This window comes from Orcinus orca, chromosome 7, assembly GCF_937001465.1.
Source record: "Orcinus orca chromosome 7, mOrcOrc1.1, whole genome shotgun sequence".
Lineage (NCBI taxonomy): Eukaryota > Metazoa > Chordata > Mammalia > Artiodactyla > Delphinidae > Orcinus > Orcinus orca.
In genome coordinates this window covers 115,217,107-115,339,002 of record NC_064565.1, presented here as the reverse complement: position 1 = coordinate 115,339,002, position 121,896 = coordinate 115,217,107, and the positions used below count along the sequence as shown (strand labels likewise).

At 52.1% G+C, this 121,896-nt stretch overlaps 1 protein-coding gene across 5 annotated transcripts; it reads right to left on the bottom strand.

Moving 5' to 3' along the window:
• Positions 1-8,058: 8,058 nt before the first annotated feature.
• On the bottom strand, positions 8,059-101,990 carry SH3BP4 (SH3 domain binding protein 4). Of its 5 annotated transcripts, XM_049712395.1 has the most exons (6): positions 101,569-101,990; positions 52,376-52,526; positions 28,316-28,563; positions 21,155-23,502; positions 11,120-11,308; positions 8,059-9,843 (listed from the first exon to the last, which is right to left on the bottom strand). In XM_049712395.1, the coding sequence occupies exons 3-6, from the start codon at positions 28,431-28,433 to the stop codon at positions 9,619-9,621; spliced, it is 2,880 nt and encodes a 959-aa protein (XP_049568352.1). In that variant the 5' UTR covers positions 28,434-28,563; positions 52,376-52,526; positions 101,569-101,990; the 3' UTR covers positions 8,059-9,618. The 5 variants fall into 5 exon arrangements, with proteins under 5 accessions (XP_049568352.1, XP_004262611.1, XP_049568353.1 ...); XM_004262563.3 differs by lacking the exon at positions 52,376-52,526; XM_049712396.1 differs by lacking the exons at positions 52,376-52,526; positions 101,569-101,990 and adding an exon at positions 48,407-51,767.
• Positions 101,991-121,896: the final 19,906 nt, after the last annotated feature.

Sequence of the window (121,896 nt, the reverse complement as noted above, 5' to 3'; positions counted from 1 at the left end):
CAGGTCCTGGGAAAAATACATAAACCTCCAAGGTCTGTGTAAATTATTTCTAACTAGGTCAAGTGCCCTGAGTCCCTCAATACACATTCAGCACCTTTTCTGTCTTTAATTTCTCAACTCATCTACCACCTAGAAAATGTGATAATTAGAAATATGTAAAGGTGTTTTGAAAAATGACTTGCAGAACTGGAATATGATTTTCCAAATTATTTTAACCCATAACTGTTTTCCTATTAATTCGCTAGTGGCACAAAGAATACACCTTCCTACAGCACTTCCCTCTACACACAGGAGGTTGCATTTGTACATTTCAATCTCACATGTCATTAAGCTGACTTGGCAGTGAGCATTTTACTATAAATTCTGCAGGTGTTGATTCTAACCAGGCTCAGGGTCAAAAATGAAAGTGACTCGGTTCTCCAGACCCCTTCTCTTCTAGGATTCCTTAGAGTTGCCAGGCAACCACCCTGCCTGCTTGACTCAGGTGACCGTCCAGGGAGGCCTGTGACACCAGGACAGCTCACCTGAGGCTGCAGGTGTTGGCCTTGTGTACCCACGCCTGCTATTCTCACCTAGGTGTGACCATCCACACCTTGGGTGTGAACTGATTTTGTGCTTGGCGTGTAGAAAAATATGCTGTTGTGTGAAAGATAAAACAAACACTTTTTTTTTTGTCCTAAAGTGTGAGCTTCCGCTGAGCTGAACATATGTAATGTTATAGTGGAAAGACCAGTGAACTAAAACAAGTAGAGATAGAACTTTCTAGAATAAAATCCAAAATGGACTCGCCACAAAACTTACATTTGTTTGATTTTTAACCATCATTACAATGACACACAAACCTGTTCAGGCACTTGGTACTTGGCCTCCATCCTCCCAAGAGAATCGGTCAGCAGTGGTCATTGGGAAGTTGTTTATTCAACAAGTCATTCATCCAAGAATGTATTGAGTGTGAGTGTGCGTTTCTCGAGCGTGAGCTGGACACTGTCGCATCTTCCTTGTCCAGTGTACAGTCTGTGAGGGCACAACAAGCAAACACACAGCTCTAACACGGACAGATTCGGGTTATATTTGTGGTAAGGGCAGAGGGCTGGCACGTGGGTTTGCGTTTTCTGGGTTCCACACATAGCAAGCGTGTCCTCAAGAGGAGGACAAACGGACCACCTGGAAAGCATAATAAAGCCGCTAGCTCCGTGAGGTCGAAACAGCCACAAGAGCAAAGAGCCAAGGAAACAGGTAGTTCGCCTTGTATCTCCCTTATTTGTCCAACGATCTGAGTCGTGAGCGATGCACGGGTGTTTGTCATCAGCCAACATTGTACTTTGCAAGAAAGGCATTAAAACAACTACGACAATTTACTATCTTTATCAGTTGCCCAAATAAAGGACAATTAACACTAAAAAGGCTTAATCTCAGGATCAGGGAGCGTGATCTGTTATCTGCTTTCTGTAAATCTGGCTTTCATGAAAGCCCTCCGCGCACTGTCCTCATTCCTCTCATTTTGGGGGGACAGGTGGAAGCTTAGCAGGGCCAACAAGAACCTGTGCGCCAGCATCTGGGAGACACCCCTTCGTCGGCCCGCGAGGGTGGGGGTTATGGGCATGGGTTTCTAGTTCACAAGGACCATGCTGGCAGCTGGGTGGAGGATGAGCTCAGGGGGTGGGGCTGGAGTTGCAGGTACAGGGAGAGGTGATGGTGGCCAGGACCAAGGTGGAGCCCCGGAGAGAGAGGAGAGGAAATGAGGGGGCGTGACCCAGAAGCCTTAGAGGTCCATGTGATGGCGCGGGTGTTGAGAGGGGAAGCCCTGTGGAGGGTGTCCGTTCAGGTTTCCACACTGTCTGCTCCAGCTTCTCACTGGCTTTTTTGGTCTAAAATATCTCAGTGACGCCTTCCATTCTTCTGTTTGGAGCCTAGAACTGCTCACCCCTCACTGCTCCCCACGACAGCCACGTCCTCCACAGCTTCCCTCCCCGACCACGATGCTTAACCAACCCCTCCCCACTTCCCAGTGAAGCCGTTCGTCAACGCCTGGGACCCCCCAAGTCCTGACCCGCCGTGTTCTCAGACGCTCCTCTTGGCCTCACTGCGCGATCAAAAGCCACACCGAGTCCATCTCCCCCTTCTGTCGCCCACACCCTCCGGCCCCTGACATCCAGGGCAGTGCAGGGGCTTTGGGACCCCGGGCTTCTCCGCGGCTAATCCGACCCACACCTCCTGTCCAGGTCTGTCACCTCCTCACCCCAGTCCCCCAAAGCCTTCCCTTCCCTCTGGGTCTAACCTGGCATTAAGCCTGCACACGACCCTTCGTAGAGCAGCGTAAACCCCAGCGCCTCTGAACCCCTCGCTTGTCCCCAGACTTCGCCTCATCAGAGGCCTTCCAGGCCGTCCTGATCTACACCCGCTCCTTCCCCTAAGGTCACGGTTTTCTCAGGGTCCCTCATAGCGCTTAACCTCCACCTGACCTCACACTGAACATTGATCTAGTTTACCGGCTGTTTCCCCACTAGCGCGTGGGCTCCATGGGGACACGGATTACACCCCCCGGGCCTGGAACAGTGCCGGGCAACAGAAGGTACTCAATCAGCATCTCTTAGTAACCCCCTTCCCCTGCCCTTCCAGAATCTTCTCAGGATTTCCCCTCCACCTTGGGGTTTCTTCTCAGAACCCCCAAATATACAGCCACACTCTCATTCAAAGCCCCGTCACCCAACAGGCTCCCCGCTCCCTGGAATTCTTTCTTGGTCCACTCTCATGACAGTGCCTCAATCTCCCTTGAGTTTTGAATATTTGCCCCTGCTCTGGGCTACAAACTCCTGGAAGCCCAGGAACTGACTCCTCTCCCTTAATGGGTCGCCCTTGAGCCTCTGCGTGCCCACGACGGCACCCAGACCACATATACCGATGAGCAGCCTGCGGGCCCTTCTGCCAAGCTGCCTGCATCCCGCTGAGGTCCATGCTGCTCCCTCAGTTTTGGTGGTTCTTTTGCTGTCCCCCAACTGGAAATTGCCTTGAAAATTGTACCATATACATATGACATGAACATAGATATTCTTGTATTGATAAAAAGTAAACCAATTGAAATAGAAAGTTGAGAAAAATGACTCGAGATATTAAAAAAGTCATAGACAAAACCAGCTAATTTCTTCCAGTTTTTCTTCTCCCCTGTTAGGTACGCTATTGGCTCAGAGAAGCAAAGCTTTAAAAAGACTATTCTTGCCAACCTGGGGCAGAAAATATTAATACAAGCAATTCAAACAACAGGTTAGCAAATCTTGGTGATTCACTTTCCTTAGGAGGAGTTTTTTTTTTTTTTTTTAAATAAGGGAAAAAATTGCATCTTTATTTTCATGAACTTTTAACTGAACATTAGCATTTCCTTCAAGTATGCATGGAAGCAACGAACCTCTGTAATATTAGAAATTCCTGTGATTTTGTAAACAACTGCTAAATCTCAGATATTTTTATGCCCATTAATGTGTTTGCAGCTATTGAAATCCTCATCACTACCTGGAGCTTATGGGGGATACAAGACCTGCTACTAGACAGTGCTATTTGGTACATAAGGCACATCACAATTTAAAAAAATCTTTGGGTAACTGTATGTAAGGATAATTGCTTTCATTTGTGATCCCAGGTCACGAATGCACATCACTTGATGCATTTATGTGATTCTGAGGTGTCTACAGACTTCAACACACTGTCAAGGGGGTCATGGCACAAAAAGAGTTAAGAGCCCTGAATCTCACTCCCTAGTTTTCATAACCAGACCCTGGAGGTGCAGGGAACTGGAGCTATAACTTTTTTCTTTCACATTAAAAAAATTGTGGTAGGGCTTCCCTAGTGGCGCAGTGGTTGAGGGTCCACCTGCCGATGCACGGGACGCGGGTTCGTGCCCCGGTCCGGGAGGATCCCACGTGCCGCGGAGCGGCTGGCCTGTGGGCCATGGCTGCTGAGCCTGCGCGTCCGGAGCCAGTGCTCCACAACGGGAGAGGCCACAGCGGTGAGAGGCCCACGTACCACAAAAAAAAAAATTGTGGTGAAATGAACATAAATTTACCATCTTCCTGATTTTTAAGTGGTTCCCCCAGTTCAGCAGCGTCAAGCACACGCATATTGCTGTGTAACCCACCAAGGATGAGCTCTCGGGTGGAAACGACTGGGTCTTAAAAAAGGAAAACTTTGTCTATATGTTCACTGTACCTCAATAAAGCTAAAATTCCAAAAACAAACCTAAAAGGGAAAACTTTGGCTAACTGCAAATATTTTAAATACTCCTGATTTTAGGGAAACAGCCACAAAATAGTAATGCCCAGCGTGCACACACATCCCGCCAGAGATCTGTGAGGGCAGAGTGGAGACACCCGTCTAACCCTGACCCACAGCCGGGTTGTCAGTGAAACTGCCCCCTGGCTTTGGGCATTTGCTTCTCAAGCAATGGCCTTTACGCCGTTTCCTGCTTCTGATGTGGCACGGCTGGGGGTGGACAGAGCTGGGCGTTGGCCACTGGGCCAGCTGGGCCTGTTCGCTTTTCCTGAGTCTCAGGGTTCCCATTTGTGAAACCAAGGTGGTCCGGGGGGTTAAAGGGAACCAACCTTTCGTAGAGCACAGGCGCTAAGCAAAGCCTGGGCACTTGGCATTCCCTTTTGCCCCAACATTCAGGTTACTTGACTATTTAGGATGAGGTCATTTCAATCTATTCTATGTAAAACTCAATTTTTATTACAGCAAAAACCAAGGTCCAAATATACGTTGCCCTTGTGCCAGGAAATGAATCATTAGGGCGTGTCATTTTTGTTGGTGTACACTCCATTGAGTTCCATCCCTGCCATGCTTTTCCCTTTGAACTCTTTTTATTTATTTATTTATTTTGCGGTACGCGGGCCTCTCACTGTTGTGGCCTCTCCCGTTGCGGAGCACAGCCTCCGGACGCGCAGGCTCAGCGGCCATAGCTCACGGGCCCAGCCGCTCCGCGGCATGTGGGATCTTCCCGGACCGGGGCACGAACCCGTGTCCCCTGCATTGGGAACACGGAGTCTTAACCACTGGACCACCAGGGAAGTCCCTGAACTCTTTTTAAAATATGAGCTGGGTTTGATGCCTTCACTGCTGGACAAGTTCCACTTATTGTTAACACTGGTTGTAAACCCAGCACTAAGCCCATTCTACGCACTCCAGTAGCCAAAGTCATCCACATTCTGAGATGCATTCTTATGGCAGAGATACGGGTAGTTCCCTCATGCAACACTCATTTATTGCACAAAGCTCTGGGGACTCAGAGACGAGTTTAGACACGGTCACTGCCCCAAGGAGCTCAGTGTGGCTGATGAAGGAAGGACAGGTGTTTCACCTCAAGAAGAGCCCAGGCAAAAGCAGGGAGCTCTGAGAAGGGGAGATAGTCAAGGGAGCTCTGCAATTGCGGGTGGGGAAACCCAGAGCTGACTGCACAACGGGCACTAGGAGTGTCTCTGGGTCTTCCTTTGTATCCCATGGAGGGGGGAGGAGCCTAGGCAGGTGGACTTATGTGAGAGGGTGCTGGAGTAGCTTGGCCATAAAAAGGAATGAGAGCAGAGACACAAGGCAGAGGTCGTTAAGTCCAGGCATGGCAGTAGGAATGGTTGGAGGACCAACTATGGGCTGCGGGGATCTGCAGACCAGACCCCTGGAGGGGAGGGTCCCAGGACTAAAACGGGGCTTGGCGGCTGTGGCCAGGTGACCGGAGACTACCTGAGGGGTGAGGTCTTGGTGACCACAAAGTAAACGATTTGGTGCACGCCCCGTCTGAGGTGACTGCTCGACAGTCAGACGAAGGCCAAGGCAGGAACTGACCATGCGCAAAGTGGCCCTTTTCCTGGGAAATCAGAGCACAGCTTTTTTCAACGAAGTCTTTCTTCTGAATATGTGGTCCTCAAAAACACCTACAAATACCATAACTGTATATGCCAATTATTACCATTATCAATGTCAAAATCAACATCAGTAAAGGACTGGAAATTTTAACCAAGCTTCTTGGAGTAGCCTAGAGAATATTCAGTACAAGTAGAAAAGTCGTTCACGTTCAGACTAGTAGTGCCCAATTCCGGACGTGTGCAAGCCAAGGAAAACTAGTGTGACTAAGTTCTCTTCATCTTTACCTGACATCATCCAGGTGTGAGCGGGACGTTTCCCTTTTAAGAGCAAACCCGTCAGCCCTCAGCTTTCCCATTTACAGCAGTAATCTGGGAATACCGGCACCTGAGATTAAAGGGATGCCGGCTGCATGCCACAGCCTCCGGGGCCTGGAGGTAAACTCTGGTTGCTGCAAGGAAAGCCTTCAAAGGCGTCATTCGGGGACCTGGGCTTTGCTGCCTGACTCTTCCTCACCTTTAGGTCCCTGGAATTCCTTCCGTTCAATTGGGACAGTGGAGGGCTGCCCGGAAGGTTCTATGGGACCGGCCTGATGGCGCCTGTATCACCAACACTCACGTGCCACTCGCTGAGTCACTCGGCCACACTTCCTTGCAAGGGAAGTTGGAAAACACTTGAGCTGTTTGCTCAGGAAGAAAGTAGGTTTGGTGACCTAGCCAGTCCCATCCCAAGTAGTTTCCCCTTTTAAAGATTTACCTTCCTCTGCCCCTCTGACTTTGCATTAACCTGGGCAGAGACCTCCAGATACTTCCCGCCGGATTCCTTCCCTACCTTCCCCCAAGCAAGCCACATGCAAAAGCCTTGGAGAAGGAGGCGGGGCTGTGAGTTGAACGCTGTCCTTCAAGATCTGTTGGAGGTCCCATCCCCCCAACCTGTGAATGTGACCTTATTTGGAAATAGTGTCTTTGTAGAAGTAATCAAGTTAAGATGAGGTCACACTCAATTCGGGTGGGCCCTCATCCATGACTGGGGTCCTTAAGAAAAGAGAGGTTTGGATGCAGACACAGGGCAGACGGCCAAGCGATGCCTTGATCTTGGATTTCTGGCCATCGGAACCTCAAGAAAATACATTTGTTATTTTACGCCACCCGGTATGTGGCACTTTGAGACAGCAGCTCTGGATTAAAACCTCCACTTCTGCCACTGGCCGTGCAAGTCAGTCAACTGCAAAATGGGTGTCAGGATACGGCTGGCGGGGCTGGAACTGAGAAGCACGGAGGGTACAGGTGCACCCCGAGGTTCTTGCTTGTACAACACGCCCCAGGCCCGTGGTGGGGAGGAGGTGAGCCTTTTGTGGGCCCTGTACTCTCTCTCGGTGCTGCAGACACCCTGTTCCCCAGGTCTGGCCTGGCCTTGGGCTCACTGGTGCCTACTCAGCCTTTGGCCTTGGATTCAAGTTACTTCTCAAGGGGGCTCTCCTTAGCCCCACTCCTCCCTGCCACCTGCAGGTGGGGCTGGTCTCCATCAGTTGCCCCCCTACCCTCATCCTGTTCTCTCCCTGGGCTTGGTGAGCGCAGGGCCCGTGGGAGTCCGGCCTGTTGTAACCTGATGAAGATGCCCGGCCCTCAGCTGTGGATTGTGGGTTTGGGATTGGCCAGTTCCAGGTACCCAGGACCAAGAAAAAGGAAAGCCACCCACTTGAACCCTTTGGGTGCTCTAGGCAACACTGATTCCCATTAGTTAGTTGATGACTGAGATCCCTATATTTCAAGAACAATTAAATCAATAGCAAGAAAACAGATACCCACTAAACCAACTGTCACACTGTCACCTAGGGGAGACCGGGTTGGGACGGAGCCATGGTTCTATGCACAGATACTTACGCTAGGTTTTGTGTTTTATTAAAAGTCTGGGTGCGTACGGAAAAAAAACACACACACTTATGTTAAAATATCCAAAGAAAATTTACTGCAACTTTCGTAGAATTGAATTTGTGCTACAAGACATGTTGCATAGGAAACTATTTAAAGCCCCTGAGGAAAAAAAATCTCAGTATTTAAGGTGCGACTGGTTTTGTTTCTTCTTTGGGGAAGAGTGAGAGACGCTCTCTGGGAAGACTGAAGGCGGAGAGTGAAGAACCAGTACGTAAGGTGATTTCGTGTGATGATTTGGGGGAATTGTGTATCTTGGTTCTTGCAGCATAAAACATGTAGTTTGTTTTTTTTTATTGTTGTTGTTGTTTTCTAGTCAGTTGGCCTTCCGTATTTGAATCAATAGATATATAAGAATGTTTCAGCCCAGTAAGGGATTTACATTGATTATACTAAGTAATTAGCATGTTTCCAGAAAGCAGATTTAGAGAATGAGATGCCAGAACCCCAGAGGGCCCAGTATCACTCACGTAAGCACAGCGCGTATCCTGGCCCCTTCCTGGGGATCAGCTCTATTGATCTGCCAGTATTTCTTCATCCCTGTCCCTCACTCCCTTCCGAGATGCACGCACAACGCAACTGTAGAATTCAGCGCAAGTTGATCTCCGACCATCAAGGTTATCAATGCAACAGTCCGCCAAGTCCCAGATTTTATGTGGGAAACATTTTCAGATGACATTCATCCTGCTCAGATAATCTTCATATTGTTTAAAAAAAAGAGATTCCTCTATGCTATTTATTTCCAAGGAGAGACGGGCACACCGGGAGGGGAGAGGGGTTACGTTTTAGGTGGAATGAAGTAGAGAGTTTGGCAAATGGCAGCAGGAACCTCTGGACGTCAGCGTAGGGTGTGCTTGTGGTGACGTTTTCTTCGTGCCCAGAGGAGCGGCTTCGAGCTCTGCAGCGAGCACTCCCCTGTCCCCGGGGAGAAGCAGGACCTCTCAGAGCTGCAGGGGCCGCCTCTCTCCACATGGCGTAGCTCTTTTTTTGGATTAAGGGCGCACAGGCAGGGGCCGTAGAGAATGCCACCTGCCCGCCGCCTTCTCATCTCAAGCGCACCCAATCGCTCCTGCTGGATTTCACTCCTCCTGCTAAAGCTCGAAAAAGCTTCCCTTGTGCTGTGGCCATTCCTCTACTGCAACACGAGGCCAAGGTACAGAAGGTAATAAAAATCACAGGGAATCGCAGGCCTAGGACAGCCTCAGACAGAAGGCGCACGGACCACACTCATTGACTGAAACACCACGTTTCCTATTTGATTTCTTTTCTTTTTTTTTTTTTTACAAGTACAGAGGCAAAAAGGTCCAACATCTGAACGAGTGTCTTTCCGTGCTAAGTGTTGAAATGCAAAGAGAATCCGGCAATCAGAAATGCCCCCATGACCCTTAAATACATATATACATCTGTAACATAATTTAAAAAGGTCTTTATAGAACATAAAAACCTCAACAGTATCTGCCCCTATGAAGTATTTTCTTTTTCTTTTTTTTTTTTTTTACCTTTATGGTCCATTAAAAAATTAGATACCACCTTTCTCGTACGCCCCCCCCATACTTTAAAAAAAAGTTATTTAAATTTATACTTAACAAATAGAAAGCTATTTGATTGGCAACAACCTGCAGTAGAAATTCCCTCCAGGTCTCTCCCGTGACAGAGGAGGCGGGTGGAACATCGCGTGTGCTCGGTCCTGGGTGTGGATCCAGCCAGGAGGGACCCTGGGTCTGTCTGAGCTGACCTTCCCTCCCTCCCCAGTTCTAAGTGCCTGCCTGGGCATCCGGGGCAGACAGAGGGCACGCACCCCGGGGCAGCCCTCTGGGAGGGCGTCAGAAGGTCGCAGACCCGTTCAAATCACGAGGTCGTCGTGGTCCACGGGACTGAAAGCGGCCGCTCGCAGGATGTCCAGGGAGTTGACCATGATCAGGGTCCCTGTGAGGTGTTTCCAGCGCTTGGTGATGGGGTTTTTCATCTTATCCAGGCCAGTGTGCAGCTCCTGGATGACATCCCGGTAGCTGTCCCCGACCTGGTGGCTCCAGGTGAGTAGAAAGTCGTACGCAGGCTTCCACATGGCCTGGGTAGTGGAGTTGTCCAAAACCAAAAGAGAGAGAAAAGATTAGGGGACACTGAGAGACTGGGTCCTAGAACCTCTCCTAGTACCAGTGTCTCTGTTCATCACTGACACAACTTTTTTTTTTCCAGTATGCGGCCCTCTCACTGTTGTGGCCTCTCCCGTTGCGGAGCACAGGCTCCGGATGCGCAGGCTCAGCGGCCATGGCTCACGGGTCCAGCCGCTCTGCGGCATGTGGGATCCTCCCGGACCGGGGCACGAACCCGCATCCCCTGCGTTGGCAGGTGGACTCTCAACCACTGCGCCACCAGGGAAGCCCCACTGATGCTACTTTTTAAAAGTTTATTTATTTTATTTTATTTATTTTTGTTTTGCGATACGCGGGCCTCTCACTGCTGTGGCCTCTCCCGCTGCGGAGCACAGGCTCCGGACGTGCAGGCTCAGCGGCCATGGCTCACGGGCCCAGCTGCTCTGCGGCATGTGGGATCCTGCCGGACGTGGGCACGAACCCGCGTCCCCTGCATTGGCAGGCGGACCCTCAACCACTGCGCCACCAGGGAAGCCCCCTGATGCTACTTTTTAAAGAGTGAAATGAACCCAAAGAAGCCACCTCCGTCCCGGGCCAGCACATTTCAGAGGGAAGAACCACACGCCTTGTGTGAGAGCAGGTGTTTAGTACCAAGCAGTGACCGCACAGATAGAAAGGTTTCTCTCTCCTTCCAACCTCCCGCAGCACTTTCCGTTTATTTAGAAACTCCTCACATCCATCAAGGATGCCCTTATTCTTGGGACTCCAGCTTCCGAGGTCCTGCAAGCCTGACCGTCTTTCCAGAAACTTAAAGTGACCACCACTAGACAAGTGAGAAAACAAAGACTCCCTGAGCAGGAACCCAACCAGCCTTGGCCGAAGCTGACAGCATCCCAGGTATGCATTTCACACCGTGTGGGGTGGAGCCCCAACCAGAACTGATCACGAAGGGCTCCGTCAAGCACCATCGGGCGGAAGGTAATTTAAGATCAGGACCAGGGACGGATGGGCAGCTCCGCGGATGCTGTTCCAACGCCCCACTTGACGGGAGAGTGGCCTTGCCGCCGCCAGGGCCCGGGCTCACAACTAAGGATCCCGGGAAGGATGAGACTCGCTCCCGCTCGGCGAGAGCCTGCTATGTGCCCAGCGCCTGCCTTCACGTTTTACCTATGTTGTCCTCGTAAAAACGCTGTACAGTAGACATGGTCCTCACTGCATTTTACAGGTGGAGGGAAGGGCAGCCCCACTCACCTCGCTGTCCACCACCCCATTCCTGTCCCGGTGGGGAGACTCGTATGCGTCCATCTGCTGCTTGGACACCTTGGCGAGCTTCTCGGCCAGCTCCCTCCAGCGCTGGGCCACCTCGACCGCCGTGGTCAGAAGCACGAAGTCCTGGATGAGTCTGACCACCAGGCCCTGGCAGTCCATCTTCAGTAAGGCCTAAGGAGGAAGGAGCAGGCATGAGGCAAGACACAGGGCAGGCTCTGGTTTCATGGGAAGCCTGCACCGCAGAGACCACGAGCCAGCACCCTCAACACTGCAAGGCCTGAGCGCCAGCACTGCCGGGACTCCCAGGTGCAGGAAAAACCACGATCTGTGGGAGGTACTGGGTCCCCTGCGCACAAATTCTCGTCCTCCTGGAACCTCCCAACGTGACCGAATGTCAAAGTAGGGATCTTTGCAGATGTAATTAGCTAACATGAGGCCCCATTGGACTAGGGTGGGTCCCTCGTCCAATGACTGGTGTCCTCATAAAGAGAGAAACAGACATGCAGAGACAGAGAGAAGCAGTCCACGTAAAGATGGAGGGAGACATGGGGTGATGCAGCCACGTCACTGGAGCCACCAGGAGCTGGGAGAGGGGCACGGGCCAGACCCCCTCAGAGCCTCCAGGAGGAGCCAGCCTTGCCGACACCTCCAGACCTGTCACAGGATAAACCTCTGCGGCTCAGAGCCTCCCAGCTTGCGGTACTTGGTCGCAGCAGCCCCGGGACGCTGACAGGCAGGGTGAGTGGGATGACAGCTGTTCATCTGTTCCCTCCCCGACTGGGGCACCTGGAGAGGTGATGCCCTTTGCCCAGACAGCCAGCTCGGCATGGCCTGGGGCTCAGGGCAGGACAAGCTGACGTCTGCAGGTGGGGAGCCCCAACGGGCAGGAGAGGTGCAGGTGAGGGCTCAGACCCAGGCCTCTCACGTTCTCGAGACACACGAAGGCCTCGCGTGGAGGGGAGGCTAACAGGACCATCAAGAAAGTCTCCAGGATTGATGGGACTGTTCCCTCGGCAAAGCTGCGAGAGCCTTCTAGTGTCTCTAGGATGGGGATCACTAACTATGGAGGGACAGGGGCTCAGGAGGGAAACAAACGCCCGTCAGCCAGGAAGGAGGCAACGGCCAGAGCCTTGCCCAAGTCCCGGCATGGCCCGAGCAGCACAGGGCCACCTTGGACTCGATCCCCCATCCAGGAAAGGGGCTGGTCAGTCAGGTGGGCTTCCAGCACAGCGCTCGACGTCCTGCGGGTTCTGAGTGGCCCCAGGCTGGAGGCTGTGTCACATTAGCATTTCTGGCTCAAGGAAACAAAGCCACATAAGCAGCACAGACCCGCAGCCCTCCTGTCCGCACGCATCACCCCAAGCTACGAGCTGCACGGACGGCTGCTGCATGTTGGGCTGCGGGTCCGGTGAGAGCCGGTACAGTGAGTGTGCAGCTTTGGGCGGTACAGTGAGTGTGCAGCTTTGGAGCCCCAGGCAGGGGGAGAAGGCGCGGTGAGAACCAGACCCTCATCTGCAGAGCCTCTGCCGTCCAGCACATCCTCGGGCTACAGCCTGACACCTGCAGAAGCGGACGTCGAGGATGCAACCAAAGAGATGCTGCTACCAGTCACCGGGCCCGGCCTTCTTTCTGTCCCTCTATGCTCTGTCCAAGCACCTGACGTCACTTCAAGGCTCCGAAGAGAAAGTGTTAAAAACAGCAACTGACCAAGCAGCAAGGCCCTCCCCAGCTGAGCCAAACGCACGGCTCCCTCCAACATCCCGTAAGGACGCAGGCGGCCTGGCGTCTGCACAGCATCGGTCTGCGGGGCTGCTACTTGAAAGAACGCCGCTATTTCTGAGTATTCTCACCTGCGTTTTATGTTTATTTGGGGGGAACTTAACAAATGAAGAAATGGTGACTTTTGGGGGAGTCCCTGAATGCAGAGGCTGATGCCCCAGCATCTCAATCTTTGCCTTTAAAACATAGGATCAATCTGAGGCCGTCCTGGGTCCGAGGGGGCCATAAAGGTGGGAAGGCAGAAGGGAGCTTGAGGACCACATGGTCCTTTTCTGATTTTTGTTTTTGATTTTAAATAAACTACCTTCATTGAGTATTTCCAGTGAGCCGGGTGCAGGGCGCATCTACCTCTCAGAACCCCCATGAAGGGAAGCCAAGCTCACCCCAATTTGCAGGTAAAATCGGAGGGAAAGGGAGGGGCTCCCATACCTGGTGAGGGGCTCCAGGCAGCCTGTCCCCAGCTGCTACCCACCATGTGGGTTGCACGGTGTCTGTTTTATAGACCCCGAAAGAGGCTGAGTGGCTTGTCCAGGGTCCCACAGCTCGAGGGCACAGAAGTGGAGGCAGGCCCAGACCTCCCGGTGCTCAGGCCAATGGCCTTTCCAACTGTGTGGGCACCGCGTGACATCAGGAACCGAGCACGAGGCGTCATCTCAACGATTTACAGACTTCAGAAAATGGTCTCTGAACTTTGGTATCTTCAAGTGAAATTGTTTGAAAGAACTTAAATGTTTACTAGATTTGTGTTGCAGAAGATGTGAAGAGTATACAGGGGTGTGTGTGTGGTATGGGGGAGACGTGTGATAAACTGGTAGAATTCTGGATTGAAATTCTTTTGCCTGAATAAAAAACAACAACAAGGTCCTACTTATAGCGCAGGGAACTACATTCAATATCCTGTGATAAACCATAACAGAAAAGAATATGAAAAACAATGTATATATATGCATAACCGAGCCCCTTTGCTGTACAGCAGAAATTAACACAACAATGTAATTCAACTCTACTTAAATAAATTTAAAAAAAAAAAGTTAAAAAAAAATTCTTTTGGCGTGGTGTGGTTTGAGCCCAGACACACAGGAGAGGCAGGGTGCCCTACAGCCACGCCTGGTGGCCTGAGAAGGCGTCTGGCCAACCTTCCGTGACAATGGTCCCACCCAGGCTTCCTCACAGTGTCCCAGCAGTGTCTGTGTGCTCAGTTACCAGGTTCCGCAGGTGGCCTTGTTTTCTAGGTAACAGAACACTTCAGAGTCACCTGCTTCTGATTCGGGTATCCCTGGCGGGGGCGATCAAAGCTGCTCTCTCCCAGGACACCGGGTGCAGGCACAAAGGTCCTGAGAAACTCAAACCCTCTCTCTGGCCCCGAGCGGTCACAGCTGGGGCAGAGCGCTGCCCACACCACCGCCAAGGGGTAGTTCATGCATTTTTTTGGTCTGAACGGCACATTTTGGGTGCCCACCACGTCTCAGCAATAGAGAATTTCTCAGGGGCGGGGATACGGTGCTGGAACCTTTTCCCTGTAGCATCCTCTTTAATTTCTGCACACACACCAGTATACACAGGTGATACCAGAAATAAAGCACAAGGCTGGTTCCAGCTGGACTCTCACGAGCTGGAGTGACCCATGACTTAAGTCAGGGTGGCCAAGTCTGTTCCAAGGGCAAGACAGGACCTATTTTTGGCTTTGCGGGCATGGCGTCTCTGCCTCAGCCCCTCGACTCTGCCCGTGGGGCGTGAGAACAGCACGACAACACTTGAACGAGTGGGCAGGGCTGCGTTCCAGTAAAATTTCATTTACAAAAGCAGGTGGCCCGCGGGCCAGTGTGTCAATCCCTGTTTGAAGAGACATTCTTATGAAAATACAACAAAACATCACTTTGCTGTATGTTCACTTCACCCCAGTCGTGCTCCCATTCCTGAGATGCTGAAACACCAGAAGGGCAGTCACCATGGCAACCCTGCTCCTCCCTGTAGTAGCAGCCTTGGGCTGTGGGACCACCTGGCAGGAAGTCCCCAGGAACCTCCCTAAGTGCACAGCAGGTAGTTAACTGTGTCCTCTTCTGAAGGATAAAGAGATTTTGCTCCTGATTCAGAGAATCCCTCCACACTGTCCTCTCCAGCCCTAGCTCTCCCTGATCTCAATCCCCCCTTATTTCCATTAGTTTTCAAGGTTCTCAGTGTTGATTTCACCCCGCACCTCACTCCTAAAGCAACCACCCACCTTGACTTATATCCTACAGTAACTTTCCCTTTTTCAGAGAAACTTCTCTGAGAGCCCAGACAATCCATCCTTCCTTCCTTCCTTCCCCCCCTCCCTCCCTCCCTCCCTCCCGGCCAGAAGGACAGACACTGTGCCTCTCGTAATCCCCAAAGTTGGGAATAATCTCTTACACTGAAAGCGTGTTGTTGAACAAAAATACTTCCAGTTCAAGGAGAGCTGGGTTCCTCAGGGTTCTGTCTGCCACCCTCCACACACACACACACACACACACACACACGCGCGATGGCCATCACCCAAATCCACGCAGCTCTACAGCACGAGCCAAATCCTCTCTCCTCAGTGCTGAGTGTTGTCATTAAGTCCTGGTACAAACACATAGCAACGTCTTCTGCTTGGGCTTTCGACCACGCTCAGAAAACCCTTCCCCAAACCCACAAAGTGTATGAGAAGCAACATTAATGCCCTAAAAACAGAGGAACGTACTCTGTCGTTTCTTGCCTTCATGAAACAAAACAAAAACCGACATCGAAACCCAAGGCTCAGAGAGGGGAGGAGAGTTATACACACACCAGCAGGGCTATTCAGTCTGGTCGCTGCAGTGATAGCTCTTGACACCAGCAGGGCTGTTAAGGCATCCCCTGTCATTCTCAGGCCTTGCACGCCCCGAAGTGACACCCACTGCCACGCGCCAACGCTGGCTCCTCCTGTCTCGGGAGGGCTCCTACAGCTCGCAGAATGTTGTCACGGAACGAACAGGGACGAGCGTGCAGAGCCACGGGGCCGGGACCCAGCTCGGAGCAGCGCTGGTAATGGTGAGACCAGGCACCACTGCCCTACCGGAGACCGAGGACCAGAGCACCTGCCCGGCTGCGGGGCGCGCAGGCTCCACGCAGACACAGAGCCGCCTCTACGTGCTCTCCAGGCGTGTACAGGATGCAGAATATGGACAGCGCAGGGCAAACTCCGGGGACTGAGGAATATCGGCAGTGTCTACACTGCAGACCAGTAACACGGGCCGCCTCTGGGAGACGGGCTGGGCACTTCTGCTGCTGGCCCTCAGGACAGGCACACAGCACCGCAAAAAGCAGCATCTGCTGTTTTCACAAACAGAAAAGTCAATGAGGATGATCTTCATTCCGGAAAGAAGCAAAACCCGGGGTGAGCCACGGCAGCGGGGCCGACCCCAGGACCCCAGGGGCTCTGACGGTCAGCACCGGCGTGCACGTGGCCTGGGAACTGCCGCAACCCAGACCCAGGGCCGTCGGCCATCCAATCCCCACCCACCAGGGCAGGATGCAAGAACACCCCGGGCTACGGCACAGGGCGCCCTCTTGCTACGGTCGGCCAGGTCTGAAGGTAGATGTAGGTAAAAGCCAAGGGATCCAGGCACAAGCGTGTGAGGGGCTCCCCGCCTCGCAGCACTTCCGTTTGACCTGTACTTTCCATCTCTGACCTCTGCTAAAAATGACCCGCCCACTCATTGCCTTAACAAGAGGAGAATCCAGGGGTGTGTGTGAAAATTAGATCCTCCACTGCCACGTGTCCCGGTATTCTGAAAGAATGACACTCAGAGGGTGTGTGTGGGGGAGGGGGAGACTGGCTGTCACCTGAGTGGCTCTGAGACTAGAAGGCAGCAAGGAGCAACACACCTGGGTAGATCTCCAAGGAGCAGGGACACACCTGGATCCCCAAGGAGCAGGGACACACCTGGATCCCCAAGGAGCAGGGACACACCTGGATCCCCAAGGAACAGGACATACCTGGATCCCCAAGGGGCAGGGACACACCTGGATCCCCAAGGCGCAGGGACTCACCTGGATCCCCAAGGAGCAGGACACACCTGGATCCCCAAGGAGCAGGGACACACCTGGATCCCCAAGGTGCAGGGACACACCTGGATCCCCAAGGCGCAGGGACACACCTGGATCCCCAAGGAGCAGGGACACACCTGGATCCCCAAGGAGCAGGACATACCTGGATCCCCACGGGGCAGGGACACACCTGGATCCCCAAGGCGCAGGGACACACCTGGATCCACCTGGCTCCCCTTCACGTCCCCTAAACACTTAACACCCCCCTCCCCAATGCCCACAGAATAAAGCACAAGCATTATCCAGCCCAGGTGGCTGCGTGCCTCCCTCCCATCCCCCCATGTATCATCATCTTGATTCAACCCAGCCTCCGGCCTCTCCCAGCCTCTGGTTCTACCCCATCCCGTTCCTCTGCACCCTTGGCCCTTGCCCATACTGTACTTTCAACCCGACAGCTCCTCCCTGTTGGATGGGATTCTGCACATCCCTCCCTGAGTCAGGGGGGATCTTTGCCTTTCCCTGGTCCACCCATGCCAAGGGGATCTTTTCTTCGGGGCCCATTACGAGTCTGTCTTGCACTCCTGTGGTTGTTCACTCGGCATCTCCCTCAGGGGAAGGCCCAGCACCCAGCACCCGCACTGAGCACACAGTAGGCACCCAAGAAGTGCTGAATGAGTTTGGGGCGCAGACACCTGCCTGGCTGGCGGCGACGGCTCTTCCGAGCTCCGTCAGAAGCTGCAGCCGTATACCCGCCACCCGTTCTCGCTGTGCCCATTCCAACCCACAAGTCCCCCCAGCTAAGAGATCCCCAGGGATCAATGACCTCTAATGCCTGGGGACTCTGGGAGCCCTGTCCACCCTGGTCGCTCTCTTTGGGGTCAGCCCAGCATCATGCCTCCCCCCATTTTCATTATAGTCGGGGGGGGGCATCATTGGTGTTGGATGGCCATCCTCTGTCACAGACATGCATGGCTTCTACTGGAGAGCTGGGCGGACCGGGGACAGAGGGGCATTTTCCACGGTGGTCACACCATGCGCGTGAGCAACGCAGCAGAGGCACAGCAGGAGGTCATACGGGTACATAAGATGCCTCTGGACCAGCTCTGAGATTGAAAATATGCACTAGAACAACAGAAAGAGGGGACGGAACCAGAGCACAGAAACGTGTCTGACCTCACGAGACTGCGTCCAGATCAGATTCTTAGCCTGCATCCGTTCATTCATTCACTCATTCATTCACTCATCAACCATCTGGCTGTTTCCTATGGGCCAGCATCTCTTCCCTCGTGGAGTTCATATCCAGTTAGGGTAACGACAAGAACCATGAATACAAGTAAACAAGACCATTTCGGATTCGGGAAAGCACCGTGAAGACAATGCTACAGTAACACAGACAGTCAGTGACCCAGAGACACAAGTTGCTTTATCCAGGGATGCAGGAAAGGTCTGACAAGAGGACATTTGAGCTGGAATCTGAAGGACGATAAAAAGCCACGACGTGAAACCGGGGGAAGAGAATTCCAGGCAGAGGGAACAGCACGTGCAAAGGCCTGGGGCAGGGCAGCTGGGTGTGTCCAAGATACAGAGAAAAGGCCAGAGTGGCCGTGTGCAGGGGCAGGCAGGGGCCCCCGGGCTGTGATAGGCGGGGCTGGGTCTGACAGGGCCTGTGGGGCGGAGGAAGGGGCTGGACCTTGTGCTGAGAGCAGTGGAGGGAGGGACAACTCAGTTCTTCATTCTTTCTTCCTTCCCATCTCCCCGCAAATTTACCATCCAAAACCTTCACCCCTTCTAATTCGTTCAATCACTGCTTCCAAACCAAGGAGCCATACTAAACAGAAAACTACCTTCAGAACGAGAGCGGTGGGGAAGAGGTGGTCTGGCTGCGACACGGCCGGAGCGGGGGCGGGTTAGATCAGTGGCTGAGGCCCCAGGAAGCCCGAGTGCTCAGTGGTTTGTTACGTCCCTGGAAATAAAACACCTGGTTTCCAGCGACTCCTGAGACACGCTGGGATAAATCAGCCTGTGGTTTCTAGAAGTCTGGCCAACCATTCAGATCTGCCAGCCCACAAGATGAAGAGATAGGAGAGGGGGTGGTGGGGTGGGGGGTGGGGGGGGGAATGCTGCAAAACCGGTTTCACTTCTGTACCGCAAATCTAACCTGTCTCAGGGCCACGTTCCTGCCAAGGTCAAGGTTCATTTCCTCCTCTCTGGGAGTCCTGGTGGCTGTGGGCCTGGCGGGGGGTGGGGGTGGGGGGAGGGGGGGCAGGGAGATGGTCTTGGACGCACACAGACCCCCGTCCTCACACACAGTAACCCAAGGAAGCCACCTGAAAAACCTGCTCTCAGGGAAAGTTCTCCAAGTTGAATAAAACAAGATGGAAAGAAATGAGCAGGAAATGGAAGTGAGAGCCACCTCTGTGCCGCCCAGGTTGATGCATCCTGCACCTCTGCCGGTTGCAGGTGAGCATCTTCTAGCTGTGACGAAGGAACGGTCGATACCCTTTATGTTCCATGAATGCACATCATTCCACCGTCCACGGAGGATCCCGGCTGGACGCTCACCCCGGCCCGCTGTGCGAGGTCCATCGCGAGGGCACCGGGCAGCTCGGGCTGCAAGCAAGCTCCGGGAATTGATCTCACAGGTGGGCCGGCGAGGCGAGCCCCTGAGGGGAGGGTCCTGGGGCCCAGCTGTGCAGGGGCCCCATCCAGCGCAGGGGTAGCTTCCTCTGCTGCCCATCCCCACCCCCGCCTCACCCCTCCCCATTGCCATGACAGCCGGCTTCCTCCCCACCTCCCCCAGCTGGAGCTGCCATCGCGACCCGTCAGCGACGGATGCCCCCAACGACCCCCTGGATGCCACCTCCAGTCCCCGTCTCCCTCCTCCGGGCAACGTCAGGTTCTCGCCTTGCTCCACGCATCTGGCACTTTCTAGTATCTTGGGGCCACCGACAAGGGGTCTTTCTTCGTGCCCCGATCCCTTGCCGGACTGCAATGCATACTCCCTGCAGCAGGGGCCATGCCACCGTGGACCATATTCCCTTCTGTCCCCCCAGCCCCACGGGGCAGCCCAGGACGTGCATGCAGTGATGACCCTCGGCTGTACACCTCTGCCCACGCGTGCATCCTCACTCACGCAGACACGCCTGGCCCATCCGTTCCAACAGGCATTCACTCAGGATGGCAAGTGCTGGGGGGAAGGAGGGGAGTTGAAGCGGCAGAAGTTCAGGGGCGCTGGGAGTCACACCTCACAGAGATAAGGAGGCGAAAAGGACTGCGTGGGGTCGGAGGAACATGAGAGAAGAGCCTGAGACCGAGGCCCGGGGGTTTCCCGTGGGAACAAAAACTAGGGGTGTGTCCACATCACGAGGACCAGGGAGAGACCCGAGTCGGCTTCTATCACAGAACGAAGTCGACAGAGAATGTCCGGCACAGTTCTGACAAGGGATGCCCAGAGGACATTAGGCTTCTCCCAGGTATAACTCCTCCAAGGCCACCACAGCCGAACTGTGGTGAACAGTTAAGAGTGGACTACCTGAGGGCGTCATGACCGGCGCAGAGCCCAAGCCTGTTGGAGGCCGTGATCGGGTCCAGAAAGCTTCCCATTTGGCTTGCGGGCCGGCTGTGCCCAGCAGTGGGACTCCCCCCTCTTTACTTCTTAGGGTCCAAGTTCCCAGTTGTGCTGGCAAAACAGCGGCCGTCCTCACCCCAACTCCAACACATGCAAGAAGGAGGAAGAGGAAATGACACAGAGAGAGGGGAGAAACTTCAAGTAAGGCCTGGAGAGAAAATCTCACAACAAGATAAAGTCAGACTTTGGGGCGAGTCACAGGTCCCGCTGGGAATCTGATGAAAGGATGGATCTTGTCCCAAGAGATCTAAACAGGGGCAGGTGGCGCACAGGGTCCCCCCTTGCGTCCCCGACCGGGCAGGCAGAGATGCATGCCGGACCTCCAGAGGAGCTCACAAATCTAGCAGGAGGAGACCTGGACGACCCTCGCCGCAGTGGCTCCGAGCTGTTTGGGGGCCCCTACCGGTCCCACGTCAATGCCTATCCCCAGGCGTGTGTGAGTTTCAGGGAGCAGAACGGGGGCCCAGACCCCGGCCCACTGACTCCCGACACCACACCCGTTCGCACACGCGCAAGGGCAAGGCTGAGGCTGGACCGAGCCCCATCCTCTAGGAACCCAAGCCCCACCGGGCACTTACCATCATGAGCTCCTTCTGGAAGGATTTCCGGTCTTTGTTCTCCGTGCTGTTGCAGTCCTCCTTCAGCTTCTCCAGGACGGACGCCACCCGCTCGGGCTCGCTGTCCAGCTCGGCCCGGCAGAAGAAGGTGAGCGGCAGGTTCCCGTAGCCCAGGGCGTCGGCGAAGGAGCGCCAGCTGCTGATGTTCTCCATGAGCAGCGTGCGGACGGAGGCGTAGATGTAGGTGAGGAACTTGCACGGGCGCAGGATCTGTTCCAGCAGCAGCGACGTGCTCAGCTCGGGCCCGGAGAGGAGGCTGGGCCGCGCCTTGCCCACCACCAGCACGTTCTTGGTGTGCACGAGGCCGACCCTGCCCTGGTGGTAGCCGATGTACCACTCCTTGGTCCACAGCTGCCCCTTCAGCCGGATCTTCTCCTCGCTGAGCAGGGCGATGGCGTCCCCCTTCTTGTACTCCAGCAGGTAGTGGTTCTTGCTCTGCCGCACCACCGTCTTGAGTAACTTGCCGAACTTGAGGCTGGACACAGGGCGGTCCTGAAAAGTCGGGTACTTGGTGGTGGCAGCAAACGGGGACAGGATGATCTTCCCGACCTCGTTCTTCTTGAGGAACCGTCTCTGCCCGGATGGCTTGACGGCACTTTTCGGGGGTGGCTGTGGGGTCTGGACGCAAAACTGGGTCAGGATGGCCTCCTGGTCGTCTTTCACCTGGACCCGCAAGGTGAAGTCGGAGAGCTCGCTGGCGTTGTGGCAGCTGATGGAGAAGATGAGGCGGCTTACCTTGCCCAGCTTCACCTGGAAGCCTCTCACGGCCTTGGCCTGCTCGCTGGCTTTGACCTCGTAGTTGGTCATGTTGGAAAACATGCAGACTCGGAGATCCTGGGGCCTGGACAAGACGAACTGGTGCTTGCCCCAGAGCTGCAGTGCCACTGGGGCCGGGCTCGGGGCCTGGCGGGTGACCTCGCTGACCAGTAGGGTCTTGGGGGCACAATCATGCCCGAAAATGGTCACCACCGTCTTGAAGGATGGGTGGATGTGTTTGGGGCCATAGAGACCCACGGTGACTTTCTTATTGATGAAGTCCCAGACCGTGGAAGGGTAGAGGATGTTCGGGCCGTGGGCAACGATGGCCAGGTACATACAGGGCTCCAGGTCGTCCAGCTGGGCCTGGACCGTGTCCCCATAGCTGTAGGTGTGTGGGATGGGGACATAGGGCCCCTCCTTTGAGTCGCTCCTCAGGCACTGGAGGCCCACTGTGCTTTTGCTGAAAATGTCACTTTTCACCTCAGCTGAAACCTTCATCTCCAAGATGATGTGGGTTTTCACCTCCAGGGTGCTCAGCTTCACCTCCAGCACCGGGCTGATGCAACTGCACCTGTCGCTGTTGAGCTCCAGCGGGGGGTCCAGCAGAGCCTTCATGGAGATCTGCTGCGTCTCCCCTGGAGCCACGTGGCCTTCGGGCACGTGGATGCTGATGCTGGTGTCGGGAAGCTGCACGGCGCCCCCCGAGCTCTCCAGCTTGCACACGATGTTCGTCTCCACCGCTTGGGTCTGGCCCCAGCCGGGACTTTGGCCCAGCAAGTCCAGGTCGTGGCAAGACCGGGCCAGCTTCCGGTGGCTCAGCCAGGCAGCCCGGAAGTCCTCCCGGCTCTGGAACTGCTCGGGGGCCGGCGATTTCAAGCCCGTGAAAAACCCCGAGGATGCGGGAGTGTCGGACTTGGCTTGGAGGACGGAGAGTTCCGAGAGGCTGTAGGAACGCTTGCTCCGGAAGAAAGGGTTGTCCCGCCTGACTGTCGGCTCCGCGTGAAGGCGGCTGGTGGCCAGCAGCTCGTCGAAGATGTTGGTCGTCGCTGAGCTGGACTCAGTGAACGAAGATGTGCCCGTATCAAAGAGGAGCAAGTCCACGGTGCTTTGGGGAGTCGGTAGGTCCACGCTGGGCAGCGCTGGCACATTCCCATTGAGAAACGGGTTTGTCTGGACACCGTTCCAGAAAGGATTATTACTGTAGGTTTTGCTCGACTCCCTCCTGTCATCTGTCCATCCTCCGAGCAAATCTAACTCCTTGGCTACTTCGTCCGGGCTGTCTGGAAGATTGTCGATCATCCCACTGTCACTTAAGGTGGAGTTCCGGTAGTTTAAGGGCTGCACGTAAGAGGAAGGGATGTAGCCCATCTCCGTGGTGTTGTGTGCGTACCACCACTCCCCGCCTGACGTATCCAGGACGTAGAGGTGGTCGCCCTTGGAGAACTTGAGGGTGGTGAAGTTGGTTGGGCAGTAGTCCTTGATGGCAATCACTTCCTTTGCATTTCCAAAGGGCGTGGGATTGTCTACTAGCAAGGCACTGGGAGAAGGCACTGCGTAAACACAAAGAACAGGAGGTGAGAGCGGGCCCTCAGGGCGAGGCAGAGCATCGTCAAAACCAGGGAGAAGAGAGGTCTAGAAAACCATCACCCCCGACAGGGAGACGACGTGTGCGGCAAGTAAACGACAGAAACAAACCAAAGTAAAATCTGGTGGGCGATTCACCTGACCGACAGCCTAAATCGAGCGCTGTCTCCCCAGATTCTATCACATCCCAACGCACGGTCTGAGTCAGGTGGAAAGGCCACAGAGAGTCTCCACCATCCACAGAAACATGAATCAGCATAATGGGATTATCAATATGTCCCAGGTTTTAAACATCTCATTTTGACCCAACTTTTCTTTACTGTTACTAACTTACAGGAACTGCTGCTAGGTTGAAAGAGAAGCTGAATGTGATTTACTTAGAAAACACAGTGATGCTGCGTTAAGTGACCCACTGCATGTAACCAGGGACTGGAAAAGACCTGCAACAGAATCTCTCGGTGTCTAAGAGCTGATTCCATGTCCTGCCTTCAGCATAAAATACATAAACCAAGGGGAAGGTTCCCTTGACTATCAGGCCCGTTTCCTAGTTTCCAAGTTGAACCCATTCTTCATCAAACTGTTTATATGAAATAAGATTTTTGAGGTTGGTCTCTTACAACCTCTTTTTTTTTTCTTTCTTTTTTTTTTTTTTCTGTACGCAGGCCTCTCACTGCTGTGGCCTCTCCCGTCGCGGAGCACAGGCTCTGGACGCGCAGGCTCAGCGGCCATGGCTCACGGGTGCAGCCGCTCCGCGGCATGTGGGATCTTCCCGGACCGGGGCACGAACCCATGTCCCCTGCATCGGCAGGCGGACTCTCAACCGCTGCGCCACCAGGGAAGCCCTCTTTCAACCTCTTTTAAACGATCATTCAGAACAACATGGAAATGGTCTCTCTGTTACCCCTTGAAAATCAAAGGTTTAGGTCTGGTTGTAATTCACATTCTTTTTGAACAACTCTTTAAGCAATCTGAAAAATGCCAATACTTTAAACAGCGACTCAAGCTAATTTATGGTTCTTGGCGTTCAACTGCGTGTTACCAAGGTAGACAGCAATTGGAACAGCAAAAAAAAAAAAAAAAAAAAAAGTCATCTAAACAAGTAGGGTGTGTTTTGAAAAATAACAGATAATTAGAAACCTAAGTGTTTTCTCTCCCTCCCATACATAACAAAGTACATATACTCAGAGGATGAAGAAACTTCTTGCTGATGGAAATAAGCCCATATATTTCTCTCCAACCGCCCCATCCCAACTGTCCCTTGTTTTACGGTGTTTGCTGCCTTCCTGTAACAAACAAATGAAAGTAAACTTCTTTTAATTGCTTATGTAAACAAGCAAAGAAAGGACTACATTTTGAGTGGAACTACACCTACATCTTGTCTAATATATGATTAAGTCAACAGACATCCTATTCTACCAAATTGGTCCTCCTCCCCCCCAAAAAATCATTTGCCAGTTTCCTTTTCCTTTAAAAGGAAACAGTGAGGGGACTTCCCTGGTGGTCCAGTGGTTAAGACTTCACCTTCTAATGCAGGGGTGGTGCGTTTGATCCCTGGTGGGGGGGCTAAGATCCCACACATACACACACAAAACCCAAAACATAAAACAGAAGCAATATTGTAACAAATTCAAGAAACACTTAAAAAAATAAAAAAGGTCCACATTAAAAAAAAATCTTTAAAATTCAATAAAAGGAAATAATGAAAATTAAAGTGCATGTCCTCAGCAAAGTCTCAGGCAATAAAGTAGGAAGCTTCTATTTATTTACACGAACTAAATTACAGAGATATGCTTCTTAGCAGGGTGTGAACCTGGGCCTCGAAGGCTGTCACCTACCACCCTGTCTGGGGTGTTGGGGAGAAGCTGGTACTGGGATCACCAGCCCTGGGATTTGAATCCACACCCTTAGCAGCGGTGTGATCTCTGGAGCCTGACATTCTTCACGGTGGATGAACCAACCACCTTCCCTCCACGGGCTCTGGCAAGGATTAAGCAAGACGATGGTGATGACGTGATTAGCACAGTGATGCTTAGTACAAGGTAAAGACTCACACAATGTTATGTTTAAAGAGACATCTCCGGCCCCCTCCTAATTTAATTTTTCTCCACAGCATTGATCATGAACCAATATGAAATGTACCATACACATCTGGGTTGGTTTTGCCGGGGAGGGCGCCATTGCCCCACTAGGGGGTAAGCTCTGTTCGGGTATGTTTTGCTCGCAGTGGTGTCCTTGGAACAGGGCCTGTGTCACGTAGCAGGTGCCCAATAAACACCCGTGGAATGAATGCTCATCCTGTGCGCTTACAACAGAGACGCCATATCCGTGTCACTGGGACAAGGTGTTGTCCAAAGGCTAAGTTAGAATCCCCCTGGGCTGTGCCCTTCTGCTGTAAAATCACACTTGACCCTGAAGGGGGGCAGTGACTAAGAACAGCCAAATCAGAGATAATGGCTTCGAGGGGAGGTGGCAGAAGGCAGATGGGTCAGCTGGGGTCAGGGGATAATATAAGATTTCCCCCCCCACTTTGTTTTCCAGTCACAGGCTCCAGTTTCCTGGACACATCTCATGAAAATGTCACGTCAAAATTAAAACCAAATGAAAGTCAAAGAAAGCTGGCCAGCTACTAAAATCTTGTTAGAATTCCTCAAAAGTTATATCCCTATTGTGTTCCTCCAGAATAGTTCCCTTACAGTAATATTTTTTAAATTAAAAACCAAAGCTATTAGGCAGGCTGTGTACATAACCTGAGAAAACGTATCAGTGCCAATGATCACTTTAGTCTTCTTACCAGACCAGAGAATAAAACTGGTTTTACTCAAAATTGCAAGCACTCTCCTTAGGAGAGGAGCAGTAATAGATATGTCACTCAAGGATGAGGCTTGTCTGATGGGAGACGGCGCCCCTTCCTGTTGGGCCCCCCGTGGGAGTGGACCGCGGCGTGAGCTCCCTTCCAAGACCAGCCCTCTGTCAGACAAGGGCCGCACAGACACCTGGGGTGTACACAAGGCTGGGGCTTCCAGCCAATCAAATGCAGGAAAATCCGTATCGAATTCCATCTTAATGAATTCTGAGAGTGTTGCCAGATTCCCAGGTACCTTGATTTTAATACAAGAAAAATATGCCTGGGTGTCAGGAGGTTCAGTTCGCTGAATAATACATTTCCTACCCTCTGCCTCGGGTCTTATGCAGGAAAAACACTCATTAGGGCAGAAGATTCTGCAGCAGATATTCTGGTTGGAACAGATTCCCACCTTGAAGCCGTTTCTACCGTCGGCACGTGTGGGGAGCAGCTGGGCCGAAATGCTGCCTGGGCCACAGCCTGCCCCTCGGCAGTGGAGTCAGGGGGTCTCTCTCCCCCCCTCTGACCCCACCCCCAAGCTAACCAGCCCCTCCTCAGCCTTCCTCCCCCAGCTGCAGTGTTCTTTGAGGAATAACAGCTCCTCCTAGATCAACATCATCTTTTAAAATCCAGCTCTCTGCCCCTCGTTTCAAAATCCCAGCCCAAAGAGCATGACTTGAGCTCCCAGTTTCCCACTTCAACCATGACTAGCTGGGTTACAAAGTAAGAAAACAATGCCCGTCACCAGACTGCGAAAAACAAACGGCGCGATTATTCACAGCAACACCCAGTAGGTCCGCTGCTCTTATTAATAAAACCTCATGATTCCCTTGCTAGGCTTTTGTTTAAAAGAACATTTTAAGCGATGCTCAGGGCCACAAGCCTAAAGGACAGACAGGAAAGAAGGGGAAGTTGAGGATAACTGGAAGAGAGAAGAAAGGCAGAAGCAGGCACGGTATGATTTCAGTACATCGGGGTCGTGCATCATGCTTTTATCTGGGAGGCAGCAGATTAGCTCCGGAAATATTTATTTAGCACCGATTTTGTGCCAGGGGCTAACGATACAAAGGTAAAGCGAAAGCTCTTGCCGTTGAGCCGTCTGTGGGCAGCGCAATGGATCATTTCAACAGAATTCGGTGAACGCGGTGGGAAAGTCAACTGACGGTGGTGATGGTGATGAGGGCGATGAAGTACAAGATGCCAGGAAGCTCACGGGAGACACTGACCGTGGCCAGTGAGGGCAGGATGGACTCTAGAAGGAAAATGACCCGCTGGCATCCACCTCGGTGTCCAAAAGATAGGCTTTATCACCAGCCCAGTTTTACGCGGCTGTTAGGGAAACCCCGGGGCCACCTCTAAACCAGGGGTTGGCAAACTCTGGCCCCCGGGCCAAATTCAGCCGGCCGTTTCTGTAAAGTTCTGCTGGAACACAGCCATGCCCATTTGTTTTCTCTCTTCCGTGACTGCTTTCTCGTTACAATCTCGGAGTTAAATAGCTGTGACAGAGGCCGTAGGGACTACACAGATTCAAGTATTCACTCTCTGACCTTCTGCAGAGAAAGCGTGCTGACCCCTGTCCCCGGACCCCCTTTTATTCTGCAGTGGCTCTCAGGACCTCATCGACTTAGTACGCTCTCCTTCCCCCTACTTTTGTACACCACCAAGCTCTTACCTTAATGTCACCAAAACTCATGGAAAGAGAAACAAATTCTGCATTAAGAAGAAGTTTCATTACAAAGAGGAAAATTCAAAACAACCTCCCAACCCATCAAAACAAAACAAGTGGGTATTGTTCCAGGGCTGAATTCATAACATGATGAAGTTTAGAGAGCTAAGATTTAATTCTCTGAACGTGAACTTGGCAGCCTGTAAGTAGAGGAGTCCTTGGGTCTTAGAGCTCTTGCAAACCCCAGCCAATGCTATTCCCAGGAGCTCACCTTTGACATCATTAAAGCTTGTTTCTGAAAACCCTTCACTCAGGTCAATCAAGGTCCCCTCGGACTTGCACCGCGGGAGGCCGCTGGAGTTGGCAGCTCGGATGCGCTGAGCTGCCATCTTGAAACTCTCTTGCCGGGTGAACGGCTAAGGTTTCATATTTCCCCTCCAGTTATTCCAGCAATTGCTGAAGCTTCTGTCTCAGGCAACCATGCTGCGCTACGGCATCAGCTCTGCAACGTGCTTCTTCCTGTGAGCAGGGGAAGAAGAAAGGAATTTCCCTTGAGCAAGTGAAACACGGTTAAAGAGTAAACTGATGGCAAGTGGGAATCCTCTTTCTTCCAGAGGCCGTGTCACTTTTCCTGGCCCGAGGGAGCAGAGCAGGGCTCACTCCCCGGATTCTATGCCCACTTTATGCCCGTCTCATCTGTTCTCTCACTGCATACAGCCCCGGCAGTGTTCCCTATCCTGCTGTTTGCACTCCCTCTTCCTGGGGCACAATGAGGCTTGTGAGATCTGCTTGAGCACCTGGCCGGCCCATTCATTACAGTCAAAGAGGAGGACAAAACAGGATCTGTCCACACCGCGAGTTCCAGGGTTCAGGGAAGGGGAACTAAATCTCCTTCTGCCCAGAAAGTGGCTGGTCCCATCGTAGGAACAGCCACCGCTGGGCAAGCAGCACTTGGCATCGCTGCAGTGGGTTTGAGGGGACGGCTCCCTGCCCACACGCTCCCTAAATCCTCCCTGGACCCCAAATAAACAAACACAAATAAGACACACGTGGCCACTTGTGGATATAAGGTATTCTTGTGTGACTTCTGCAGATGAAACGTGGCATATTCACTGGATCACTGTGCTGTTACCAAGCCAGCAAAGGAAATGTTTGTGGGAAAGAACACAGATTCTCTCCTAAGGCCTCGGTTTCTCTGGGAAACGGGCACCCGGGCATGTGGCGGGTTCTGGAGGTGAACAAGGTGACTGGCTCCAAGCAGACCTCTCACCAGGGCCAACGGACAGGAAAGGACCTGCCAGGAGCCAATTTCAGAGCAGGGAACTTCACATGCTCTCCCAGAGCGGACCTGGGCAGGCAACGCTCCAGCTGGCCACAGCTGGCCACAGCTGGGCCACAGCACTCGGAGCAGGGGGGTACCCAAGGGCAGGTGAATTTCACCCCAGTATGGCTGGGTTCACGTAACCTGTCCTCAGGTCCCTTGTTCTTTGACTGCTGTCCACAGGCAGCTGGAAATTCGTCTTCTGACACAGGTGGGTGGCCCTCCTCATGCGAGGGACCTGGGGGCCCAGCGCCACCCTCTGCAGCTTCTGCAGCGGGGATGACATGGCCCGGCCCCAGGCTCTGCGTGCAGTAACCATGCAGCAAGCAGACGGGGTTTGCATCCACGCTCTGTGTCTCCCGGGGATGACCCTGAGGTAAGCAGCTTACACAAGATTCACTTTCATCTCTGTAACATGGGGTAGTAACAGCACTGTTCTGATTCGATTTGCGTGAAGGAGAAAAAGAGAACCCAGGCAAGGCGCTGAGAACACGGGGCAGGGCTCAGTGCCTACGGGAACCCCCCCACCGCCTCGGCCAACGCAGGCGCGCATCAGCAGCCCCAGTCCTGGCTCTGAGGGGCCCGCTGGCAGTGGCTCCAAGGTGGATTCCATGTCATCCCGAGGCCACAGAGGCCGCATTCCTGCACCTGAACACCCTGGAGAGAAGACCTGGGTTATGGGCTGAGCGCGTCCCCCTCCAAATTCATCTGTTAAAGTTCTAACACCCAGTGTGGTTATATTTGGAGGAGAGGTCTTTGCCGGGGGGCGGGGAGGGATGAGGTTAGATGAGGTGGGTGGAATCAGGGCTCTTACAGGAGGAGGCACCAGAGAGCTCGCTTCTCTCTCTGCTGTTTGCCAGGTGAGGACACAGCAAGAAGGCAGCCGTCTGCAAGCCAGGAATCGGGCCCTCACCCAAGATCTAAATCAGCACCTTGGTCCTGGGCTTCGCAAACTCCAGAAATGTGAGGAAATAAATTTCCATTGTGCAAGCCCCCCATCCTACAGCATTTTGTTACAGCAGCCCTAGCTGACTCATGCTGTGTGTGAGGAGGGCAGAAGGGGAGAGCAAGGGCCCTGTCATCCTCAGGGCCAGGGGGCCTAGACACACATGCACAGGAGGCGGGACAGCAGTGGCTGCCTCTCTGGGGAGGGAGCAAAGGTGGGCCCGGGGGTGACACGTCCCTTAAATACATGCCCAACCTGCGCCCAGACCGCCGTTCCTCCCACCCACATCCCATCCTGGAGTTCTCCAGTCCATCCGGAACACCCCCCGCAAAATATACAGACACACAGACACACACACACACACAGATACACACAGACACAGACACACACAGACACACACACACACAGACACACACACACACACACAGACACACACACACACACTTCTATTTGTGACTCACGGATCAGCACTCACAAACATGCCAGTTATTTGAAGGAAGGGGTGAAGCACCTGGATGGTTTCCCCAGCTGAGTGGGATCCCAGATTACTTCCATGCCTGCCCTGTGCCGTTACAACGGATGTGACCACGCGCTCGGACTCCCTTTCCCTCACAGAACCATGCACGGAGCTGGGCCTCCAGGAGAGGACAGCACTGACCCAGCTGGAGGCACGAGGCAGCTGTGGCCAGGCTGTGCTGCCGGGCTTTGTCTCCCGGTCCCCACGCAGTTGCATGGCTCCTCCGCATGCAGGGTCCACCCTCTAGCCGGGGACACCGGCCCCCACCCATCAGCGGCGGTGGCCGCACGGCTCTGTCCGCACAGGCTGTGTCGGAGCCAGACCAGATACCTGGTCACCGGGCTGTCACGGCTCTGCCCCGACCAGGCAGCCTGTGGCCGCGTATGGAGCTGTTTACTGAGACGAGAGAACGTGAAAATACTTCGGATCCAAAAGATGAAGACTCGTTTCCTGGCGGGAATCAACGCAGAGGATAAAATGGGATTCGTGGGTGGGCGGGCGGGGAGGAGAGCTTTATGATGGTTTTGAGCCCGCAGCCTGTGTGTGACGGCTGGGCTGTCACATTAATGACAATTCCTACCTGAGATTCTGGGTCTGACCGGGCCTCTTGGGAGGCGGCAGCCGGACACAGGGGAAGGAGCTGGGAGGCGGCACAGGGGAAGGAGCTGTGGGTTACAGCCAGGGGATGCAGTTAGCTGCGGGATCTGACGGCCCCCGCCCAGGCCAGGCTGCTCCCGGGACTGGGACTGAGAGGCACGCCCAGAGAGGGGACCACCCTTCCTGCTGCACGTCCTCCAGGCCCCCCACCCCACAGGCTCCTGCTCAGGACACGGGAACCCCAGCAGCGGGGCGTGTCAGGACAAAGGACGCCAGGGCTCTCCCAGGGCAGCGCATCCTGACCACGCTTCGAGAGATGGAGAGAACGAGGCCCCGGTCCTGGCCCCCACCGCCCTTGGGAGTATCACCGAGTCCCACTCACTATGGGGGTGCGGAGCACCTAGTGGGGGTTTTAGAAGAAGCCCAGACGGGCGCAGTCTCGAGGCCTTACTGCACAGCCCTGCTCCCGAGGACCCCAAGGCCTGCTGTAGCAGCGAGGCTCCGCAGAACCGGGCCAGCTGCCCAGAGGAGGTGAGGTGCGCCTGGGTTCTGAGCGGGGTGGGCGGGGGGCATAGCCAGGCAGAGCAGGGCACGCAGGCCTGGAGGACACGGCGGGCTGAGCACAGCAGAAGCTGGAGGGCAGGGGCCAGATCGTGACGGCCAAGGGTCTGGCCTCGGCCCCGGACGCTCCGGGAAGCCACAGGAGGCTTCTGATGACATAAATGGAAGCAGCAATGCCGTTCTGTCTTTGAAAACTACTGACACAGTTTAGGAGAAGCTGCTGAGAGAGCTGGTGGAGGGGAGAGACACAGGTGGACATGCCAACAGACAGGGGCCATCCAGACGAGCCCCAGCCCGCCTCAAAGCCCCGCAAAGACGGCCACGTCCTCAGCAGAGGAGCTGGCTGAAGTCCGGATGGGGTGGATTTGACCCAGGGCTGGGAGAGCGATAGCCGAGAACTCAGCTGAGGCCCCTACAGGACACCGGGACAGCTTGCCAAGGGCGGCCAAGGAAAACGGAAATTAACATTTAAGAGCGATCAGATTCCTGCCGCCCCTGCCAACAAGGCAGGAGGGCTGGGGGCGAGGGCGGGGGAGGGCCGCGGAAAGCAGGGCCTCAGGGCTGGGCAGGGAGAACAGAGCACAGACCACCACTGGACTCTGGGAGACAGACCCTTGTTTCTGTTTTGTCACTGATGGGGGACACAGTGATTACCCTGAGCCACTGTGTGTTAGCAGCTACATAAAGAGATGTGCAGTCCTTTTAAAACACAGATACACGCACTGAGCTTGCCATTCAAGGAAGGTGGAAGCCACTAACTGCACGGCCCTGACAACGTCGCCACTTACCAGCCGGCGACTGAAGTCTGAGTCTGATTCCCGGACCACCAGAAGCCTCGTTCACAGGAGCTTCAATGCACCCATTCACTCTCTCTTCCTCGGGACCAGGACCCTTTTGTCCCGTGATGCTCAATGCCCCGTGGGCGGCCCAGAATGGCAACTTTTCCCAGGGGCAGGGGGAGACCGTCCTTGGAGCCAGTCCTGACATCCACCAATACATTTGCAGAGAGTGCAGACGCCAACCTTCGAGGCGTGTTACTTTACAGCAGAGAAAGACAGACAGGCAGCCTGGCTGGGCCACGCCTGGGGGCTCGCCCCTCCTGGCACCTCCGCGAGCTGACACCCTCAGGGTGAGGGCTCAGGGCTGAGGCTCTCTGTCTCCGCCTCCTCCAGACCCCAACGGAGGCGCAGCTACAAGATGCTGTCAGCTTCCCGCCGTGCTTCACAGAGCTCACCACACCTTTGCGGCTGCCTGTGGCAGTCAGATCCCTGAATACTCCCTCCCTGGTGCAATCCATATGTGACCTTAATTTTCTCAAAGGTCCCTCCTGCAGCTCAAAACCCTCCAGGTGTGACTTGCTTTTAAAGGTGGACATCCCGCTCTGGCACTCAGAGCCCTCCACTGCTAGGCTCACCTGGGCACCCAGGTTTATCACTTACCTCCACCCCCATGTGAACCAGGGACACACTTCTCAAGCATGTGTGTTTCACCTTCCGGAGCTCGCTGCCCTCACCTGTGGCACCAGGAAAAGCGCCTTCTCTCTCCCCACCCTCTTTCTGCTCCGCCCTCCTCCCCACAGCCCTGTAAGCTCCAGGTTGACTCAATGTGCTGACCTCAGCTCTGTAGCCAGTATCCTGCAGCCTCAAATTCAAGTGGCCCAAATTCAAGGCCATGCCACTTGAATTATCCCTGCTTCATTAGAAAATAATGTGGGAAACTGAGTTATTTGTAGTGAGGTGGATGGACCCAGAGTCTGTCATACAGAGTGAAGTAAGTCAGAAAGAGAAAAACAAGTATCATGTGCTAACACATATATATGGAATCTAAGAAAAAAAATGGTTCTGAAGAACCTAGGGGCAGGACAGGAATAAAGACGCAGACGTAGAGAATGGACTTGAGGACGCGGGGAGGGGGAAGGGGAAGCTGGGATGAAGTGAGAGAGTGGCATGGACATATATACACCACCAAATGTAAAATAGATAGCTAGTGGGAAGCAGCCGCATAGCACAGGGAGATCAGCTCGGTGCTTTGTGTCCACCTAGAGGGGTGGGATAGGGAGGGTGGGAGGGAGACACAAGAGGGAGGAGATATGGGGATATATGTATATGTATAGCTGACTCGCTTTGTTATACAGCAGCAACTAACACACCATCGTAAAGCAATTATACTCCAATAGAGATGTTAAAAAAAGAAAAGAAAAGAACGTGGGGGTAGACGACCTGATGCTCTGATCTGCTCTACAATGAGCTCACAAAGGTTCACTAACACTGCATTTTACTGCATGTTATACTACTAGTATATATTACTATACGCTATGCTGTTTTTTCTATTTTTCAACCATTTCTCTATTTTCTTATTTAATTTTTATTATTATTACTTTCATTATTAATTATTTTTACCATTTTCTTATTTATGTACATATTTCAAAATGTTCACAACAAAACATTTTTTAAAATTAGGAAAGTAATACTAGGAAAACTTCATCACCTGCCTTTCCATGAGGGACGTGTCAGGAATGAAGGTGTGTGTGTGTCTATGTCTGTCTTCTTTTGACTGGGAAAAACTCTAAGGAGCCCTAAATCCAAATGCCCAGGCGGTCTGAGCCCCCTCACAGCACAAGTGGACGTGGCTGGGTTCCCACTTACCGATAAGTGACCCTTGAACGCCAGATTCAATCACCGAGGGCTCCCCTTTAGGACTGATGGACATCCAGCACCTCCCAGGTCCAAACCCAACTTGGGGTTTGTCCCAAACCTCCTCCCCAACTTCACCATCTCAGCCCACAGGTGAAGGGCTCACTCAGCCAGCCCCAAAGCCCATGTCCCTCCCCAGCGGCCCCTCCCTTACCCCCTCTCTGTGGAGGGTGTGCACTGCGTGTGTGCACGCCACTCCACGCCACCACAGGCAGCTCTGGCTGAGCTCCCCTCAGCACCTCCACGCCACTGTCACCTCTCAACTCATCAATCAGCTCCCTTCCACCAGGTCTCACGTGTTCAGCTCTGCCTTCCCACAGTCCACCCCTCAATTAGCAAGTCAGGACTTTAAAAAAAGCCAGTCGGGACTCTGTTCAAAACCTCCAAAGCTCCTTAGTCTTCGTGCTTACAGTGCCCTCAAGGCCAGCATCCTGGGTCCCTCTGGCTCTTTGGTCCCGTTTCTTGAAGTTCTCTCCCTCCCACTGCAGGGCCTTTGCACATGCTGTTCCTGCATCCTGGGAGGGCCCTGCCTATTATTCGCCAGACTGGATCCCTCACTGCGTTCAAGTGTCTGCAACAGCAACACCCCTCAGCCCACCCTCTTCCCCTACTTTCCTTTTTAACACTAGATATATCCTGTGCTCTTCGCTTTCTAGCCTGATTTCTCCAAGAGAACGTAAGCTCCCCGAGGCCACGGGACTCAGCCTGTTTCCTCGCTCCCTGGGTTGTGACAGGCCTGTACAGAGCAGGCTCTCAAATGTGAATGAGCAAATGAACTCCATTTAAATACAGCTTTGGAGCTATCTGGTAGGTATCCCTGGGATAATCTCCTTGAAAGAGCCCAAATCCCCCCAAAAGTGTCAAATGTCCCCCCAGATGGCTGATGTGACTTAACTATACTCAGCAGGCTAAGTTTAGGAATCTTACTCTCTTTTGGAAATCCAAGTTATACATTTCTGAAACACTGACGGGTTAGCTGCGTGGGCACCTGGGATGTACCTGGGCAGCTTGGCCTACAAGTCTGGCCAGCCTCCACTAGGGTCTGGACTTCACCCACGGGCCCCAGGAGCCACCACCTCTCCGGGACAGCCCGCAGCTGCACGCACTCTCGGCCAGGGCGGCGGGCACTGGACCTCAGGACAGCTCAGAAGGGAAGGCTGTGGAAGCCCCTGCATCCCCCATCCCCGAAGCCACGCCTCGACTTGGGAAGCCTCCACTCCCCCCTTCACCTCCACGTGGTAGGAGTCGGGTCTAAGAAGTCGGGACGCTAAAGCTTACTAATGTCTGAGTCACAACTAATGAGCTTTTCTTATCTTTAGTATAAAGGCCAATTCACTTAGAGAGAAAAGAGCCTGCTGCCAGCTCCTCCCTGGTAACTATGGGGCTGGCCTCTGAACAGACAACACCGTTGTACAAGGACAGACTTACTTACAGGTTCCGGTGGCAAACTCGCGACCCCGCACACAGCCCCTCAGCTACCCCTGTGGATCGGCCACTCCCCAGATCCTAGAATCCCAGAATATTCTTGTGGGGGCCTGTATGCCAACGTTCTGCCCGAGGAGCAATTAAAAAACAAACCAACCAAGAAAAATAACGGACACGAGCATCTGCAGGATGGAGAACACCCTGGTCAGGACCCCAGCGTGTGCACAGCCAAGCGCCAGGTCCTCCGGGTGGCCCAGACCCAGGAAGGTGCAGAAGGAAGGCGCTGGGCCTGGACCCCTCCCGCAGGAGGGCATCGCGCATCGAGACTGCCTTCGGCTACTCCCTGGAGAATTCTGTTCGTGCCTTGTTTAAGATGACTCATTCTCCACATTTGACTTTAATTTCTGGAGTAGGAGTTTCATGTTGATTTCATCAGCTTTCCTCCGGGTTAAAAAGAAAGCATGAGTTTCTACCCGCTCTGGGGGATGTCAGTCACCAGGCTCTGTGGACAGACACTCCATCCCATCTGTCCCCACCTCACTCTCTCCCCAAGAAAGAACATGTTCGCAAGGATGAAAGTAATCCAGAGATACCCTCCCTCCCAAGCTGATCTGCTTCCTGTGAGCAACTGCCCGAAACCCAACGCCCTGGGCTCCCAACCCAACGGGCCGTCACGGAGAAGCCGACATGCCCGGTCAGGCTGCAGGGATGGACCAGGGACATCTGGTTTCACACCCCCCCACGCTGAGGAAGAGCCCGCGAGGAAGGCGAGCTGGTGGTGACCCAGCGGGGTGACAGTGAGCCTATCTGCGCGCCTGTGGACATCTACGACATCTTTTTCCCTCCAAAGCAAACTGCCCTGGAGGGAGGCCCATCCCACAGACTCCAAACAGCACCCCAGCTCCCCCCGCCTCCTGATCTTTGACCCGACCGGTCTGGGCAACGGCCCAAGTGGAAAGGCAAAACGTGACTGGTGTCTCCTTTCCAGGCTCTCCTCTCTTGGCAGGGAAGGCACAGGCTCCGGTTTCGAGAGCACGGTCCTACACAGCGAAATTCGAACCTTCCCATTGCGGTGGCGGGACACTTCCTCCCACCTACAGGAGCCTGATCTCTAGAACCCTTCTGTATCCACCTGGAGCAGAGCCGAAAGCACTGCCCGGTGGCCTGGAGGAGGGCTGCCTCCTTTGGGGGGAAAGCGCATGGCCCCATCGGAGAGAGGGGACCACAGGGAATCAGCTGGCCATTCCAGTGTTTGGGATGTATTTCACTTTGGTTCAACAGTGACCTCAATTGATGAGCAGCAGCTATTGGAGGCCCCCAGCCGGCCATCTGGGCAGAGTGATGAGGTTCGCGGGCAGCATCGTGTGTCCTGGTCCCCGGGCACCTCCCGAGCAGGGGACCACATTGCCTGGGTGAGCAGCCCACGAGAGCTGCACCTACTTCTAGGAACAGGCTCTTGTGTGCAGGCGCTGGGCTGGCAACATGCACACGTTCAAGGCCTTCTCTGTCCACGCAAAGCTGGTGACTCAAGCTCAACACCCCCTCAGGCTCTACGGGGTGCGTGGGAGGGGACCCCGCAGTTCTGGGTGCCCGCTTCTCACTTGCTGCTTTTATGGTGTAAAGTGTGATCGTTGGAGAGAGCTGGCCCAATAACTCGGGGTGTTTTCACCAGCCAGTGACAAAGTAAGAAAATCAGTCTGGAGAATCAGGGGTTGTGGGTAAGGGTCAGGGAGGGGAAGGGGTGGCCAAGCCCCTCTCCACCGCCTCTGCGGGGCCTGAGCCTCTTACGCCCTGGCTTCTTGTCTCCAGCCTACTTGATGCCCAGCGGCGAGACTGTGCTTCAGGGTGGGCTGGACCAACCCCATCATTTTCTTGGGTAAAAACAACAATCTCAGACTTCCCTGATGGCACAGTGGTTAAGAATCTGCCTGCCAATTCAGGGGACACAGTTCGATCCCTGGTCTGGGAAGCTCTCACATGCCGCGGAGCAAATAAGCCTGCGAGCCACAACTACTGAGCCCACGTCCACAACTACTGAAGCTCACACGCCTAGAGCCCGTGCTCCGCAACAAGAGAAGCCACTGCAATGAGAAGCCCGTGCACTGCAACAAAGAGTGGCCCCTGCTCGCCGCAACTAGAGAAAGCCCGCGCACAGCAACGAAGACCCAAAGCAGCCAAAAATAAAATAAAATAAAAAATAAATAAATTAAAAAAACAAAACAACAACAATCTCAGCTTCTTCAGAGGCTCCTACAGTCTGCAGACGTCAATCCAAACCTGGCTTGTCTTTCCAGACCCTCCTTGCACTAACTCACCCTCCATGTCCGCGTCACACTCTCATCTGGATGCCCGATGCCCTGAGCTCGCCAAGCACAGCGACTGTTTCTTTCACTCTGCTCCAAACACCCCCACCCATCCCCCGACCTTAAGCCTCCATCTCTCTCCGCACCCCACTGACTTGAAGACCCAACAGTGCCCCCAGTTTCTGCTACGTTAGAACCTACCCATTTGAGAGAGACCCCCGTCAAACAGTGCCTTTGCAGATGGAATCCTACCTCTTCTCTGAGCTCTCTGGGGACTCATCCGTCATCTTCTCTGGACACTTAACTGCTTGCAATCTGGGCATCACAGCTGTGATTCTGCACGTGATTTCTTAGTTCCCTGACAACTACCCTCGTTTCCTCGAAAGCCAACTGGATACCTGGCTCCTCTGTCATCCTCCAGCAGCAAGCACAGTGCCCGGCCCAAGCTGGTGTGTGGTGTCATCTGTTGAAAGGACAAGTGCTCCACCCAAACATCTATTCAGCATCACCGTGCAGCGGGGACCACCAAAGACACGAGTGGATGGAGACCTGGTCTCCTCCCTCAACTGCTGATCATTTAGTTGGGATGACAATGTGTATGAAACTGACCCCAGGAGGAGGGGGAGGGGTGAGGCCTCCACCACAACTTCCGGGCCTGCTCGGGACCTTCTGGGCCTGCACGGACCTTCTGGGCCTGCCTGGGGCTGGAAGTCCAGACACCTTGGTTTGCCCAACACACCGTGTGTGCTATGTGGATGCCTTCCACCCACATGTCCTCCTGTCCCATCACCCTGCTGCTGACAAACAATGGCAAGGAGTTCAAAGATGACCCGACACATGCATGTCAAGTGCTCCCCAAGCATGGGGTTTAGGAGGTCTGGTGGGGTGGGGTCAGCCTCCCCGAGTCACATGGGAAGAGCTGCAGCAGACAGGCTGGGAAGTAAAATCTTGTGATCAGCCCGGACTAGAAAAACTTCCCCACTCTGGTCCCCAGCCAGCGACTAGAAAGAAAAAGCACGATTATCTCGGCAGATGTTACAAAAGACATGAGAAGAGAGGCCCATTCACTTGATGGGCTGGTTGGGGGTAGACTCAGATTCCTGACCCCCGTTTGATGAGTTCAACAAAACTGCAAAACACAAGCACTGGAAGGATTTGTGGTTTCCAAACATTAGCCATTGATCTACTGTCTTCCTTAAAAAAAAAAAAATCAAATTACTGGGCTTCCCTGGTGGTCCAGTGGTTAAGACTCCGTGCTCCCAATTCAGGGGGCCCGGGTTCGATCCCTGGTCAGGGAACTATATCCTGCATGCCAGAACTAAGACCCGGAGCAGCTAGCTAGCTAGCTAAATAAATAGATAGATAGATAAATAGATAAATAAATAAATGTTTTAAAAAATCAAATTATTTAATATTTCTCTTTAAACCAACCTACTTTAACAATGTAAGTTTATTCAAGAAAGTTATTTTAAAGGCAGCTTTCTATATCTTTAAAAAGGAAGCTTCTATCCTTTAAAAAGAAAGGTCTTCCTTAGATATACTGATAAATCTTTTCTAGTATATATTAACTTAAAACATTTTTTTAAAGTTCATCTTAGCTACCATTCTGGGAAACACAAAGTAGCTGGTGCCACTCATTTTACAGGTGAGGAAACTGAGGGTTTTTATTGAAAGAGGTTTTCCCCGGGGTTCATTTCTGAGACTCAGATGAAAATGCCGGGTTCAGACAAGCTAGCTTGCCTGGGGAGGCAGCTCCTAAGGCTTCATGATGCCCCCAAATCTTGATGGTTCTCATTCATGATACATGTGCCACATCTGAGCTCAAGTTCAAGTTTAAGTGAAGTCGGGGGAGGAGGCAAGAGTTGCAGAGACCGAAGTGGTAGGGGGGTGGGGGGCGGGTGATGAGCAGGGTGAGAACACTCCCCAGGCAGAGACCAGAGCCACGCCCACCAGATGGTACCACTGGAAACAACCAGCAAATACAGTGAGAGCCTGTCGATGGGCCCCCAGAGCTGGGAGAGAGACGGCTACATGCGGCCCAGCTCCTGAGGACCGAGGCGAGGTCAGTGCTCAGCTGACTGGTTCACTGCTGCCTCTCAGCCAGACCCTCCCCTGGATGGAAGAACTGTTCAAGTTTTATCCACCCATTTATCGAGGATCTGGCATCTAGCCCAGCAAGCAACCAATGAAACTCATGGAATGAACGAATTTCTTTACAGAAGTTCTATGGTGTCCATGAGCTACGAAACCAATCACTGATCTATATACTTCATCAATATTTATTAAGGGAAGTAGAGAGGACAGGATTCTTATTCTGTCTCCCATCCCAATACCCCTTAGACTATCTGTCCTTGGGAAATCAAAGATGTAGGTGAAATGACTTACGTACAGCACTGTTTACAGTGATCCAGGAGGGGTTCTACCTCCAGGACGGGTTACGCAGTTGTTAAAATTTGTTTTCTAATACTCAACAGAATGGAAAACGCACACAACAGAACGCTGAGAAAAATGAAATCCACAAACTTCACAATAAAACTCATTCCACTTTGTTCTTAGAAATGTATATTTACTAGAAAAAAGAAGAGTAATTTTCACACCAAATGCTGACAGCAACCACGTCCAGGTATGGCAATCGTATGGATCATTTTGGTCTTTATTTTTCCTAAGTTTTCTACTTTTTGTAATTAAAAAAAAAACAACACACATTTTATAAAATCAACTTCCAGTCTCCTTCCCAAACACCATGTGTCCAGCAGGTTCTTTCCAGCCTTGAAAGGCCATTTTCTGAGCATGTATAACAGTATGCCATCTGTGGGGTTAATTCCGAACACTTTCCAACACTTGACTGAGCGCCTAGAAGGATGTATTAATCCCAGTGGATCTAAATCCAGCCTTCCCAATTCCAGCTCCACGACTTGGGGAAAGTCATTTTCCCAATAACTGAAAAAAATGCATTCCTATTCCTCCTGGTCTCATGATTCTACTAACTAGGAAACAGCGGATACCTGACTGTGATATTGTGATTTATAGTATATAATATATATAGTAAATAAATAAATATATATATTATATATTATATATATGTCTGTGTTCTATTTCTGGCACAGAGCTCCCAAAACCCTGGGGGATTTCTTAAGCAAATAGAGCAGTAAAAGTATCTTTTGTTATGTTAATGAGGTGACTTTGGGGCCGCCCCCAGGTAACCTAAGGATGGGGGCTTTCAGTCCTGCCCTCTGGCTTCTGCGGAGGGGAGAGAGGCTGCACAGTTGCATAAATTACAGGTGGCCAATGATTTAATCAATCCTGTCTGTATAATGAGCCGCCAGTAAAAGCCCAAGGCTGGAGTTCTGAACGCCTCTGGGCTGGTGAACACACGGAGATTTGGGGAGGGGTTGCTAGGAGAGGGCGTGGAAGCTCCCCACTCTTTCTCAATGCCTTGCCTTACGTGTCTCTCCCATCTGGCTGTTCCAGAGTTATATCCTGTTATACTAAACCTGTAATCTAATTAGTAAAACGTTTGACTTCTGTGAGCTGCTCTGGCAAATTAATCAAACCCAAGGAGGGAGGGTCACGGCAAGCTCCAACCTATAGCCAGTTGGTCAGAAGCACAGGTGACAACCTGGACTTGTCATGGGCGTCTGAAGTGGGGAGGTGGGGGTCAGCCTTGTGGGACTGAGCCCTCAACCTGTGGGACCAGACTTCATCTCCAGGTAGAGAGTGTCCAAATTGAGCTGACCGGCTGGACAGCCAGCCGGTGTCTGAGAACTGGCAGCCGTTTTTGGCAGGAGAAAGCCCTTTGCAGGAAAGAGCTCTCTGCAGGAGGCCCCTCCGTCCTGTCACTAACCTTAAACCAGGTGCCCCCATGCACTACTCACCTCTGGCCCTAGCACACCTTTCAAATCTTTTGATCACGAAATACTCTGCCTAACCTGTTGGTTCCTCCCGTAGATGGAAGAAGTAGAAATGAAGAATAAGGAATTAACGGATGACGGGATCTCTTCCCTAGCTCCCCCTTCAGCAATTTCGCCAACAAACTGTGAACAAAATAGTATCTAAAGGTAGACCACGAGGAGCTGACAAGCTATACACAAGCCTGCGTGCAAGCCTGCACACAAGCCTGCGTGCAAGCCTGCGTGCAAGCCTGCACACAGTGGGGGTGGCCACAGCGCTGACCCCTACCTCAGTGACTAACTGAGATGACTTCCCTGTTTTCCTTCAAAAGCTTTCATGGCTAAGCAGAGTCTCTGGAGGTGGTTTTGGGGGACGCTGAGTCCACCATCCCCCCAGACTGCCAGTATTCCGATTAACGGCATCTTTCCTTTCTACCAACACTTGTGAGCACTGACTTCGTATGCGGCGAGCAGCGGGACCTGATTCAAAAACAGAATCATTCTTGATGGAAAGTCATCACTAAAGCTTCGACCAGCGGGTCTCGTTTTCAGGTCTGAGGAGGGGGGGCACCCTGACCTGCTGCTCACAGAAGGCTCCCAACTTTCCACCACTATAAACGGCAGGGTGGTTGGCGGCCATCTTTATCCCTAATCTTCCTCTGAATTGTGGATTATTTTCTTAAGATGACTTTCTAGTAGAGGACAAAGCATTGCCAAATGCTTTCCTGGAAAGCTGCAGACATTTATCCTCGCAACAGCACCGGGGGTCCCTTTTCACCCGTCTGCCAGCCATTTGAGAAAACCTTCCCTAATATGACAACTGGGCAACGAAATACCAAGTTTAAATTCACATTCCTTTGACCATCGGTCAGAAACTTTCAAATATGGATGACGTCTTATGTCCTGCTTCGTGACTATCATTTTGCATCCTCTGCTTGATTAGAGTCTGAAATTTCATATCAGTTTCAAATATCTTCCCCACTGTTGCTCACGCACACCCATCCATTTGCTAACTTCAGGTAAAGTCTCAGTTCTCTGACCCTATCAATCCTTCCTTTGTGATTTCACCCTGAAGCCTGAAGAAAAGGCTCCCCTAATGAAAAATTTGATAAACATTTCACATCTATTTTCCTCTATTTAAAAAAAAAAAAATGGTGTGTGGACTGACATCAATGTACAAAGAATTTATTTTGCTGCTCAGCAAGGAACTTTACAAAATTAATTAGCAAACAGCTAAGCGATTACTCCTTTATCGGTTCCCGAACAATCTGTCCCCTCCGTGATGTCGTCTTAATGCTTTTTAAATGTGTATAGAGACACCAGGGTTTGAATCTGGCCAATTCCATGTCATGAGTCTGCCTATTTTTATAACAACACCAGCCCTTATGTAACTCCGGGAGCTTTACCAAGTTTGGCCATCTGGAAGGACCAGCCCCCAAGAACCATTCTATTTCAAAGTCTCCTCCTATCAGTTATTTGAACCTGTTTTTTTTTTCCCTCCAAATGAACCTGGGAGTAATTAAGTAATATGTCTTCCCACCTCTTCATTCCTTCAAAAAAGTTACCCCACTGGGTTTTTGTTTCTGTTGGCACAGCAATGGTAAGAACTGACATCTTTATACTATTGTATCTTTTCTTCCAGAAATATGGTGGGTCTCTGTTTATTTAAAAATGAGTGCCAGGGGGCTTCCCTGGTGGCGCGGTGGTTGGGAGTCTGCCTGCTAGTGCAGGGGATGTGGGTTCGAGCCCTAGTCTGGGAGGATCCCACATGCCGCGGAGTAACTAGGCCTGTGAGCCACAACTACTGAGCCTGCGCGTCTGGAGCCTGTGCTCCGCAACAAGAGAGGCTGCGATAGTAAGAGGCCCGTGCACCGCGATGAAGAGGGGCCCCCGCTTGCCACAACTGGAGAAAGCCCTCGCACAGAAACGAAGACCCAACACAGCCCAAAATAAATAAATTAATAAAAAAGAAAAAATGAGTGCCAGGACAGTGTATAGGGACTGGCACACTCTTCCTGTAAAGGGGCAGAGTGTAAATTACGCTCTGGGGACCATACGGACTCTGTCCAAACCCCTCAAATCCAGGCAGTTCCACAAGTCCAAGCGATTCCACCTCCGAAGTATGTGGATCTGACTTCTGCTCTCTGCTCTCTGCTCCCAGCTGAGCACCTCATCTCTCTCTGGACTCACCACAGCAGCCTCCCACCTGGTCTCCCTGCTCCTCCGACCCCCAAAACACACCACGAAACCATTCTCCTTAGAGCAGCTGGGCCCCTCAGCAAAGTAAGTCTCTCCAGGGGCATTTCCCTGCAGTCTCGAACCTCCTTATTGGGACTACGTGACTATGGCCCCACCTGCCCTTCCATGGCCCCGTTTCCTTCTAGTGCACTCAGTTTCTGAATTTAACTCATTTCTGTCCCAGGACCCTTGCACCGGCAGGTCCCTCTGGCTGGCAAGCTCTGTCCTGCAAACTTCACTTGCTGACAACTCTTGCCACTCAGGTTGACTCAGGTCAAGGTCACACTTCAGAAGAAACCCACCTGACCACTCACCAACGTAGCCATGCTCAGTCTGACCTTTGTGCCTCACTGTTCCCAAGTGCAAGAGGACCAGAGAGAGAGCTTGCACGTGGGAATCACGTGTGCACACACAGGGCACGGGGGCCCCCAGGCACGGTACACACCCCCACAGAGTTTGTGGTCATGCTGTTTACACTGACCCAGTTCACGCATAAGCCCTGTACTTTTCACCAAGTTCGAGACACACCTGTTTTTTTTACACACCACCGTGGTCTGGAATGCTATGAGTGTCACTGCAGCAAAGAACTAAACTTCCTTGGCTCATAGGTGCTTTACTAAATGAGGTAGTATAATTTCTTTATAAACCACTAATCACTCCATAAATTCTATCTCCATTGCTAGTTACAACAACTGTGGGTTGTGGGTCGTGAAAGTTCAGTATCACTGTACCTTATTTCCATTTGCTTGAGCTATTTAAGGCCTGACCACGGGGTTCAGGTCAAGCACTTAAGCAAGCATCTTTTGGCTAAAACCTAAAAGCCACCAGGTTGGGGAGAGGACGGCACTGAGAAGTCACATATGGTCACGTTTTTCTAATACCCTCTTGTTATGAGTTGAACTGTGTCCCCCGCAAAGGCTGCTGAAGTCCTAACTTCCATACCTGCAAATACAACCTTGTTTGGAAACAGGGTCTTTGCGGATGACCACGTTCAGATAAAGTGCTACGGGTGGGCCCTCCTCCAATATGACAGGTGTCCTCACAAAATGGGGAAATGTGGGCACAGGGTGAAGATGACATGGAGACAGGAGAAGGCGGCCGTCTGCAAGCCAAGGAGGGAGGCCCGGGACAGCCTCTCCCTCGCGGCCTCAGAAGGAACCAGCCCTAACGACACCTCAATCCCGGACTTCAGGCCTCCAGAGCCAGGAGGGAATGAATTTCGGTTGTGTTGAGTGACCCAGTTTGTAGCAGTTTGTGCTGGCGGTCTCAGGAAAGTCACACACCCTCCTAGGGGTGTGGACACAGATTCATTCGGCTTCTCAGACCTTCCTTCACTCTCCTTGGCCGGCGTGGCCCCCAGAGAACTTCTCCCCGGCTTCCTCTCTTTCTGTCACATCTAACAAATGGAACTCCACGAAGCAAATGAAAGCCAAGGCCCCAAAACAGAGTCCCGGCCTCTGCAAAGTGTGGTCTTGCCTCCACACTTCCGGAACACTCTCTCCTACGATCCCAAACTACCTGGCCATCGCCCAACCGCCACTCACCTCACATTCCTGACGGCTGAGTCTGATGCCGGGGGCAATCGGACCTCTATATCCCGAGTGCTACTGTGGGAAATCTTGCTAAGTCACCGCAAGCGCCCCGCAGAGGCATTTCTCGGTGGCAACCAAGTAAGTCGGGGTGTGCAACCAACTACTCTCACCAAGATTCCGGAGCTCTCCGAACATTTCGACTCACTGAGAACACACTAGAACCATTAGAAAATAGGAGGCCAGTGCCCCTAAGCTGCGGGGAGAACCGGGGACAGCCCCCCGCCCCGGGCTCCACCGCAGGGGCTCCGAGGCCACGAGATCAGGTTCCTTCTGAGGGGGCCCAACCGGTCTGCAGCAGGACATGAGCCAAAGGAACAAACATTTAGTAACACGGAAAGACACCCAACGGAGTGACAGTGAAGAGGCACAACCCCGACAGAAATTTCCAGCTGCTTAGAAGCCGAGTGGGAAAGCAGCTGAGGGTGACAGATAAGCCTGCAGGGGGCACTCGGGCTCCCCAGGGACATGGAGACGGAGCGGGCAGGGGAGCACAGCTCCGGATACAACAGAGATGCGATGGGACCCGCTGTCCGGAGAAAGGCCGGCTGAGGGAGTGACAGGCCGGCGGGGAGGGCAGAGGCCTGCAGGCCAGACAGCCTGCTGATGGGCATTTAGGGGGTTAATATGTCTTCTGGCACAAGCCAAATCCCACCTTCTCTCATTCCTCGACTTACAAGAATACTGGGAAAACACCAGGGAGGAAAAGGCTGCTTTGGAAACATTTGTTGTGAGCGGATACAAGCTCATCCTCTCCCCCCAGGCCAACCGTCTCTACAGCCTAGGAGATAAGCAGTTCCTTTCATCCGGCACCACAAAGGGGAGACACGGCAGGTTTGCACGCTCAGCACCTTGCCTCCAGCCTGGATGTGGAAAGGCCCAGCTTTGTTCCCTGAGGCCCTGCTTGGCCTTCAGAGTCTTCCTCCTCCGACTCCTCCCCTGTAGGCGGGACTAAATTAAGGCTGACAGCATCCTCCAAAGAAGGAAGAAACACAGGGTTTTGGGGCCAGATCAGAGTGTGACCAGCAGCTCCAGCTGTGTGCTCTTGGACAAGTGACTTAACCTCTCTGAGCATCTATCTGTATCACCTGCAGCAGGAAGATAGGAAAATCTGGCTCACCAGGTGAGCGCACAGGAGGCGCTCAATAAGGACCATTCCTCGTCATCGTGCCTGGAGATGAACGCCGGCTGGCCCAGCACTGATGTCCCCAAAGAGGGATGTACCAGGGACTCAAACCAACTTACAAAGTCTCCTGCACACCACAAAGTCTCTGCATTTTCACTTGGAGGCGTTGGCATTTACTCAAAACCCAGGTCACCACCCGCTCACCTTCGATGACCTCCCCTTCATCCCTGGTGGAACCCCTCAGATGGGCGTAACTTAACTTCCTGGGGCCTCCACTTCCTTGTCTATAACTGGGGGAAAATTACACTCTTGACCTCTTCAGAGTGTGTGGATAAAATCTGCTGGTTCATGCCGAGTGCTTAGGGAAGAGCCGGCACACAGCTCTCCCCAAGGCAGGGTTTCCTGCTCTTGGTGCCAGAAACACTCTGGGTGGGACCGTGCTCTGCGGGGGACCGCCCTGCCCACTGCAGGATGCCTGGCAGCACCCCTGGCCTCCACCCGCCAGAAGCTGGGGGCATCCCCACCCCCAGACAACCCAAATGTCTCCAGGCACTGCCAAGTGTCCCCCAATATCGCCCCTCTGATAACCACTGTCCTCAGTGAGGGCTATTGTTATTAATGTTATTTATCCTCTTCCTTTACCTTTAAGTCTGAGCCCCGCTGGTGTGTTGACACCTCTTCTCTCTGGCTCCCTTCCTTCCATTTCCAATCTCCACCTCCCACGCTCCACCCCATGGTCACGCCCGGCACCCCTGCACCCCAAAGGGCTCCTCTTAACAGTTTCCCCACCCTGGATGCCAATGCCAACCACCTGGAGAGGCTTTAGAATAACACAGTCCCACCCTGGAGATTCAGCAGTATTTTTTAAAAAGCTCTTCCGGAATTCTAATGCACACACAGGGCAGAGAATCACTGTGCAGCCCGGACTCACTCACCAGCCACCAAAGAACCTACAACAGTCCTTTCACTTAGAACCCAGGCTCCACTGCCTCAACTTCAAATGGTGGTCCGAGGTGCCCCCCGACCTCTTGGAAAAAAGCCCACTTGTTCAACGCCCTGCTTCATTCCCACCCAACCCCCAGCTACAAGGGTCCCGAAGGCCAGCTAACAGGTCCCCTCCCCAAATTCGGCACACTCAGCTCGGCATGCTACTCACCTTACCTGGAAGGTTCCCTCTGGCTCCTCTAACCCTGGCCAAACCCATCTACCCTTCAACAAATCCTTCCCGGACGGCTCTGCTGTCACTGATCCCACACCTCCACCCATCACAAAACCACCCAAGGGCAGTTTCTGGGTCTTACACACAAGGTCCTGGGTCAACACACCCAGGGAACTAAAGTCCTGGAGGCAAGTTCTGCAGACATACACGAGGCACAGACACAGGGACGCTCCAGAGGGATGACTCATCCCCCACAGGGCACAAGCCCGCAATGCGGGTGATGTAAGCTCTGCGAATCCATGGGTCACTGTGCCCTAAAAAACATTTGACCTTGAAGGGATCAACATGTGTTTTTATTTTTAAAAATTAATTAATTAATTTATTTTTGGCTGTGTTGGGTCTTCGTTTCTGCGCGAGGGCTTTCTCTAGTTGCGGCAAGCGGGGGCCACTCCTCATGGCGGTGCGCGGGCCTCTCACTGCGGTGGCCTCTCCTGCTGCGGAGCATAGGCTCCAGACGCGCAGGCTCAGTAGTTGTGGCTCACGGGCCTAGTTGCTCCGCGGCATGTGGGACATTCCCAGATCAGGGCTCGAACCCGTGTCCCCTGCACTGGCAGGCAGATTCTCAACCACTGCACCACCAGGGAAGCCCTCCACATGTGTTTTCACAGGTAAGTGACGGCTGGAGGCCAGACAGAGGGCCCAGTACGGAGCAGCCTGATGTGGCCTCAGGAATCCCAGGACCTCTTCGTGGCCTTCAACCCCAATTTGTGGTGTCAGTGTTGCTGCCTCCAGAACAGATCCAACCGCACTTCGCTGGGTGTTGAGTCTGAATTGAAGCAGCTCACAGGAATACCAAGCACCTGGGAGAACTCCCCGCATCAGAAGGGCCCCGGGAGCATCGAGGCTTTATTTTTAGAAGCAGGACACATTCTTCAAAGAAAATCTTTGCAGAAACCTTGAGCCAGAACTAGGTAAATACGAAGCAGCTCTGTCAGAAGGGTGGAAAGGGGAGGCGTGAGAACAGGTCTGGGGAGGAGATGGGTCCACCCGCTAGCCCACCTGCTGCCTGCCCAGCCCCATCACTTCCTACCCCAGATGGAGGAATCATTCACTGACCATCCACCTGCACGAAGGGCAGCATGAGCACTTTACATGCACCAGACATAGCCATTCCACCCCAGGCACACGCACTCAAGGGAAAAGGAAGTGGATGTCCACAGAAGGGCTCGCGTACAGATGTTTGGACTGGATTCATTTTTCATAATGGCCCCAAACTGGAAACAACAGTGACGTCCAGCAATAGGATAAAATAAACCAACGGCGGCACATTCATACGGCACCACTGATAGGAAATACACGTCCACGCCACACCGAGGTGGCCCACGGCCATGAAGCTGAACACGGAAGCCAAACCCAGGAGCACGCGTCTTATAGGATGTATGAGAACAGGCAGGTGGACCCTCAGACGTCAGCAAGAGTGGATGGCAGGAGGAGGCGGGGCCAGATGGGGGGGGCACGGGGAGCCACTGGGTGATGGGAACACAGCTTGAAGGAGTGTGGGTGACGCAGGCGTCAAACCTCAAGGATGCATGACGTACGAAAGTGCAACGATGACATGACACGCCTTTCAGAGTATAAAGAAGTATAAAGAAGCAACCGAAGCAGAAATGTGGGGTTTCTGCCTGCAGTTCGGGAGCTAATCACAGAGCTGGGCTGAGAACCAGGCCTCCGGGGAGCCTCCACTGACTGGAGGGTTTCACTGCGCCGGACGGAATTGTCTGGCATCACCTGTGGCCGATGCCCCAAGCCTGGCCCCCACGTGCCTACACGCACCAGGGTCTTCGATGACCTGTTTCCCATCCACACAGACAAAGGTCTACCTGACCGCCCCTCTCCCTCTCCCTCCCCCTCCCCACGTGGCCGCTCTGAGTCCCCAGGGGCCCCCCCGGGATGTGCTGTGCTGGCTAACACCTCGCCAAGGTGCCCTGGGGTCAGCGAGGCCTCGGACGGGCTGGTTCCCAAGCTGCTGTAACAAGTCACCCCAAATGTGGTGGCTTAAAACAGAGAAACCGTTCTCTCCCACCTCTGGATGCTGGAGGTCTGCAGTCAAGGTCTCTGCAGGGCCCTGCGCCCAAAGGCTCGGGAAGAATGGGATCCAGGCCTCTCTCCTGGCTCGTGGCGTCACAGGCAAGCCTTGTCTTTCCTTGGCTTGCAGGTGCCCCCAAATCTGCCTCCATCTCACGTGGCCTTCTGCCCTGTGTCTCCACGTGGCTGTCTTCTGAGGACACCAGTCATGGGATTAGGGTCCACTCACTTTGACTAAGCCAGTTACATCTGCAAAGGCCCTATTTCCACAAAAGGTCACATTCCGAGGTGCCAGTAGACGTGACCTTCCGGGGACACGATAGCACTTGGACATAGAGTAACAAGGGAAGGCAGGTCGGGGGAAGGCCAGGCAAGAGGCAGGCGGCGGGCTGGTTCCTGCCCAGAGCAGCCCCGCGGGGACTTCGGCCCAGCCGGCCGGGCAGGTGAGACCTGAGCCCTTGTGAGAGTGGCCTGGGACTTTGTGGGACGCTGGCTGGGAGTTAAGGGAACGTCCCTCTTGTCTAGTGAAGTGGTCACATGCCCAGTTAGACGCAGAGGTGTCAACCCCTTTGGGGCCTTCTTTACCTAAGACATGCACATAAGGGAATCCAGGAACAATACGGGTGAAAACTTGGCAGGTAATTCGGGTTTCACCCTCAGCTCCAGTTAAAAGAACTTCAAGGAGCACGTTCTTAACTGTTACGCTTCTCACCGGGGCAAACAGAGCCTACTCCGATGACAGACTGTCTGGCGAAGATGCTGGGTCAGTCGCTGAGTCAGTCACTAAACTTTGCCGTACCGCGGGGGCCCGCGGGACCCGTGGGCAGGTATAGGGACGTTCCCGTCCCGTGTGCCCATGCTAGGGCAAACGGGGAGCCTGCCAGAGTCTGAGGGACGTCCCAAGTCCTTAAAGCAGTAGGCTGCCCTCTGCCAACACCACATCTGTGGTCACCAGCCCCGGCACCCCGGGCTCCCCTACAACAGGACCTAATCGCGTGACTCTAACTGCTCATTTAATTGTGTGTCTCTCCAACCAGGCCGTGAGCTCAAGATCAGCAAGGACCTCCAGCATCCCTGGCACACAGCAACAATCTCTCAATGAGTAGCACTTACACCAACCAAGGGCTTACAGGTTGCTCCAATCTCACAGTATATGAACGGGGCGGCTTCTCCAAAGCAAGATTTCTTATGTTCATAGCCTTCTTCACGTCTGTCCTGAAAACCTGAAGGTTATCAGAAGTGGAGTCCTTTTTTTTTTTGCGGTACGCGGGCCTCTCCCGTTGCAGAGCACAGGCTCCGGAAGCGCAGGCTCAGTGGCCATGGCTCATGGGCCCAGCCGCTCCGCGGCATGTGGGATCTTCCCGGACCAGGGCACGAACCCGTGTCCCCTGCATCGGCAGGCGGACTCTCAACCACTGCGCCACCAGGGAAGCCCAGTGGAGTCCTCTTTAAGTCACTAACTACAGGGATGCCAAGCACTTGTCATGCACCTTGTTAGCTGCTACAAGAACACAAAGAAAAGCAAGACCACCCTGCTCTTAGCAGGCTCGCGGAAATGATGAAGACACAGACGCGAACTACAACAGAAACCATAATACAGGTAAAACAGCCAACCCCATCCACTGCTGTCAGCTGAATGGTGTCCCCCCAAAAAAGATATGCTCGAATCCTAAATCACAGACAGGCCCTAGATCAATCACTGGTGTCCCTATAAGACACTGGGATACAGAGACACAGACACACAGAGAGAAGATGGCCACGTGACGATGGAGACAGAGACGGAAGTGATGCAGCTCAAGCCAGAGGGCGTCAAGATGATGCGTAAGCGACCAGAGCTGGAAGGAGGCCAGGAGGAGTCCTCCTTGAGCCCTCAGGGGGAACCTGCAGACATCTTGACTTCAGACTTGCAGCCTCCAGATTGGAGAGGATCCATTTCTGTTGTTCAAAGCCATGCAGTTTATGGTCATTTGTTATGCAGCCCTGGGAAACTACAGGTAGACCTCCGAGATAACACAGGTTCGGTTCCAGACCACTGCAATAAAGCACATATCAAGATAAAGCGAGTCACATGAATTTTTTGGTTTCCTGGTGCACAGAAAAGTTACTCTACACCCTGTACTGTAGTCTACTGACTGTGTAACAGCATTGCCTAAAAAATGTACAGGGGCTTCCCTGGTGGCGCAGTGGTTAGGAATCCACCTGCCAATGCAGGGGACATGGGTTCAAGCCCTGGTTCGGGAAGACCCACATGCCGCGGAGCAACTAAGCCCGTGCGCCACAACTACTGAGCCTGCGCTCTAGAGCCCATGCGGCACAACTACTGAAGCCCGTGTGCCTAGAGCCCATGTTCCGCTCCAAGAAAAGCCAATGCAATGAGAAGCCTGCACACCGCAACGAAGAGCAGCCCCTGCTCGCCACGAGAGAAAGCCCGTGTGCAGCCACGAAGACCCAACGCAGCCAAAAATAAAATAAATAAGTACATGTATTAAAAAATAAAAATAAATTTAAAAATGTGCAGGCCTTTATTAAAAAAATACTTTATTGCTAAAAAATGTTAACCATCATCTGAGCCTTCAGTGAATCGTCTTTTTGCCACAGTCACATCGAAGATCACTGATCATGGCTCCCCAGCACAAATATAATAGTTATTATGTGAAATAGTTAAATAAATACTTATTTTAAAAAGTAACAAAAAGTTTGAAATAGTTGAAGAATTACTGACACGTGACTCAGAGACACAAAGTGAGGAACTTTCGCTGGAAAATGGACGCCAACAGACTTGCTCGATGCGCGGTCGTCACAAACCTTCAATTTGTTAAAAAAAAAAAAGTATCTGCGAAGTGCAATAAAATGAGGTGTGCCTGTCGCCCCGCCCTACCCCCACAGCGTTTGTTGGTCGTGTGTCAGGTACTATTCTAAGTGCTTCTTAGAACCAGGCACTGATTTACATGTCACAGCCACCCCATGACACAGACGGTTGATCATTCCCTCCAACCACAGTCGAGAAAACCGAGGTGCAGAGAAGCTAGGTCACTGGCCCAACGTCTCCCAGCTGGGTGGCCGCAGGGCCTGCTGCGTGAGCCCGAGGCTGGTGTGAGCCCAGCACAACGATGGCAGGGTTGAAGCAGCTCCTTTCTAGACCATTCTGAGACCACCAGCTGCTCCTCCCCTGTCCGCTGGGCCAACAGCAGCCCGGCTCCTGGAGCTGGGCTGCTGGGCAGAGCTAGCAGGATAGTCTAAGTGTCTGCTCTGTGGTTTTGTTCTGTTTTTGTAATCAATGCATAAATTAACAAACCTGGCGTGAAATCACTCCCTGTTTCTCTGCAGAGCCTCTGCTACAAGTCTGTACCAGGCAGAGATGAAATGGAATCCAACCGACCTGACAGGTTCCCTGCGGGGAGGGTGAGTTCACCAGAGGCCCTGGAATCCAGGTCCCTGGCCTTTTGATAATCAGCTAATTTCCTTCCAGTTCTGAGGATGACACAGGAGAGGCGCTTGGCCAGGGAGAAAGTGTGACCTGGTTCCAGAGGGCAGTCGGAGAAGCTTTCCTTTCGCCTCCAACTAAAAAGTGCCCGGGGATGATTATTTTATACAGAGGGTAAGAAAAGGGATCAGGGGAAGAAAGAAATGACCCACAGTAGAAAGGGGCTTCTCCTCAGCCGTCCCGTCCTCTGCTTTGTTTTGTCACCGTTCATACCCAGCCGTCTAGCGGCATCTTCTCCCTGCTGCCACCCCCTCCCCCATCCTTCCTCCTCCTCCTGGTCCGCAGGAAGGCTGTGCCCTCTGTCACCCAGAGCCTCGGCTGGGACCAGAGCCCCGGGCGGCACCGGCAGCTGGCTCGAGCCCAGGGCTCATTTCTGCATGGCCCCTGAGCTGCTGCTCTCCTCCCCTCACCTCCCCCGAGGCGGCTCCTGCCCCAAGCCTTGGACACACTGTTCCCATTGGGGTTGGTGACGAGGCCACCAGAGCCCCAGGTCCTGAGGGCATTTTCCTACGTCCGTCTCACCGGGCCGCTTTCTAACCACTGACCTCTCCATGGCCTCCCAGGGTGACGGCCCTCTCCTTCCTCTCTGAGTTGGCCTTTGAGGCTTGTCTTGCAGGTGTCTCCCCAGCACCTGCATGGCTGGTCCTTCTCCCTTCCTTCCGAGATTTCCCCTCCTCTGTCTGCCTTCAAGTGTCCAACGTCCCGCGTCCATCCTTGTCCTTCTGCTCTTGTCGCCTGCAGCATTCTCCTTAGGGGGCCGAGTCACCCCAGGGAACAGGGCGGGGATGGGACCACCTAGTCTCTGCTGATGCCCAAAGCCTGGTCTGCCTGGCAGCCCTGTCTCTGCAGCACCTCCCACATGCCCTCAGGATGGCGACCTCAGGGCCAGCATGCCTGTCTCATCTTCCCCCACCCGAGCCTGCCCCATTTCCCGCATCCCCATTCCAACAAAAGCACCGCCCACCTCCCCCGAACCAGTCCGTTCTCTAGTTGAAACAGGAATTTTTTTTCTGGAAAGCATCGTTTCTCAACCTTGGCACTACTGACATTTGGGGCCGGATCATGTTTTGCTGTGGGACCCGTCCTGCGCACTGCACGTGGCCAGCAGCACACCTGCCTCCACCTCCTAGATGCCAGGAGCTGCCCCCAACCTCAGCTGTGACGGGCAAAAATGTCTCCAGACGCTGCCAATGTCCCCTGGGGACACCACTGCTGCAAAGGGCCAGACAGGGAAGATCGTGGGCTTCGTGGGCCACTTGGCCTCAACTCCAGCCACTCAGCTCTGCCCCTGAAAGGCAAAGACGGCCAAGACGGTGAGTGCGCATGGCTGGGTCCCGATCAAACCTTACTTACAAAAGCAGGGTGCATGCAGGATTTGGTCCTGAGGCCACACGCCACTGGCCCCTACTCCGGGCGTCACCTGCTCTCTGGCCGGCTCCCATCCCCTCCGTGCCTTCTTTGGGGCACTACCCATGCCTCACCTGGACACCCACGTCCTTCAAGTTGCCTGCCACCTGGACCCCCTACTCAATTACTCAGGTACGAGCCCACCCCGACCCTACAAAAACAGAAATCGTTTGAATCCTAACTAGGAAGATAACACCCTTTATCGTGGGCCAGGCCCCGTGCTATAGGCTTTATCAACTAATTTAAATCTCCAAAGCGGATCTGGTGAGTAGAGATAACGAAGCAGATGTGGAGAACCAACTTGTCCTAGGACACACAGATACCGCGCAACTGGTCCTAGGACACACAGATACCGCGTGGACCCCACACCTTCATCCTACCTGGATCCCACGTGGACAATTCGCTGCCGTCACTGCCCGATACTGCCCCCCCACGGTGCCCTCCTCCCCCATCTCCTGTCTTGGCCCCTCTGGGTCCACAGGCAGGGCCACGGGACCGAGGGGTGGCGCTGGAGGCCCGCGGCAGCACAGACCAACACTTGCATCCTCGCAAGGGCTCATGCCCTCCTGGGGACACAGGCCCAGCAGATATCCAGGCCGGCAGCCGCGGGTAGCATCTCAGAGTGAGACCCATGGTTCTCAGCATCCGGTAGTCCTGGCTGCCTCTGTCCAGCTGGTTTCCTTTCTGGGAGGTTTGTATTACACTTAAAAATCATTAAAAACGAAAAAGAATATACTTTGTTTCCCATAAAAATGCTAAGCCAGAGGTTTCTGGTTGATCTATTCTTTATCAAAACCTAGGAATGTCAGGTACAGTACTCCCAAAGCAGCAAGTCGCCCTTCTGAGGTTTTCTGAACGTGCCCAGGCCCAAAGGAAAAGAAACAAGAAAAGAAACGAAGCAGCAGCTCCCTATGGGAACAAAGCAGGAAGAGATGGGGGGGGGCGAGCCTGAGCCCCCCTCCCACATGCCGTCCTTTCTCTGTTTCGCGCCCCCCGCAGTCACAGAGAGCAGGCTCCCAGCACAGCTTCCCAGTACAGAGAGGGCAGCTTTCTCGGGTGCCCCCGCTCGGCCAGCCCAGGACAGGATTAGGGTCAGAGCCAGAGGGCTGGAGCCGGACAGCGGCAGGGGCTCTACCCGCTCCCCACCCACCCGGAGGTCAAAACCCCTCCCTCGCAGGATACAGGCTCCTGGGCCCACCTTGAGGTTCTCACTGGGTAGGGACAGACAGGCTGAGCTGTCACTCAGATTAGCACCATTTGAGTTGAGTTTAGTAAAGGGACAATGACAGCACGGTGGGAGGTTGCAGGAATGCCCTAGGGTAGTGGCAGCAGGGGGGTGGTGGAGGGGGAGGAAGGTACTGGAATCTGGGGAGACAGGGAAGGGTTGCTCCAACCTCCCCATCCCCCGCCCGCCTTTCTACTGGAGGCAAGGGAGCCCACCTGATGCACTGATTTCAGATGAACCCCCCGGGCCAACACCCCCATTCCCCCGCAGGTGTGGAAAGAGCACGAGGGGCAGCCCCAAGGCAGTCACCGCATGCGAGGCCCAGGAGGCTGCTTTCTCGCAACAAGTCTCCCTGCGGTCCTGATGCAGGCGACCGAGGGGCCACATCTGGAGAGACGCGTGGCCTGATGCCCCTCACTCAGTAAAGCAGCCCTTCCCGGCACTGCCGTGTTAGCTCACAGATGGGTGAATCCACAGGACCTGCCACCGCATGACAGTGACCCAAGCCAGTCCATGCCAAGGGCGACTTCAAGTCCAGGGCAAGCCCTGGCTCTTGGAGACCCATAAGATGCCAGGGACAGGCGTGCAGGTGGAGGGACAGGGCTGGTGGGGGCAGGGAGCCGGAGTCTAAAACTAGGGTCTCGACAAGAACTTGGAAATGAGAGAAGATGGCTCTTAAAATTAAGTCAGAACATCACAGGGCGATGGATCCTAGCAGCGCTACTCACAACAGCCCAAAGGCAGAAACAACGCGAGCATCCGGTGACAGATGAACAGACCCACACAGCGGGGTCCCTCCATACGGTGAATATCACTCAGTGTGAAAAGGAAGGACATTCTGACATATGCCGCAATGTGGGTGAACCTTGAACACACTACGATAAATGGAAGAAGACAGTCACAAAAAGTCACGTATTGTACGGTCCCGCTTATAAGAAATACCCGGAAGAGGTAAATCAAGAGAGACAGAAAGCAGGTCAGTGGCTGCCAGCAGCGATGGGAGGGATGCCCCGTGGCTGTTCCCAGGTCTCCTGTTGGGTTGGTAAAAGGCTTTGGAACTAGAGGTGGTGGTGGTGCAACTTCGTGAATACACTAAGTACCACCACATCGGGACACCTGAAAACGTGCCCACCAGAAACCCAATTCGGGCTAAAGTGTGTGTGCACGGAAAATAGTCTGCAAAGATACCTTTACTTAAAACATTGTATACGTTGAGATATAGCTTTGTTATAAGCGGGGTAAACTACCAAGGGACGGAGAAAAAAACCCCTACATGTGGTCAGGAGGGAGGCTGGTCCAGCAAAGGGAAGAAGCCATAACAGGAGGAATCAAGGCGAACTGCACCCCAGTTACGGCCAGGAGGCAGCCGCTGGTCAAGGGTGCTGACCCAGAGCCCCCAGGCAGTGTGGTCCCACTAGTGCAAGGCATCCCCAGTAGGGACAGGTGCGGGGAATCGGGGGTGGGGTGGGGGGGCGGCGGGGTGGGTTGAGGACTCTGAACACGCAACTTAAACGCGCTCAGCAAAGATGGGAACAGACTGGGGCAGTCAAAGCAAGCTGCGGGAGGACGGGATGGGGGCCTGGAGGCACCTGGATGCAGAGACTCAGGCCTCCCAGCCTGCGGGCCCTCGTCCTCACCCCTGTGGGTTCACCTTCATGACACCAGATCCACTGCTCCACCACGATGTGGGAGCGAACTGTGAAGGCACCGCCCTCCCCTAACTGCAGCCCCCATCCCCATTCTGCAGAAGAGCAAACTAAGGCACCACTGAGGGCCGGTGGGCAGAGCCACACAGCTTTACTGACTGAGATTTGCATGCGGACGGGCTTGTTTCAGAGTCCAGGCCACACCCTGTGGCCAGGACCCCATCAACCGGAGCTTAGTGAGATTCACTCTGAGGCCCACTCTTGAGTGGTACCCTGAAGAATGTCTACCAAAACTTAGCATCCCAAGGAGAGCAAACTACTTCCTAGCGACATATGCAAACCTGCCTCGTGACAAATATTTATGCCCAAGCAGATGGAGGCCTGGTTCTTAAGTTACATTAGGTCCACTGGGAATCTAGAGATCCCTAGGGTGTCCTCTGATGGAGCCCGATGGTCTGGGCCTTGGCCCATTGAACACAGTCTTCATCAGTAACAGGTGTGTCCCCGTGGGGTTTATGGACCTCTAGCTGTCAGTCCATTTAGAGGGTCCTCAAGACCCCAAAATGATAGGTACAACTTTACAGGTATAGCTGAGTTTCTAAAGGGAAAGCCCATAGCCCTTATCAGAGTCCTCAAATGATTTTTGCCCTCGAAACCCCTGACTTGGAGGAAGGCCTAAGACCGGCTTGGAGATAAGGTGACCGGGAGATAAGCCCGTGTTGGGTCTGACTGAGGGCCTGAAGGTCTGCCCTTGACCAAGAGTGTTCAGCCCAAGCCCAGATGAAACTCTTCTTTCCTTTATCTGGTTATTATTTCTGTTGCTTTTTGTTCAGTCCCAATGATATTTGCTCCTTTACAGAATGGGGAGGACCTGGCTTATGAAAATCACCTTTGGACTGTAGCTGACCTGGGTTTGCTCTGATTCATACCTGAAAATCGGAGATGCTGTGCGGGTGGTCAACAGGGGCAGCTGAGCCCGCGTGCGCTGCAACTACTGAGCCCTCGAGCCGCCTCCTCACTCTCCTGGGAGTTTCACTGCCTGGTCCAGGCACACCCCCAGCCTGGACACCCCATGGCCCCGTCCCCTCCGATGGGTCAGCAGCAGATACCACGTATAGGTGAACCAATCCACTGTCTGCCTGCCGACCCAGCAACTGAGGACCAGCTCAAAAGGGTCAACGGGGCCCAACCCACTTCTAAGAGCAGGGAGCTGAGAAAGTCAGAAGTGGCCCAGGGGCACGTCCTGCATGGGACGTGCTGGCTGGTGGGCATTCCTGGGCCAGGTGCGCACTGGCTGAGCAGCAGAGGCCGGGTGACAGGGGAACATGCAATTCGATTCCTGAAGAGCAGTTTCACTTCTCAGATCCCGGTTCCCAGGTCTTCTGTGATCTGGGGGCTTGATCTCTGGATCTTTCCAACAATCCTCCCACTTTTTCTCTTGAGCAAGTTTTGAGTGCATATTCGATTCCTTTTTATCTCTGAGAACCTTCTGAGACTGGCTCCATCTTTACAGATGAGGAAACCGAGGACAAGGAAATTAATTTATGCAGAATGCTTATGTGCTCCTAACTGAAATTTGTCTCTGCTTGGAAAAGACCAATGCGATAAGCTCTCTGCATAGACATTTTTCTGACCCAAGAATGAAATACAGTCACTCAGTCCTTCCTAAATTGCAGCCAGCCCAGTCAACTTTAAATAATGAACAAAAGGGGAAAACTCCAGCCAGAGATAGGGAAACTGGGGTTTTCTGATTAGATTGGGAAGTTCTTTGTAGTCTAAGCAGGTTTCATCGACAGACTGGAAGGCTCTGGGAATAAACAACAGTGGAATCTTTCTTTGACTCACCTCTTTTATCTCCAGAGCCTCAAGTATGTTAAAAATGTCTCAGCAGTCCTAATGACACGCCTGCTTTTAAGAAGGGTGAAGAGGCAGGCTGGTGATGAGATTAAAACACAAGACCTGTAAGGATGCAGACGCCGTTTCTGGGGGAGCGCGTGGGCACCCGCATTCTCCAGGCTTCACTCCGTGGCACCTGACCTCACAGTCAACTGCAGCCTTTATTTAATGAGGCAGCACTTACGTGAGGCTTATTCATACAGAGGTTTTGAAAGAGGCTGAGCGCTGCCTTACATTCAGGCAATGCGTGGCCGGGTCCCCATCCCCCCAGTGGATCACCTGCCGACCACTGTGATGTCAGACCTCACCTCCAGAGGGGCCCTGCAGGCCTGGGAGGCCAGCCTTGGTTGCTCTGTCCTGAGGACACCTGAAAGCCAGGATCTCCCTTACATACAGACCGGCCCCCGATTCAAACCTCAAAAGTAAACCAGTTAGTGGTGGCCAGGGCATGGGGACAGGGGGCAATGGTAGTAGTTACTTAATGGGGAGGGCGGTCTTCTTCTGGGGTGATGAAAATGCTTTGAGACCAGAGACAGGTGGTGGTCACACAACACTGTGAATGCGCTACATGCCAACCAATCTGTACCCTTTTAAATGGTCAACTGAATGCTTTGTGAATTTCAGATCAAAAAACAAGACAAACTCACACAATCAGAAACTGCGGAGATCCCGGGTCTGAAAAGTAACCCCTGCAGAGCAAGAGTTTGTCAGTGACTGTACATGTGGTCCAGACGGTGCCGGGCCAGAGTCCCCTGACAGGAAGCGTGGACAAGTCCAGGCAGCTGGACAGCACCAGCCTTTGAGATCAGCCAGCTTACTTCCTAACTGTATCCTGTCCGAAGGAAATGTACCGTTCTAAGAGAAAAACTTTAATTCCATCTGTTTATTTTGACTCTAAAAATTACCTACGTGGCTCACGTTTCTGACTCACAGTTGACAGCTACCGGCCGGAATGCGAATCGGGGATACTGGCCCACGTAGCTCATGTGTCCTCCCAACAAGGAAGGATGACTTGGGGCACACACACAGGCTTATTAATAACTCTCTGAACTTGAACTTGAATGAGGCACTCTCTGAGCCTCACTTCTTGTCTGTAAAATGGGCGGGACATATGGAGTGTTCCTGGGCTGGAGGAGATACGACAGAGGAGGGTGAGCAGAGGCTGGAGCTCCCGCTTCCACGGCCACTGGCAGGATCACGGGAACCAGCCTTGACCTCCGTCTCCCCACAGAGCTCCTCCTTGGCTGGCACACCCCCCCAAGGAGCTGTCGGGCCAAGTTGTTACTTGCCGGTTACACTGGTCCTTCACAGCGGTCTTAAAGTGAAGGGAACTGGAGCCAGGCATCTTTCCTGCTCCCTCACCTGGTCCATCACCTTGAATAGCAGCTTCCACTGGCCCTTCAATAAACTACTCCTGACAGTGATAACAGAGGGGGAATTATATTCAAATCACAAAATTAGGCACCAGCAAAACCCTGGGAAGCTCTGCCTCACAATGAACTTGAGATAAATCAGATCTTGAATGTTAAGAAGCAAAGAGGAAACACTGCATTTATGTTTCTGGAGGAAAAAAAGCCACACAAATCGGCCAGATGTCAAGATCCCATTTTGGTCACAGCCAGTGGGTGGTCTCTTTAAATGCTGGGAGACACATGCCCACTCCCCTAAATTCCGCACAGGGCCCATCTGTCATCTCCAAGGCAAGCAGAGGTGATCCGCCAGACTCCCAGGAACCCCTAAGGACAAGAGGAGAACAGCGGGCACTGCTCCAGCTCATCTTGAGATGGAAGGCTGTCCACCTCAACCTCCTGTTTCCTCTTCCCAGAGGTCCTGCTGCCCCGGGTATCCTGGCTCAGTGCCGGAAAAAGCAAACCACATAAATGACACCCAGGGGAGTGCCAGAGCCAGAGAGGGGTCCCAGGTGGGGCCCCACTGACCTCCTTTTCTGCTTTGCTCAGGAGGGGGTCTGCAGCAGACCCCCAATGCAAACGCAGAGGTGGGATCCTGTGGGGGTCAGGCAGGGAGCCCTGCCGCACCACCGCTGGCATCGATCACGTTTATCTACAGAAAAGAACCCAGCTGCATACTTGCTTGCTGGACTTCAGAAACCCCAGCGTTCAGGCCCATGCCAGTCCAAAAGAATGTGAGGAATGTGGATGCCTTCACTGGGTTTCACTGCAACCCAAACAGACCACAGCCTCCAGGGCTGCTTCCTGGGCAGAAATATTTTAAGTCTCTAAGACCTCAGCGGGGTGAGGATTAGCCCTGGGACAAGAACACTCCTGAATTCCTCACTCACCATTAAAAGTCCCCGGGTCACAACCTGCAAATGTCCCCAAACATTCTTTCGGTCCTAAAGCACAGGCTGATACCGGAAAACAAAGAAATGTGATATAAAAGGTGGGGAGGGAAGAAAGTTGAACCAAAGCCAATCATCTTCCCCCAGGTGAACAGGAGGCGCCCAGGACGTAAAGAATAACCTTCACTAATTCAAGCACTTTATTTGGAACGGCTTTTATCATTCAAACCTGACCCTGAAACGAAGCAGCCTCTGAGCTGTTCCGTCCCAACTCCCCTCTTCACCCCGGGTCTGCAAATGACCCCTTTAATTTATACCCACTCCTTTCACCTGGAGAGGAAAGTCTCATTTTTTTTAAACACATGAAGTCTGCTCTGTATTATGTAGATGATCTTACTCGACTGATTTTACAAAAGATGGCTTTTCCTACTAGTATTGCCAGCCGCAGGAATAAAGATCAAAAACGGCTGAGAAAGTATCCCCGAACATTCTACCCGGCCACCCTTTACGCTCCCTTCTGCTGGGAGTTGCCGGATGCCTCCATTCTTACTCCTGAACACGGGCTAATGCTTCCTGTTAACATTTTCTGCCATCGCGCTCCTTCCCAGGACTAACCTCTCCCAGACCCACACAGCCAAACGCGCGCACCTCGTCACTGGTGGCCATTGTTCGGGAAACTCAGAACCTCTTAGGTTTTAAGAATAACTCCTTTGTGTAAACACACAGGACAGCCAACCTGGGCTCCTCCGTCCCCAGGCTGTTCCGGGAGGAGGACAAGCTGCCCGGCTGGTTTCTGGGGAGAGCGAGAACGTTCCACCGGTGGCCACAGAGAGGAACGTCGTGGAGGTAAACAGAAACCAGGGGCTGTTCTGGGAAATCGCCGGTGCCAGGCACACCGGCGACATCTGACCTTCCCACGTGGGGACACGGACAGCTGATGAGGATGTGAAGACAGGGCTGCAGAGCCGGGAAGGGCCGAGAAGGGTCATGGGGAAGCGACCTCTCCCTCCCGAAGCTCTGCGGGCACACGGGGCCCGTCTCCCAACACGGGTCTGTGCCTCTCGGTCACGACACAGCCACCTCCATGCGGCAGGCCCCGGTCCGGCTGCTCATCAGACACCTTGTCTGCAGCACTCACCTGCAACCGGGCCCAGCGACGTCAGAGGACCAGTCCCAGGGCCTGGCCTTCTGTCCAGAGGAGGAAGATGCTACCAGACAAAAGGGGGAAACATGACGAAGATTTAGTCTCGTTCAGCTGAAGAACTCATTTCCACCTCTTCCCTCCAAGACTCTTCCACACCAAGAGCAGATTATGTTCTAAACTGCATTTATCGGGAAGGTGAGGACGGCAGTGGATGGCTGGGATGGGGCACCGGGACCCCTTTGCACCCCGGCTGCTGGGAGTGTGGCCGGCTTCCCAGAACTGCCTCCTGGAAAGAGGCACTCCTCCCCCCAGATCATGGCCCCGCCCTGGGGCGGCTACGAAGGGGTGAAAGGATGCCCGCCACCCCTCTCCCAACCCGGACGAGTGGGAAGTGCAGTCCCAGGGCCGGAGTGTCTGTGGGGTCTCCAAGGGCTTCCCTCTGCCCCCAACCCCCAGTCTCTTCCAAGGGGGCCGACCCCAAGAGGGCGTCACAGTAAACCTGCATGGTGACCTGTGTCACCGTTGGCTTCTGGGAGCCCAGCCTGCCACAAGGGCTTTTTTTTTGCTTGTGTCTCCCCGATGCTGCACCGTCTTCCCTCACCTGCTGTTACTTCTGCTGCAGAGACGGGCAGTGTTGGCTCAACAGAATAATCTTATCAGCTGAACCCAAAAGATGTATTCCTGGTGCCTTCCCAGCAGTGGGGTTTCCTCCCCACTTGCTGGTCCTTTAGGAGGTGGTTACTAACAAGTAACCATGGAGGCCATGTCTGTGACAGATTCCTTAAACAAGGATGCTGATGGATGGTGGAACTGAAGGTACCACCACCGCATGGCAGCCCCCCGCCACCCCAACGTTCTGGACGGCAGTAACAGAGCTGCTCCGAGCTTTACAGGAACCCTGCACCTGGCCAGACTGTGAAACAGGAGGAAATTTCATCCTGGATACCTTCCCTAAACCACTGTCCTTGCCGGAACAGACTGCCCAGAACAGACCCTCGGCTGCGAAAATGATTCACATGCAATTGCAAGGAGCATCACCAGAGGGCAAGAATTACCCCCTGCGATGCCGGGGCCGCTGGCCCGTCCTCGAACATCGTTTCCCCTTGGGACTTCCACGGTTCAATGAATTCCGGATGTACTGAAAGCCCAGAGGGAGGGAGAGGGAGGCACGGAAGGAAACCAACCAGAAGCAAAGAGAAAATCCGGCAGGTGTACAGTTAACTCTCGAGGTAGAGACTGACCTAAGCGCACAAGCAATGTATGAAACCACAAAGGCAAAAGCAAAAACTCCAGTGAAATCGATGAACGCCACGAAAAAGGCAGCAACGACCGAGGAAATATATTCAAATGTGACAAAAGGTTTAGATCCTGAGAAGATGAGAAAATGCGAGAATGAGGGAGAATGTTCAGGACTCAGAGGCCGCTGTCCACCCATCACGTGGATTTTGGACGCGTCCGCCACACTGCTCTCGGGTCCAAGGACCGCGGGGTATCATCAGATGACTCGCAGTACCCCAAAGACTGTCAAGACAGAGCAGGTGGGAACCTCGGTGTATTAAGGGTGCGGAGGCACTGAAAAGGCCCGGGGCAGGTGAAACATTGCAGAGGTAGCCTCTCTGAAGTGGGTTCACGGTTTTTGTCTGCTTTTTCTGACTTCTCTAAGCTTCCCACTTTGTTCTATGGTGAGAACAGTATGCATTTATTGTATTCTTTTTTGTTTTCAAGTCACTATACCAGCCTAAAAGCTTGGATGTCTCCTTTCCTTTATAAACCCCAAAGCCCCCGTATCTAGGCTGGGGGATGGGACTTTCTATCTACCCTACATCCCGACCAGGGGCCCACACTGCTGGGCCTCTGACCCCTGCACGGGTCCATCTGCAGGCCCTTCAGGAAGGGCGAGAAGTGGCTGGGGGCTGGCGAGGCCATGGGGTCTCCCTGCAAAGAGCATCTCCATGCAGCTAACGGCCTCGGCCTCTGGCATCCACGTTACTGCTCACGCTAAAGCCCATCTCCCAGACACAGAGTGTGACCGTACACTCTGCGGAACCAGAGCAGACCGCCACCAGGTCTTTCTGAAGAGAAAAGTATGTTTCCCCTCTCAGTCCTTTTGCAGCATCCTCATTCACTGCGGCTTTAGGCGCCGGGCCGCTCAGCACCTGGGGCAAGGGCCTAGGGAGCCACTGGGCTTTTCTCTTGTCTACTCCAGCAGGCTCCTGGGTACAGAGCTTCTGTTTACAGCCCAACGGCCCTGAAGCTGAGCTCTATTCCCTCAAATGGACCCTGGCAGGTTCCTGGATGGGCCATGGGCAGGTACGAGTGCACACCTGGAGCGCTCTACCCTCTCGGTGTTCACAACTCTGGCCGTGAACAGTCATGCCGATGAGGTCCAGGGTCGGGGGGATTAGGTGAACAGGACCAGCTGGCCCCTTTCCACCTCCCCAGCTCCAGGCTCTACCTCTCTGGAAGCCCCAGGCTTCTGCACAAAGACCAGCTTTCCTGACAGGAGAGGGGTGTGGTCCTTCGCCCAAAGAGGGAGCCGCCAGTCACCAGGGGGCCCATCAGTCCCCACGGCCCCCAAAAGAAAACACGGGACTTAGTGTATGTGGACCAAGTTAGCCCAAAGCTCTGGAGTGTAGAACATGCCTAATTCCCCGATTTTTCTCGTTTGTTTCCAGACACATCAGTGCTTTTATTAGCCGAAGTTTGGGGGAAATCTCCGAGAACCAAAGAGCTGTAAAAAGCAATGCTGAGAAGACTCTGTTGTCTTCCAGAGCCTCCAAGCAGGAGTACGGTCCAGTGAGAACAGCACTGAGGGCACCCTCACGCATCACTTAGCAGCTGTTTTAGCCACAGCTTACAATCTCGGCTGACGATGTACCTACAGAGTTAATCCTACCTGAGGAAGTCTGGAAAGCTCCGTAGGTAAACTTAGAGGTTCAAGAAACGCAGACAGTAGACTCTATTCCAACAAAGACAGAGATGACGGCCCTGTCTTCAATTCTCACCCCAGGACAGGCCCCAACAAGACACTCAGCCATTCTCTCCACTTGCCCTCTGTCATGAATCAAATTGTGCCCCCCAGCCCATGCCTATGTCGAAGCCCTAACCCCCAGACCCTCAGAATGTGACCATATTTGGAGAAAGGGTCTTTATAGAGGTCATCAAGTTATAATGAGGTCGTTAGGGTGACTCTAAACCCAATATGACTGGTGTCTTTACAAAGGGGTCAATTTGGAGGCAGATACACACACACAGGGAAAACTCCACATGAAGGCAGGGGTCAGGGTGATGCCAAGGGTTGCCAGCAAACCACCAGAAGCCGGAGAGAGGCCTGGGACAGCTTCAGAAGGAACCAACCCCGCGGACACTCAGTCTTAGAGTTCCAGCCTCCAGAACTGGGAGACAATACATTTCCGGTGTTTAAGCACCCCCGCTTGTGTTCATTTGTTACAGCACCCTGGCAAACTAATACAACCTATCTGCAAAACGGGATTAGGAATTCTCACCATGCTGCCTGTCTTCAGAGCTGAAAGTGACAGGTTCAAAAATGCTCTGTAACCCCGGATCCACCTGGACCGACAGCTTGGCCTGTGTTAACCCCACGAGAGCCGTCCGTGCTGCAGGACCAAGCCTCTCGGGGCAGGACCTACGTGGTCCTTTGATGTCACTGAACACCCACACCTGCGTGCTTTGTTCCTACAATCCCAGCATGCGCTCAGTGGCCCTATATCCACGCAGATACCCAACACAGTTCTTCAAAGTTGGAGGAGAAGCGTTTCCAGGGGGGTTTTGGGGAGACTGGAAAACCAGGAAGCGTTTTCCTTAGGTTTCCAACCGTCACGATGGAGACAGACGGATCCACCAGCCAAAGCATCCTTTCCATCCCGCATCTGACAATAGCTAGACTAGATCTCTCCGCAGCAGGGCTCGGTTCTCGCCCACCCCTGACCCACCACACCTGGAAACACCAAAGTAGCAGCGCTAAAGCACAAAGCAGAAGCCAAACCCAGCCCCACACACGTCTCTGCCCGTGAATGAAGAACAGTTTTCAACAGCTGGAGGAGAAAATCAAGACTATTTCATGACATAAAAACTATATGAAATTCAGGTCGCAGGGTCCAGAAATATAATATTATTGAACACAGGCACACCCGTCGTTCCTTTACGGTTTGCCTGTGGTTCTTTTGTGTGTCAATGACCGAAACACTTACTGCCTGGCCTTTTACAGTAGAAGTGTGCCGGCCCCTGCTCTACACCAGCCCTACCCAGGCCACGGGGCAGAGGGCCAGGCCGGGGTAGGCTCAAGCCACAGAGAAGTGGGCGGCACCCGCGGCAGGTGCGTAGCCGAATGGCCGAGGGCTGGCCAGGTAGCGGAAACAGGAATGGCCCAAAGGTAAACTCATCCACTGGAAACTGTTTACTGGAGCTGGCTCCAACCTCCAGTGAGGAGGGCTCCCGGGCCCAGCCCTGAGCGCAGGTTAGCACCATCGTAGCACTATGGGATGTTCAAGGCACGTCGGGGTCCTGGGGCCTGGCCGTGGACTTCACCCTCGGTTTCTCATTGTTTATGGAAGAAACTACAAGGCCACCAATTGACAAAACTGAGAAAAACCACGCGTCTGCAGACTGACCTTTGTGTTTAATGCTAACAAAATAAACACTAGTAAAACTGTTCACTGAAACGGTATTTAGGTACGTGGTGGGTGATGCGGCCGAGTGAAATCGTGCCTGATCTATGGGGCAGAAGCTTCTTACACAGAATACGGAACGGGTTCACCTACCTCTCCTAAAATTTCACAACATTTCAAATGGTATAGATGGTGCGGTAAGGAATACCCTTTCCTCTCTCGTGTATGAAACCAATATTGAATATGAAGCACAAAGGGGGTATTACTGAGACACACATCAACCAGACGCCCACAGTGGTTTCACCCAGTACATCTGTGGGTTCCCACCTGGTGCCTGACATGGTATCAAGTGGGTGGTTTAGTTCATTGTGCGCGGCCGGCGTTTCTGAGCATCCTTCCTCCCTGGCAGGGCGGGGAAGAGGTCTCTCAGGTATGTCTCTCAGGTATGTGGGCGCCCACACCTGTGGCCAGAAGGCTGCAGTCTCCTCCTCCTTTAGGCTTCTGCTCCCACTGGATGGAGCTGGTGGGCCTTGTTACGGACATTTTAATGGATGTAATTATCACATAAATAATTATGTGAGATGAGCAGTTTCCAGGACTCGTCAGGTGGAATATGTTGTAAAAGACTCGATAATGGGGAATTGCTTAAAAACAGGCTGGTAAACTAGACCACGTTAAACATTTAAGGAAAAAACAATAAAACTCCAGAAGAACTCTGGACTCAGACAGCTTTGCCAGCCTTTGTGCTGTCACTTAACTTTAAATGGGGAATCAAGAGGATGTACTAGGTTGTGGTCCATGCCAGACACAGCCATGAAACGCACACTCGGAGAAAGACCTTCACCCCATATAGGAAGACCGGAAGATCCGCGTACACTGGCTTTTTCCATTAAAAAAAAAAAATTCTATTTCTTCCAGGCTTAGCCTAACTTTTTCTACTCACTGACCAATGACTTAGGGACTTCTACAATCTGACCCGGGTCACAGTTCTGGGCTCCCAGCTGGGCTGGAGGCTTAAATCCAATGTCTTGATGATCACCACTTAAAAGCTGATGAGGGGGCTTCCCTGGTGGCGCAGTGGTTGAGAGTCCGCCTGCCGATGCAGGGGACACGGGTTCGTGCCCCGGTCCGGGAGGATCCCACATGCCGCGGAGCGGCTGGGCCCGTGAGCCATGGCTGCTGAGCCTGCACGTCCGGAGCCTCTGCAACGGGAGAGGCCACATCAGTGAGAGGCCCTCGGCAAAAAAAAAAAAAAAAAAAAAAAAGCTGATGAGGGCGTGCTGCCGGGGGAAGTCCTAGGGGTTTTTTTTGTTTGTTTTTTACATCTTTATTGGAGTATAATTGCTTTACAATGGTGTGTTAGTTTCTGCTTTATAACAAAGTGAATCAGTTATACATATACATATGTTCCCATATCTCTTCCCTCTTGCGTCTCCCTCCCTCCCGCCCTCCCTATCCCACCCCTCCAGGCTGTCACAAAGCACCGAGCCAATATCCCTGTGCCATGCAGCTGCTTCCCACTAGCTCTCTACCTTACTACGTTTGTTAGTGTGTATATGTCCATGACTCTCGCCCTGTCACAGCTCACCCTTCCCCCTCCCCATATCCTCAAGTCCATTTTCTAGTAGGTCTGCGTCTTTATTACCGTCTTGCCCCTAGGTTCTTCATGACATTTTTTTTTCTTAGATTCCATATATATGTGTTTGATGCTGACCGTAACCTCCTCCTTTGAATAATCGGGGAGCCGGCGCCAGCCCAGGGCTGGGTGTGGGAGCTTCCACCTGAAGAAAGGCAGCCTGGAAACGGAGGCTTCTGAGATGGTCCCCAGTCAGACCTGTGGGCTCACAGGTCAGCGCCACCCTTCACTGGCCTGATGACCTTTGCTCCATGACCTAAGTTGACTCTGGGCCTTGGCTTCCTCAAGTGTAAAAGGGCTCTCATATCACGCGAGAGATTACTCTTTTCTCTCTTTTTTCCTACTTTATCATCTTTTTTCTCCGTATCACATGAGAGTATACTCTTTCCTTCTCTTCTACTAGACTATGGACCACCTTGAGGGCAGGGACCCTGCCTTTCTCTTCCTTGAAACATAAAAGTCCAGAGATTTAAGCCAAATACACAGTGGAAAACTCACAAAATGCTTATGGCATAAATGGCTGAGAACTTAACTTCTTACACGTGAACAAAGCAGTGGTTCTCAAACACAGGCACGTACCAGACTCACCTAGAGGGTTTGTTCAGACCCAGACTGCCGGTCTCCACCCGCCGAGGCCTGAGCCGGGCCTGAGAATATACATTTCTAACTTGCACCCAGGTGATGCTGGTGCAGCTGGTCCCTCGACCACACTGTGAAAACCACTGATATCATGCATGGTAGCTGACAAGGTGCTTCTCCATCTGGCCTCCTGGTGGTTGGAGGTGGGCAAGGCCGGCATCACCGTGTCCTTTTCAGCAGACAAGGGAACTGAGGTTCAACAAGGGTTTCAATGACTGATCGAGGTCAAGAAGTGGGAAGCTGGGATCATAACCCCCGGTGCAAAGCAGCCCCCATGACCTTGATGAACAGACTAACAGTCCAGTGCAGAGAAAACAAAGGCAGAAAAAGGAGACTGCAGGGACTTCCCTGGCAGTCCAGCAGTTAAGACTCTGTGCTTTCCATGTAGGAGGTGCGGGTTCGATCCCTGACCAGGGAACTAGGATCCCACATGTCACGTGGCTTGGCCAAAAAATACAAGAAGAAAATATTAAAAAAGAAAAAGACAAAGCAGGCTGCAGTCAGACCAGATGTCTCCACGTGAGGGTATAACATGCCGGCCTGGGTTCCAACACTGAACGCCTTCCTTCTTCCAAGACAGCAATTAGAACCACACGCCCCCTTCCCAAGTCTACTAAAGTAGGAAGAAGTGCAGTATCCTGCCTGATGTTTATGAGCCACAGGAAGGGAGTTTCTGTGCCAGTCCCGGGAGATGGCACAGAAAGAGCCTCCCGACAAACGCAGAAGAGGCTGAAAATCCTGGGACAAGTCGGTGGTGGAAGCTCAGCCTCTGTTGGAACAGGGCCTCAGATCCCAGCTCGGCCCCTGAACGTGGGACCCCGGGATGTGTTCCCTTGTTCCTCGGTGCCGGGTGGGGCGGGGCATTACCCGGCCTTGTGTGAGTGGCAGCCTCGGCCCCTGCACACGTGGTGTCCAGCGCTGGTCCCTTTCTGCCAGAATCCCAACAGCTACTCCTCCCTCAAAGCTGCCCTCCTGCTGGCTCACCCCTCCTGACCTCGGCAGAGCTGGGGCAGAGCTGTCACGATGAGGACCACCCACCCTCTGACCTACTGGATTCTTCTTCCTGGGGACCTTCACCCAGGCAACCTCTCACCTTAGCAACTGTCAAAGAGGCAGGAGGTGGGAATTGCAGCTGGAGCCTCCCTAGCGGGCCTTTCCAGCTGACCCAAATTCCCCTCCACGCCCGACTCACCCAGAATAAGGCCCCCGAGAGGCCCCTTCCCCGCGGAGCTTTGCAAAGAGGGCTAATTTCAGTTCCATAAGCCTAGCCGAAGCGGTGGAGAAAGGGCGGAATACCTGCTTTATAAGAGCATCGAGTGATGTGTCATTCGTTAATCTGCTACGTATTGCGATATCACAGACCACCCCCTACTTTTAGATAACAAGTCCTGCTCTCAAAGACATGTAGAAACTGGGTCAGAAACAGAATCACTGCAACAAACATTTTCTGAAGCCCAAGACCTGATTCTGGTTATAAGAGGACCATTCTGTATTTTTATTTTTTTCCCCCAAAGTGAATCCTCAGCTTCTTAATCACTTCTCTGAGATACGCACAATGCTATGCAGAAATGCAAGGCGGCCCCCAACCTCGGAATATCCTACTTTTTGAACGAGACTTTTAAAAAAAATGCAATTTCCCCAAAAGTTTTTTTAAAAAAAAAAAGCCAACTTGAAGAAGCCATTTCAATGGCCGGCTCTCCACTGGAGTGGTGGGCACTTGGGCAGATGCTTCCATTAGAGGACACAGGGCTGGGGGACCACACTTCCCCACCACCAGCAAGGCTGGGCAAAGGGCGCAGCTCCATGGGGTCATATCTCTCCAATCCCCCAGCTCCTAACTACAGGCTGGAACGCGTGCGCAAGTGTGGAATCAGGTCCTGGTCAGAACCCTCCAGCCCAGGTAGTTATTATGCGACATGAGAGGTGGGTCGTGTTTACCATCCCTCACTCCCTGCCAGAGCCATCTGAAGCTCTATGATGAGTCTCTCCTCCCACTGACTGCTCTGCATACCTACTTATCCTTACCTTCGTCACAAGCAACCACCAGTTAGGTGTAAAAGGATAACACCACTTTAAACACAGTTCAAGCTCTCCTGGCTGCTGCTCATTTGGTTTTGAGGGACATGAGGTTAGAGTGTCAACAGATCCCTCCGCCGTCTCCCAAAGCCTCACTCCGGCTCTGTTCCTTGCAAGCTACAGAGGGATGGACAACATAAATACAACACGTGGGTCCTGCGCTCTAGAATGGAAGTTTAAGAGAAAGCAGGTACCTAAGGCTGAAAACAGAAGATGCCAGGACATAAAGCTGCTGGTGTGAGTACAGAAGTAGATGGAGAGAGAACCCCTGGATGGAGAAGGGGCTCCTGGGACACGGAGAGGGTACCATCTGGGCCGACTGGGCTCCAAACAGGTATCGAGAGGATGCTACGCACAGGGGTCAAAAGTCCTTCTGCGGGTGAGGTGCCCGGTACCTCTGGGTCCCCATCACTCCCCACACACACCCGAAATCTCTCCGATGATCTTCTGAGCACCCTTTGCTTTGCTGGTGACTGACAGTCGTGAGGACAGACCTTGGTGGCTGTCTCAGCTCTCGCTGGGCGGGGCTGAAATACCTGCCTTTCTCACGACCCACAGGGAACAGTCAAGCCTGGATTTCGTGGAGGCCACACCGTACTGGACTTGTGTGCGATCAGTTACCCCCTTGCTGTGCTGTCAAGATGCCCTCCAAATGGGCGGCTACAACCCCTCCACAGCAGCCAGGCCCACAGCCCTCACTCAGCCTGCAGGGGCACGCTCCCCAGGACAGCCCCTGTCCTCCAGAGGGACGATGCTAAGGTTCCTCGGGAGCGTCCCCAGCAGTCACGGGGACCACGAGCTCAGCAGTAACTCACCCTGCACTTGCTTCCCCAACTTCCTCATGTCGCCCTCCTGCATCCCATTCCTGCTTCTGGGGACCACCTCTCCCCAGAATACCAATCCCCAAGTCCTCGCCTCAGGCTCTGCATTCGAGGGTCCCAAACGAGAACAGACGGCCAACGTCAAGCCCGCACTAGGCCACTGGGGGCCTTCCGGTCAAGACACAAGCCCAGCTGAGTGATGCGTGTGCACATCCCTGGTCATTTCTGGTCAGAGCCGGTGGGCTATTTTGCACTGTTAGAAATTCCCGATTTAGAAAGCCAAGGAAATATTTGGTTCCATTAATAAGATACACTTACACTCAGCTAAAACTGGAGAAGAGCAAAGGGTATTTATATCCCGACTGACATTTTTACATTAAAAACGTATAAAGGCACTGCGGCTCACGCAGGTCCAGGCTGGAGGCCATCAGAGTTCATGGTTCCCAAGGAACTTCTGACTCTAAGCTGGGCCCGTATCCCGGTTCAGGCCCCGTGGTCCCAGCGCACAGGTCAGCAGGGAAGCCCACCCCCACCTTCTGAAAGCATCATGAGTTGGGACCTTCGGTCACCCACACCTAGGGCTCTGCTCGAATGCCACCTCCTCAAACCCCCAGGCTTCTGTGTTACTTTCCTAGGCTGCTGCTACAAACTGCCACAAACTTGGTGACTTAAGACCAATTCATTCTTACCGTCTGGAGGCCAGAAATCTGAAACCAGTTTCACTGGGCGAAAGTCAAGGTATTGCTGGGTCTGGTGCTTTGTGGAGGCTGTAAAGGGAGAAGCCGTTTCCCTGCTGGCATCCTAGCGGCCACCTGGGTTCCCGGCGGGCGGCCCCTTCCTCCATCTCCAAAGCCCATCACTCTGTCTCTGTCTCACATCACATGGCCTTCTGCTCCGTAATCACATCTCCCTCTGCCTCTCTCATAAAATGACAACGGTCATTACGTTACATTCAGGGCCCCTCCGGATATACGGGGTAATCTCTCGTCTCAAGATCCTTAAATTATCACACCTGCCAAGTCCTTTTTGCCATCTAAAGTCACATGCACAGGTTCTGGGAATTAGCATGTGACTATCCCTGGGGGGCCATTATTCAGCCTACTACACACCCTCTCGAAACAACACAGCTTTTCCGCCCATGCCTCCACCTGGCTTCAGGGATCACTTCCAACATTCTTTGTTTATCATCTGTTTATTTCCTTTCTCCTCCACCAGAGAAAATGCTCCTTGAAGGCAAGGAGTCCATGCTGTACATCCGGAACCACCTGGGACACAGCAGGCACTCAGCAAACTGCTACAGAATCCCCTCGAGGAATCAGCATCTGTATCTCTCACAAGCTCATCTGTAGGGTCCGTGGGCAGGAATCCACCCTCCTGACTCAGTGTTGCATCCCAGCCCCTGCACGGAGCACGAGGTAAGATGCTCTGAGTACCTGCTGCCTGAACATAAAAGGAAAGTCCCCCCAGGTACCTGTGATCTGCACCCCAGTTTTGGAGCAAATGATCAGCTATCTCCCGGATGGTCCCAGCCGCACCTACACCATCCATACTCCGGCTCCCTCACCTTCAGCGATTATTCCCCTACCCATGAACACAAAGTGCCCTTCTCCCTCCTGCCACCACCCCACCTGGGGGCCAGGCTTAAGCTCTCCCCAGCTTGGCCCCACCCCACCAACCTCCTTAGCACCCACTGCCAATTCCCTTCACTCCGGCCAGATCAGGCACCCACCAGAAAACTCCTACACACACATCCCACCTCCTCCTTCAAGGCCCGGTGGCTAGCCAGGGCTCCCACAAAGAGACCTGTCATTCCAGGTCTTGGTGACACGCATGCCACCCCCCCCCACCCCTTTAAGGGACGGCACTTCCGGGCAGTCCGGTGCAGGTGAGCTTGTGATGCCTCTGGTTCCCTGGGTGTGAGCCTCTGATGAGCACTTCTGTTCTCCAGGGAAGATGACGCTCCATTTCTCCTGTGCCCTCCAGCCTCTGGGCTTCGAGTGACAAAGCAGGAGGACTCTGACGTTTATGAGCTACTCGAGCCGTCCGGCACGCCCTCCGTCCATAAAATGGGCGCAGCATGGTCCATGACCGCCTGACCGCAAGCTTTACCCCAGCAGGTGAGAGCGACCGGCCCAGCGCCGGCACGAATAAGTGTCCAAACACAAAAGGGACAACCCTGGAAAAGCCACAGGTGCCACCAGCCAGCCAAGAGCAGGCGACATCCCTCCTCATCTGGGAGAGACCAAGAGAGACCAAGCCCGAGGACCACAAGGTATCACCGGGGGTGAGGTGGGGGAGGTGTTAGGGCCTCCAGATAAAATCCAGGACACCCAGTTAAATTTGAATTTCAGATACACAACAAATAATTTTATTACTCTAAGTATGTCCCAAAGAGTCAAACATACTGGGATGTAGTACATTTTTACTTGCTAAACCTGGAGGAAGGGGGGTGTGAGGGTGGGCCTTCAGGCTGTGCCAATCAGAGGGGGCTCCCCAAGAAGTCCAACCTCAAGGGGAGGAGAGGTGGGAGGTGGCCACCCTGGGAGGGGGCAGGGTGAGCCAAGCCCCCATGGGTCCAGGTCCTCTCCTTCCAGAGTTCACTGACAAAGAGATGCACTCCGCGGTATCAACTTCCCATTAAAGAGCTTTCTCAAAAAAGAAAACCTTTCTTGCTAGCTATAAAAAGGAGTCGTTGCAAGAATATTTTTTCATGCCGGCATAATTCTACAAGAAACCACGAACAAAGCCGTGATTCTGACAACAAAGATTGCCATGGAAACGAATCACCTCCATCCTGAAAATCATGACTTCACCTCGCATTCCACCAGAAACCGACCCCAGATTGTTACCAGAAGAATCCTTGTGCAAACAAACACCAGCCAACTGTGGCTGAATGGCAGGAAGCGTAGCCGCTTTTTCTAATTTTAACTTCCTCCAGGAATGCATTCGTTCTAAACAGGCTGCGCCCAGGCTCCCCAGACCCCGCGTTCCTTTAGTAAAAACACCCACATCCAGGGGCCACAGTGAAATGCAGACTGAAAGCCGCAGGGCCGGGAGGAAGCGCACCCCGCACCCGTCCGACGTCCAGTGCTGACTCGGATTTTCTCCAAAAATGACTAAGAGACTAAAGCAAGCAGTTGGAGCAGGAAAGCCTCCCAGACCAGAGGGTGAGCCCAGAGGGGAACAGAAAGGGAGAGACGCCTCGCGAAGGCAGCAACAAATAATTACAATAAGCGGGACCTAATCTCCCAGCCGCGACGCCTTGGCCAAGACCGAGGGCCCATGGGCCAGACCTGGAAACGCCTGGAAAACAGTTCTGCAAATTATCGCCCAGGACTGGATTCGGGAAGTGCCTCGCTGGATTTCTGAAGCCCGTGTGGGCAAGTAAACTGGGAGGCAATGTTTGCAATGCTCACAGCCAAGAAAGGCTTATCTTCCAGAAAATTCAAAGAACTACGATACGGTAAGAAAAATAGGGAAAACCATGAAAACGATCTTCAGATCAGAAGAAACTGGAGCGGCCAATAAACATTAGTTTATGGCTGATAATGAGGAAAGCATAAATTAAAAGCCCTCTCACCTCCGTCAGGCCTCCTCCCAAAACGAACAGTCAGACAACGTCAGGGATGGAGGGACGGTGAGGACGTGGCACCACATGAATGACCTGGACTGTGGTTGGTGGGACGTGAAGGGGACACCCTCCATCCCATGGCCAGATTTGTCCCATAGATGGGTACAGAGATGCTGTGCTGAAAAGGTGACTTGTAACAGCAAAGTGCTGAAAAGAGCTCTGATCCCCAAGAGCAGAAGGAATAAGGAAACTGAGGTCCAGTACACGGAAAACCATGTCAGAGAACTGCAGCTGTGGACCTCAAGAACACGCGAGCCAGGAGGGAACACTCAGAAGGGTGTCTATCAGTTACCTACTGCTGCATAACAAAAGACCACAAACAGGAATCCAGGTGTGACTTCGCTGGGTCCTTTGCTTCAGGCTGCGGTCAACGCCTAGGCCGGGCTGGGGTCTCACTGAAGGCTCGACTGGGGAAGGTTCTCCTCCTACACTCCCATGCTTCATGGCAGCACTCGGTCCCTGGCTGGCTGTTGGACTGAGGGCCTCAGCTCCTTGCCATGTGGGCCCCTCTATATGGAAGCTTGCTTCGCCAAAGCTAGCCAGAGAGAAAGTCCGTTCTCAAGAAGGACGTTATAATCTTATGTAGCCTGTTCAGGGCAGGGACACCCATCACTTTGGACGAATTCCGTCAGTTAGAAGCAGGTTGCTAGGCTGGCCACATCCCGGGGAGGATGACACAAGGCTGTGAATGCCTGCAGGTGGGGACCACAGGGGCCACGTTAGGGATGGCCAGCCACAGACAGGGAGCGCGTGGCTCCATTTACATAAATGAGAAGACGTGAAAAACAAACGATATTGCTTAAGGAGATGATGCTAGCTAGCCATGCTGTACAACTATAAATAGCAAGGGAATGACAACCACAAAATTCCTGAGGGACTACTTTGAACACCTATAGGGCATATCAGATAAAACACATTCGGAAGGGGGCAGGTGAGAGGGTGTCGGGATTGGGGAGGGGCAACAGAACTTCAAAGTCAAGGTAAAGTTCCACTTCTTGGCCTTGGTAGAGGCTATACCAGTCTATACGAGTGTTCACTGTTTCTGCAATTTGCTATTCATCCCAGATATTTAAGTTTTATTTGTATCTATTCAAGATTTAGGGACCATATGGCTTGGCCCCTGATACCCCACGGAATAGAAGGGACAAAGCACTGCAGGGCTGGGGGTCGAGCCGCTGCTTCCCGTTCGCCTCGCCCTGAAGAGAAACAGACCAGCTGTGACCTGAAGTAGGGCCCCACCTAGAAGTCCTCCTCCCAAACCAAACTCACAGGCCTCCAGCTTCACCTGGAAGCCATGTCCTCCTGGGCTGGATTAGGACTCTCAGAATTCACCCCACCTCTTCCCACTCACTCCCCTGCAATTAAAGGCGCAGGTCCTAGACGCTGCTGAGCTGGGCTCTTCACTAATCCAGGGCTCCCCACAGGGCCCTGAAATGCCCTGTGATTGTGGGGTTTGTCCCTCTTCAGGCAGCAGAAAACAAGAACCTTTGGTTGCTGGAAGTTGGGAGTGACCCAGACCACATCCTGTTTGGCTACGGCATGGATTCAATCATGGCAATATCATGGAACAAAAGAACTTTCTACGCGGGCTGATGGGCGAGACTGCAGCCTGCAGCAGGGAAGGAGCCCAGCCAGAGGTCAGCGCACAGGGTCACCCTGTTCGGTGAGCACACACGGCCAAGTAAGTGCACGCCAGCTGGGCCTGGGGGGTCGTGAGGTGCAGGGAAAGGGTATCTGGTCCCTGCTGCCCATGGACGGAAAGCAGACTGTGCAGGGAGCCCTGCCCTTTGCCCACGCCCTACACCCCCGGACGCAGCGGGCTCTCAAATACTTGTTGAATGAATGAGTGACAAAGCACGTTCCAGATGGAGTGAGGAAGGAAGGTGAAGCTGCTCTTGGCCGTGAGAGCAAAGCCCGAGGACCACGGCAAGGCGGCCACCCTGCTCCTGGGGCTCCTGTCCCACAGCCGGCAGAGGCACAGGGAACATTCAGTACCGAAAAATCAGGCTCTCTGTAGAAAATCCTCCACAAGCTGCACAGCCTGCTTGCACTGAAGAGCTGAAAAGACCAGAAAAGGTGTTTTCACAGCACACCCGAAGCGTGTAAGGAATCTGGAGGAGTTTCTTCCAGGAAGGCCTGGGGAATGTGGTGGTATTATCTCAAACGGGGGATGAGATCGGCACACTTCAGTTTGGGAAGCAAAGAGTGAAGAGAGAACCTTTGGGAAAGCCCAGACAGCAAGGAAGAGGCCCCTGGTGGGGTCAGAACACCAAAGCGGCCATCCCAGCTCTACGTCCATCACGTACGAGAGCCTCCGGACCCAGCGCTCGTCTGAGAGAAGGGTGACCCCAGAAGTTCCCAGGACCCCGGAGCTCACCCAGTGCAGGGACCCTAAGCTCCGGTTTGATGCTCGTCCGTGTAAACGCATCGGCTGGGAAACCCCACCTGAGCAGGTGCCGGGCTGGGTGGGTTGCCCGGGGTCCAGAGGCGCAGCTCCCACCCTCGTCCCACCAGTGGGACTAAAGCAGGGAGCAGACCTGCCCTCATCTCTAAAACGGTGCGGAAGGGGCCTCCCTGGCGGTCCAGTGGTTAGGATTCCACGCTTCCACTGCAGGCAGCACGAGTTCGATCCCTGATCAGGGAACTGAGATCCCTCATGCTGCACGGCACGGCAAAAAAATTAATTAAAATAAATAAATAAAAAGGCGCAAAAACGGCATCCAAATGGACACCCAACTCGCAGGCTGCTGCGGGGAGCGAATGGTACACGTGAAGCGCTTAGAACAGCTCCGGGTTCTCGGTCGACACTACATAGGTGCTCGTGGTCTTACTCTCCGATGAGGGACCACGTGTGCACACAAGGGCCGCCCAGGACGGCTGCCATCTCTCCTGCTCTCCCACCTGCCAGCCCCTGGTCGCTTGCCAGCTGAATCTCATCCCTGTTCTCACGTTCAGGCTTACCTCCCGATGTATCCACCTGAAAAAATTTCAGTCCCGGCCCCCAAGGAGAAGCACGAGCCCCACTCCTTGCAGAAGTCACCCCCCACCAGCCCAGACTGAGCCTCTGCCACTCAGAGTGCGGTCCCCACGCCGGCCACCTCCTTCCTGTCACTCGGGAGCTGGTCAGGAACGCCCGGGCGATTCCTGGGCACGTAAGATTGGCCGGAGGACGGCAGGTCCAGCTGGAGAAGGACATTGGTCCCCACGCCGTCGTGGAGCTCGGTCCTCTAGGAAAGCCTTCTGGCCTAAGAAGATTACAAGCTCCAGTGCATGCAGGGGCCCTGTGCCCGCGTGCGTGTGTATGCGTGTGCATGTGTGTTCAGTGACTTTCCCAGTGCTGGGCGTGTAACCACGCTCACTCCCTGAGCCCTGACTCACCGCATCAGCAGAGAATATCTAAAGGAGCAGATGCCTCGATGCAGCCGTGCATGCTTTAACCAGCCATCTTCGGAGGAGAGACAGTCTCACCACCTCATGCCATTTTCCGTGCAACAACCCCTGAGCCGCTAACAGGATTAGGGGGACCCTCGGTCACCACCGCAACTCCCACCGCCAGCCTAATGCTCCACATTCTGAATTTGAAAGCAGTTTATACACAGGCCCATTGTCCCCGCTGCTCTGCTGCCTTTCTCAAGTTCACCTGGCAGAGATGACCCGTGTTTGTGTTTGGAAGCCGGCTGCCTCGCTGGCTGGGAGAGCAGCTCACCGTTCAAAGTCTGGTCCAGGAGAGAACAAAGAACACGCTGGCCGGAAGAGACAGGCCATGGCCTGACCTCGAGGGGGCTGGGCACCATGTTTGGCAGAAAAGGCAGCTACTAGCCCGGGTGTGGAGGCCTGGGCTTCTCCCTGGCAGGCGGCGGCCGGTACCACTGGCCGGCACTGCAGGGCACCCTCCGGACACCAGCTGCGGTCACTGTGCAAAGCAGATGCAAAAGCAGAGGGCCATTCCTGGCCTGAGAGCCATGCCATGGAATCCCTGCCACCCACTGGCCTTCCCTTCCGCTGCTTTGTCTCTTTTCTGAAATAAACTTTCTTTCAGAATAGGTTTAGATTTACAGAAAAGATAGCACAGGGCATTCCCATACGCCAACCAACACCTAATTTCCCAATGATTAAATCGTGCACTAGGACAGCCCGTTCGCCAACGAATGAGGATGACACGTTATTACGATCTAAAGTCCGTCCTTTGTTCAGATTCCCTTAGTTTCTCCCTAATGTCCTTCTTCTGTTCCAGGATCCCATCCAAGTGCCACATGACATTCAGCCCTGTCTCCTGAGGCTCCTCTGGGCTGTGACAATTCCATAGACGCTCTTTGTTTTCAACGACCTTGACAGTTTTGAGCAGGACCAGGCAGGTAGCTTGTAAGTGTCCCTCAGTTGGAATGTGTCTGATGGTTTTTTTCATGGTGAGACTAGGTTTGTGGATTCAGGGGACGAAGGGGGCAGAGGTGAAGTACCCTCATCACACCGTATCAAGGGCACGTACTATCAACAGGACTTAATACTGGTGATGTTGACCTTGGTCACCTGGCCTGGCCTCTATGAGCCCCCTTCTCCAGGTCCCTCCCTCCTTCTCCGCTGAAAGTCCCCCTACATCCATTGCCAGCCAGAAGGGCAAAAAATACAAGCTTTTCTATTTATTATAAAACAAGCAACAGAAGTGCTCAGCCCAAGTGCAAGAGAACAAAAGCCTAGCACGGCTGCAGGAAGCTCTATGTAAAGGCTTCTCAACCACACACACACTGCCCTCCGCTCTCCTGAGGATTTAAGCTGGCGACTCAGAACTTTCAGCTGACTATAACATCAACAGGAAGTCACAACCTGAGAGGCCTGGATAAATAAATAGAGGTGAAAACCAGGCCTGTATTGATAAAAAAGCAATTTCTAGGAGAAGGGCCCAAATACCACCTGTCCTGTTTGGGCCTTTATACATACCTGGCCAGGTGACCTGGAGGGCCCCCCTGCACGGATGGATGGATTACCTGATGAGGTCCCTCAAGTCTGTGGGCGTCCTTCAGAGGAGTCACTGGATGAGAGCTGGGCCCGAACCCTAGGAGGCGCCGGCACGTATGGGGACATACACTGTCCCTGACACTGAACTCTGCCCCGGACCCCTGTGCTCTGGAGTCATCAATCAGTTTAGAGAATTGCTCAGCGTCTGTGTGCGACCTGGAAACTTTGGGTGGAGGAGCCCCGAGGATGAGACGGGAGGAAAGAAACACGTCCTCTTTCAGCTCCTTTCTGGAAGAGAAGCAGCAAAGTGGCTGGGGGGTGGGGAGGGAAGAGAGAAGCCTCCAAGTCAAACCACTTTTGTTCGATTGTTGACCCTCAAAGTTTGGGGGAACTTCTTGATGCCTCGGTTTCCCCAAACGCTGCATGAAGAGGCTCACAGTGCCTGCTTCCTAGGTAGGATTCTAGAACCAGGCATGAGCCTCCAAGCAAAGGAAGGTAAAAGCTGGTTACAGGATGGAATTCAGGCCCTGGATGGAAGGGGCCCCAAGCTCGGGGGCAGCAGGACGTCTGGGTTCAGGTCTGCCACGGTGGCCTTGGCACGTGACTGAACTTCCCCAGGGAAGTTTTTCCAACTGTGAAAGTGACAAGGGGCAGCAGCTGCGGGCAGAGGGCTCAGTACTGCGCTGCCCCAGAGCTCACAGGCCGGAAGGATTCCTGTTGGGGAAAACAACTCAACCCAAACCAAGCTCCTTTCTCCCGAAGAGCTCTCCAAAACAGAGCTGCTGGACACTGGCAGGCACGGCCAGCTCTGCACCAAGCCAGTCCCAAGGAATCACCGTACCCCCAGCCAACACACACCCACGTCCCTGCCCTGTCTCCTCGGGGGGCCAGGCCGCCACCAGCTGGGCTGAGATGTGAGCCAGGCACACTCCACACGCGCCTGTGATCGGGGTTAAGTTTTACGATTATCCCCATCCCAAATCACCACGTGTCTCGGGCAGCAGGCCTGAGCGGCTAAGGATGAGCTGCATGCCCCGGGGTGGGCACACAGACTGGCTCAGAGCCACCTCATTCCTGCCCCTCCTCCCACCCAGCGGCCAAAAGCAACCCAGTACCTGCCAGTGAACGGGGAAGCCGGTGGGGGGGCTACAGAGAAGCCGGAGCAGTTGTGCTGGGCACAAACCCCTCACTCTTTCTGAGCTAAGGAAGCTGGTCCACGCAGCGAGGGAGCAGAGCTCCAGCCTCGCGGAGCAGCTGAAGGGCCAGCCCATCAAGGCAGGAGCCTCAGGGCCAAGTGGAGCTAAAGATTCCAGAAGCTTCTGGGCTCCCAGCGGGCCTGGCAAACCCAGAGTTGCACTTCAGGTTAACTGTTAGCCAAGGGCTGCGAGTCCACAGGGCCGCCCACCCTACCCGCCCCCCACACTGCACATTTTAGGGGGCAGCAAAGGATCCAGTTCACGCCTTTCCTGAATCTCCAACTGACCCTCCCCCAGGTGAGGAGCTGACCCACTGAGGCAAGTGAAAACATTCCTTCTCGAAGGTTCCAAACCACACCTACCAAAGTGGACACAGGAAAAAGACTTCCAGATTGGCTCGCACTCGGGTGGGCAGTGCGAGCTACAGTCCCCAAATTCAGGCTTCAGAAAAAGGAGGGGTCTCTGGGAAGCGTCCAGCTGAAGGGGCGAGGCAGCCTCCCTGTCCCAGAGGGTGTGTAACGTGCATTTCTTCTCCGGAAGCTGGAATCACTTTCAGCCTGGTGCCACCGCAGAACAGGCAGTGATGAGATAGCTCCTTGCCGGCTCCGTTTCGGAACAGAGCACTGAAACTACCAACCTGCAGCTCATCCTGCAGAGAAGCGAAGGGAAGGTGCTTCTCCTGCCGGAGGACGCCTGCTACAATTCCACCTTAGGCAGCGAGGCTGGGAGGGAGATGTCCAAACTGGAATGCACAGGAGTGGGTGAGCTACTGCTTTCAATCAATGCAGGAGTCGTGAAGAAGTGCTGACATCACCTCCTCAGACCACGGCACTCAACTCGTCCCAGGGACGGCTAAGGAGCCACGTGGCATGGGTGACACTCGTGTGGCCAGAGAACGCTCTTCCGCACAGCTGCCGAGTGAAAAAAGGCTGCAGGAGTGAGCACGAACGACCCCGTTCCTAACACCACGTCCGTGTGACAGTGAGGGGTGACAGGCAGTCAGATGACTTTTCATTTCTCCTGCAGGCTGTATTTTCCAAATCTGTGATAAGCATGGATTACTTGTAAAGAAACAGAGAAGACAACCGATGGCCCCTCTTTCAGAGGCACTGGGTGGCTTCAATTCTTACATTTCAAGTCTACAGGGTGACAGTCGTCACAACACACTTGAACTATATCGACTCTTTAAACAACCCGCAAAGGGGAACATGGCTTTCTGGGATGAATGCGGGGAAGGGGGGGTGGGGGCGGGGGTGTGCCCACTTTTCACAAGGAACTCCCCCTTCTAAATGGTCTATTCAGAAATAAGCTCCCCCAGCACATGTACGTGGGAGAATCCCTCAAACTCTGCATCAATTCACTTGAGTTTTCATTTTTACCACAAGTACCTATAAAGAAAAAGGCTCCTCAAAAACGCTGTAAAGAAAATCTAACTAAATACTGTTTAAAAAGGGCAGGCTAAGCCAATAAGCGTAGGAAAAGATGCTCAGTACACGAATCTTTAGAGAATGCAAATCAAAACCATGGGCCGTCACCTCACACCCCTTAGGCTGGCTACGGGCAAAAAACGGAAACTGACAAGTGTGGACAAGCATGGAGAAACTGGAACCCTTGTGCGGCGTTGGTGGGAATGTAAACTGGTACAACCACCGTGGAAAATGGTATGGAGGATCCTCAGAAAGTTAGACATAAAACTATCCTATGATAAAGTAACCCCACCTCGGGGTATCTGTCCAAAGGAAGTGGAAGCAGCATCTCAAAGAGATATCTGCCCACCCACATTCACAGTAGCGTGATTCGCAATGGCCGAGAGGTACAACACAAATGTCCAAGAACACAGGGATGGATAAACAAATTGCGGTCTCTCCATATAACAGAATATCTTTCAGCCTTAAGAAGGAAGGCAGTTGTCACGTGCTACAACCTGGATGAACCTTGAGGACATTATAAGTGAAACAAACACCAGTCACAAAAAGACAAACACTATATGATTCCACTTATCTGGGCTGTGTAAGAGTCAAAGTCACAGAAACAGAAAGTAGAACGGTGGTTAGTTATCAGGTGGTGCTAGGGGAGAGGGGGAAATGGGGAAACGTTTAATGGGTAAGTTTCAGTTTTGCAAGACGAAAAAGTTTTAAAGACCTGTTGTACCACCATGTGAATACAATTTACACTACTCAACTGTACACTTTAAAGAACTGTTAAGATGGTAAATGTTTTACTAGGTTTTTTTTTTTTAAACCACAATTCAAAATAAATAAAATTTTTAAAAAGAGAGGGAGGGGGCTTCCCTGGTGGCGCAGTGGTTGAGAGCCCGCCTGCCGATGCAGGGGACACGGGTTCGTGCCCCGGTCCGGGAAGATCCCACATGCCGCGGAGCGGCTGGGCCCGTGAGCCATGGCCGCTGAGCCTGCGCGTCCGGAGCCTGTGCTCCGCAACGGGAGAGGCCACAGCAGTGAGAGGCCCGCGTACCGCAAAAAAAAAAAAAAGAAAAGAGAGGGAGGTCCTATACAGTAGCCTATTTTGTTTTCTTCACGTAGTTTCTGGAATTTCAGTCTGGCCACGCCCCGCGGCAGCACACATGGAACTCCTTTCCACTTGGGCCTGGGGGCCCACAAGACAGGCCCAAAGCAGTTTAAAAAAAGTCTCCTTGCCAATCGCTTTACGAGGCAAAAAGTGATCCTGACCCCTAAAGCTAACAAACCAGAAAGGAAACTATACCTAAGCCCCGCTTGGGAATACAGACTCGGAAACCTGAGCGATACAGGTCGGCAGAAGAATCCACAACACAATGGAATTGGCCCGAGGAAGGTGGTTAAAAGCAGAGACACAGCCTGCTCCAGTGGGGACGAGTGACTCACTTTTCACTTGCCAGGTGTCGGTAATATTTGGAATTGTTACAAAAGCACTCTATTCTGACGATAAAACAATTTAATAAGCACCGTGACATTTTTGAAAAACCATCATCTAAGGAATGATGCCATTCAAGACATGGGTTCCAATGGGGGTCACTCTAAGCTGGGCATAGAGTCACCTAGGATGCTTTTAAAACGAAGGACGCAAGGGGCCCAGCCCAAGGCCAACTGACTCTAAGGGAGGGACCTGAGCAACCCTCACAGGTGAGTGTGACGCTCGGAGCACGAGAGAAGCCCAGCTGAGGTACAGAGGTTCACCAAGACCCCCCCTTAAGTTCAGGAGAAAGGAAGGATGGCATGCAGGCCAGTCCTCAATACCAATGACTGCAACGGTTGTGACCAACGTAGCTGGAGCTAACACAGGAAGACGTTAGGGGTTACAGTGAGTGAGTGAGAGAGAGAGAGAGAGAGAGAGAGAGAGAGAGAGAGAGAGAGAGAGAGTGTGTGTGTGTGTGTGTGTGTGTGTGTGTGACATTTAGCCTGAAGGCCTGAGGAGGAGGGTCCACACTCATCAGGTTGGGGACCACTGTGGCATCTCAGGGACCAGCGGGCAGCTGCAGAGACGGGCAGGCCAGACAGAAAGCTCGAAGGCCGGCCTTCCAGACCCAATGCCGTGCTGAAGAGCTCAGGCTTACTCTGTGAAACCAGGAAGGCCTCGGAGTGTGCACGTCAGGAAGAAACACGATCAGCTTGTGTTCTCAGTTCTTGGCAAAGGGCAAAGGGCATGGCTGAACCGTGTCCAGCACGCTGAAGCCGCCAGGCGTGTCTGCTGAGGGAACCAAGGAATGAGCAGCAAGGACGGGGTGGGGTGGGGGTCCGCCTCCCAGGCAAAGGCAGGTCACAGAGCCACGCCAGGCACAACTGAGGCCAGCACCCAGTGCCATGTGACCACGGGGTCCCACCGAAACCCTGTCCACGTGACAACACACAACCTCCCAGACGCACAGAAGGGACCGAGCGCTGGGGAGGGGGCCCCGAAAGTCTACAGGCCAGGCTCTGACTGCACCTCAGTCATCCCCAGATCCAAGTGTTACACAAAATCAAAGCACACTCAAGACTGCAAACCCCAACTGATTAGAGAACCAGAGAACTCGGCAGCATCACTGATGCAACGTCACAGGAGGAAAACGGCGCCCGTGGACCCTGGGAAGAGGGGACCTGGGGGAGGAAGCCTGGCTGAAACGCTCACTTTGTCCGGGGAGCAGCAGACCCGAGTCCTGACACGGCTCTCAACACGCACCAGGCACTTACAGCAGGAATTTCTCCTTTTCAATGAATGCAACTAAGCCACGGGCCACGGGTCTGCCTTCCAAACCACAGTCAGCAAGAGGACACGAGAAGCAAGCCCTTCAAGGAACAGGGCAGCAATGGAACCGAGCGTACGAGTTAGTACAACAAACGTGAATCACCCAGGAAGGGGCTCTAACCCAGTGAGGAGAAGCATTTGTCTCTGCGTGAAACACACCTGAAAATGACCCAGAAGGGGTGACAGTAAAGCGGTATCAGAAAAGGTAAAATTCAGGCCACAAACACTGAATACACACACAAGAGCATTTTTTGATTGACAAAATGGTAAAGCGATCAAAAGATCCAATTATGCTGAAAGAACAACTAACACGTACGAAGGAGAAGCTGCTAGAGTTGATCCAGAGAACTTGACAAAACCGCAGTCACGTCGGGAAACAGGAGCCCGACCCTCGAATCTGACAGCGCAGTGGACAGAGCATCATCTGGTTACAACATGAAACATAACATAATCAACGAGCATAACTTAAATGATCCACACCCACCTCCACGTGCTGGAGAAAATGCAAAAGGCCGTGCGAGTATCCAAGGAACATTCGCAAACACTCAGAAGCATTCTTGACACCCAAAAAACTCACCAAATTAGAAAACTGTATGGGACAGCCCCTGGCCCCAGCGCAGTCAAACCAGAAGTTAACTAGAAAGTAAGAGGGAGGAAAAAGGGGAAAATAGACAAGGAAAAAAATTAAATACTTAAACAAATAACTCTTGGGTTAAAGAGGATATTAAAATAGAAACGAGAGATGCCTTAGAAAACAACAAGGACGGCATTGGGGTCCACCTGGCGCCAGGCACTCAGGTGCTTCTCCAGAGTACCATAGCACGGAAACACCGCTGTAAACCCACCCACCCCACGGCCCACCAATGGTTCTACTGATGTTGCTACTTCCAAATATCCCCCCATGAGTTCAAGCGGCCAATGAGGCAAGATCTGGAACCTTTCATCAGTCATCACTGTGGTCACCAAGGTAACCGGGGTCCCAGATCCCTTGGTGGACCAAAGCCCACCTTTCATCCCGTCAGCCATGGATGCATGGGTCCCAGAGGACCAGACGGCCACCCTCGCTTGACGGAGGGAAGTCCAGTGTGGCTCCTCCATGGCTGGCAGGCAGGAAAACCGGAGGCACCATGACGGTAAGCAGGGAGCTTCCCATACTGCACTAATTCTTAGTTGAACATGTCATGGCTAATCAGAAAAGCACCATAAAACAGAGTTACTTGAGTACCAGCTCTTTAGGTACAAAGATTTACCTCTAAAACATTTACCACGCAGAGTCATGAAGACACCTTGACCGAATGTCTGGCACAGGGCCTGATGGGCGCAGATCTTGATAAACGACAGCTTTGAAGGAGGCAGGAGAGGACTGGGCCACAGCAGGAGGGCTCACGTGTGTGCCAAGTGTGACAGTGCAGTGGGGGGGGGGGTGGATTGAGACCCCCCCCCTTCCTGCCCAGCTCCCCTGCCGCCCCCCAGCATTAAGGTCTCTCCTGTGCTCAAGCCTTGGCTCCGGCTGGGGGTCGGGAATCGTCCCCGTCAGACGAGCCACCTGGCTGTTTACCTGCCCATCCTCATCTCACCTGAGACCTCACGTTCCCTGACCCGTCCGCCTCCCGTCCCCGGCCTGGTTCCCATAAGCACCTTGTTGGCCCCAGGATTTCCCCGCCTGGGGGAGACCTGGACCCCGGTGCGGGGCAGAACAGGTAAAAGTTGGTGGCTCAGACCCAAATCCTGGCTTCTGCACTCATGGGTCAGACAAGTCCCTTCCCCTTTGGCACCCTAGCTTCCCTGTGATCCAGACATGCTAAGTGTCCCTCCCATCATAGGATGGAAAGATGAATAGTTTAGAGGTAAAATGCTGAAGACGTTGGCTGGCATACAGCATATGCTACTGGTGTCCTAATTATTACCATCGTTATGAGCACAGCATAAAGGTGCTACGCAAGAACGCCAGACAAGGACCCAAAGGAGAGGGGATACAAAAACACAGTTTGTTAGCAAAGTGGGATTACATATCTTTGTACTACTCCTATTATCAAGGGTAATGTCAGCTTCGTTAAGGAGAGCATGTATGCTTTCTCCACGGACAGGCAATGTGTACATTAGTTTGATACGGGCACCATTTGCCATCAATGAAAAGAACTATTTCCGAGGTTTCTGATCCTTGTAATTCAGAGGAAGATAAGAGAGTCAAGGCACAGGCATCCTCAAATGCAGGATGTGAGAAAGAGTCGATATAACATTAAAAACAAGATGCCGCTGTCTAAGACGGGCCCACAGGGGCGAGAAGTGGGAGGCGTGTGGCAGCGCTGATCTGACAGGTGCTCGTGAATGAATACCCTCCAGGGCAACGTCTGGTTCTGTGTCATTTTCAAAGCACTTAATCCTCCCACTCCAATAGTCCACGTATCCACAATGGGACGGTTGCACGTACGGCCTGGCATTCATGTTTTGGGTAAATAACCCCCTCAGCTAATATCCAGGCATAAAGACCACATAAAAGTTTACTCCCTGGTATATTCCGATACTTGCTGTGTCCATGGACACAATAACTATCCTCTTGGTTTCAGTTTCATCATCGGTTAAGATGTGAACAAGGCCACCTACCCCTCTGCGTTTTGGGAGGATCTCATGTGTAAGCGAGAGGACCTGGTATACTGACTGCCTGTAGGTCTTTTACAAATATTAGCCGTCATTTCTCCTTTTTCTCCCCAAAACATGTTAAATTTACAGTTTACTTTGTTTTGTTAAAGACAACGGAGGGGCTTGCGGTTGGGTGGGAGATGACAGCCCCAGACCTGCCCACCAATTTTCACACCCAAACCACTGTTATTTCTGTTCACTCCCTTCCAGCCCTGTGTGCAAGCTCTACAGAGCTGCCCGTCTGCAATTCCCAGCACTAAAACCTGAAGGCAAAGGACAACCGCAAACAACCTGACATATTCAAAGTCACACACGCTCAAGTTTTCCCCTTATGCCTAATTTACAGTCATCTGCTAAGCCGTAACGGCGTGTCCTGAATGCCTTGCTCACCTGTTACTCTCAGGCTGCCAACACCGGACCCCCAAGGGAATCACTGCTAGTCTTTCCATTTTCCTGCTCATCAAAATAACCCCGCTTCTTTCCAGAACAATAATGACCCTCAATTTAGCAAGCAGCCAACTTCTTGACAATTTCACTAATGACAGAAAAAGCGGTGTTTATGACATCATTTTCCAGCTTTCAGTTCTGTCCCTTTTAACCTTGATAAAGTCACGGTGTTACCCCGAGCAAGTTGAGGACAGCTGGTTGTCCGACTGGAGCAGAAGTTTTTCCCCAGAAGTAGACACAGGATTAGCCAGGTTAATGTGGGTTAAATACAGAAATCCTCCACAAGGCCAGCAAACTCTGCAGCGACCAACTCAAGTCGGGTAGAGAAGGGGGATGTCAGGAGGGGAATGACTGCCCGGCCTGGTGAGGTTTGCAACCTGACAAGGAAAACCAGGACTCGCCCTGCCTGTGCTCCCGAGCCGTGTCCTGGGGGGACAGCCATGCTCAGAGACCGCCAGGGACTCAACTGACCAGGGCAAGGTGCTCTCATCTGTCTCACTGGGTCCCTCTGATGTTATTTTATCTGGAAAATCTCCACACCTTCATCAGTACCTTTTCCTTTCTGGAATATAAGATGCTGGGACTCTTTTAACGACCCGACAGTTGGCTCAGTTTCTAAGTGTCACTTTGGGTAAGAAGCGTAACTCTTAAAACTGAACACGTTGGTCATTTAATCAATCGGATGATTCTGTGAGACTCTCACAGCAGGTCAGGAGGGAGAGGTGCCCCATGTGGGTTGCAGAGTGGGGCGCTAGGAGCCCCAGGAGGGGAACCCAAGGCGGCTGTGGGGCATCAGGGCTGTGAGAGGAAGGCACGGTCATCAGCTCACCTCCCGGGCCCCTTGCAAGTCAGGCTCACACGTGTAATCGTCTTCCTGGTGGCCTGAGATAAAAGTTCAAAGCTGACTGAAGCCCAGAAGGACCTGCCTTCCAGCCACCTGCCCCCTGCCTCTCACATCCCCACCCGGTGCTCCCAGAAAGCTGGCACCCCTATCGGTTCCTGGCACTCACTCAACCACCCGCTGCCCCCAAGTCCCCCCTGTGGGCACCACCCAATTCCTTCCAGTCCCCCTACTTAGTAGGGCTTCTTTGGGGAGCCAGTCCCGAACCCCAGCACACCCGGGGAAACTTGACCTCCTCTCCTGGGGCACTGGTGGCCGATTCCCTGCACAGAGGCTGTCCCTGGTGGTCTCTCCATCCCCCCAATCCCCCACAGCCCATCTGGCACACACTGGATTCGGAGTGAGGGAGGGAATGAATGAGTTCAAGTCAAACACGAGCTAACGGGGGGCGGGGGGGGGGGGGCTAGGGCAACGTCCCAGAGAGTTACAAGAGGGCCTGGCTCTCAAGCCCCCCAAAACTCCATGAGGTGGACCTGGCACCCAGAGCAAACAGCCAGCACAAAAGGACAGCCCGAAAAGTGCCGCCTCATCTACCACCAGTGAACAATGACTCATGGATACCTCGGAGCCAGGACAGAGGAGGCAGCCAGGCCCCCTGCAGAACCACACGCAGGACACAGGCCAACAAATATTCCGCCCATAACTCAGCCTCCCTCTCCTGCCAGAATGAAGAAGTCCTGTGACACCAGACCACAGCTAGAAATCAAAATTACAGCCTTACCATCAGCGGAAGGTACTAAGTACTTTCTCCTCTTACTGAACCCAAAGGTCTCAAAAAGCAAGTCTGTGCCGTCACCGCGTGCCAAATCAAACCGCAGCTCATCAAGGGACGCAGCTCCAGGAATCACTCAACGCCCACAGTGACAGGACCCTGGGGAGCTTGGAGTGCCAGTTCCTGAAGCTGAACGCGTGGAAATCAGACTCGTCCGCTTCTGGGAAGGAGTGAGCCCTGAAGACGCCCCCCAGAAACATCTCCTAGGTTTTAGGACACACGGTTTCCCCCATATGTTACTGTTTCTGGAAGTGGCATGTATGTGCTCTCCCTAAAATTGAGATGCGCACTTCCAACCCCTGCCCGCGAAGCTCACGATGCAGAGAACGTTAGCACTCTTGATGATCAGAAATCAGTTCCCCCCAGAGGAGTCCCAGCAAGGCTAAGACTGGTCTCAAAGTTCACCAAGTCTTCTTCAAAGTACTTAATACCTTCCACTGATGGAACTTTCCTTTGGACATGCTTTTCTGAGCAGCAATTATACGGTTCACTCAACCATTAATATAGTTACAAGTTCTTTATACATTTTAAGGATAAAAGAACAAAACTCATTGGAAGAAGCAGCTTGCATGTATTGAAAGATGTTCACTGCAGTGCTGTTTATAATTTCAAAGCCACTGGAAACTGTCCATGAATGCGGACTTGTGAAAGAGGGTGCATCCCCGAACAGATGTGATGCAAAGTACAGGATGCAAACCTGTACTTATTGATCTGGAGATATGTCAACAATTTTCAATAAAAAGCATAATGTTCATTCAACAATGAATGACTGATTGAAGGATTACTACACATCAGGTATCCAGTGAACTAAAAACAAGTTCCCACTCCACCGTCCTGTTTTGTTTGGAAGAGTCTAGATTTACATGTGAAAATACCTGAAAGACACAAAAATGCCCAGAGCAGTTACCATGAGTGGCAGAATTCCACTGATGAAACTTTTTTCTCCTTTTGCATTTTCTAAGGTTTCTAAGATGAACATACGATTACTTGAGTAACTGTGGGGGGGTGGCGGGGGGGACTTAAGCAGACAGGGTTTTTTTAAGAAAAGAATGAAAAATCACAGCAAACTCTTTCCCTCTTCCCATACAATTCATATATCTAGAAAGGACGTATGTTGAACACAAGATGCTTCACCTCCCTCCCCCACCCCCCAAGGTAGCTAGGGCAGGTAAGGCCTTCTTGCAAAGAGGCACAGAGGCCTCCAGCCACTGGCTGCTGGTCCCCCCAGCCTACCAGCCAGGGCCATTCTGGATCCCAGGTCTCGGACTGGGGTGTCACTTGCCGACCCCACCCCTCTCCTCACTTGTCACCTTCCAGTCCGTGAAAACTTATTTCAGCTATTTCTGTTCCCTGACGATGCGTTGGGTACAAAAAACAGTGTTTAGAAGCACACGACGGATGGTTAGTCACTTAATTCTTGAATCACCTATAATGAATTTCAGTTGTGCAAATCATGTTGCTTCATATTTGATTGACGGAAAAGAAAGAGCCATGTACAGAAGACTCCAACATGGACCTGAAATGTGACCAAAATTTGAAACGTTGGTTTCCTAATCCAGCACCTAAAAGCGAGGTAGCCAAACGGCTGCTGACCGGCACAGAACCAGAATAGAGCTGTCCTCCTAGAAATGTCGGAAACGCTGACTTCCGAAGCCACAAGGGGGAAAAACCCACAACTTCTGCAAGAGGATATTTGGGACGGGATGATGGGGAGGAAACGTGAGACCAGACCACAGTAGGTGACTGCTTTTACACCATCACTACCACCACCACAGGCCGCCCAGGGGCCCTGGATCACAGGCCCTGGCCCAGCCCTTCACATGCATTACTTATATGTGCTGTCAATACACCAGCTCCAACCATTACTCCCAGTTAAATTCAAACACGGACCTTTATTTTCTACTTCTGTAAGGGACATATACAAATATTTGACACCACTTGTCAAAACGACGATTCTCAGGGTAATTTTAAAACGCTTAAAGGTACCTGCATTTTTCAGATACTCCATTTACAGATGGTCCCTGACTTACATCTCTTGACTTTACGAGGGTGTGAAAGCACTATGCATTCAGTAGAAACAGTACTTCGAATTTTGAATTTTGCCCTTTTCTGGAAGCTAGCACATGTGGGTTTGACGCTTTCCCATGATGCTGGGCAGGGCAGGGAGTGATCACCGGGGCCAGGAAGCGACACGCTTAAAATGATTCTGCACCCCGACAATCATTCTGTTTTTCACTTTCTGTACAATATTCAATCAATTACGTGAGATATTCAAAACTCGATTACCAAACAGGTTTTGTGTTCGATGATTCTGCCCAACTGTCGGCTACTCTAAGCGTTTGGAGAACGTTTAAGTTAGAGAAGGCTAAACTATGATGTTGGGTAGTTTAGGTGTAATTAAATGCACTTTCAACTGACGATATTTTCAGCGTACGATGGATTTATCGGGACACGACCCCATCCTAAGTTGAGGAAGAGCTGTATTTCTCTGTATCCGAAAGCTATAAACATTAAAATCCTTCCCAAAAGGGCCACAGCATGAACGGGTAAACAAAGGCGGGAAGCTGGACTCAATGAAACGGTAAAGGGCAGAGCTGCAAGGGGGCCACTGGACAGCGTTTACAAGTCAGCTGATCATCGTTCACAGAAATTACTTCTATCCTTTAGCGTCATTTTTAGCTGTGAAGATGTCTAAGAAGGCTCTCGGCGCTGAGGCTGTCCGGTCCCTTGGTGGGGCACCACCCTCGGTCTTCATCCTGGCTGGTCCCTCTTCACTCACCGAATGTGCTGTCTGTGCAGCGAGGATGCAGAGATAAAGATGCAGCCCCATGCCTAGCAGAGCCCCGCCTAGGGGGACAACGGACAGGTGAGGAAGCAGCGGTCAGCTCCTGGCCTGGGCAGTCAGGAAAGCCTTCCTTGAGGAGCCTCAGGGAGCTGGGACTCAGGGGCAAATGAGGCCCCCAGCCAACCCCCAAAAAAGGCTGGTGAAAAGGCACGGGGGCGAGGGAGTCTTCTAACCAGTTGTTCCCAATGACAACCACTCACACCCACCTCTATCCCTGACAGTCCACGGGGCCGCCCACACCCCCTCACTGGACCCTCCATCGCTCCGCGCTGGTCCTAACACCCCGTCAGCCCCCAGCCAGGCCTCCGCAGCCCGGAGCATCCCAGGGCCTCTGACTCAGCTCTGGGTCCTTCCTGCCTTGATATCCTCAAAAGACAGTCCTTTTTCTTTTATCACTAACTCAGTGGCCTATACCCCTTGTCCTTGGTTTTCTAGAAGCTTCCCCACTACCACAGTCACATGGCCCTAACAAGCCAAACCCAGTGGCCCCTAGACTTCCGGGTGTTAATTCTCTGATGATTTGTAACCAGAACTGTCCCGTTTGCACGGGGCTCCCTTCCCCCACACCCCAACCTTCTCCTCGGCTTCAGGGACACGCGGCACACATTCTCCCACCTCCAGCTGCTTCTCTCCCCCGCCCCCTTGGCCTTCCCGCCCCATCTTCATGGGGTGACTGAGAAGCGTGCTCCCAGGCCCACTCCACACTCAAGGGTGCAGCGAGCTCTTCCACGATCACGGGTTCGGCTCTAAGGAAGTGAGGCCCGAGCCAGCCCTCTCTCACACGGGTGACCCCTGACCAGCAGGGCGGACACTGCGTGTGTACAACCCAAGGGTGATGCCTCCTTAAGTCTGCACCTGCGGGCCTGGCTGGCCCCTTCCTGCTCACGAGCCTGGCTCCGAAGTTCAGTGACACTCCCCTTCCCACGCGCCTGCTGCCTCTCAAGGAAGGGCTTACATTTTAAATAATTGGACTGCTAATTATGACAGCGAGAAAGCAATCAGCTTACGTGAGCAACCAAGCTCAGACGCGTGAAGAGCCCTCAGCCATTGAGTTTCTCCCTTCTTCACTTGGACGGTCCTGGGAAGCTCCTCTAGGCGCCGGCTCTCTGCTGCGACATCCGAGGTCAACTCACCAAACCCACCCAAGGAGCCATCTCCCCAAGGAGCGATCTCTCACTTCATCCTGAACCCCCCTTCCTCCGCAAAGACCCGTCTCCATTCCAGACCAGCAGAAGCAACCAAGGCAAAGCAATGTCGTCCACCACCGCGGAGGGGCCGCCGGAGTCAGACTGGCGACTGGCAACTGGGAACATGTGGGCCCTTCCTCCACTCCGAGGCTTCTGCTGGAAAACCTTCCCTCACCCCACACGGAAAACATTCAACTCCTTGGCCTCACATACAGGGTCCGCCATGCCTAATCTCAAACCACACCTCTAATTTTCTTCTTACACAAATTCCCTACATCCGTGGAGTTCAACCCTGGATACACACAGAATGCCGATTCCACTGGGCAGCTTTTAAAATACCCCAGGTGATTTTAGTGTGGAGTCTGAGTTTTGAAGCACTCTACTCTTGCTGGCCAAACGAGGCTACTCGATGACATCCAAATCCTCTCAGTACGTATAGCTCCTGGGCAGCCATGGTCCAAGCAGAAGCCCAGGCAACCATTCCATCCATTCTACAAGGGGGGCTGAGCTGCTGAGCTCAGTGCGATGAAAGGCAAGCTGCAGCCCACTCTAACTGGCTACACAGATTGTCAAATACTTAGTAATATTGCCAGACCCGACTGGCAGCTTGAAATCAGCCATGGCGGGAGGATTTACACCAGGGCAGTTGACGGATGCTACCATCAAGGCGCTTTGTTCTTTTCCGGGGAGCAGGTTGCCCAGCACACTTCGGGCTCAGGGACCTGCAACATGGAAAAAGCCACGAAAGGGAACGTGTGAATTCCTTCCAGGCCTACAGAGCTTAGGAGGCTTCCCTGTTTCATAAGAACAGGGCAGGGTTTTCCTCAGCAAAGCAGACTGGGAGAACAGGGAAGGGGAGAGAGATGGGAGGGAGATTTAGTAAGAACACGGAACCACAAAAATCCTTTCTCGGAAAGGATTCTTTTCAATTTGTTCAGAAGAGTTGGGCTACCAGGCATCAGCTCTGAGAGTTCCCCGAAGACCTAGCTTTGATGGAGCAGGTAGGAATAATCTCATTAGTATATCCTTTATTTGATTGTAAAGTGGAAGGCAGACCCTTAGCTTACATTTACTCAACAGCCTTTCCATAACCTTAATCTTATTCTAGTAACCTCATCTGCCCAGAATACCCTCTTTTCATGGTACAAGGACAAACTTCAGAGCAGATTCTGTCTGAGTTGTCCCACCTCCAAAATCGCAATCTTCCAAATACATCAAACTTTACATTGCAGACCGGGTGCAAGGGCACGGCTCCTGGGGAGCAAAGGTGCAAACGGGTTACTTTCCATTTAGACGACGAAGATTCCTAGGGTTTTAAAGATTTCATCACCTTTTTTTGGTCATTGTGTAAGGGAGGCAGGCACTCTATCTCCATCCCTGTGTCTTCACGCTCCCAAAGTTGTGACCTGTTTCCTTCGTTCTGGCACACTGGGAGTTATGATGAAGAGCTCTGGGCCCAGGCAGGTGCAGAATCAAATCAAGCACTTACTGGGACGATTAGATTGGAGCAACGACTTCAATTCTAGCTTCCCTGTAAAATGGAACCCCTAGCTGTTTTTGCAAGGATAAAAGTGTGCACACCGGGGCTTCCCTGGTGGCGCAGTGGTTGAGAGTCCGCCTGCCGATGCAGGGGACACGGGTTCGTGCCCCAGTCCGGGAAGATCCCACATGCCGCGGAGCGGCTGGGCCCGTGAACCATGGCCGCTGAGCCTGTGTGTCCGGAGCCTGTGCTCCGCAACGGGAGAAGCCACAACAGTGAAAGGCCCGCGTACCGCAAAAAAAAAAGTGTGCACACCAGACCTGGTCTATCACAAACCCTCAGCAAGCTATGCCCGTTAAAAAACACCCCGAATCTCGACTTAAATTAGTTGAACTCAGTACACCGTTCTATTCCCACAAGCCCACATTTTCTTACTGAAGGTTTGGGAAGCTACTTTCTACACCTGGTGGATGGGAAGCAGTGAGGCACAATAAGGAATTTCACCCTTCCTAGAAACACATCACACACCCTGTTTCTAAAATACCTTCGGCATTCTCTTGCCTTCTAAAGGCTGAACACCGCGACACCCTTTCCCCTGAGACGCTGATACTCATGGCATCAGACACGTGGTTCAGTAACACACGATGCCCTCGGGGCCCAGGGAGAAGCAAGCTCGGGCTCCCCGGAAGACCCTGAGTAAGTAGCTGGATGGTTCCCTTGTGTGTGAGGGCTGACTGAACTGTTTTTTTGTGACTCTCCAGGGTGTGATGGGAGAACATGGGACTTCTATTGTGCAAACAGCTGGGGAGGCGGGGGACCCAGCTCGCTGGAAGCCCAGTGCAACGCTGGATGGCCCCCGGGTTCCCCTCCGGGCCAGGCAGTCACAGTGAAGTCTACTTAGCTGCACGGTGACCCTTCCTAGTTCCTGGTTATCAGGCAGTGACCTCAGGGCAAAGAAGTCCTAGTGTCCATCTCCAGGGCCTTAGGAAATATCCCAGGGGCCTGAATCCAATTCTCAGAAGAAAAACTGCAACGTGGCCCAATTCGGGTGTCGAATTTGAAAATAACAAAGCTAAGGGAAACCCACGTGGATGGAGCAAGGCCCACTGGCTGAACAACGGCTTCTCCTCAGTTGAGTATCGGGCAGGCACACGGCTGGTTCCTCAAACACGGAGCCATGGAGGTTTGCCCCGAGCATGGGGTGAGGTCAGCCAGGGCCCAGCACAGCGGTTAACTCCTAACCTTGTTCGGGCCAAGGGCTCCCCTTAAGAAGCTGAGGGAAGCCAGCTGGCCTCCTCCCCAGGAAGAAGGAAGCGCACACACCCTCCCACACTTCACAGGCCTGAGTGCCAGGATTTAAACTCAAGAGTGGCCTCCCAGAACCCGGGGTGCAAACCCCATTGACGTTAGCAAGTTTTATCCTCACACTAGAACCATCAGAATAAGAAAAAGGTCTGTTGAAGCAGCCGACAGGAAAACAATTCCAGGCTGCTGGGTAACCAGAAATCCAGTTAGCAAACAGCAGCAGAGAAGAAAATCCAGGAAGACTCCCCCTTTCCCCCCTACGCGGAGAAAATTCGGGGCACAGTACTAAGAGCTGACGAGCCCCGGAAGGACTCTTATCAGCAACTTGCCCAGACCATTTTCTGGGTCCCCCCTGTGTCTGGGCTGTGGTCAGCTACTAGACATTGGGCAGAACAGAGTGCTGGTGGGAGCGACAAGAAAAAAAAATGAAACTATCAAATGACAACTGGAGCCCTGGAGACCTGCTAAAGAAAGAGGAGCTTCCTTCACGGCGGCTTTGCAAGGGGAACAAAAGGCAACCTGTGTGGCACCTCCGGCTTTCGGTATCAGACGTTAACAAATGATACGAGTTTCTCCCAATTGTTTAAAAAGCCCCGTAAAGCACGATGCCAGAGGCTTGGGACAACAGGAAAAAAATTAAAGCTCACAGAAGCTTCTCAGGCACCGCAGATCTGAGCTGGTCATTGTTCATTTCGTAAACAAGGGAGCCATAAAATAAATGCCTAGGAAGCCAGGGCTGCTCACAGCCTGAGCCCTGCTCCCAGAACTAACTGTTCCCTCTCGGATCAGCAGGCCTCGTCATTCTGGATGGCCGGGCATCGGGCCTGTGACTCCTGGGGCCGTCTTAACGTCAAAAACCCCTTACACATCTGCCCACGTGCAGAAAGCAGACAGGGAAGGTGGATTGGGGAGTTCTGTCTCCTTCCAAGCCCCCCATTTTCTGAGGGGCTTAGCCTGGGCCGACTGTACTGAGCAGGGAACCAGGAACCTTCTCCAGACCCCACCAGTCCCTCCTGGAGCCCGTTTCCTGGTCAGGATGGCGAAGTAGGAGATAGACTGTTTTATTTGATGACGAAAGCAAGGGACACCCCCAGCCCCGCAAAGTACAGCGGCTGTCCACCCAAGGGTGTCAGAACGCTGTGCAAACCACCCAGTAACTTTTATGGTGCTCTGAGCAGCGGACTGAGAATCATTACCTTCATTCTTTCAAGGCGAGGAACCAAAACCACAGCCAGTCCAGTCTGAGCCAGTGGTCTACCCGACTGCGGGCTTCTCCACCTCCAGCCTACAGAAGGCATGGAGAACACCACACACTGGCAAGGGGACTCGGCCTGAGAAGGGAGCCTGGCCGATACACCCAAACTTTGGTGCTCGGAGACAAACCCATTTAGAAGGGTGGAAAGGGGAGAGTTGCACAAAGGGACTGCTTTCATTTAGTCAAGAGAGGCTCCACTGGTAAACGTATCGATTAGATCGGCAAGCCTGTGAAATGTGAATATCAAAGAGTGTAAATACTGAGGCCGGTAGGAACTGTGGGATCAATGATGGTTTGTTTTACTGTTTATACTTCTGATTTCTACCCAGAGAATATATTGCTTTTGTGATCGGAACAAAAGTTATGCGAACTTCTTACTACTGACAAAGCACACGGTACCGATCTGCTGCACTAACTTGGAAAGAATAAGCACGGATAAAATCCAGCCCGGCGTTCCCTTTTTAAATCTCATTGACCGGTGAGGCTCCACCGGCCTCTCCGCACGCAGGAAGCCCGGCCGCCGTCCCGCTGCGCCCCCCTGGCGGCACCGCCGGCCGCCCAACACCCCGGGGAAGGGCCAGCGCGGCCTGGTCCCACTGGCTGCACGACCGGCCCCGGGCTAGGAGTCGCCGCACTCCAAGGCAGGGATCCTACAGACCACCAATCCGCACCGCGGAGCGGGCTTCCCGGGAAACACCACTCAGCAACGTGCGTCTCTGCCGGCCGTCCCCACCCGCCCGCCGCCGGCGCTGTCACCTCGCGGCTGCTCGGTCCCCGGACGGCTAAGCCAGAAATCGGGGTTTTCATTTCCATCCTAAAATGAAAGGTCTCCGAAGAAGTTGAAATATGCATTGTCACCAAGTTTAACCCGGGACCGCGCGCCCTTCCCTCCTCCCCAGGGCCGCGCCAGAGGAAGCCCCGGCCCCTCCAGCCCTCAGAGCGCCCAAGCCCCCCGAGCCGAGCGCCCCGAGGACGCGTCCGGTCGCCGAGGCGGGCCACCCTTCAGGGCCAGCCTCGGGAACTGCAAGGGCCGGGGGAGAGGGATCCCCCAGGCGTACGCGGGGGCCATGAGTGCCGCTCCGGGCCCGGAACCCCGGCTCGCCCGCCTGCGCCGGGGTGACTGGGTCCCCCAGGAGCACGAGGGGCGCGAGAGGCTTCCCGAAGCCGTCCGGCGCCAGCCGCGCCCGGGCACGCCGGAGCCCCGAACTCAGGCGGCAGGGGAACGAGCAGCGCCCACGAGGCGTGCAAACCCGCCGAGCCCCAGCAGGCGCCGCGGGAGAGAGGCTGGGAGCGGGGCTGGAGCGGCCCGCAGGGGACAGCCCGGGGTGCAGCCTGCCTACCTGGCTCGCATTGCGTCCCACGGGTTCCTGCGGCTCGCCTCGCGGTCTGAGAGCTCTCCCGGCCGGCGGCGCGCGCGGATCCGCGGGAACCACCGCGCGGCGGCGGTGGCGGCGAAGGGCCGGGACAGCCGAGAGTGCCCCGAGCGCTTGGCCCCCGCCTCCGCGGGCGGAGGGTGGTCCCCGCACCGGGGCGGGGCCGCGGGGGCGGGGGCGGGGCGCGGGAGACCAGGACCAGGGAGCCAGCTGCAGGGGTGGTCTCCCGACCCGGGCGGGGTCCAGGGGGCGGGGGTTCGGAGGCGGGGCCGCGGGCGAGGGGTGGTCCTGCGCCGGCGCTGGGCCTTGGGCGGCGGGGGCAGAGTCTGAGCCGAGCCCCCTGGGCAGACTGGGGTGAGAGGAAAACCTGGAGAAGGAGGTGACGGGTCCTAGCCTGGGCCTCCGGGAGGCAGGGGCGGAGTGTGGACTAGCAGGGGGAGGGGCAAGCTCAGAGGGGGCGGGGTCTAGAAGGCGGCCGAAAGGCGGGGCGGGGTGTGAATAATTAGTGGGCGAGGCTATAGTGGAGGGGCGGGGCCTATCTGAAGCTGCCGAGGGGAGGGCGGGGGTGAGGGGTGGAAAAGCAGGGGGTGGGGCCGAGCCTTTGTCGCCTGGAGGCTGGGGGAGGGGCAAGCGGCGGCGGCCGGTAGGCGGGGGTGGGGTGTGGTCCGCGGGGGCGGGGCGAGGGCTGAGGGGCGTGGCCCAGCCGGGGCGCGCGGGGAGGCCGGGCGGGGGAGCGCGCGCAGGCTAGGTCTGGCGCCGCGTCTCCCCGAGCCCCGGCGGGGATCCGGCCTGGGCGTCTCCTCCTCTTCCTCCTTTAGGCGCCGGCAAGGGAGCGAGGTCCAGGCGGCCGGGCGCCCCCGGAATCGTGGTCCTTGATACCGAGCAAATCTAGAAGTGGCTGTTGCATATCGACATTTTGGCAGCGCTCAGAAGCCCCTGGCATCTCCATCCTCCCACTCCTTCACTGGGAGCCCCAAGCGGAGACCCCTGGGTGAGGTTTGGATCCGCAAGCTGGCGTTGATCAGGCCGCGGACGGTGGCGCCTAATTCTCAAAATCCTTCTTACAATACACTTGTCTAGGACCGTGGAAAAAAAGCAGGTGCGAGACTGCGGACCAGCGCAAAGTTTAAGAAGTAAGAACCAGAAAAAGGCAGTCGCATCGAGAATTACAAAGAACTTCCTGCGAAGCAGATCGCAAATGGAATTCATAGCGTCTAGCCATTTACACTTTCAATGGCCGGTACACCGCTGGGTCACCAGCGCCTAGAACATGCCTGGCACGTAGCAGGTACTCAATAAATGCTCTGTGAATGAACGCACCACTTACTGTGTGGCAAGCACTTTCCATGGACTGGAACATTTAATCCTCAAGAAATCCCACACTTGGCTACCCTCCTTAGTCCATTTCACACATGAGTAGCCTGAACCTTGGAGAATTAATTTGACAGCAACAAACTGGTAGAACCAGAATTTGACCCGAGGCCACTCCAGAGGTTGGGCTCTACCCACTTCGGGGACCACCAACTACCCTACTGCAGGCCTGGAAGCCCCCTGCAACGCAGAAACCAGAGGGAAGCACAGGTCTTTAGCAGGAGAAACGCCAACATTTGTTGTTCCGTGGCCAGAACTAGACACTCCTTGAGTCATTCATCACCATTACCTAGCAAAGCCAAGAGTATTACTATTCCCATTTTGTAGGTGACTTTAGACCTATGTACTGTGTCATGATCCCTTGGGGCATGAGTCTAAATTTAAACCCAGTATTTTCTGGATCCCAAGCCCTTGCAGCTCCGTTGGTCTTGGAGACCTCCCTTTACCTCAGGGATCTGGTTTTCTACCACCTCAACTTGAAGTCCGTGTTGAATTTTCAGAAGGAGACACAGGAAGATAGAGACATGGATCTGGAAGGGTGGAGACTGGTGTTCTGATTTGGGTGTCATCTATGTGTTAGGACAATTGAATTTCTGAAAATGGATACAATTAGCCCTAAAATATATGTTGCAGATTTCAAAAGGAAGCAGTCACCCTGAAAGGACAGGTAGAAAAACCTCGGAGAGGAGAAGGGTGTCTAGGGTGTGTGAGGGCCCAGGATGTCCTTAGTGGTATAAGAACACGTTTGGAGCACTAACCTGGGAGCCAGACTGCTGGGCTTGAATCTCTGTGACTGAGGTTCCTAAATGAGAATGAAAATTCAGTGGAGCATGCAAAGTGCGTAGCAGAGGGCCTGGCACAGAGTAGCATTCGTTATGCTTTAGCTACTATCATTACTGCTTTTCCCAACGACTAATAGCCTTACTGTGTAAAAATGCCTGTAAAGCGCTGAACAAGACAGGCCAGTAGAGAATGGACAAAGGGTATGAAAAGACAATTCCCAGAAGCACACAAATGGCCCAACACATGGAAAAGTTTGCAAGGGCAAAACACAAAAACAATCAAATAAGAAAGTCAAGGTCCAGTCTGGGAAAAGCTGAGTTCACTGATCAGTGAGGGAGGAAGAGGTGTTAAAATGCACAAAGAACAAATTGCGGTAGAAATGCAGGGTACAGTGCAAATAAGCAAAGCACCTGCTCCATTCACCTTGAGGGACAAATAGCATGTTTCATGGTGTCCACAGCTGTCCCAACCCAGCACTTGGTATTGTGGTGCCATGAGCATCTTCAAACCAGCCGGCATCCTTCGAGAGGATGAATTTATGGAAGTCAGAATGTTTTGTTTGTTTTTGCTTTTTGCGGTACGCGGGCCTCTCACCGCTGTGGCCTCTCCCGTTGCGGAGCACAGGCTCCGGATGCGCAGGCTCAGCGGCCATGGCTCACGGGCCCAGCCGCTCTGCGGCATGTGGGATCCTCCCGGACTGGGGCACGAACCCGCGTCCCCTGCATCGGCAGACAGACTCTCAACCACTGCGCCACCAGGGAAGCCCTGGAAGTCAGAATGTTTAAAGAGAGTTGCGGAAAAGACGTGAACAGATTCTCTTGTACTCTCTTACTGCTGAAGATCTTGGATTTGAGGCAGGAATGAGCTGGAGAGACAGTGTCCCATGGCCAGGGGTAAGTTGTCTGTGGACTGTTCTGTCTTTGCTGTTCTGGAAGGCAAGGAGGTCTCAAGATGCTGCTCCTGTTAACTTTATGCTTTCTCATCCTGCCAGTTTTTCCTACTTGCCCTTCCAAAGGCAAAAGAAAAGAAAAAAACATGAGCCATACTTAACATTCAGTGACTCAGTAAGCATTTCTAGTGGAGACATTCAGCAAAATCGATAACTTGGTTTTTTAAGTACAGAAATAATCCATGTTTGTTTCAAAGGATTCAAATGATTAGAGGAGTAGGGTAACAAGTAGGCATCGATCCCCAATTTCATACCCTTTCCCACAGTTAACAGAGTACTGTGTCCACCCAGAAACTTTTCTTAAGCATTTACATATATGTGAGCATGTGTGTATGTATATATGATACATGTGTGTGATGTGGGTGTGTGTACATATACATATAGGAATGTACATATGCACAAATAAATAGAGTACTGAAATCAAGCTGCCTGGGGTCGAATGCCAGCCCCACCACTTAATGGCTGGGTGTTTTCTCATCTTGAGATGGGCACAATACTTGCAAGGATTAAATGAAATATTTTGTGAAGATTGCTCAGCGTAGAGCATACAGCATTTATAAATATAAGCTATTGTTATCATGTATACACACACACACTTACAAGTTATTCTTTCATTCCTGGTTTTTTATCAGCTGTACATAGACATACCTTTTTGCCAGCCACCTTAGTTCCCAAGGAGCCGACCTCATTACCCTGAGGGAAAAGTGTTGATGAGAGAGTCCAAGAAAGTGACCTTCAGACTTCACAAAATGACTTCACCTGCCAAATTTCTCCAGGAGTGTGGGCTCCTCTATTACGGCATGTACTCAGTGTATCGGAGAAAATGCCGTTTTAGGAAGTCTCCTGTGTGTAGGAAAGTGAAGTTAGAGGAAGCTGGAGTGGATTTGGACCGTCAATATGGCAGCGCTTTTATTTAAGGCAGCGGTGGTGTGGCCAACCATCACCACCAAAGATTCATTCCTGGGGCTTCCCGAAGTACATACAGCACAGCCAGAAATAGCAGCTCAAACAAGAATAACTCCTAAGGGATGTATACTGCCCTGAACTCTACCAAAGCTTGCTAACGTTGCAGCATTCTAGCCACCTGTAAAAATATTCTTCACATTAGGAAGTAACTACTCAGAAATCTCAGGTGGGCTCATGGTGAAAGTACCTTTCTATGTACAAGGGCATTCTCAACAAGGAAATCCAAAGAATAATGTTCTTTTGGTGAAGTGAAATCAGTAATGACCAAATGGCCACATCATGGGGAAAAGAGAATAAAAAGATACAAAACACACCAGCTAAGGGAGAAAAGACGAGCGTGAGGCATAAGGTATTTTTCCAGTGGAATCTATATCATCAACGTGGCCGAATGGAATTGCAAATTTGCTGCCTCTGACTCCGAATGTGAAGGGGGGCCCTTGGGAAAACCCTAGCCTGGCCGAGTACCCTCTGTGGATTTCAGTTGAGGGAGAAGATGCTCCCGGCATGAGCCACAAGCCTAAAGAGTGACAGTTGTGCACTTGAGAAATATTTATTGAACACCTGTGTGCTAGGCCCTGGGCTCAGCCCTGAGAATCGGAGGTTGGGCAAGACAGCATCAGCTCTGCTCTCTCGGTGCTGAGAGTCCAGTGGTGGTTTGAGACAGAAGGAGAGGGACAGGCCTGTGGGTGGCACATGCTCTAAAGGACATCACTTGAGCCAAGAGATAATGAGATGCCTGACTTAGGTAGGACAGCTAGAGAGGGCCCTCAGGGGAGGGGACATCAGACCCAAAGTGAAAGAAATCAGGGAGGGGCACGCCAGGCAGAGAGAACAGCATATGCGAAGACTCTGAGGTGTCGATGGAAAAAAATGGCACAATCTAAAAGTTGAGTGTTATGTTTTATTTGGCAGACATTCCGAGGACTTCAAGCCCAGGACACAGCATCTCAGATGACGCTAAGAAACTGTTCTGACGAGGCAAGGGCGGTGGAGGGAGCCAGGATATATAGGAGTTTTTGCAACAAAGACCAGGTAGTCGGAACATCAAAAGATTACTGTTAATAAAGGAAAACCAGGTATCTCGTCAAGGAGCGTAGCGCATTTTTACGTATGGGAAGATGCAAGAGTCTGGGCGTACTGAAGTCATTCCTTTGATACGCACCTCAGCTATCTGGGGCCAGCATCCTGTGCTCTCTTATCCTGAGTCTCCCCGGGTGCACCATGCGTGGGGTGGGTGGCTGCAGCCTGATGGTTCGATGGGGGGGCATCCTGCCTCCATTCAGAGTTCCCTCGGGGCTCGCCATCAGGGCAGCTTTAATGTGATGGCTTGATGACTGCAACGTCCTTTGTTTACTGATACAACAGGCAATATTTTAGTTCACAGAGGCGAGAAAAAGCTTCATGCCCTTCTGGAACTGCCATGACAGCAGTGCAGTTGGAATGAAAGAGTGAGGCGGAGAACCGTGAGAGGTGTCGGTGGAGAGGTTCACAGGTGCTGGGCCCCCAAAGCCCAGCGACTGTGCAGGGATGCGGGGAATCAAGGGGCGTTCAGATGCTGCTCCGTCCTCAGCTGCTCCCCCACTCAGCTCAGAATTCAACAAGTCACGAGCTGCAAGAGAGTCTCTGTTTGGTCAGAAAATGTTGGGTGACCTATTTGCCGTTCTCGGAAGCCTCTATCCTTCGCACCCTAAAATGCTGTGACACTGAGCCCTCCATCCTGCTGGGTGTCCTTAATTAATTCATATGCACAGGGGCATGACTAGGATGTCACAGGTACATGTGCAGAATCCAGAAGGGAGATAGACAAAAAAGTCAGCTGAAAGGAGTTCTGTGCCTTTCTGGAAACTTCTAGAAATACTTCTAAATAAATATTCATTTCCTTCCTCATTTATTCAGTTACTTATTTAACAAATATGTCTAGAATTCTTATTATATAGCAGGCAGTGTGCTAGGAGCCCGGGATAAGAACATAAGTACAACCTAGATCCTTTTATCTAAGAATCAGACAGCTGTGGGAACAAGAAATTACTCTGTAGGGTGTTAAGCAGTCAGTTAGGTGTCAGGGTGCACACAGGGCAGCCACCTGACCCAGCCTGGACGCAGGTCGGGGTGGGCACCCTCAGGGCAAGTATAATTTGTCTTAGGCTTAGAAGCCGGGAAGAGGGGCAGAGTCCCAAGCAGAACCTGCTCTGGGAAGGAAACAAGCTGTTTACTGGGTGTCGTGCCAGGTGGGATGTGTGACCCCAGGGACGCTGTGGCTGGACAGACAGGCTAGCTCCAATCCTGGGGTGTCCTGCACAGCACAGAATCCCAATTGCATAAGGCTGTCCTCACCACAGTGAATATTTCAATGTCAAACTATGAGAGTTTAACAAAATTCAGTCAGTTTGAGAATTTAAGGGTGAGGTCAGTTTGGGAATTGCAAGCGGTACTTAGGTAGCAGCACGAAGAGCAGAAAAGTCTGCCTGGAGGTCTGAGATTTGCCTGGACTTGTCCCTATTGTGTGCACATGGCTTTCCACGTGACCAGGGGCATGCTGGTTTCTTCTTTTTCAAAAGAATTAGTTCCTACTGGTCATATCAACATGAGTTTAAATTAGGCTTAAATATGGGTTCAAACTGGGATTAGAATTTTCCAGAACCAGTGAAAATTGTTGCACTGCTGCTGTAGGGAGTGCTGATTCCTTTTCGCAGTGCCCTTGCAGTAAAACACGTAGTCCACTGCTGTCTGTTCAGGAGTCCTTTGGGAAAGACCCTTGGGTGGATTTCAAATATGTCAGCATGGCGGGAAGGAGAGCCTTAGAATCCTTAGAATCCTAGGTGTCTAAAACCTTCCAGGGGGAAGTCATTGTTTATGAGAATTCATTGTTTGTACGAAAAACAGAATTACACTGGAAAATAGTACCTTGGTCCAAAACCCACCAAGTCTTTCATAAAACTCAACTATCAACATACATTTTTCAATTTTTATAGAGCATGAATGGCCACAAGCAGCGTTAGACTCTCTTCCTAATGACAGAGAATTGATGTGGATACAGATTCCTTAGCAAAGTTTTTCTTCTGTTTTGCTGTTATGTCTCCTGGTGGAGTGGGTTTTTCTATGTATAAGATTTTAAGAAGAGCATTCTTCTCCTTCCCTCCCTCCCTCCCTCCTTTCCTTCCTTCTTTCCTTTCTCTTTTTCTCTTCTGTGATAAGAAGCTTTTCTTCACATTGTACCCATCTTAGCCACATTTTTGTTTTCATAGTCTTTTTTGGGGTCAGAGAGAAAAATGGACTTGAGGTGACTATTTAAATAGAATGTTTCTCACTGGATAGAGTTAAAGTTCTGGTCGTCATGTGGTTTTTAACCCTTCAAAAGTTAACAACAACCATTTGAGCTACTGGCTTCTAGTGTGTGCTTGGATTATCTTATCTACCATCTAAACCCCCTCAGTTTCTTTCAGGGATCATACTCTCATATGTGTGCTTCTAGTAGGGCTCACCCCACCCCCAGCTCCAGGCCCTGCCAATCAGAACTTCCAAATCTGGGGCTTCCCTGGTGGAGCAGTGGTTGAGAATCTGCCTGCCAATGCAGGGGACACGAGTTCGAGCCCTGGTCCGGGAAGATCCCACATGCCGCAGAGTGACCAAGCCCGCGAGCCACAACTACTGAGCGCGTGAGCTGCAACTACTGAAGCCTGTGCGCCTAGAGCCCATGCTCCGCAGCAAGAGAAGCCACCACAGTGAGAAGACTGCACACCACAACGAAGAGTAGCCCCCGCTCGCCACAACTAGGGAAAGCCCACGTGCAGCAACGAAGACCCAACACAGCCAAAAATAAATAAATAAAATAAATTAAAAAAAAAAAAAAAACCACTCCAAATCTTAGGTATGGACACAGAACAAGTCAGCCAACAGGACATAAACCTGTCACTTTTTCTGGAAGCGTGGCCCTGGGATGTAGAGGTTTTCAGGTAATAAAGATGGTAATAATTGCCACAGTGTATCAGTCCTGGCAGGGGCCTCGCGCCAGCACCTTAGGTGGGTGACTATGCTCAGTCCCCACAGCAGCCCTAGAAGGTGGGCATAATCCTCATCCTCCCCACTCTGAAGTTATGGAAACTGTTTTCAGGGTACCCAGGATTTGTCCTAATCGTGTATGCTAGGACATGCAGATGCGGAAGTGACAAAGACAAAGAAGCCTATTATACTCACAGTTCCCTAGAAACAGGAGACGTGGCACACAGGGCCATATGGAGAGGCACCAGGCTTTGGTGGGAGGCAGAGGGAGTAGGGGGATGTGGGCAAGAAAGCTGTACTGTGCTTTCCAAGGAAAGAATGGGCACGGCAGGGTACGCAGGCTTGGACTGGCTATTTTGAATAATTGCAGCAGGTTCTGGGGCATAGAGCTGCCCCTAGCTGTCTGCTATCTGGCCCTAGTGTAATTAGGGCAGGTGGATAATAGCCTGGAATGTGAGGGCCTAGTAAATGAGGTGGTCGAGTGTGAACTCTGGACTGGTTGCTCTGCATTTGAAAAGCATGCTTCAGGGCAAGTTGTTTACTATGTCGAGGAATTGGCCCCAGGTGTCAAAGTATCACATGGTTAATCCAGAAACAGAGACTCAGAGAATTTGAATGACTCCGACTAAGAATAGACATAGACTTTGACTCTGGGTCTGCCCCACTCTAAAATCTGAGATTCCAGCCACTGACGAGTGCACGGGCCCTATTTCTCCAGTCCACTTGGCATCAACGGAGGTCATGCTCATTGGGCCTCCACAACAGTCTCAGTCTTTTTGTTTTTGTGGTTCGCGGGCCTCTCACTGTTGCAGCCTCTCCCGTTGCAGAGCACAGGCTCCGGACGCGCAGGCTCAGCGGCCATGGGTCACGGTTCCAGCTGCTCCGCGGCACGTGGGATCCTCCCGGACCGGGACACGAACCCGCGTCCCCTGCATCGGCAGGCGGACTCTCAACCACTGCGCCACCAGGGAAGCCCTCAGTCTTGACTTCATGATTCATTCTTCCCCAGACACCAGCAGACCTTATTGCTTATCTGAACGTCCTGGAAGTAAATCTGGAAGCTGTCAGGTCAGCAGCAAGTCAAGCATCCTCAGAACCACTACACAGGAGGAGAGGATGGTGCTGGGAGGTGGCCTGCTCTGGGCTTGGCCCTGGGGTGACCCCCACCTGGGCTCCAGTGCCTCCCTTTGAGCTGATTGTTCAGCGTATCAGCCTGAGGGACTTCAGCCACTGTCCCCCAGACAAGGCCAAATTAGGGTTAGGGGAGGGCAGAGGGCAAGCGCCAGTTGATCTGCCGTCTCTCCAGATAACCAGGTATGTTCAGAGAGAACCGTCACGAGACAGCAGTCGGATAGATTCTCTGTCCAGATGCACTTAGAAAGAGGGCCCATGGGGCTTTTTTGTTTCCACTCTGAGCATAAGAATCTAAACTTTCAGAGATGGGGGAGGGGAGCCATCTGTTTCTGAGTCGAATATGTTAGAGACTCTTTTAGACAGCAGCAAAAGCACTTGCTCTTGAAGTATGGATCAAGAACTGTCACATGTTATAAGTGTATAACCATATACTGCACACACAAAAAGATGCCCAGGTGTCTGGTACCCATTTCTGGTTCTTCCTCCTAGAGGCCAGGGTGTGGCCTTAAGGGAGCCAGATGCTGGTTCCTGTGTTGTTTCTTAGTTCTTTGCTGAGCTGATCTATTTTTTGTTGTTGTTTTTTTGTTTTGCGGTACGCGGGCCTCTCACTGTTGTGGCCTCTTCCGTTGCGGAGCACAGGCTCCGGACGCGCAGGCTCAGTGGCCATGGCCCACGGCCCCAGCTGCTCTGCGGCATGTGGGATCTTCCCAGACCGGGGCACGAACCCGTGTGCCCCGCATCGGCAGGCGGACTCTCAACCACTGCGCCACCAGGGAAGCCCTGAGCTGATCTATTCCATCTGCACTAGGACCCTGTGGCTAGGTCCTTGGTACTACATCTCTCAGATGAGGACTCTTAGGCCCAGGTGATTGGCACTCTGTTTACACACTTGCTCAGAATCCAGCTTTGGATTCCAAGTCTTTATCAGTTGTTTCCATGGGAAGCTCCTCCTGCCGTTTATTCTGCTCTGCACCGTGCAGGTGGACCACCTAGCCTGAGCTTGGGGACTCTCTGATCCCCTCACCTCTGGGTCTAGCTTCACAGGCAGCTGCAAAAAGAGTCAAGGGCACAGATGATCTCCATCATCATAGGATCCTGAGCATGCTTTCCAAGGCAGTTCTTCCCCAAGAAACACTGAGTCAAACTTAACTCACAGTTCTTGAGTGCTTCTAGCAGGCCAGATGTTATGCTACATGCTTGACCTCATATTATCTTCATTTTTACAAAAGTCATTCTAAATGATTAAATAGGTGCTCAAGATCACACATAGCTAGAAAGTGGCACAGTGGAGACTTGAACCCAGGTCTGTTTAACATCAGATGTTCTTCACCAGCCACTGTTGCACCTGCTACTGCTTCCTAGCAAGTGAGGCCTGTAGTCCTAGGTGTGGCCACCACTGCCTCTGTGACCATGAATGGTTTACTTTTCCTCTCTAAGTTTGGGTCAAATAAGCAGATGGCCCAGACCATCTCTGAAGTCCCCTCAAGCTCCAAGATTCTAGCTTCATTTATTCACTTAACAAATACTGAAGAGCTGTATGGGCTGAATTGTGTCCCCCATGCACCATATTCCCAAGTTGTAGCCCTAACTGACTGTATTTGGTGACAGAGGCTTTAGGGAGTTAATTAAGGTTAAATGAGGTCATGAGGGTGGGGCCCTAATCTAAGAGGATTGGTGTCCTTATAAGAAGAGGAAGAGACACCAGAAAGCTCTCCCTTTCCAAGCCAAGGAAAGGCCATGTGAAGACACAGTGAGAAGGTGACCATCTGCAAGCCAGGAAGAGAGCTCTCACAAGAAACCACATTTTCCACACCTTGATCTTGGACTTCCAACCTCCAGAACTGTGAGAAAATAAACACCTCTTATTGAAGCAACCCAGTCTTTGATATTTTGCATGACAGCCCAGCGGATTAATAGAAGAGCTTTCTATGTGCCAGGGGTTGTTGTAACCATGGGGAATATAGCTGGGGGTATGCACTCACAGCATTAAAAATCTGGTAGAGGAAACAAACAATAAGTAACTACATTAAAAAGTCTAGGTTGGTTGTTTTTCTTTCTCCTTTCCCCAAACATGACAACCATTGCAAAAGAAGATCATCAATGGTGCAGAGGGAAGAAAGAACAGTTCAGAACAAGGGGTGGCTACCATCAACAGGGGTGCCCTGGGCTGCAGGTAAGCCCCCATCAGGGGCTGGACACACCTGAAAAGGTGTGATGGAAAGAAGGGAGATCTTCCTTCAGGCTTATTTTTCATGCTCATGTGTCTCCCAAAGGATTTAGACAGTTTATGATAAATAATACATAGACCGTAAAGCAATTAAAAGGAAAATAAATGTTTAAGAGTCTTGAAATATTATTTAAAGATGGAAGTAGTTTTTCCCCTAGCAAAACTTGACCAATCAGAGTACCTGCAGTTGAGTCTAGAATTGAACTCTGTGCTCCCTGGCAACCAAAGAGAAGGGAAAACCCAGGAAACCATGCATAAGTAAGTTATCTATTAACAAGAACTTTATCACTTCATCCAGAGAGACCAACGGTTTTTACATCTAATGTGCAGAGCCCATCTTATGGATGTATATTTTTTCTCTCTCTCAATGTACTTAGAAACTTCTTTGTTTCTAGGTTGTGAAATTTCTTGAGCTCTCTCTTGATGTTTTTCATCTATTCTGGTTTGTGATGGATAATTTAACAGCCCTTTCAATCTGGAAACACATATCTTTAAATTGTGGGAAATTTTTCTGAATTTTTTTCTTTAATAAACCGATAAGTAGTCACTCCATTTTCTCTTTCTGGAGCTCCTATTATTCAGATGTTTGACTTCCTGGATTGATGCCCTGTTTTTCTTATATTTTACCCCCACCTATTTTCTATCTCTTTGTCCTTTTGCTCTGTTTTTTCTCTTTTTGTGTGTGTGTGTGTGTGGCTTTTATTCTTTTTTTTTTAACATCTTTATTGGAGTATAATTGCTTTACAATGTTGTGTTAGTTTCTGCTGTATAACAAAGTGAATCAGCTAGACATGTACATATATCCCCGTATCCCCTCCCTCTTGTGTGCTCTGTTTTTAAAAGATATCACCTCCATTTTCTTTTTCAAATATTTTACCAAATTATCTTTACTTCTGCTATTGTATTTCTAATATTCTTTTTTTGCCCACAAATGATAGCATCCCATGCACAACATTCTGCAGCTTGCTTTTTTTGCATAAACAGAATATCCTACAGATGCTTCTGAAGCAGTTTACAGAGCTCTGCCTCCTTCTGTTTAATGAGAATAGTGTTTCTTTATATGGATGTGCCGGCATTTACTTAACCAGCTGGGGATGTATTTTGAAGAATGATAGGCATAAATTAATTGAAGAGGTTCCAGGCATTATAAGCAGAGGAACAAGGGAGGCGGGTGGGGGAAGGCATGGGGATACAGAACAGCAAGAGATAAAGCCAGGGCTAACTGGTGACTCAGGGGTGGGATGGAAGAGTGTGTGTGTGTGTGTGTGTGTGTGTGCTGGGGAGGAGTACACTTAAGAGTCAAATAATGGACAGATCCCCTTTCCAAGTGATTTGGACTAAAAACTCTAGACTTAAAGCAGGGTAGGAATATAGTGAAATCAGTTCTTCAAATGTCTCCTCTGTCAGACATATACAGGAGGGACCAGAAAAGGATCAAATTTAGGTCAGAAGAACAGTTAACTGATTGTTACATTTGTGGCGAGAAGCGCTGAGTACTAGGACCAGGATGGTGACATTGTAACAAGGCAGAGGGCACAGGTGGAGGTGGTAGATCTAAAGGAGCAGAAACTATACAGTTTGGTGGTTGCGTGGAGGGGATGAGGGAGGAGGGATGTGGAGAGAGGCCTCAAGTTGAGCCTGGTGGCCTTAGTGGACCATGACTCCTTTCCTGGCACGGCAAATCCTAGATGAGGAGAAGTTCTGGGGGGAAATGATGTAATCAGGTTTGGACATGTTGAGTCTGAGATGCATATGGCACATCTGAGTAGAGCTGCCTTAACTAGGATCTGATTCTTCACTGAGAAGTTTGAGCTGGAGTAGACTTGGCTTCACTGGGATGAAGGTGGTAATGGAAGTTCTAGGCTTGGATGATGTCCCTCTCTGAAAATATACAGAGAAAAAAGGCTAATGGCAGCTCCCTGGAGAGCACTGGCCTTCCTCCTTGGTGTGCATGTGCCTTTGTCATTTACCCCTGGACACCTTGGCTTTCACTTTCCCTCTCATCTTCCTTCTCCCACCATATTCCCCCTGCTGCTCTTGGAACAGGCCTAATAGACACCTACCTCAGCATCTTTGGACTTGCTGTTCTATTTTCCAGATGCACGGTCCCCCAGGTCTTCACATTGGTCACTCGCTCCCATTATTCCAGCTCTGAGGAAGTGTCTCCTTGGAGAGGTCTTCTCTGATCACCTTAATCCAATGAAAGACCCCATCCCACTGTTACCCTCTATTAGCTTTGCCTTGATTTATTTTGCTGCCTAGAACTTATGACCCTTTGACATCAGATGACATACTTACTCATTCATCACTCGCTCCTTGCTCTTCCTCCCTCCCCCCACATCAGATTGTAAGTTCCACTAGAGAAGAGACTATTGTCACTGCTCTATCCACCGGCCAATAGTTGGTGCTCCATAAATATTTGTTGAGTGAATGAATGAGTATCCAAAGAGTAGTTAAGAGAAGCCTAAGAATGGACAGACAAAGTCATTGAAAGGAAGTCAGGGTAGATAAGGGTCTCTCAAGGAAAATAGTGAAAATATTTCTAGTAAGAGAAAGGGTTTGGCAGTGTCAAATGTCAGAGAGATGACTAAAAAGATGAATGCAGGAAAACATTGGCTTGGCCACGGGAAGATCGTGGGTCACTTTAGTGATGGCCTGGCAGAGCGGCAGGGGGGAAGAGGGCAGACTGCAGGGGATTGGGCAAGGCACAAGAAGTGAAGGCGGGTGACAGTGCTCAGGACTTTCTCAAGAAATTGGAATGAATGAATAAGGACACGAGGACACTAACAAGAGGGTGACCAAATTTTTTCAACTTGCTGTATGTTGGTTTTAGGGGCAGCAGCCAGACAGATGAGAGGGTGCAGTCTGAATGGGAGTCTGGGGGCACCATTTCAGAGGTGGAAGCATTTGGGATGGTGGTCACAAAGGTGGGTGATGGGAGGGACCATGGTGGCTCTGCCTCTGCTTTCTTCAATATTCATCCCTCTGAGGTCAAGTCAGGATTAGAGTCTCCTCCTGCTTCATCCCTTCTGCTGCTCCTGATTTCCTTTTAAGTGGTATGCTGACAAAACTGGCTTCTGTAAATATCTATTTTCTGCCAGGGACAGTGCTGCTAGAAGCAAATAGAAGAAGCACAGCCCATTGTCTTATAAAGGGGGGTATAAGTGTATGTTTTTGTGCCCCTAAAATTCATATGTTGAAACTCTAACCCACAAGGTGGTGGTATTTGGAGATGGGGGCTTTGGGAGGTCATAAGGTCATGAGGGTGGAGCCCTCATTGTGGGATTAGTGCCCTTATAAGTGATACCCTAGAGGGCTTCCTCATCTCTCTGCTCTCCACCATGTGCAGACACAGTGAGGAGGTGGCCATCTGCAAACCAGGAAGAGGGTTCACACCTCACCTGACAGAGCTGGTTCCATGATCTCAGACTTCCAGCCTCCAGAACTGTGAGACATAAAAGTCTATTGTTTAAGTCACCTAGTCTGTGGTATTTGTCAGAGCAGCCTGAGCTGACTAAACTAAGAGAGAAAGAAAAACTATATGAAGGACAGCTCTAAAGGTTACAGATCATAGCCTTTCAGAAAGAGAGTGCAGAATGGAGATGGAGCAAAACCAATAATTAAAGAAGTAATGGAATTAAAGAAATTTTAAAAATAGTGGAATAAAATAAAAATCAGCCCTAAAATATAACTCAAAATTGAGGAAATCATGGCTGGAAAGAGCAGAGGGTGAGCAGAGTTAAATACTGAAATAAAGGTAATTTTTAAGCAAACCCACTGCCTTCCTCAAGGGATATTACAATGTCTGCCTACCTGCTGACTTTGGTGGCTGGTTTCCCTTAAGGTTAAGAATGAATTTTAACTGCATTTAAAAAATCTATGATGTGACAATTAACGGAGTTAAAAGGCTATTTGCCCTACAGATCACAAGGAAGTTTAGTATCACAAAAGAAAAAAAAGGAAACACAAAAACCTATCCAAACAAAATAGACTAGAAAGCAAACAATCAGAAAACAAAGAAAAGAGCATAAAACAAGAAGACTGAAGCAAGTTGGAGTATAAATGATGATGCTGAGTAAAAATGGGTTATTTCTCTAAGTTAAAGAGGACAATTGAATTAAAAAACCAAAAAAAACATGATATGCTCCTTACAAAATCAGGCCTAAAATATGATGATGAAAGAAGTGGTACATAGAGGCAAACTGCAACTAAAAAGGAAGTGAGGGAAGATATGTTAGTAACTGTCAACAAGTTTAATGTGAGAAGCATCTCCAGGAAAGTGGAGGTCAGTTCACTTTGATGAGAGAGAACTCACCTTCTCCCCCTGCACCTAGTTCATTATCAGTCATGTGCTAACCACCCCTAATTTACACCTCAGGCCCGGATCCATCCTATCCACTCCATACAATTGTCTGCTCACCACCCCTTCCCAGCAGTGGCCACTCCTACCTGCTAGGTGACCAACCAATTTCCAGTTTCCCCGGGACTGAGTGACTTTTGGCACTGAACTGGGACAGTCCCAGGCAAACTAGGATGGTCGGTCAGCCTGAGTCCCTCCATCACAAGATGTCACAAGAAGGGAGACGTCTTGCCACTTTCCTCAGAGTTGCTCACCAGATTGTTTTCGCTCCAGGCTTACTTCTGTTTCCTTGTCTCTAAGTTCAGGAGGGCAAAGCCTGTGCTTGGGTGTGTTTGCCTTTGTGTGCCACCCTCTGTCACAGTGTCCGATGCTCAGTCAGTCCTGGTTGGATGAGAGAATATATGAATGATGGCGTTATAGTCAGTCACTTCCTGTGCTACATAACAGCATCAGAACATGCAAGGCAACTTCCAAATAATTTGCTCATTTAAATACATTTCTAAACAACAGTACAAAATGACAAAACATAACTGCGTGTGTGTGTGTGTGTGTGTGTGTGTGTGTGTGTGTGTATTCCATTTGGCCATCTTCTCTCACAGAGATCATTCTGGAACACTTCTGTTTCCACAAAACCCATCCCCTGCCCTTCAGTTGTCTGCATCCCTTTGTTTTGCTTTCCCAAAGCTTAACTTTTGCAGGCATTTTAGTTTCCTAAGATTTTGGAATTTCTTCCACTTTGTTGAGTAAGTTCGGATTCCCAAAATCAAGAATTAAAATAGATTCACTGCTTATTACCAACTAAAGATTTTCCTCTTGACGTAAGAATTGCTCATCTTGGTACCATTTACAGAAACACTTTCACTTCCCTAAATATTTATTAATGAAATATTTTTATCGGCCAATATGCCTTCTAAATATTTACTTCTTAGGAATCCTCTTACAATGCTCTGTTTAGAAAAGTGCTCGGAACAGCGAGAGTAACTCTGCGTTCACGGGACCGGAGTGACTTTGACAACCGAGGTGAAAGTTTGTTTGGCTCTTGGCTTCGCTGCTATTTTCTGAGTAGATCTGATGCGGTCATGTTTTGTGCAGTTGTTCCAATGTTTAGAAATACTTATCCAAGAATAGATGCACGCAGACTCTCTGGAGGGGCTCTCCTGTTAGTCCCAAAGAGGAGAGTGAAATGTGAGACTCAGGACTAGGGACTCTAATTTTTGGTTCACAGCAGTGCAGGCTGGTGGACACAGCCCCGTGCTGCCTCGCCAGGCACAGACACACCTACCACGCACACCTCATGCTCACATGGATCGGGCACCTCCCCCCATTCCTCTCTGCTCTCTGGATCTCTTTCCATCCCTAACTGTCCACTTCTGTCCTCATTTGGGCCGAGCATCTCAGTGCTTCCCTGACTTCACCACATCTTAGATTTTACAGGACCATCTTGAATTTAAATATTTAGTCTGTTTTTTGACCATCTGCAGCAGATGTGTTCCAATCTGGGGCTTGGAAAATGTGATCTTCCCAGAGCTGGGTGCCTTTCAGTACTGTACTTGGTAAAAGAGAAGCTATTCTTCAGTGTGCCTATCCCCAACTCCCTAGGAGACGTTGGGCTTAGATTTAATGTGTTTAGTTGCTTGTAAAATAACTGCCTTTTTTTTTTTTTTTTTTGGAGTGTGTCACTTAAGATGACGAGGTTGTTTTATTCTATACTCTGGGTCAGCTCATTTCATCTGGGCTGTTGCAACACGCGGGGGTAGCCTGCCTGCCTGGTGTACTCCAAGTCATTTGTTACAGGCAACGTGTAAAGGACTAATGTTGGTGAATGACTTAACTTTACAACAAGTCAGAGATGCTACTTCCAGGATGGAATCCTCACTGACTCACATGTGTTTTGCTTTATTGGAAGGGGAGGAGTGTCGGAATGACAGCCAGCAAACAGGGTCTTGCTCCTACACCCGGGCAAAGCCCCGGGACTGTGTCAGTGACTGTGTCACTGTGTTCACACCTGTGAGCATCATCTGGTCAGTGTACCTGGGGGAGCCAAGCTTGAGGACGCCTGCATTATGTCACTTGTTTTCCAGAAATGCTTCCAGCTCTTTTCTTTCTCTCTGAGGTGAAGGAGGCAGTCTTAAATATGTCTCCCCTGGTATTTCCAGGAATTTGCCCTCTAAAATGGACTTGAGGGACTTCCCAGGTGGTCCAGTGGTTAAGACTTGACACTTCCAATGCAGGGGCCTCCGGTTCCATCCCGGTCGGGGAACTAAGATCCCATATGCCACGTGGCGTGGCCAAAAAAAAAAAAAAATAATAATAAATAAAATGGACTTTGAGATGGAGGCTGTTTATACCACCCTGTTTTACTGTGGATGACTCTGAGTGAGCCCTGAAGAGTGCTAACCCTGCATTCCTATTTTCTGAATATTTAACATCCCACAAATGTGTTTAATGTACCATCTGAATGCATAACCATTTATCTTTCACTGTAAAATGCATGGTCAAAATGATGTACTGTTCACTGAGCTGTGTGTGTGTCAAAGATTTGATATCAAACGTCTTAGTCCAATTATAAGGGATCTCAAACAGGCAGGTATGGCTGGAGGTACTATATCACCATAGAAACTGGAAGCTTCTAACAGAAAGTGAAATAATTAACATCATGTTATCCTGAAATCTTGAAAATTCATTATTGTTAAGGAAAGTCTACATCTCCATCTATCATCTATCTATCTATCTATCTATCTATCTATCTATCTATCATCCTCCATACCTGTAGGAAGGTGTAAATTTTACTAGCTTAAGAATTAGGACTAGAATTTTTCTTGGGAAAATAGCTGCCTGTTGAAGAAAATAGTGTGATAAGCCACTTGAAAATCTAAAACCCTGAGAGTATTGGATGGTAAAGTACAGAGAGACAAAAAGTTAGCTAATCTGCTTCATTTTAAAACGATATGCAGGAAAAAATGGATGAGAGGACTAAGGGGAGGTGAGTGATGTAGGCAACTATGCTAGAATCTAAGTTGTGAAAATAGGTAGAGGACTTCTAAGAATTGGCACATTGGCCGTTAAATTTTTAAAAACGAATTTAATATTATAAAAATATACATACATAAGTATTTATAATAAGTCTTGAAATCAGGTAGTGTTAGCTCTTCAACCCATTCTTTTTTCAATATTGTTTTGGCTATTCTAGATTCTTTGCATTTCCAAATAAATTGTAGAATTGGCTTGTAGAATCCCAACTACCAAAATGCTTGCTGGGATTTTGGTTGGGATTGCATTAAATCTATAGATCACTTTGGGGACGTTTGACATTTTAACAATATTGGATTATCCAGTTCATTAACTTGATATACCTCTTTATTTATTTCGGTCTCTTTTAATTATTTGCAGCAGCACTTTGTAATTTCCAGCATAGAGATCTTGCACGTAGTTTGTTAAATTTCTCCCTCGGTATTCCATAGTTTTTTGATGCTCTTGTAAATGGTGTTGTTTCAAATTTTATTTTCCAATTATTTGTTGCTAGTATATAGAAACTCAATTGCTTTTCATATACGTATTGTTACTTTATCCTGTGATCTTGCTAAATTCACTTAGTAGTTTTAATAGCTTTGTTATCATCAGATCCTTTGGACTTTCCCTATGAATGATCTGCAAACAAAACAGCTTTACTTCTTCTTTTCCAATTTTTTTTTTTTTTGCGGTACGCGGGCCTTTCACTGTTGTGGCCTCTCCCGTTGCGGGGCACAGGCTCCGGACGCGCAGGCTCAGCGGCCATGGCTCACGGGCCCAGCCGCTCCGTGGCATGTGGGATCTTCCCGGTCCGGTGCACGAACCCGTGTCCCCTGCCTTAGTAGGCGGGCTCTCAACCACTGTGCCACCAGGGAAGCCCTTCTTTTCCAATTTTATACTTTTATTTCATTTTATTTTCTTGTTGCATTGGCTAGAAACTCAAGGACAAAACGGAACAAGATTGGTGATAGTGAAAACACTTGCCTTGTTCCCAGTATAAGGGGAAAGCGTCCAGTTTCTCACCATTAAGTACAGTGTGAGCTGTAGCTTTTAATAGATGCCCTTTATCAGCTTGGGAAGGGATGCTTCTATTCTCAGTTTGTTGAGGGTGTTTTTTATGTGTTTTTTAAAAAAATAAATTTATTTATTTTTATTTATTTATTTTTGGCTGTGTCGGGTCTTTGTTTCTGTGCGAGGGCTTTCTCTAGTTGCGGCGAGCGGGGGCCACTCTTCATGGCAGTGCGCGGGCCTCTCACTGTCACGGCCTCTCGTCTTGTGGAGCACAGCCTCCAGACGCGCAGGCTCAGTAGTTGTGGCGCGCAGGCCCAGTTGCCCCGTGGCATGTGGGATCTTCCCAGACCTGGGCTCGAACCCGTGTCCCCTTCACTAGCAGGCACATTCTCAACCACTGCGCAACCAGGGAAGCCCGAGGGTATTTTTTTAAAATCATGAATGAGTATTAGATTGTGTTAAATTCTTTTTATTTCTTTTGCCTCT

Coding starts and splice junctions, on each gene's coding strand:
- SH3BP4 (XM_049712395.1), bottom strand. CDS start 28,433: ATGGCAGCTCAGCGCATCCGAGCTGCCAACTCCAGCGGCCTCCCGCGG. Junction 11,309..21,154: donor TCCAGAAGGAGCTCATGATG/GTAAGTGCCCGG, acceptor CTTCCTCCTTAG/GCCTTACTGAAGATGGACTG. Junction 9,844..11,119: donor ATGGGGTGGTGGACAGCGAG/GTGAGTGGGGCT, acceptor TCCACTACCCAG/GCCATGTGGAAGCCTGCGTA.